Source organism: Ylistrum balloti, unplaced genomic scaffold, assembly GCF_031769215.1.
Source record: "Ylistrum balloti isolate Yb309-2 unplaced genomic scaffold, AGI_CSIRO_Ybal_v1 Utg371086, whole genome shotgun sequence".
In the NCBI taxonomy this organism is placed as follows: Eukaryota; Metazoa; Mollusca; class Bivalvia; order Pectinida; family Pectinidae; genus Ylistrum; species Ylistrum balloti.
The window spans coordinates 149-131,772 of NW_026782599.1; the positions used below are offsets into that span (position 1 = coordinate 149).

Genomic DNA, 131,624 nt, shown 5'->3' on the forward strand with positions numbered 1-131,624 from the left:
AAGAAAAATATTGTCGTTAACATCACCATGCAATAGATTAAAACGAATACAAACTTGCCGTGTACATAATTAGTAATGAACACACAGTCAGGGCATACCTGTTTCCTGTTTATCACGATGATCGTATTTTCGTGGCGCTTTATGTGAATTGTGAAGATGTTAAAATGATTAGAAGAAAAATAATTGAAGTATTTAATATAATTTTGAGGTGTACATCGATCAAATCATGTTTAGTGAAGACATGCTTACTTGAGTACATAATTAGTAAATTCTGATCAAACGACATTTCATAATATGTAATAAGGTATTTTGTCTAATCATGATAATTAAACACCAATTAGCAAGTGGGGTAAAATGAGCTTGTCTTTATAATAGTCAGTATTTTAAGTAAATTATGTGACGAAGTAGATTTTATGATGAGGCGTGTACCAACACGATTATCATTAGTATCTGTATTATAAAGAGTTTTGGTACCAATGGATACATGTCTATGTCAGACTGTCTTGGACTGGGGCAGAAGTAGCCAGAGGTAAGTCAGTTTGCCTTCTTTAATCTTTGTTCGAAGATCATCGGAACGCAAGATTCCGCCGTATGGGTTTGATCACGTCAATAAATTGTTTCCCGCATGTATTACATTAATGTTTTCGTTCTGCAGAGGAAGCACAGAACCTATTGAAAGATGGCGGATAAAAGAGTGAAATCAAATAGTAAGTATGGGACACAGACCAATCCAGAAATGTCTGTCTGCATTAAAATAGAGAGGTGCTGTAGAACTTTATACGTATTTATATATCAAAAATAGGTTTTGCAAAGACAAAACAATTCTTCTCCAAAAATCAATGGAGACACCTAACGTGGAAATACAAATGAATTATGAGATGGAATAATTCCTATTTGTCTACCTTAAACCGTGACATGGGGTCAGTTTGCTCCTGTAGGGCTATTAAAAATCCCACTTCAGCAGCATTTTTCAAACACCTCGACGCCATATTGATTTTTAAAATTCTCTCTAGAAGTTTTATTCTTATTTGCAACGTAACTTTCTTATTCACCTGTATTTATTTTACAACACGTCCCAACAACCACCCCATACTACCTCCATTTGTGTGTATTTTTGTCTTCTTAGTTTGATACCGTCTATGTTTGTAAAGATAGTTCTTATCAAATTTTCTGTATATAACACACTTTGTTTGTAAAGGTAGTTTTCATCAAGATGTTTTTATGTGTATATAATTTTGTTTGTAAAATAGTTAATCACAAGAGATATGTATGTATATTAGATAAACAGAGTTCCGGTGCTTCCTCTTGGGTCATTTTGCTTATCTGCCGGGCGCTGGTTTCCTCTCAGAGGTTTTTCCTGAAGTGCACTATGATCGCGAAGAATGGGTTTGAAAGTTTGGTTTTTACTCGAACGTAGGCGTAGTTTTGCTCACTTTTGCTCCAAATATGTTATAATGAATTTTTTTATATGTACATGTTAATTAAACTAGGTTGAAAATAAACGGCTTCACTATTCTAAAAAAGGGCATGCCAAGATTTTACGGCCAATTTGATTGTTTGGTATTCTTTTCTTGACATTTAGAGCAAACAGAGCTCAAGGTATGGATCATTTCTTTTATACTTTAGCAGGACAAAAATTCCTATTTGTCTTTCTTTAAACCGATCCTCTTGTGTTGTAGTTATGTGTCTGTACATATTGATTTGTGTCGGTGAAATGGATTGAATTGTATCTAATTTAAATGGAGAATGACGACAGAAGATTCTTTTTGCAAGAACAAGTATGGTAAAGAACCGCTGTTTCTGTTCTTTAGCGTGCACGACGTCAAGACCAGAACTGCGCGTGCTGCTGGTGGGAGAAACTGGGTGTGGTAAAAGTATGGCGGGAAACGTTTTACTCGGCGCTGACCTCTTTGTTACTGGCGCCGACGCTAAAGCTTGGCCGAAAGAAAAATGCTTCCGCGGAGAGAGCGAAAAGATCAGAGGATGGGACAAAGTCGTGGTTGTAGATACCCCGGGGAAATTCTTCTATATCGGCGAAGAAGACGAAAAAAAGAAAAAGGGTGAAATCACCAAAATAGCAGGAATGCTTTCTCCAGGCCCGCACGTAATCATACTGGTTCTGTCTAAGGTAAAAGGAAACGGAAGTAGAAGAGCAAATGAGGAAGAAATTGTGAAGTTCTATGCAAAAACGTTCGGAAAGAAGATTGAAAATCATTTCGTCTTTCTTTTTGCCGGAGAAGATGACGATTACGCAGCATTGGCAACTTTACACGAAGACAGTTACCTGAAACTGCTGATAAAAGAAACGCCCAAGAATTACATGGCATTCAATGTTACCACAGCAAGTAAGCCAAAGTTTTCAGAAAAAATGCTTAGCGTCGTCACCAATGTTGTCGAGAGAAATCGGTGGGGATTCCACACGGACAAAATATTTCAAGATGTCCAAATGAAAAATCAGGAAAGAGAAAAAGAAATAAGGAAGTATGAGGATGATAGTCACAGAAAGTATATCGACCAATTGAGGAGCGAGCAAAGACGAAGGGTCCAGGACCTGGAACGAAAATATGACGAGATGTTTAAAAAGGCCAATATGTCATATCAGAAAAGAACACATCCAGATACCCTGAGGTCACGGGTTCGAGACGAATACCAGAACGAGACGGGAATATGGAATACCATTGAGGAAATGACAACATTTCTTTGGAAAGCTTTCAAACCCTTCATCAAAAAGTTGTTAAAGTAAAACGTAAGGGTTTTAATGGTGTATATATATACACGACGTGATAATCTCGATGTGTCATACAGGGACATCCTGGAGTCGTTTTTGTTTCATCTTTTGTCATCCAGCCACCGAAGTCTTACGTGCCCAGGTCAGATTTTTCGAATATTATCTGAAGTAAAAGGTCATTAATATTCTATAACCATGTCAATTTTATAACCTGGATGTATAGGGGACAAGTAAATAGCTTCTTTAAATAAAATTAATTCTTTCACTGCAGTACTAGAGTTGTAAAGTTGTAACTATATATATGTATACAATCCTTTCACTACAGTACTAGAGTTGCAAAGTTGTAACTATATATATGTATACAATCCTTTCACTACAGTACTAGAGCTGTGAAGTTGTAACTATATATATGTATACAATCCTTTCACTACAGTACTAGAGCTGTGAAGTTGTAACTATATATATGTATACAATCCTTTCACTACAGTACTAGAGTTGTAAAGTTGTAACTATATATATGTATAAAATCCTTTCACTATACAATCCTTTCACTACAGTACTAGAGCTGTAAAGTTGTAACTATATATATGTATACAATCCTTTCACTACAGTACTAGAGCTGTAAAGTTGTAACTATATATATGTATAAAATCCTTTCACTACAGTACTAGAGTTGTGAAGTTGTATCTATATATCTTTCACTACAGTACTAGAGTTGTGAAGTTGTATCTATATATCTTTCACTACAGTACTAGAGTTGTGAAGTTGTATCTATATATCTTTCACTACAGTACTAGAGCTGTGAAGTTGTAACTATATATATGTATATCACTACAGTACTCTGTAAAGTTGTAACTATATATATGTTCACTATACAATCCTTTCACTACAGTACTAGAGCTGTAAAGTTGTAACTATATATATGTATACAATCCTTTCACTACAGTACTAGAGCTGTGAAGTTGTAACTATATATATGTATACAATCCTTTCACTACAGTACTAGAGTTGTAAAGTTGTAACTATATATATGTATAAAATCCTTTACAGTACACTATACAATCCTTTCACTACAGTACTAGAGCTGTAAAGTTGTCACTATATATATGTATACAATCCTTTCACTACAGTACTAGAGCTGTGAAGTTGTAACTATATATATGTATAAAATCCTTTCACTATACAATCCTTTCACTACAGTACTAGAGCTGTGAAGTTGTAACTATATATATGTATACAATCCTTTCACTACAGTACTAGAGCTGTGAAGTTGTAACTATATATATGTATACAATCCTTTCACTACAGTACTAGAGCTGTAAAGTTGTAACTATATATATGTATAAAATCCTTTCACTACAGTACTAGAGCTGTAAAGTTGTAACTATATATATGTATACAATCCTTTCACTACAGTACTAGAGCTGTAAAGTTGTAACTATATATATGTATACAATCCTTTCACTATACAATCCTTTCACTACAGTACTAGAGTTGTAAAGTTGTAACTATATATATGTATACAATCCTTTCACTACAGTACTAGAGTTGTAAAGTTGTAACTATATATATGTATACAATCCTTTCACTACATATGTAAAGTTGTAACTATATATATGTATAAAATCCTTTCACTACAGTACTAGAGCTGTAAAGTTGTAACTATATATATGTATAAAATCCTTTCACTACAATACTAGAGCTGTGAAGTTGTAACTATATATATGTATACAATCCTTTCACTACAGTACTAGAGCTGTAAAGTTGTAACTATATATATGTATACAATCCTTTCACTACAGTCATCCTTTCACAGTACTAGAGTATGTAAAGTTGTAACTATATATATGTATACAATCCTTTCACTACAGTACTAGAGTTGTAAAGTTGTAACTATATATATGTATAAAATCCTTTCACTATACAATCCTTTCACTACAGTACTAGAGTTGTAAAGTTGTCACTATATATATGTATACAATCCTTTCACTACAGTACTAGAGCTGTGAAGTTGTAACTATATATATGTATACAATCCTTTCACTATAGTACTAGAGTTGTAAAGTTGTAACTATATATATGTATACAATCCTTTCACTACAGTACTAGAGTTGTAAAGTTGTAACTATATATATGTATAAAATCCTTTCACTACAGTACTAGAGCTGTAAAGTTGTAACTATATATATGTATACAATCCTTCACTATAGTACTAGAGCTGTGAAGTTGTAACTATATATATGTATACAATCCTTCACTACAGTACTAGAGCTGTGAAGTTGAGGATATGGAGGGGCAGTGCCGATTATTTTTTTCATGGTTCTATCTTCAATTGATATATATTCAATAATACGACTTGTAATGATATCCAATCAAAAGTCAGTGAAATTCAAGTTTGTCATAGGTTTACTGTACAATATGTCACTGAGGTAAATATGATGTTCAAGTGAACTTATTCTCGAGGGTTTAAAAGAGATCTGCAGTCAGGGACCAATTTTAAAGACACAATGCTGTCAATGATGTATCACAAGAATTCAAACCCAACACCTACATATTAACAGTATGTTGCTTTACACCAGTTTGTGTGACAAGGACTATCATTTCATCTATACCTAAGTTTTTTTCTCCATTTCAATTCACATGTGACCGTAACTGAAGCCTAAATTCATGTAATAAATTCATTCTTCTAATACTAAACTGTGATGTGATGATTTCATGAGAAAAATTATCCCAAACAAACATCGTCTATGTGACCTTCAAATTCATCAACGCTCCTGTTAACATGTCACTAGACATAAAGGCGTATGTACCCTTATATTGTCATGTATTCTAATCTTCTCTGTCAAGAGGTCTAAAGAAAAACATTTTTAATTTATCTACCTTTTAATATGAAAAAAAAAAAAAATGAAATATGAGGAAAAAACCACGTCCTGTTTTCCCATTTCAAATGGATGTAGTCTTTGAAAATTGCTGATTATCTCTTAAGTGTGAACAGGTTCCATAAGTTACGGTCATCTTCAAGAACACTTGTTGGTGACATGTCCTTGCAGTGCTATATATTGTCTCTGGCTAGGTCAACACAAGCAGTTAATCTTAAGGAAAACAAGGGCACATAAACAACTATTTAAAATCATTTTATCATGTTTTAAAATGGCAAGAAAAACAGAAAGAAAAAATAATTACCAACACCATTTAAACTTAATTATATTTATACCACTTAATTGTCACAGTATTCTGTGAATATACCCACATTCTTTGTATTACATCCTGTGATATGGTCTATTGTGATGTCAGGATTAGATAAGATATAACGACGACCATTCACAGATTACAGAGACATCACGAGAGAGACCGTATATAAATACGGTAGCCAAAAGGACTTGGCTTTTACATGGACGAGAATAATTTTCTGCAATATTCGCCAAAATAATTAATCATTATAAAGGAAATGGAATTCCATGTGATATTTGGTTTAAGAAACTCATGTAAAATCCTATAGAGGTTCATCTAGTTGCAAGAAAATTTAAATATCTCGGCATATGACATTGATCAGTCAATCAGTCGTTCATCTTCAGGTGAGAATAATTCATGATTTTCAAACAAATTCAAAAACTGATTACGGGTATTTAACTGTATTATGTACTTAACTATCTCAACAGATAGTACACGTAAAATATCTTAATAAAAATAACATGCAAACAAACACATATAAGCAGAAATCTTCAAAATAAAAATTTGAATAATGCTTATGTACTTGAAAAAAATATTGCACAACATGAATGGCACTGTGAAAGACAGCTAGATCAGATCACAAAAATACATTATAAACATACACATGTTGTAGATCGGAACAAAAAAATATATTTCTCCTTCACCAACATAAGTCATAAACGTAATATTCTCTAAAATCGAGGTTTTCCCCAACAACTACTAACACAGTTTGCTATTATGTAAACAATGATAAATATTATACCAGCAAGTTCCTGATAAATGTAAAACTAATATGAGAACACAATCAGTTTTGAGTATTTACAACCTTAAGGGTCATCTGTAAATGATAAGATAGCACCATACTTTTCACATATCTGTTTCTTTAAACACATGAGAAACTTTACATTATAAATCTACATTTCATATTTTAATCCCTTGGCATTCAATGTTAAGTCAATCTTGCATTCACCAATTTTAAGACACATTCTACATCGCGTAACAATATTATGACATTTCATTTTGGCACCATGTTGACCTACCCTTAAATCTCGAAAATAAGCAGCAGCATTTTTTTTTTTCTGAAGGGATCACGGAGTATCTTCAAAAATTGCTTTATTTTAAGACAGATTTTCGAAGCCATTTTGACTGAGGTATGTAGCTTACTGTCTAGACATTCTTATTTTTTGTAGATATTTTTTAAACTGTCCACGCAAAGTTGACCAGGCCTCGACGGTCACCATAATAGTTTATCGAATCTTTGTCATTAATGCTGAAATATAGGAAATAATTAATTGACCCTGTAACACACTGGGCTTAATGCTACATTTCATAACAATTTTCCATTAGCTTTAATTATATACACAACTCACTATATGGAGTTTTATATGTAAACATGTAACTTTGTTCAGATGAAACATTTAGTAAGAAAAAGATATTGTTTATACAGGCCATTTGTCACAGGTTCCAGTGTAATACAAATCAGAAAGGTTGAACCTCTGTATAAAAAACACTTACCTGTCTGTAAAGGCCACATTTCTCTGCTCCCTTGTGTGGCCTCTATAGACAGGTGTGACTGAAGAGCATTACATTGTGATAAAACAGAAACAACAGTTTTTAAAAATAATCTCCCAGATGTATAATACCAATATGAATGTGATGATAAGTGAAAATGTAAAATATAGTTAACATCTGAGAAGTGTTACCCTACATAAAAAAACAAGAAAACAAAATATTCTATTCATTAATGGTATGTTCTTCAATCTATCCCCATCAAAAAACCAGACTAAATGTCAGAAAGTGACCACACTTCCGCTTGTGTGACGTCAGGTTTGACTGGCCAAATGTCTTATTTTCACACTAAATCCTGCTCTCTGATTGGTCAATTGAGTGTTAAATAAAAGTATATAAAAGTAAAAAATCTAGATTGTTTTTCCCCTGGTAAAAATATATTTAGCAAATCGTGTTTTTTTATTGGACTATCAAAGCAAAATGAGAGATTATCTGTATGAGATGAACATTTCTGGTCCCATGCATATCGTTTTTCTATATACTGTAATGATGACCTTGATGTATGAAGTTTAAAAAGTTGTAAAATAAATTCGAAACAGACATGACATAGGTAACACTATCTACTCCAGCCTTCCTCTCCCTGAACATACAATGGTGGGGGTATAACAATTCATTTTCAAATGAGGTTGTGCTGCTCATATAACAATCGGTAGATAAATATGTATTGGCAGGTTCTGTTGTAACTGTTGTGAATAAACGTCAACTGACCAGATCCCTCTATCCATAGAATGTGACAATGGTCAGCAATGAGTGTGTAGAATTGTCCAGCATACAATGTTTCTCCAATTTGTCCTTATGTATAATTTTAGTCACCCTGTTTTCACCAGGTGTTGTAGGTATATCCAAGACAACATGATAAATTCCATCCTCACAGTGTTCCAGATCAAACTGTGAGAGGTTAGTCTAAATAATTGTTTTTCTATCCAGCTGTTGCATGATTTCTCCTTATAGAGTGGATTTTGATCAATAAAAACGTAGATCTGTGTGGTTATCACAGGTGTCATTTGTCCATTCCTTGTGAGGTCAGTCAAATTGCATGTAGATTTGTCCAGCCATGACAGGGTCTCTTGTCCGTGCTTTGTGAGGTCAGTCAAATGACATGTAGATTTGTCCAGCCATGACAGGGTCTCTTGTCCGTACTTTGTGAGGTCAGTCAAATAACATGTAGATTTGTCCAGCCATGACAGGGTCTCTTGTCCATACTTTGTGAGGTCAGTCAAATGACATGTAGATTTGTCCAGCCATGAGAAGGTCTCTTGTCTGTGCCTTGTGAGGTCAGTCAAATGACATGTAGATTTGTCCAGCCATGACAGGGTCTCTTGTCCGTACCTTGTGAGGTCAGTCAAATGACATGTAGATTTGTCCAGCCATGACAGGGTCTCTTGTCCATGCCTTGTGAGGTCAGTCAAATGACATGTAGATTTGTCCAGCCATGACAGGGTCTCTTGTCCATACAATACTTGCCACCATTTTTGATACCACAGTAACACTGGTGTTTGTCTGTAGAGATAATAAACATGGTGTCAGACAGGATAATGATTGAATGGTAAATTACCCCTAAACTGTTTCACAAATAAAAGAAATTTGAATGTTTCAACATTAACACAGTCAGATGGGAGAAACAGCGTATTTGTATTACAGTAATATTTTTTAATATCTATATATCTCATAGCTGCTTAGTGTTAAAAATTACAATCTAGATACAATCATAATATCAAAAGCCTGTAGAGATGTACATGGTCAATGTTAACATATATTACGTAGACAACATCTTATAGATTTTTGTTCTCAACAATTCGAAAAAGAAATTGTTATGAACGTAAGAAATGACAGGTATGGAACAAACTAGAGTTTTCATGTTTTAAATAACATTAAACATATATCTATATATCAAATCCTACCTCATTCAAAACAAAATATACCAGCAGGTGTTTCTTCCTCCAAGATTGACAATTCCTCTGCACAATATTTTTGATCTTTTTAAAGCAGTTCACCATCTCATCCTCCAACTGTATCACATGAACTATCACTTTATCCAGGAAAGGTGTTAGGGGTGCCAAAGAGGATTTTTTCTGTTCCCTGACTAGATTTTCTGTGTAGTCTGTTATAACATCACTGTCAAACTGAGTATGGTAGTACACAGTACAGTTCACGTCCACAAGGTCACAAGTTTCCAAGGAATCACATATCGTTACCTACAACAGACAGAAAACTTGTAACATATCATTACCTACAACAGACAGAAAACTCGTAACATATCGTTACCTACAACAGACAGAAAACTCGTAACATATCGTTACCTACAACAGACAGAAAACTCGTAACATATCGTTACCTACAACAGACAGAAAACTCATAACATATTGTTACCAACAACAGACAGAAAACTCATAACAGCAGTCTCACAACATCATATCTGACTTGGTACATGTAGCTTGTGACGGATATGTTATCTTGTATTTGACATATAAATTTTGACAATGTAAAATGTTTCACATGAGAACCTGTGATTGACACAGTAATCTATCTTTTACTTTGGAACATGTTTCAGACATGGTAACCAGTGCTTGACATGTTAACCTGTGTTAGATATTGTGACCTACTTGTGTTTAACATGGTAACCACTGCTAGACACGTTAACCTGTGTTTGAAATTGTGACCTACTTGTGTTTGGCATGGTAACCAGTGCTTGACAACATTTATCTGTGTTTGACATAGTGACCTAATTGTGTTTGACAGGGTAACCAGTGTTTGACATGTTAACCTGTGATAGACAATGTAACCTGTCAATGACATTGTAACCTGTGATAGATATGGTAACCTGTCAATGACATTGTAACCTGTGATAGATATGGTAACCTGTCAATGACATTGTAACCTGTTAATGACATTGTAAGCTGTCAATGACATTGTAACCTGTGATAGATATGGTAACCTGTCAATGACATTGTAACCTGTGACAGATATGGTAACCTGTCAATGACATTGTAACCTGTGACAGATATGGTAACCTGTCAATGACATTGTAACCTGTGACAGATATGATAACCTGTCAATGACATTGTAACCTGTGACAGATATGGTAACCTGTCAATGACATTGTAACCTGTGACAGATATGGTAACCTGTCAATGACATTGTAACCTGTGATAGATATGGTAACCTGTCAATGACATTGTAACCTGTGATAGATATGGTAACCTGTCAATGACATTGTAACCTGTGATAGATATGGTAACCTGTCAATGACATTGTAACCTGTGACAGATATGGTAAACTATCAATGACATTGTAACCTGTGACAGATATGGTAACCTGTCAATGACATTGTAACCTGTGATAGATATGGTAACCTGTGATAGACATGGTAACCTGTCAATGACATTGTAATCTGTGACAGATATGGTTACCTGTCAATGACATTGTAACCTATGATAGATATGGTAATCTGTATTGACAAAATAACTTCTGTTTGACATAGATACCTTTGATTGACAGAGTAAACTGTGACTGACATGGTAACTTGTGCTTGATATGGTAGACTATGTTAGAAAAACAAAATTTAATGTTTCATCATTTATCTGAGTGGTATCTATATTTCAATACAACTGATCATACTGTATATATTTGATAAATGTGACAACAGTTGTTGGGTGTGACAACATATTTCGATGTTTTGACTCTTGTGACGTGACAATCCAGTTTGTGATGAATTTGAAGGATCTCTAAATATCCATTTGATGTGAATGTGTAGTTCAATGTATTTCTTCTTAATAAAACAACAATATTTGCATTGTGTCACCTTGAGATGTCGAGCACCTAATTCCTGTTCTAAACAGGTGACAAGATCTCTATCACAGCATCCAACCACTTGAACCTGCATCTCATTCTCTGTAAGAAAAACAATTTACATGTAAATAATCTGTTGACAAAAAAAAAACTAGAGATCCTAGAAGGATTTACCACTTAGTTGGCAGTTGACAGAAAAAAAACCAAGAGATCCCTGAGGGATTTACAAGCTAGTGGGCAGTTGACAGAAAAAAACCAAGAGATCCCTGAGGGATTTACAAGCTAGTGGGCAGTTGACAAAAAAAAAAACCAAGAGATCCCTCAGGGATTTACAAGCTAGTGGGCAGTTGATAGAAAAAAAACCAAGAGATCCCTGAGGGATTTACAAGCTAGTGGGCAGTTGACAAAAAAAAAACCAAGAGATCCCTCAGGGATTTACAAGCTAGTGGGCAGTTGACAGAAAAAAACCAAGAGATCCCTGAGGGATTTACAAGCTAGTGGGCAGTTGACAGAAAAAAACCAAGAGATCCCTGAGGGATTTACAAGCTAGTGGGCAGCTGACAGAGCAAAAACAAGAGATCCCAGAGGAATTTACAAGCTAGTGGGCAGTTGACAGAAAAAAACAAGAGATCCCTGAGGGATTTACAAGCTAGTGGGCAGTTGACAGAACAAAAACAAGAGATCCTAGAAGGATTTACAAGCTAGTGGGCAGTTGACAAAAAAACGAGATCCCAGAGGGATTTACAAGCTAGTTGGCATTTGAAAAAACAAAAACAAGAGATCCTAGAAGGATTTACAAGCTAGTTGGCAGTTGACAGAAAAAAAACAAGAGATCCCAGAGGGATTTACAAGCTAGTTGGCAGCTGACAGAAAAAAAACCCAAGAGATCCCTGAGGGATCTTGGTTCCCTACCAAGTATGATCTTTTTTCATTTCTACTTTGTAAGTTGGATCTTTTCTCTCTAGTCTTCTTATCTACTTTCCATTAAATGCTGTATTGACAGGTGAATTAATTATAAAGCATCAATAAACAAGGGAAATAACCTGGTACATACAAATTGAAAAAAAATTAAAATAAATAAATAAATAAATAAAAAGAAATTTCCATCCTGAGACGAATGTCCAGCTAGAGCGGAGTTGAAAGGTTAACCTACAAATCAATGTTAAAAAATAATCAAGAATTATGTGGAAAAATGGTGATAAAAAACTTTAACTCTTGAAAATTAACTGAGCCACTTGTCAGTCATTCTGTTTTTTTCCTGACCTGTCTCAAAATAAAAATGACATGAGAAGATATAGAGGTACATATTTAAGATTTGAAAAGCATCTTTCCAGTTCCAGATCAGTCGAAAAATCATAAGGGCATAACTTAAAGCCAAAAGGAACCTTCCTAAGAAATCTGAGAATGATCCATCAAATTACTTCTCCAGAAATAGCAATAATAAAGTTCCTAAAGAACGAACAACAGATCATATCTGCAAGGTCATTTGAATAGCAATCCATGATGAGTGGATAATAATACATTTTATACCAATATTTTTCGTCAACTAGAACCAGGTAAATATATAATCAGAATTCACAATAATCATCTGGGGAATTAAAATACAGTGACATAGTGATTAAAACTGGCTGTCACCCTGTAAAATATCATTATTTTCCACCTCTTTCTGCATCAAGCTGCCTATACATTTTACTTCAGAAAATTCAAAACTTTTCCTGCCATTAAATGTATGATGCTGCAAAATTTCGAAAAGAAAACAGGGGAGAGAAAATTGTTTATTTCCAGATGTTAAAATAAATGCCCACTTTTTAACTCATTCCCCTTCAAAATGAATGTATTACATACCTTTGAGCATGCCCTCTGCTGCATACAAGTCCTTTCTTAAGGTTACCTGACAATACATTTATCACACGTTAATATTTCGTAAATAATTTTATTTCAGATATTCACTATGCAATCAATTCAATAATATTTGTCCCTGTACTTCTATTGATAATCAATTCATCCAGACAAACTTGTGGGAAATTTCAATAAAATCTACAAAGAAACAGGTATACTGAGTACTGATAAAACAACGTCTCCTTTCTGCCCATTATCACACTGTATCAATTAAAAAGATGTTGCCCAAGATGTTGAGACAAATTCCTTTATTTTCACAATCCGATTTTAACCCATAGTATCCATGTTTGGTCCCTAAAGAACTTCTGTGCGAAGTGTCAGCATCGTTATACCACATAATCTTAAGTAAATGGTGAACCATCAAAAATTAAAAAAAAAAAAAGTTTTTGAAAAAATAGAAGTTATGATCCACACCTGCAAATAATTAAGAAAAAGTTCCCACACCTATTCCAGTTTCACTCTGTTTAGAACATATCTGTAAAGTATCAGCATCCTACTACAATTACACAGTGAACAATTAAAAACCTTTGACCAAGATCACAACCAAGGATTTCAGATGGAAAGGAAGACAGGTGGACGGGGACAAACCCTAAACCTCCCTTCCCCACAAGATTACCAGTAGGAGACTATTAAATGCCAGTAAATAATGCAAGTAAATAATAATATTCTATCATTTCTTTTACCAAATCTATGTTTACATTTTGTTGAAATGTTACATGCCCAAGAAATAGTAGTGGACTTGTTCACTTGGCACACGACACAACTCAACATTTATTGTTTATTTTCAATGAAGGAAAGGCAGAAAAAGGAATATGATATTACTTAAATTACTAAAATAATTGCTTACCTTCCAAAGATTACTAGGACCTTCTATTAGTCTGGCCTTTGTGCTGGTATATTTCAATGCAAGTTGGAGACATTCGGTTCCAAAATCAAAATCATGCTCTGTGGCCTGAAACACGAAATTAACAAATTAAGAATTAAAAAGCAATCGCAACAAGCCCAGGATACATGTTTCTTCTTATTTATTGGTATGTCAATTAATTTTGCACAAACTTTTCGGCTTCATCAGGAAGTTTGGGTGGACCCAGTCAACATACCAATAAATAATAGGAACCATGTATCCCAGTTTTGTTGCAATTGCTCTTCAGTTTTTAGTTTGTCCCTGTACTCCAATCATCCTGTATATCAGTAGATGTCCAAGCAAGGGATACAAAGAACTGACCGAACTCCTCCTTATAGGGCTCTACCTTAATATCTACATGTAATTTATGATCCAACGTCTGTAGTCAGTTATAAAATGACGGCTAAGTTGGGACCTTGAACATCATTTATCCAATCCAATGTCTACAGGTATTTTCATCCAGGTAGTCAATTTAATTCATTTTTTTTCAAAACTGACATGCTGCTGAGTAACCTGCATAGGGCACTCGGATTAAGCGCGGGGTAAGGACTGACATGATGCTAAGTAACCTGCATAGGGCACTCAGATACAGCGTGGGGTAAGGACTGACATGATGCTAAGTAACCTGCATAGGGCACTCAGATAAAGCGCGGGGTAAGGACTGACATGATGTTTTATGTTTCAATTTAAGTTGCAAATACAAACAGTGACCCTTTTTGGGGGCAATTGGCAGTTTTACTATGCGCACTTCAAACTTTTGTAGACATTTGATCCTTTGACCTTGAAACTTGGTTCAAAATAATCTTGGTATCATTCCCTACAACTTACAAGGGCATATGCTTATAAATAGCTCAAGATTTTGGAGAAAATTATTAGTTTCACTTCTTACAAGTGTTGGTGACCTTTGACCCAAGGACCTTAAAACTTGGCTGAAAAATCTTTGCATCATTTTCTAAAACATTCAAAGTAAAAAAAATTAGCATTCCTGGAGACTAAATGAAACAGCCGGAGACCATGAATTTTGCAGTTGTGCTACAGCTACTCTTTAACATTACAACAATTTCAAGCACTGATTTCCTTTATGTCTCCCAAAAGAGAAGAATATTTTTTGAATAACATGTTCCTTCACTGTTCTGGCCCAACCCATGGGCACCTGAGGAATGGAAACCAAAATTTTTGCAATTTTGATGCCCCTTCAGGTATTGATAACATTTGATTTTAAATTGGCTTTATGGTTCTTAAGAAGAAGCTGAAAATGTGAAAAATCAATTGATGGTGCAAAATGACCAAAGAAACTTCATCTTCAATGTTTGAATGGCGATCACTATCTGAATAGGAATATTATTTGAAACAATCAATGTATGCCAACACACCTTTTCATATGCAGACAGAATAACAGAGAAGATGAATCCTTGTGGCATCTCACTGGCGTGATATCTGCTGCGGTCTAGTGACTCCTCCAGGTAGCCACACTCATCAGAAGCAATCACAGTGGAAATAAGTGGACGATGAACACCTGCTGCCTGGAATATAAACATCATTCATTCATGATTGTTTTTATGAACTGACCCAAGAGAAGCTCTATCAATTTCCAAGTCCTATTTACATACAATATCAAAATGTTTTACACTCTGAATTATCATGTGAATAGTAATGATACACAAACAAGAGTCATTTTTATACATCCAGGGCTCTCGATCTGCCAGATTTGGGGCCGATTTCCAATGCAAAATAGTATCTTTTTTTTCCAATTTAGACCCAAAGTTTTCCCGATTCTAAGGAAAACGCCGCTATTTTTCCCAATTCTAAGGGCTCCGGGCCCCGAGGCCCCGGTCCCAAAATGGGGTGTGAGAGCCCTGACATCTAAATATAATTATAATTATCGACACCTTAACCAAGAATGACATTATCGTTCTACCAAAACGGAAATATTATTATCATTTCGTTGTCTAATATACTAGAAATAACCAATACTGAATTTTGTCCAGGGTTTTTAATTTAATTTTTGGGGGGAGAACAGATGAATTCTACTCAATCATTTTCACATTCTAACCAAAATTTGGCACTGAGTTCATTCTTTGATGTGAACAATTGATATGAAGAGAAGAAAGTCTTTGTGGAACACACCCCAGTCTCCCTGGCAGCCTTGGCTACATCCTGTATTACACTCTCACCAACAAACAGGCGTACAGCATCATGTATTATCACCACGTCAGAGGGCTCCAAAACTGTAACAGAGAAACAATGGTATCAGTCAAACTGATAAACGCTTTCACCAAACAACCTAAACGCTTTCACCAAACAAAACCTAAACGCTTTCACCAAACAACCTCAGTGGAGGTTTTTCTTGTCAGTGAATTTTGTATTTGGTCACATTCATGACACATATCTTAAATCAATTGATCATCGATACTTAATATACATGTCAGCTATAAACTCTGATTTCTACTAGTGTGTGTTTTTATCAATAGTTTGGTTTTGAAAGTTGTATGAAAGATTATCAAAAGTTCAACGATTATAGGCAATGGAACTGTTTTCTGAAAATGTACTTAGTATAAGTTGTGAGTATCAGTGGCATCACTTCAGAGCAGTCATGCTCCAGATGAGAAATTTTCACAAAGGGCAATAACTCTGTGATTAACAGGGTTGCAGACACTGTTTTTAGGACACTGCATACTTGTCTTGGCATGACCAACGTATTCACCAAGTTTCATTAACCTAGTTTAAATGCAAGCAAAGCTATGCTTCAGACATAAAATATTTTAAAAAAGTGATGCAATGTTGTGAATATAAATCAAATTCAAAATCTGTCCATGGTTCATGAAATATTGTTATATGCAGACATATATTTGAGAAATGGTCAAGGGTAGCCTTTGACCTTTAACCTTGATCACTGACCCTCAAAATCTAATCAGGTGTAAACCTTGGTAAGGTGATTATTATATAGAAGGAATATCAACAAAATATGTCCATGGGTTCATCAGATATCTGGTGCAGAAATTTATCACATATGCATGCACACAAGTGATTACAAAGCTGTCATTATAATCACACTTGATGCTTGCTTAATACATATATGTGGGATTATAGGCCTGAACAAAACCAACCAAGTAAAGATTTGAGAAAAAAATATCACTTTTCATAGTACAAAAGGAAAAGCAATTCCTGTTGTGTTCTGTAGTGATTAAATGCCTTCCCCTGTTCACACCTGATTTGAGTGTCTTTACTCCATTGTTAATCGATCTGTGACGGGTGTGGGCCCCTCTCACCACCATTACTTTAGTGTAACCATGACTTTCCACCAACTCTTCTAAATAGTCCACATATGGCTGAGAGACTACCACAACAATGTGGTTTACACAACTCAATCTACAAAAAAAATGGAGACAACTTCAAATAACATGGCAATGTTAAAAAAAAATGGAAAAATAAATACTGTACTATAAGCTTCATCATTCCCAGTCAATTGTATTTTCTTTTTTCATTCATTGAAAATAATTTATAATAAACTGGTAAGAGGTTCTGTACTTGTGGAATTCCTGGAGTGTGTAGAGGATAATGGGTCTGTCCAACAGTCTGCAAAACTGTTTTGGCAATGAACTCCCAAAACGTTCCCCAGTACCCCCAGCAGGTAGGACCACGCTTACATGTATGTTATCTCTGTCAGCCATCACTAAAATGATAAAAGTTTGTTTCCAGTGTTATAATGACACAAAATGAAATGAATTAAAAATATACATCTCTCATTCACCCAATCCGAAATACATTTGTATGTTCAGGAGTCACACAACTCATTCAACAAAGATCCCAGATGCATCTTGGCACCCACCTTTGTATTATCATTTTTCTTTTCATGCTTGCTTATTAATTACATGTAAATGTTGCATAAAGTGTTGACAGTTGAGTAAGACATATGGTAACATCAATAAACAAAGGCTGTTCTTCATACGAAATGGTAAATTCCTACTGTAATCTGAAATCGCTTTCTATCTGCATTGTAATTTGGCAAAAAGACCTACAATGGACAAGGCACAAGGGACCATTAGTGCCTTTTGGATCTGATCAAGGAATAAAGTAAAGTGACTCACTGCTAGTTCTGCTATTTTGCCATTCAAAGTGACTATAATTAATATTTAGCCACTGTGACAAATAAGCTTTATACAACCTTTCCAGTATAGACATTTAACTCTTTATTCTAGCGGTAAGGTGTCAAGCTCTAGAGCAAGAGGTTGTTCAGTGTGTTTATGCTCTTTTGGTCATTTTTCACGAATGGAACCTGATGATTTTTTCAAACTTTTTTATTGACTTTAGGTGGTGGTCCTGTAATTTTTAGTCAGGTCTGGGAAACAAAATGGCCGCCGTGAGGCCATCTTGTATTTTGTCAATTATAGATTGTTCTCAGAATATCTAAAGAACCAGAAGATAGATCACTTTTGGAATTTCTAATTCCAATGTATGTTCCTCCAAGTCTCTTCTTTTGTATTGTTCATGATTTGACATATCAGAAAATCAAAATTGCTGAAACGTGCCATCTTGAATATTTCAAAGTTGCTATTTCTTGACAATTCGATTGATTTTTCTCAAAATTCTGTTGTAGATTCTCCTTGGTCAATAAATGTGCCCATTTGTCTTTGGTGCTTCACAACTGAAGCCGAAATTAAAGAAGATGAAAAAAATGAAGAAGGCAAAATCCTACTTATACAGGGACAATATGACGCCATACAATAACTGGCACCAAGATGCATGGAATCTCGTTTTGATAGTATGCATACTGCAAAAATAGCTGCAGGACCGTCCCGATTTATACCCGAAATATTAATGTGACATTAAAATGCTACCGTCCAGCGTATTGTCAAACCGTTCGGCCCGCTAAACCGGAAATAAATAAACCTTAAAACAAGTTTATATATCGCTTTATCTTATTGGTCGTAGATGCTGGTCTTTATCCAATCAAAAAGGATGTTACATAACGTTCGTAGGCGCAACGTTCAAAATGGCTGATGACACTACATCTGAAAGACCAGCGTGTAGTTTTTTCAACAAAAGAAGTCGACAGCAAACAAGACGGAGGAAACACAGCGAATCTAGCAGTAATACATACTAAGAAAATAATTTGCATGCAATTGAATTCGATTTGAGTGGTAACACTGTCACGTTTCGATAATTTTGTTAACAATTGATCAGTGTACACACAGCGGCACATGTAACTGTATCTATAACATATGAGGCCGCTGGTCGGCCGTTTTATTATCTGAAATTATTGCGCCGCCTGTCATAAATATCTCGCCGCGTAAAACCTCTTATATTGTTGTAGTACTTATCTGGAACATAAACAACATAAGTAAAAATCCAGTCCAATTTATGATGCGATAGAGGAATGGATTGGTACTTGCGTTATTTACATCCCAGATACAGGTGCCTGTGGTGAATACTAGTGTACTGTCAAAAGCTCTCGTCTGCTGAAAGGCCGTTATAAAAGTGTCCTTTAGAAAAGTTACTCCAAGCGATCAACTTCTGCAATACCAAAAGACGCTTTCTCAATAAGAACGGTAAAATACAACAGTATACCTGAAAAAGGTCTCACAATTTACCGATGAAAACCGACACGATGTTAAAGTTTGCAACAAGAGGTGTAATTTACCAACACTGGTGACATGAGAAGAAGAAAAATGCTTTGATTGCTGTTTGTTTATTCACATATGCAGTTTTTTTAGTTATTGTATTAATATGATGCACAGACACCATCTATGATTATAAACAAAATACAATATTTTCTATGGTCAGTCATATTTGCACACCCTTTTATGATTCTGGAATTTATAGCCACATATCTGCAAACTTTTATTGTCATTGATCTAAATGACTTTGAAAAAAAAAACCTTTGTCCAGAGTGTAATGGTGTTGCAATTTTAACACAATAACTCAAAATTTTAGTTCCAATGATACGGTCATTTAGAAAATGCAACATAAATGCACAAATCTTTGTCGGTTTCGAATCCTATAATGCAATCATTAAGTACAACAACAAAAAACAATTAACTTTTTTGGCTGAATGTGTTGCTCATGCAGGTTATGAAAATTCTATTACTGCATCTATATTTGCATGTTAATATACATGTATACAAACTACATAGTGTAGTGAAAACTATTGCCTGTTATAGTTTTTCTACTCTCTGCCAGACTTCACTTTGAAAATACAATGACAGATCAGGGCAATCAATTGTTTCATTTTGATTGGTTGATATATACATTTACCATGGAGTATTAGTTTCAATGAATTCTCTCTAGTGGAGAAAAAAATGTAGCTAAGGATGGTAATCCAGTGTGTGAAAGCTATGATGTTTACCTCCCTTGATTCGAATTCTGGACTGACATAAAGTGACATTTGGTGGCAAACTGCTTTATTGCCTTCTAGCTCTCCACTCGAGTAACCAACACTATATAACTTTTTAAATAGGAACTAGGATCAACATTGGAGGGTACAGTACAGTACGAACCACAGACACGGTGATTTTACACAATAGTAATGACCACTTTCATCTATATTTGAACTTGAAGATCACATCATGTGGTAATAGCTGCTAGACCAAGAGAAAAGAATATCTAAAAGTAGATAAGTGGGAATGTTTTTGGAGCTCGTTGCCAAAGCAGTTTTGCAGAGTGTTGGACAGACCTATAATCTTTAAGTATAGAAGTTAGACATGTTTTGTTAAGGACAGTCTGAAACAGTCAGAAGAAGTAATGGAGTTGTATCTGGAAGCACTCTGAGAAATTGACTATAGTTTGTGGGTATTAAAAAAATGCTGTTTTCGTACCAGCTATGTTCTGTATGAGACTGTTGAGATAATATTTGTTTTTATAAATATATGATTGGCTCATGATATTTGTGATTGCTTTAAATACCTTAGATTGACTTTTTTTGATTGGCAAAGAAAATGTATGTATTTCATTATGTCGTTAGAACATTTCAGTTTCCATTTTAACATAAGATGCTAGTGGTTGTTGTTAGAAGTTCTGTTCTGGTAACGACTTAGATATATGTCTAAGTTTGTGTATATAAACATTAAGTCCTCAAGTACACTTTGTCATGTTGATAATTTTTCAAAGAACATCAGAATCTGTGTGACTTCACTTAGAAAATTAACAAATCTAAGCAATTTGATGTATATTAAGCATATCGGTTTGAAGATACTTTCTTCAACTGATTTTTTTGATTCCCAAAAATTTTTCAGGGCACAAATACTTAGTACTTGGTCTGTTTGTCTATCATTCGATCCATCTTTTTGTGTCTGGAACATAATTTTGCTCACAATTAAGCTAGTATTTCTTCAAATAATTTGTAATTTAATGTTTGGCTTTGTTTTTTCTTCTTGTCAGTCCCAGAAGTCCCCATAGGTTTTACCTTTCGACAGTGTAGTTGTTGGAATGTGTGTCAGAGTCAGAATCAATTAGAATCATTCACAATACACGGTTTTGACCAAGTATAATTGATTCCAAAATAAAAAAAAAACTATTTACTATCATCAGATTATAAAGAAACTTTGTATTACTTCAATAAATGTCAATGTCAGGAAATTGTTTTGTTACCAATTTCTATGAAAGCTCTTGAATTTGTTGAAAAAAAATATGTATATACCAGATCTGATAACATTTATTTTCTTAATTCGTCATTTATGTTTTGTTTTTATTTTAGACATCAGTTCTTCTTGTCAGTGCCTGAATTTCTTATCAGTAATTAGTCTTCTCATTGGTTCTCGTATTCAATTTTGTCTGATGTTGGCAAATAGTGAGACCACCGGAAATGTGTCTGCATCAAATGTAAATGCCTTCAAAAGTTTTGGACAATCTCAGGAAAAAACAAGAATTCTTCTCTAACTGTAAAGCTGAAATAACAACATAAACTTTAAAGAAGTGAAGTGGACTGAAATTTTATTTTTTTGAATGTTGTGTTTATTATATGTTATATCTGTATTTTATATGTTTTTGGAGTCTGGCACCAAAAATAAACTTAATTAACTTAATTAAAACCCGATAACATAAGTCAGAGTCTGCAAAGAAATCACCTAAAAAATCAAGATGAAATTTGTAGATATGTCATTACTTTTGTACTGGTATATATTTTTTCATGTTTTTTCTTCTTCAGGTGACAGTGATGATGGAACTGTGGTCAAGAAAAGGGAAAAGAAAACGTTCATTAAGAATCCAATGATGCAATCAGTATGCATTTTTTGTCATGTCTGCATCTGAAATACCTATGAGATGATTTATTCTATAAGTAATTGATTGTGTTTCATAGCTGAAACACCTTTTGTCATTAAAATGCATAATGAACCTGCATACAGGTTTTGCCTTCTTCAAAACGGCCAAATACTTATTCTAAGTGAAGTTTAAGCACATATGTGATCATCTATTGTGCCAACAGATACTCTGCTTGTTTTTTAATGATTTCACTTACGATTCCTTTTTTGTTCTTTCTGTTTGACCAATATATAATATTCTACTTACTTTTTGATATGCCACGTTTGAAATGTTTCTCCTACACAGACGGGGAGGTTGAAAGCTAATCAAGACCACCAATACAGCAGCGACAGTGACGAGGACAAGATATCAGTCAGTTACAAGTCGTCGCGTTCAGGGGTATGTAGTCACAATCATATTCAGGGCTCAAATTCACCAGAAATTAACAGTGTCATATAGAATGCTGTTATCTTGAAACAATATTCAATGCTATGAGTCACATCTGAGCTTCCCAGTAAAAAATGGTCAAAGCTACTAAATAATCAAAAACTACATGAAAATCAATGCAAGTAAATCTTTAAATCGTAAAATGTTGATGAATTGGTATCATGAATGAAACATTACAGTGATTAAGATATTTCTTATTTAACAACATGGAACAGAAATTTTAGTGATTGAACTTTGCAGAAACGAGAAGGGCCAACAGACATGGGGGCAACTTCCATCGTGGAGATAGACACAGCTAAAGAACAGGATGCTCAGGCAATATTTGAAAAATCTCAACAGATCAACAAGGTATGGAGCCCAAAGGAAGTGTTCTCTGATATATATATATATAGATATATATCTATTATTAATATTGTGTTTTGCCATTTTTAGATATAAGTACTGGTACTGGAAGTAATTTTTAAATGTATTTACATCAATATATGATGAAGTGATGTCAATTTATAGCTGAGAGTTTATTCTAGTATTGATGCAAGGTGTGTGGTTCAATTCCTAACCAGCATGGTTTGTTTTTATGCTTCTTGAAGGGAGAGCATATAGTCTCCACTTATCATAAAAACTATAAGAGGTATCAACATAAAACTTAATAGGTAGATAGATCTCAACAAGGAGAAGTGCAGTGCCTCAGAACTGTCACTCTCTTTTGCATAACTTAGGAGTTACTGCCCTTTGTTATTTTTCATACTTAAATTTTGTCTGGAGCATTACACTAAAACTACAAGAGGTATCAATTTGAAACTTCATAGGTAGATAAACCTCAATGAGAAGGAGGTAATGCACAAGAATCATAGCTTGCTCCGTACCCTTTGTTTATTTTCATACTTAAATTTTTTCCGATTCGGGAAACATATCCCGTCTCTGATGGCCGTTGTTGTCAAGAGGCTGAGGGCTGAGATCACGGATCGTTATATGCATTTCTGGTAGTGTTATTATGCAAGGCACTTTACCTTAGTTGCTCTGGTCCTCTTGTGTGATATCCAGTTAAGTAGTCACTAGCTTTAACAAACAAACACTATGAAATGACCCTGGCTGTTCACAGGGCAATTAACTAAACAAACAAACCTTTGGAAGGATAGGGATGAGGACCAATAGGGGAAATAGAGACATGTATAGGGAAGTGTTAATAGAATCCATCTTTTTATACAGAAAATGTCTTTTATTTGAATATTGTTTGTAGCTTATAAACAGATGGTCTATTATCAATGTGAAGAGGGATGAGGCACAGTAGGGGAAATAAATCATAAATTTAAGTTGAGTGTTCTGTTAATGTACCTACTTTGAATCATATTTGAATCATTAGAAAGTTAGATGTTATGACAACCTTTCATCCCTCATGGTACTGATGGATGGATCCTAAAATGAGGAATTATTAAACAGAAAATGTTTTGTACTGATCCCTAAAATATCCAGGTAATCCATGCAGGCCCTTCCTGTCTGTTTCATTTTCAGCAAGATATGCCATCCATGATTTTGACAGTCTGTCTTTACAGGAAGGTAAGGGAAAGGAGGATGATAAGGTGTACAAAGGCTTAAACAACTACCAGGTGTTTTATGAGAAGCGTGACACAGCTCAGGGCAACGCCTCCAGTGGGATGGTCAGGTGAGATTACTGTACTGTCAAACCATACTGTAAATATAACATGTTTACATATACTTACCACACACTTAGGGCCTTGACCTTAGAAATGGCTACTGACTTCAGAGAGTCCTTAATTTCTGCCAGATATGAATGTAAATGTGAAGCACATGAAACTTAACATAATTTGAATTCATCAATCCTTGATCATCAGGATTCTTTTGAAATGATTCCTTAGTACACAATATACTGAGAATATCATTCTTTCAGAAAAGGACCAATCCGTGCTCCAGCAAACCTTCGTGCCACAGTAAGATGGGATTACCAACCTGACATCTGTAAAGACTATAAAGAAACAGGATTTTGTGGATTTGGGGGTCAGTGTTACTATATAAATGTACATATATCCTTATCATATATTTCAAGGCTTGCCATCATTTGTTGTCACCAGGGAAAGATCAATCTTTCAAGTTTTAGTATTAGGAAAAGTATATACTTGTATGTTCTAGTATTGCAGATGGTTCCATCATGGTACACTTCATGTTGTCTCCTATATATATATAACAGACTAGTAAAAAAAGAATTGACAAATGAAAATTTTAGATCATTGCATATAAATGTGTAATAGGAGTGGGTTGGTGTGGCTTGTATATAATGTTAAGTACAGTCTCTGTCACTCAGCTGATAGAGCATGCTTCTTTGACTCAGTTGATAGAGGCAGTCGATTATCACACCAGAGACCTGAGTTTGATTCCTAGTCGGGGTACTTGACAGGAATGTGTATTTTTTCCCTGTTATTTTGTACCTGTATATATCTTAATTTGAGGTGTAATATCAAACTCCTGAAATCTCAACACTCTGTAGCAGGATGTGTACTGAAATAAGGTTTTGTGTCCATTCATTGGTCTGAGTTTTCTCTGAAGATGTAGCTAGTCTGAATGGACAGCCAAATTGAAATTCATAGAACTTCACCGCTGTACTCGGCAGATTTAAAAATGGTGATCACACACTCTCTTATTGATCCAGGTTTTATTATCAAAGTTGTGTCCTTTCTGTAACGATGCAATCATATGTTTGTAAAACTACATCTATTGAATACAAACGTCGTCAATTGTCTGAAGTTGTGTATCTGCACATTATTCTTAAAGTAATTGTCATGTATCTGTTATGAAATTATGCCTGTTTTTCAAGATTTTTGACTAGACCATGTTCAGACCTCATACCTACTGATCTTTTTCAATTGGGTGTAATTTCTTTGACATAATTATGAAATTTAAACCTGTAATACAGACTTGCTCTGAATCTCCTGTTAGAAATTATTCCACTTGAACAGAATCTCAGATTTTGTGACAATAAAATCAAGGTTTTTAAAACAAAAAAAAGTACTATGCTTGTAAAATTGTTACATACTTGTTTTTGAGGTTGATTTGTAGAGCTTGGAACTTTTGTGGATTTGATAAATCTTGGCTGAATCAATTTAATGTTGGTCATGTGAGCAGTATCACAGATACTTTGTACATGTGATGTTGACCTTAGGTAATATCAACCTAGTGCATATGATTTACTTCTGATTTCAGATTCATGCAAGTTTTTTCATGACAGAGGTGATTATAAACATGGCTGGCAGCTTGAGCGCGAAATGGAAGAAGGGAGATATGGAAAAAATGGTAAGATACATCATAGTCAAGTACATGGTATGAGTGAGTGAGTGAGTGAGGAAGTGGGTACAACAGTTAAGTCTGTGATATGAGTGAGTAAAGAAGTGGGTACAACAGTTAAGTCTGTGATATGAGTGAGTGAAGAAGTGGGTACAACAGTTAAGTCTTTGATACGAGTGAGTGAAGAATTGGGTACAACAGTTAAGTCTGTGATACGAGTGAGTGAAGAAGTGGGTACAACAGTTAAGTCTGTGATATGAGTGAGTGAAGAAGTGGGTACAACAGTTAAGTCTGTGATATGAGTGAGTGAAGAAGTGGGTACAACAGTTAAGTCTGTGATATGAGTGAGTGAAGAAGTGGGTACAACAGTTAAGTCTGTGATATGAGTGAGTAAAGAAGTGGGTACAACAGTTAAGTCTGTGATACGAGTGAGTGAAGAAGTGGGTACAACAGTTAAGTCTGTGATATGAGTGAGTGAAGAAGTGGGTACAGCAGTTAAGTCTGTGATACGAGTGAGTGAAGAAGTGGGTACAACAGTTAAGTCTGTGATGTGAGTGAGTGAAGAAGTGGGTAGAACAGTTAAGTCTGTGATACAGTTAAGTCTGTGATATGAGTTAGGAAAGACGTGGGTACAGCAGTTAAGTCTGTGATATGAGTGAGTAAAGAAGTGGGTACAACAGTTAAGTCTGTGATATGAGTCTGTGATACGAGTGAAGTACAACAGGATACAACAGTGGGTTAAGTCTGTGAAGAATATGTTAAGTCTGTGATACAAGTGAAGAAGTGGGTGAAGAAGTGGGTACAACAGTTAAGTCTGTGATATGAGTGAGTGAAGAAGTGGGTACAACAGTTAAGTCTGTGGTACGAGTGAGTGAAGAAGTGGGTACAACAGTTAAGTCTGTGATATGAAGTGAGTAAGTCTGTGATAGAAGTGGTACAACAGTACAACAGTTGAAGAAGTGGGTACAACAGTTAAGTCTGTGATATGAGTGAGTGAAGAAGTGGGTACAACAGTTAAGTCTGTGATATGAGTGAGTAAAGAAGTGGGTACAACAGTTAAGTCTGTGATATGAGTGAGTGAAGAAGTGGGTACAACAGTTAAGTCTGTGATATGTGAGTGAAGAAGTGGGTACAACAGTTAAGTCTGTGATATGAGTGAGTGAAGAAGTGGGTACAACAGTTAAGTCTGTGATATGAGTGAGTGAAGAAGTGGGTACAACAGTTAAGTCTGTGATACGAGTGAGTGAAGAAGTGGGTACAACAGTTAAGTCTGTGGTACGAGTGAGTGAAGAAGTGGGTACAACAGTTAAGTCTGTGATATGAGTGAGTGAAGAAGTGGGTACAACAGTTAAGTCTGTGATATGAGTGAGTGAAGGAGTGGGTACAACAGTTAAGTCTGTGATATGAGTGAGTGAAGGAGTGGGTACAACAGTTAAGTCTGTGATATGAGTGAGTGAAGAAGTGGGTACAACAGTTAAGTCTGTGATATGATTGAGTGAAGAAGTGGGTACAACAGTTAAGTCTGTGATATGATTGAGTGAAGAAGTGGGTACAACAGTTAAGTCTGTGATACAAGTGAGTGAAGAAGTGGGTACAATAGTTAAGTCTGTGATATGAGTGAGTAAAGAAGTGGGTACAACAGTTAAGTCTGTGATATGAGTGAGTGAAGAAGTGGGTACAACAGTTAAGTCTGTGATACGAGTGAGTGAAGAAGTGGGTACAACAGTTAAGTCTGTGATACGAGTGAAGAAGTGGGTACAACAGTTAAGTCTGTGATATGAGTGAGTAAAGAAGTGGGTACAACAGTTAAGTCTGTGATATGAGTGAGTGAAGAAGTGGGTAGAACAGTTAAGTCTGTGATACGAGTGAGTGAAGAAGTGGGTACAACAGTTAAGTCTGTGATATGATTGAGTGAAGAAGTGGGTACAACAGTTAAGTCTGTGATATGAGTGAGTGAAGAAGTGGGTACAACAGTTAAGTCTGTGATACAAGTGAGTGAAGAAGTGGGTACAACAGTTAAGTCTGTGATATGATTGAGTGAAGAAGTGGGTACAACAGTTAAGTCTGTGATATGAGTGAGTGAAGAAGTGGGTACAACAGTTAAGTCTGTGATATGATTGAGTGAAGAAGTGGGTACAACAGTTAAGTCTGTGATATGATTGAGTGAAGAAGTGGGTACAACAGTTAAGTCTGTGATACAAGTGAGTGAAGAAGTGGGTACAACAGTTAAGTCTGTGATATGATTGAGTGAAGAAGTGGGTACAACAGTTAAGTCTGTGATATGATTGAGTGAAGAAGTGGGTACAACAGTTAAGTCTGTGATATGAGTGAGTAAAGAAGTGGGTCCAACAGTTAAGTCTGTGATATGATTGAGTGAAGAAGTGGGTACAACAGTTAAGTCTGTGATATGATTGAGTGAAGAAGTGGGTACAACAGTTAAGTCTGTGATATGAGTGAGTGAAGAAGTGGGTCCAACAGTTAAGTCTGTGATATGATTGAGTGAAGAAGTGGGTACAACAGTTAAGTCTGTGATATGAGTGAGTGAAGAAGTGGGTACAACAGTTAAGTCTGTGATATGAGTGAGTGAAGAAGTGGGTACAACAGTTAAGTCTGTGATATGAGTGAGTGAAGAAGTGGGTACAACAGTTAAGTCTGTGATATGAGTGAAGAAGTGGGTGCAACAGTTAAGTCTGTGATATGAGTGAGTGAAGAAGTGGGTACAACAGTTAAGTCTGTGATACGACTGAGTGAAGAAGTGGATACAACAGTTAAGTCTGTGATATGAGTGAGTGAAGAAGTGGGTACAACAGTTAAGTCTGTGGTACGAGTGAGTGAAGAAGTGGGTCATGATTCTGAAGATGAAGATTTTAAATCAGACTCGAAGAAATGTAATATATGAACCAATTTTGTATTAAATGAGAAATGAAAATATACATTATTTTGTTGGTAAATGGATACTATTTCATGGTCTGTTGACTGAAAATATGAAATTGATGTTCAGATTTTAAGTATATGGGTTCTTTTTGCAATTTTGATATGATATTGTTATCAAGAAAACCAATTTAGATGTAGATTTTGTTTTGTAGATGAGGGGAATTATGAGATAAGTAGTGATGAAGACGACCTGCCATTCAAATGTTTCATTTGTCGAGAATTCTTCAAAGACCCTATAGTAACAAAGTAAGTTCTCTTTCATACAAAATGTACCTACAGGCCTAACAGTGACAAAGTGAGCCTCTAATATACAAAATGTACCCAATGACCTAACAGTGACAAAGTGAGCCTCTAATATACAAAATGTACCCACAGGCCTTATAGTGACAAAATGAGCCGCTTACATACAAAATGTACCCACTGGCCTAATAGTGACAAAGTGAGCCTCTTACATACAAAATGTACCCACTGGCCTAACAGTGACAAAGTAAGCCCCTTACACACAAAATGTACACACTGGCCTAATATTGACGAAGTAAGTTCTCTTTCATACAGAATACAGTTGGCTTATCTAGCTAATTATATGGAATATGCCTTGCTGAGTACACACTGCTAATAGGCATTCCTTAGGTTGTATGACATAGTCCACTTGGCTTCTGTCCATCTGTCTGTAATTTAAGAATGAGCATGAAAATTTTCATGTAATGATGAATTCAGACTATAATGAAGGTTTATAATTGTAAGAATCAAAATATTTAAAATATATCATGCTTAAGAGATCTGATTCCACGGTAGAAAAAGATGTATCTAAAACTAAGGATTTCCTAATTAATCTTTGAGATACTATCCATCGCTTGATACGAGATATCTTTTAATTTGTTACAGATGTAAACACTACTTCTGTGAAAAATGTGCACTCAGCCAGTACAGGAAGTCCAAGAGATGTTTTGTATGTGGAGAACAGACCATGGGAGTGTTTAATCCAGCTAAAGGTTTGTGTAGTATAGATAAACCCCACCAGAAGTGTGTGTAGTATAGATAAACCCCACCAGAGGTGTGTAGTATAGATAAACCCCACCAGAGGTGTGTGTAGTATAGATAAACCTGACCAGAGGTGTGTGTAGTATAGATAAACCCCACCAGAGGTGTGTGTAGTATAGATAAACCCCACCAGAGGTGTGTGTAGTATAGATAAACCCCACCAGAGGTATGTGTGTAGTATAGATAAACCCCACCAGAGGTGTGTGTAGTATAGATAAACCCCACCAGAGGTGTGTGTAGTATAGATAAACCCCACCAGAGGTGTGTGTAGTATAGATAAACCCCACCAGAGGTGTGTGTAGTATAGATAAACCCCACCAGAGGTGTGTGTAGTATAGATAAACCTGACCAGAGGTGTGTGTAGTATAGATAAACCCCACCAGAGGTGTGTGTAGTATAGATAAACCCCACCAGATAAAACCCACCAGAGGTGTGTGTAGTATAGATAAACCCCACCAGAGGTGTGTGTAGTATAGATAAACCCCACCAGAGGTGTGTGTAGTATAGATAAACCCCACCAGAGGTGTGTGTAGTATAGATAAACCCCACCAGAGGTGTGTGTAGTATAGATAAACCCCACCAGAGGTGTGTGTGTAGTATAGATAAACCCCACCAGAGGTGTGTAGTATAGATAAACCCCACCAGAGGTGTGTGTAGTATAGATAAACCCCACCAGAGGTGTGTGTAGTATAGATAAACCCCACCAGAGGTGTGTGTAGTATAGATAAACCCCACCAGAGGTGTGTGTAGTATAGATAAACCCCACCAGAGGTGTGTGTGTAGTATAGATAAACCCCACCAGAGGTGTGTGTGTAGTAAAGTAGATAAACCCCACCAGAGGTGTGTGTAGTATAGATAAACCCCACCAGAGGTGTGTGTGTAAACCCCACCAGAGGTGTGTGTAGTATAGATAAACCCCACCAGAGTGTGTAGTATGATAAACCCCACCAGAGTATAGATAAACCTGACCAGAGGTGTGTGTAGTATAGATAAACCCCACCAGAGGTGTGTGTAGTATAGATAAACCCCACCAGAGGTGTGTGTAGTATAGATAAACCCCACCAGAGGTGTGTGTAGTATAGATAAACTCCACCAGAGGTGTGTGTAGTATAGATAAACCCCACCAGAGGTGTGTGTAGTATAGATAAACCCCACCAGAGGTGTGTGTAGTATAGATAAACCCCACCAGAGGTGTGTGTAGTATAGATAAACCCCACCAGAGGTGTGTGTGGTATAGATAAACCCCACCAGAGGTGTGTGTAGTATAGATAAACCCCACCAGAGGTGTGTGTAGTATAGATAAACCCCACCAGAGGTGTGTGTAGTATAGATAAACCCCACCAGAGGTGTGTGTAGTATAGATAAACCCCACCAGAGGTGTGTGTAGTATAAAGATGAATGTGTTTAATTTCACCGGATGTGCTCTTTTCCTAAATAACTGCAAATTCAGACTCTGTTTGATTTTTAGGCTGGAAGGCTCAATTTTTTTTTCAAAGTTAACATTTTTTTCTGGATCTATTTCATATCTTCCAAAATTTCATAGGAATCTTTCTGTTTTATTATTTTGAGTCACTGTTGAGCTTTTTCACAGAATTTGTCTGGCATTTTACAATAGTATATACTTTGTATGTTAACTCATAATGTAAACAAACAAAAAAAAAAGATTGACTAATTTATAAATTTTATTTTAGATTTAATTGCTAAAATGAAAAAAGGAAATATGCAGAAGGACAACGTTGATACCAGGGACCAGAGCGGAGGAGGAAGTGATGATAGTGACTGAAATGTGGCACATAGGAATGTCAAGTAGAGAGTGATTGTGAAGAGCTTGTGATGACTTAGTGAAACATATAAGTGGGTAGAGTGAATCTGTAACTATATACTGTGACCAGTACTAGAAAATGATGACAGACATAAGCATGGGCATATACACAGGAATCTATTAAGGAATGTCATTGCTCTGTAGTGATGGAAACCTGACATGTCTTCATATTCTGGAGAAGTTTTATCAACTGTTATTAAAGACTATATCAAACCGATCCTGTGTGTACTGGTACTGTTGACTTGTCAGTCATATCTTATGTTAAAAGTAAAAACAGTCATACGTTCATCAAGAATGTAGAAATATCGCAGCAAGAAAGTCGTATGTTTATAAAAGTTGAAACACCGAACATTTCAATAATGAAGTTTATGTATGTTGATTTACCAAATATCATAACATTTATTGTAAAGGTTGAAATAAAAAATATCACAACAACATCGAATTACTTTTATGACATTTAAAATGATAAAAAACCACAACAATAAATTCATATGCCTACATCAATGTAGTTGTATTATGATTGAAATGACAAATACCATAAAGATGAAGTCGTGTATTGACTGTAAAAGTTGAAACAAAAATAACACAAAGATAAAGTCCTACATTGACAGTGAAAGTTGAAACAAAAATACCACGACAAGAAGGTCATAGATTTGTAACCCTGTTAAATACTAGCAGCAATAGACCACTTGGCTAGAGAGAACTTCTCTTTAGCTCTATCGAGTGAAGATACCACAATGTTGAAGTTATATATTGACTAGACTATAAGGTTGAAATGACAAATAACTTAACGATAAAAGTCATACATTGACTATGAATGATGAAATGAATTTACCACAACAATTAAGTCATACATTGACTATGAAAGTTGAAATGAAAATACCACAACGATAAGTTCATACATTGACTATGAAAGTTGAAATGAAAATACCACAGCATCAGATTTATAAATTGATTAAGGTTGAAATAAGAACAGTTTGAACATGGCATTACTTTCATTGAATGACCGTTATATACACAAGGAGTGTTGTTCATGAAGCAAGATGCTTACCGTTTTAAAACACCTGTTCTTATTATATGCCCCACAACAAAGTTGGGGGTATACTGGATTCAGCTTCTCTGTCCGTGGGCACGTTGATCCGTTGAAAAACTTTCTCCTGCGATGCATTCGATCGGTTAACAAATAGATGAAATTATGTGGGAATGGAGGTGTTCCCACTGATGTGACTTTGCATCCCCCCCCCCTTTCAGAGAGTTATTCCCCTTTCATATACAAATAGATATAATTTTTGTCAGGCTATGCATTTTGAAAAATAGCCGTTTTCCAGAGCATTCATTTGACTTGAGCGTTTGTTCACACCTTCAACAGTGCCATTTAAGATATAATATGGGTGTTTTCCTTCTTTAACTGAAACCCATATTTTGGTGGTGATTTTAATGTCACATTTTCAGCATTTCATTTTTGGGTGTAGCTGATTATGGACTTACTTTGCCGATTTTTTACGTAGATATTGGTATGGGGTGATGCATGCTACGAAGGCAAATTAAACAAATGATATTTTTTTTTCTTTATTGTTTGACCATGTTTTTGGACTTAAGTTTTAAAAGCATATTTTCCAGGGTTGTCTTCTGTATTTCACCATAATTTTTTTCTTAATGTCCAATTGATTTGATATTTGCTTCACATCTTTGTTGAATAGTACCATTTATCATATAATTAAGGTTTTTTTTCTTATTTGATTAAAATTAATTTTCCTCAATTTTTGATGATTTTTTCATCGTGAAGTTTTTGTAGTTAGCTCTGCTTTGTGTCTTTTCATTTACTTAATAATAGATTTAGAATGCTGATTTGTTGCATAGGTACAAATATAGAATGATACACTTATAAGACAGAAATGAAACAAATGATAAGTATTCTTTTTTTACTTAACTTTGAACACCAAATAATTTTGCAACACTGTATAATGATAATGTGTTTGACAAAGAAAGCATTTGAAAGAGAATTTTGGTGTGTGTAAAAAAGTTTGCGTTAGGTATATGTGCAGGAGTATGTGGCACACATCTGTTAATAAAGAGACACTGACGCATCCGTATGTTGAAAATAATTACCATTTATTTCGTTGTCGTCATGGTTCTAGATTTAATTTATTTATTGCTGGATATAGGATGTTGATTCTTTACATTATCATCTTGTGATTTCGCAATTATTCAATAAACTACAAATCATTGAATTATTCTTTCATTTTGAGTATCTTAAAATTGTAGGATTGAAAGTCGAAGTTTTCACTGTCCTTTTCATTAGTCTCCGTGTAAATCTCTTTTGTTGATGTGTTGTCTCTGTTTTTTGTGGTGATAAAATTCCTTTGACGTGTTGATATGTTCTTTTCTAGTTCCTGTGTGTTAAAATCATTTGTCTTCTTCCTGCTAGCTAAATGTTAGTATACTAACAATTACAACTGATTATTTCTGACAGACAAATGATGAAATTCCGATTTTGTCTGTTTGTCAATGACAGATAGATTCAAATTTTTGAACAAATACCAATTTTCGAAGACCTGTAGTTTAGTCAAAGTGCCGTTTCAATTCTTTGTTTAAATGCTCCTGTGTTTCGAACTTAGATGTTTTAAATACACTGTACCTGTATTTTTGTAATTTTTGTTTTCGAAGGTTTTGACATGTTCGTGACTTTACCTGTCTAGGAAAACTTTTCATTTGGCATTTTCCTTCACTGACCTGCCATTCAGATGAATGGTACTTAAGTGTTGATGTCTTCAACATTTTTGGGAAAAAAAACCTCTCAAATCTTTTTGTTGATTTGACTCATATTTTTTATTTGCTGGCAAGCCCCAACAATACCAGTACTATGAGGCAAATTTATGCTTAAAATATGTAGAGTAAGCTGTATTTTTGTATGGGCAGAGAAAGGTGTTTGTCTTTCTCCACTCTTGCCAAAATACAATTAATGCATATTTCAAGGTACTGACCATGTATTCTTCCTATATAGACCAATGTCAAACATTTCTCAACACCTTTCTGGCTTCAAGGATAATGATGGGATATGGTTGCTTATCAACCTCTTATACAAAATATCTCAAACAAGGCGGTGATAATCGTAATTTAAGTAGACAATTGAGCATCTCAATCTGCTGTAAGAGACAAACGTCCATTCATGAAAAATTTGCATTCTTCAAAAAGAAATTGACGGAGAGGTATACTTGTAATGATAATTAAACGAACACATAGATGCTGCACATTTAATAAGATTGTATGAGAAACCCGGAGAAGGAACTGTACCCTTGACCATGTATCTTGTATCCAGACGGTTCATTCGCGTGTTCCACCCAAACCACCTGTCCGGCCTGAAGCTGCACAACCACAAACTTGCTCCCGTTATCATAATGATTGCCGTTTGCGAAGGCTACACCGATGTTCTGACCATCTTTAAGAATATTGACGTGAAGCTCCGACTCGCTTCCATAACACATAACAGTTACGGAGAAAGCATAAAGACCAGTTATTGGAGCGGTGAAGTGACCATATCTCGAGTCATAGCCATTGCCATCGTTGGAAATAATAGTGTCGAACACTATAATTTGGCCATTGCCAAGGGCAGTTACTGTTGACAAGGAGGCAGTGAAACCAATGTTATGAAATCCTGCTCCATTGCCTGAAACTGGATACAAACGTAAACCATATCAATGAAATATCTACTAAAGCAATATAATACCTACCAGAAAATCTCTTGGATTTTGAACCAGATTCAACTTACACTTCTAGAGCAGGAGCCCACAGGGGTCAGCCTAGCTGGAAAGGTAACAAAATTTGTTGTGCACAGCAAGGATCTATATACTTGGGCAAACAAAGAAATGAAAGTCTGCTGGTCCCCTGCTGGTGGGTGTGGTCCTCAGGGACAGGATAATACATGGAAAATTTGAGCTAGCTTAGCTTTCATGAGTAACAACGAAAAACAACTAAATATGTAATAAGCGTGATAAAGTGTATTAGAAATGACCAATGACAGATTTTTTTCGTAGTGGGGTACCCCTGCCAGAGCTCAAAAAAAGGCCCCAAAAAATCATGCTAGCTCAGCTCATGGGGTAACAACTTAAAACCAGCCTCAAATTTATCAGTGGGGCCCACTTTAACAGAAAAGAGCAGTGACAGACATTTTCACTGGTGGGGGGGGGGGGGGGGGTCTGAGCCAGACACCCCAAAGTACCACGCCCTACAGCTGAGCTACCTCAGCTCATGGGGTAACAACTTAAAACTAGCCTCAAATTTATCAGTAGGGCCCACTTTAACAGAAAAGAGCAGTGACAGACATTTTCACTGATGGGGGGTCTGAGCCAGACACCCCTAAGTACCACGCCCTACAGGTGTTAGTATACTGGCAAATACAACTGTTAATTTCTGACAGACAAATGATGAAATTCCGATTTTGTTTGTTTGTCAATGACTGATAGATTCAAATTTTTGAACAAATACCAATTTTCAAAGACCTGTAGTTTAGTCAAAGTGCCGTTTCAAAAACTTTTCGTTTGGCATCTTCCTTCACTGACCTGCCATTCAGATGAATGGTACTTAAGTGTTGATGTCTTCAACATTTTTGGGGAAAAAAACTCTCAAATCTTTTTGTTGATTTGACTCATATTTTTTATTTGTTGGCAAGCCCCAACAGTACCAGTACTATGAGGCAAATCTATGCTTAAAATATGTAGAGAATACATGATAATTGCCTTAAAATATAAGCTGTATTTTTGTAAGGGCAAAGAAAGGTGTTTGTCTTTCTCCATCCTTGCCAATAAACAATTTATGCATATTTCAAGGTATTCTTCCTATATAGACCAATGTCAAACATTTCTCAACACCTTTCTGGCTTCAAGGATAATGATGGGATATGGTTGCTTTTCAACCTCAAATAAAAATATCTCAAACAAGGCCGTAATAATCTTAATTTAAGCAGACAATTGAGTATCTCAATCTGCTGTAAGAGACAAACGTCCATTCATGAAAAAATTGCATTCTTCAAAAAGAAATTGACGGAGAGGTATACTTGAAATGATAATTAAACGAACACATAGATGCTGCACATTTAATAAGACTGTATGAGAAACCCGGAGAAGGAACTGTACCCTTGACCATGTATCTTGTATCCAGACGGGTCAATCGCATGTTGCACCCAAACCATCTGTCCGGCCTGAAGCTGCACAACCACAAGCTTGCTCCCGTTATCATAATGATTGCCGTTTGCGAAGGCTACACCTATGTTCTGACCGTCTTTAAGGATATTGACGTGAAGCTCCGACTCGTTTCCATAACACATAACAGTTACGGAGAAAGCATAAAGACCAGTTATTGGAGCGGTGAAGTGACCATGTCTCGAGTCATAGCCATTGCCATCGTTGGAAATAATAGTGTCGAACACTATAATTTGGCCATCACCAAGGGCAGTTACTGTTGACAAGGAGGCAGTGAAACCAATGTTATGAATTGCTGCTCCATTGCCTGAAGCTGGATACAAACGTAAACCATATCAATGAAATATCTACTAAAACAATATAATACCTACCAGAAAATCTCTTGGATTTTGAACCAGATTCAACTTACACTTCGGTTTACCACCAAAATAGGACAGAAAAGATCGAGTTAAAATGATAGGGTTAGGATTCTGAAGGATCTGGTCGCTTAACTCAGCAAAGATACATCCTATAGTTATTCATGAATGCCATTGTCCAGATCATACACATATTTCAATTTAAGAGCAAAGGACAATGCATTCTTCGAGACTGGTCTTAACCTCTTTGAAGTTCTTCAAAATCCACACCCATTACTATCATTTATTAGATATATCGATGGGAATACGAGTGTTACTATCATTCAATATTTCTGCGAATAGTAAAGATAAAGATTTAGATGAGTAACTGGAAACGTCACCGATACACGGTAAAAAAAATGTTAAGCATAGGTAAACAATAAAACAGGGAAATATCAGAATTAGCGACATTATAGCAAGTAGATTAAAAATATGTTTTGGAAGTTATTTTATTTTTTTATCAATCAAGTTCTACCGATCGTGCAAATCGTTGAAACTGGATTTGCTATCGAGATTCACAGATGTCGTCGATGTGTTGCTATTTCAATGGTAAATAATACATGTTTGATTACCATCGCTGTGTCAGTCTGGTTTTTTCTTTTATGTTTTGCGAATGCTTTTAACATTGATTTCAAACGTTTGTTTCATTCATTTCGGAATGTTTGACTCATTATGTGAGGGTTTGTAGACCTTATATGGTGTTATATCCGGCCAGTATGCTTTCTAGTTGTTGTTCAAGCAGCAAAGGATACTAGATATTATTACATTTACTATACTTCAAATAAAAGAAGTGTGCCTGATAGACTATACGGATAAGAAAAGGAGAGGATGTTTAAATGTCATTCCGAACATTGCTCTTTCGAGAGTGTGAAGCAAAATTAATAAACATTTTAGAAGCGTTCTTACCTCTTTTCTGTAGACTTGTCTTGCGAAATTTGCTTTGACCTGTGAAAGTAAAAACGAAAGTTTATAAGTTTTAGCAGTGTAAATGCTGGGAAGTTTTTTATGCGGGTGTATGTGTGTAACCCTGCATAGATTCCGGCAATGAAGTTTTTCTGGTATGTATTGACACATCAGCCGTCCATTTAGAGGGTATGTGTTATGAGACTTTTGCCTGGGTGTAGGATAAGAGTTATTTCAACCCAGGAGTCACACAATGTCGTTAAACCCGAGGATTCCACCCCATTGTGCGGCCTTGAGGGCAAATATCCCATCCTTCACTCCAACATATCAACAATATTTTTCTCATTTATCATTTTAAAATAGCTTCAGGCATAGAAAATGTAATACAAAGGACACCATATATAATACGGAAATCCTTTTTATTGTGCAATTCATCGACTAATTGACATAGAAAACGAATTTTCCGAAACTAGATCTTGTAAAGTTTGCCCAAGAAAACAACATATAAACAGTCACTGAAAATGACTATTTCAGGCGATGACGTCAGTTGGAAAGGGACAGTCCCATTTCTTGTCACGCTTGCATGTATTGCAGGGATAAGAGTGTAATACAGCGAACCTGGGTATATTGTCCTGGACTGCCAAGTATTACATAGATAGAGAGAAAATAACAGCTAGCCACAGCAGTTATTCATTTTTAATTACTTTTGTGAAAAATAAATCTTAATAATCACGGTCTTACAATCACTGTTCTTTTCCACAATTTTTGTTTTAAGATATTTATTTGATGTTCTTTGCAATATGATTGATCAATTTACTGATTCTACATACGCTTTAGCTCCTGGTTTTCCTCCTTATCTTCTAGAATATGCGTTTCGGAGTGTTCTGCAAAGCAAACGAAATTTGTTGAACAAATAGTGGATACATTTGTATGTGTTAATCATATAGTTATGTACATAGCATCATTTTTTCAGACTGACTTGATGGAATGAGAAAGAATTTGAACTGTTGACAGTGGCACTTTTCTGGTACTAGTAGAAGATTCAGTGCTGTATCATTTATCCTATCTTGTTTCCCTGATGCTTTCTTGTTCACGGACACTAATATATCATAATTCTTATTGAAGCTGACTTTCAATAAAGCGATTGTCAACATGCTAGGGCACAAATGATAAAGTAAGTTTTTAATAATTTGCTGTTGACCTCCGACGTTTGCTCTGATCTTTAAAATTGAACACGAAAAAGTATTGGTGTGATGGGGTAGCGCAGGGAAAACAATTGCATTTCACCTGTAGACATCCTGGTCCTCAAGAGTGATTACTTTCAGTAGGTATCTTGTTTCGCAATTGTAATATAAACCTAATTTTTTTTATATTAAAACAAGAATAATTGTAATATCTTCACACAGAACATTCGCAATGCTCACTATTTAACAATGTGTGTTGATATATTTTGATAATTTATCGGATTATCAATATATACTGGATATTCTTTGAGAAATTGAGAGGAAGATCTCACGTTTTAACTCCCGGTGTTCCGCTTCACCTTTCTCGAAATGTTCTGTGGAAGAAATCGATTATCATAAGAACCAAAATAAACCGAATCTTTATCAATGTTAGTAACTTTTCAGTGTGGATTAAACCTATTGGAAAGACGCATTCGATCTTGATGTGGTATGATAACGCTAGTGATTTTAGTCTTTGTTGTAAAATGGTAAGAACTGCGCTTTGAATTTGGTTCCATGGATATAATATGATAATCTGTTTCTGTGATGGTAATCTCTGACTGGGATGTAAAACATCTTTCCACTCTTTCAAGAGTTTTCACTATCATCTAGATACAATTTCAATATTAATTGGATACATTTTCACTATCATCTGGACATATTTTCACTATTATCTGGATACAATATCAATATTAATTGGATACATTTTCCCTATTATCTAGATACAGAACCATTCGGTACTTATTCATGAAACATGAACATGTTTCTGATATTCGTATTACGCTTATCTTACTCATATTAGAATTAAGAGATAGAAACCATCTGTTTTATATCAAGCACACCCCATAAGCGGACGAGGAAAAGTTGGTTTTATAACAATCCAAGAGAAAATATGACATGGAAGCATGTACAACTTAAGCAAGTAATGTCTGTAACGTTCTTGTTTGCTAACAAAAACATCATTATAATGGACTTTAATTAAATGGACATACGTTTCAGCTCCACATTTTCCGCTTCAACTTCTTGAACACGCTTCTCGAGATCGACTTGAAAAAAAGAGATTAAAGAATCAAATACTGGTAATGTGGATCTGAAAATATATTTGTAACTTTCCCTTTTAAATCGTTTAAAACGATTTTCTGAAAAATGTATAGTATTCATATGCATGATTATTTGATTCTTCATTTTGTGAATTCTGGAAAGTAATATTAACCAGAGGAAAAAAGACACATATCACGTGATATATTAGTGTAGTATTAAGTGGACAGATATACAGATAATCAAAACCAATATCACATTTAGTCTATATGATATAGCAATTTATTGTTTGAAAGTTGCTCTTGTTTCTAGTTTACCAATTAGAATGAGGCAGCCGTATTGACTATTTCTTGAAATAGTTTTGGCTAAATCTTTCTCTTTTTATGTACGTTTCTCTTTGGCCTTTGTGATGTTTTTTTTATATTTGAGACGGATAAAATGCTTTTTGAGAATGAACGTTTGTCATTGCATTTTTTAAAGAAGTACCATCTGGAGGATAGGCATCATCTGAAAATTCACATTGGTTCCTGCAATTTTATTTCTAGACTGATTGAAAACAGGAACTGTCAAACATGTGTCTATTTAGATGTTAAACAGTTCAAGTTGTTATCACTATTTCGTCAAAATAGTACTTGAGGAGTTGTTATTAAAGTTCATTAGTAGTTTCTTCACGGTCATATACATTGTGCCCTAGGTAGAGATGTTTTATCCAACCTTTTTGCCGCTATCGTTGACCTATTAATACACCATCAAGATACTGATGGCTTCTCTTGTGTGTAAACAATTTTAAATTTATGTTGAATTGAAGTGTCTTTTACTTACCACAGTACTGTAACGTTGTGGAAAGTGTTTACAACAATGTATCGGTCATGATGACCACAAGTACCTACAGTCGGGGCAACAACATTTTACCTTATAGTCAGAAATATCAACAACTTAGCAGCATTTAAAATATGTTGTAGAACTCATTCTTATTAAGAACTAGAACAGATGGTCTTTCTCACATAGTTACCACGTCAAGATAGGACAAAAGTGTTGTCTTACTGATTTTTTCCCCCTGTTGGTGTATCTGTTCTTGCTGCTTCTGGAAGACTGCCTGTAGTGTCTGTACTTGTTCCTGGAGAGCAGAGAAGGCTTCTTGAGAAATTACCATGTCACATGTAACTGGTACAACGACAAAGTATACACAGATTAACTGTAAAATATTGTAGGCCATTATCGTTGCTTTTTCAGATCCTAATATTTATCGAGAACTTAACCTCTCCCGTAGAGATAAGGTCTCGCATTATCAAGTTCACCAATGTAGGTCATAATTTGCAAAAACATATAGATAATTCCTGCTAATACGTAGTATTCTGCCTGGAATCTATAAGTTATTATCGATAAAAGATATTTAAAAAAAAAATTTTTTTCAATACTCAGCTGCAACAACCAGATTTGCAACACAAAAATCTTTTTTGTGATAATGATAAGACGCACCACAGCACTGAACTCGTCTGTTGATTATCCTAACATGTATTATAATAATAAAGATAAACCTTTACTTTTACCTTTATGATATAAAATAGAAAATCATATTGATGATGTCTTTAACTTCAGCAATCATATACTTACGTGTTCCGGATTGTTCAGCATGGCTCCAGTGATGTGCATGCTATTTTATTCCCTTTCCAGGGAACAAAAATGAATAATTTTGGATAAAAACAAGTGGCCTCAATATAAACCGATATATTAAAACTCCATAAAATATTTCTAAAAAAAATTCAAAACGTTTGGAATATTTACACCCTTAGTGTTTTAAGAGGTATTTTCCAATAACTCGATACATGAGTTTTGTCGATATCTAAAATATATAAGTTTAAATCAATACATGGGTTTTGTCGATATCTAAAATATATAAGTTTAACTAGATACATGGGTTTTGTCGATATCTTAAATATATAAGTTTAACTAGATACATGGGTTTTGCCGATATCTAAAATATATAAGTTTAACTAGATACACGGGCTTTGTCGATATCTAAAATATATAAGTTTATTATTGTATGCTCTAAAAGAGACCAGCTGTGCATTACCTTTGGGATTCTAATGATCACTATGTATTATGTATATATCAGTTAGGTTTTATAGCGGAATTGATGAACACAATGTTAAATTCGCTAAATTGTCAAAATCTAAATCCGCAGTTCATAGGTATGTATCTAGATGTGACCCAGGTAGTACAACTCGTGTGGTGACATAATTGCTTAATGTGTTTATTGTGGTGTAAGTACATCTATCATTAAAATAAGTCATTAAACCGAGTTTTATCACATAAAATCTGAAATAATTGGCTTCTTTAGGCGAGGATTTATGGTTATGCTTACACTGTTTCCTTTTGACCGCCGGGATGCTTTACACCATCCTTCTGGAATTATTCTATTGTGGCAGCCGTAACTGTTGTTCCTTAAAACTGCATCTCTGACTACCTCCTTAGAAAAGCCTGACCCCGGTAGTTAAAGTCAAGTGGTGACATATCTGTTTAATGTGTTTATTGTGGTGTAAGTATATCTAGCATTAAAATAAAAGTCAATTTACCGAGTTTTATCCTACACAACCCTAAGTGATTTGCTACCATAAGTGAAGCATGAAGACTTGCAAAATTAGAGATGCTCATAGAAAAATCTTATTTATGATTGTAATGAGTAATGAATCAGTAATAACCAACATACACATATAACTATAATGAAACTGATTTATTTAATAATAAACATTTAATAAGCCTGTACGAGGAACCCGGAGAAGGAACTGTATCCGTCGCCATTTATCTTGTATCCAGACGGGTCAACCGCGTGTTGCACCCAAACCATCTGTCCGGCCTGAAGCTGCGCAACAACAAGCTTGCTTCCGTTATCAAAATGATTGCCGTTTGCGAAGCCCACGCCTATCACCTGACCATCCTTTACAATGTTGATGTGTAGATATGACTCGCTTCCAGAACACATAATGGTTACGGAGAAAGCGTAAAGGCCAGTAATTGGAGCGGTGAAACGACCATATCTGGAGTCGTAGCCATTGCCATCGTTGGAAATAATTTTGTCGAACCGTACAATTTGGTTATCACCAAGGGCGGTGGTTGTGGACAATGAAGCGGAGAATCCAATGCTATGAGGTGCTAATCCATAGCCTGAAACTGGACACAAACAAGTTTTGTGTTTAAAAAAGGTTTAGGAAGCTCTGAAATATATGGTCGTCATATTCAAATTATTGTCAAGAACGGAATATATTTGAAAAAAATTGCCATTAACGTTCATCATATCCGGCGGAAAATGCCATTCTATTGTAATGAATGTTCACATTTATCTAAACATATATATAGATACTTCAAAATCTACATCCAATCAATTACAAGATAAAGAGGAATAATTTATATTTCTGAGTAAAAGGAAGATGGATATGTTTGATTTCCGTTAGTTTTGCCTGTTGGTTTCGTTGTTGTGTACCTTATTTTCAGTTGAAAACGTAACATTATTTACTTGGTTTGACCACGACTTACATAGCGGGTATCGTCGATGAAGCAGAAGGCGCTTAACCTTCCGGGCAAATTCTCCTTGTATTTTTTTCATGAGTCTCCGTATAAATCTTTCTTTTGTTCATATCTTGCCATAGTTATATGGAATTTGAGTTTGAATTATGATTATGTTGCCATGTTGGTAATTTTTTATTTTTTAAATACATTTCCAGAAGCGTTCAGTGGAAGGAGTCTACTTTTACCTCTTTTCTGCAGACTTGTCTTTCGGAATTTGCTTTGACCTGTGAAAGTAAAAATGTATATTGTTAACGTTATAGAACTGTAGATGCAAGTAAGTTTTTGACTCGGATTCCTTTGTCATACACCATGACATTTTCGATAATTCTAATAAGTTTAATGTTTGCATATCAAACAAGAAAATCGGAAATCCCTTTTGCTAAAAGGTTTGATATCAGCGAAAACAGATATTTGATTAATTTTCAATTTTGATAAACATCGGGTTTGATATTTTTAAAACATTTGATATCCGACAAGGCATTTTAAAGTCTTTTCTATTCAACAAAGGGATCATTGCGAACAGGGTTGGGCAATTCTAGCAAATGTAATATCAATAATTTTTATCATTTCAGAAATACGAATTGAAAATATGGAAGTATGCAGAAATAGAAAATTATCTATTATCTGTTTTTAAGTAAAGACGATTATAGAGGAAAAAACCTCCAGATCGTACACTGCATGGATTCCACATAAAGTCTAAAGTCACAATAAAGTCTAGCGTGTATAAGCATATCATCCATGCAAGGATGTATGATGTATTGCCAACAGCTAGCCATAGTAATTATACATAAAGATAATGAACTAGAGATTGGTGGAATAGAATTCTGAACGATGGATTTATTATAAGCGTGCTAGATTTTTCTATTCAACTTTGAAATTTTAATATTTCTGGTGTTCTTGAGATGTTTATTTTTACTTTCAGTCTGATAAGATCATTTTGTCGATAAAATGTGTCTATATACTGAAATCACATACCTTTTTGCTCCAGATTGTCCTTTTTACTTTCTTGAATACCCGTTTCGAGGCGTTCTGCAAAGCAAAAGAAATTCAAAAACAAAAAATAGCGATGAGTGTTTGAAAGAAGAAAAAAATCAAACAAACAAAATCAAAAGCGAAAAAAAAGATACATTTGCAAACTCGCAACATTGTTGGAAGAGGTTTGAATTGAAACCATTGACAGTCGGTAATGTTTTTCTCGTAGTTTTAGGAGATTCGGTGCGGTATTATGAGGTAGCATGTCCCTTTCGTATTATCTTGATTTGATTTGTGACTGTAATATATCATAATTCTTACTGAAGCAGATTTTATTGAGCGTTTGCACAAATGATAGTGCACAAATGATAAAGCAAGGAAGAAAAAGTAGTCATTCTGAAAACAACGGTTACTGCTTTGCTGTTGCCGTATTTCGCGATACTTGTTCTGATATTCAAAATTGAACATGAAAGTGTATTGGTATCGGAAGCATGGATAGCAAATAGAAAATAGTATTGATTACTAACTATTTGTCTATATTTGCATACATACATATGCAAAAAGCTTCTGGTATTAGTAATTTGTCAACTTTGTTATCAAATTATGAAACAAGAGAACTCGAACAGCGCAGGGTTAGCGCACTCCCACAGTGAGACCACTTGCCCTCGTCTACCAACGCAAACAAGGGTTAGATTTTTTCCCAAGATTTATTGTGAAGTAAAGTTAATATCTAAAACACAGCTTAGAAGTTTAGCAACGATAATTATTTAAGACATTTGAATTATGCGTTGTTATGCTTTAATCCTCAACATCTAACGTTTATTCGTTGAGAAAAAACACACGTTTTAGCTCCTGAGGTTCCGCTTCACCTTTTTAGAGAAGTTCAGTTTAAGAAATCGATTATCCAAATAATCAATATGCGTTCTCTTGAACTTTAGACAATGTTGATAATAAGCCTCTCCTCTCCTTGATATTTCTATGAAAGCGAAAATATTTTGCAGGAAATGAAAAAAAAACACATAGACAAATATTCTATCATTATGCGCCATTTTCTCCATGATAACGCTATGAAATTCATGCTTTGGTGTAAAATAACAGGAAGATCTGCACTTTGAATTTGATTTATGGAAGTATTATTATTTGCCTCAATAATGTTAACCTCTGACTGGCAAGTGTTTCAATTCTATATGGATACAAAACCGCTTGTACCTATTCCTGAAATATTGATCCCTCTCATCTAAATAACGACAGTCACTTGTTTTATATCAAGTACATCCAATAAGGTGATAAGGGAAAGGTGATTTTGTTAGGAAAGGAGACAAGAGTCGTATAATATACAAACATGTGACGCTTCAACAGATAAATGTTTTTTTTTATCAAACAGAAATATCAATTTAATGAACATTAGTTGAATGGGCATACCTTTCAGCACCTGGTTTTCCTCTTCAACTACCTGAATACGTTGTTCGAGATGGACTGAAAAGATTTGATTAAAAAAAATGGCAATGTTCTTCTAAACACGTTTGATAACTTTACCCTTTCAAGTTATTTGAAACAATTATTTGAGAAAAGTACCGAATATATATGTATCATTATCGGATTCTTAATGTTGTGAATTCTGGAATGCAAATGTAGCATTTGTCAAAGGAAATAGGTACGTACTACTGTGTAGTGGATAGACATAAGATAATCAAAACCAATATCACATTAAGTCTATATGACATACTAATGTAGTAGTTTAATGTATGAAGGTTGTCCTTGCTCCATAGTGATCTCAAATCAAGTTGGAGATGAACAGCTGAGAGGCAGCCATATTGACTTGATAATTAAAAAAATGTCAACGCTATTCTTGAAAAGTGTTGTCTAAATCTTTCTCCTTTTTATATACGTTCTCGCTGGCCCTTGTGATGCCTTTTTATATCTTGAGTCATACAAAAAATAGAAATGGCTGACTGGCAGCTAAAATGCTTTTCGAGAATGAACGTTTGTCATTGCATTTTTAAAGAAGTACCATCTGGAGGATCGGCATCATATGAAGATTCCCATTGGTTCCAGTTTGTTTTTTGGACTTAATGATAACAGGAACTGCCGCTATCGCTGACCCGTTAATACATTATTTGACTGAGAAGATAACACGGAAAGAACGGGAAGCCTATACACTATTAAATATCATACAGTGTGGGCGTCAACATATTAATGGATTCTCTTGTGTATTAATTACTTTAAATTTATTTTTAACTGAAGTGTCTTGTTATTCATCTGACTGTAACGTTGCAGAAAGTGTTGTGCAATCATGTATTGGTCACGATTACCGTAAGTGCTTTCAATCGGGGCAACAAGTTTACCTTATGGTCAGAAATATTATTATCACAACATTATAGTGACATCAACATATCTTTTATACAGATACATATGTTTTTCTGTGCAACATTTTAAAATTTGTCGTAGAATTGATACCTATTTCTCTAGATGGCTACCAAACGTGATTTCAAAAGCTGTTCCGCACTGATTTAGAATTAAGAACTAGAACAGATGGTCTTTCTCACATAGTTACCACGTCAAGATAGGACAGAAGTGATGTCTTACTGATTGTTTCCCCCTGTTGGTGTATCTGTTCTTGCTGCTTCTGGAAGACTGCCTGTAGTGTCTGTACTTGTTCCTGGAGAGCAGAGAAGGTTTCTGAAGAAATTTCCGTGTCACATGCAACTGGTACAACGACAACGAGTACACAGATTAACTGTAAAATATTGGAGGCCATCATCTTTGCTTATTCAGATTCTATAATTTAGATAGACCTTTGACTTTCGAGTAGAGATAAGGTCTCACTTTATCAGGTGTGCCAATATAGGTCATAATTTGCATACAATATAGATAATTCCTGTTAAAACGCAATATTCTTGGTTTCATGGAAGCTGTGAGTAAGTTATGATTCATTCAAGATCCGTTATTATTTATCATTTTTAAATAATCTGTTTCAATAACCACTTACTCAGAAACCTTTATTGTTATAATTATGATAAGAAGTATCATAACATTGAAGTCATGTGCAAATTGATCTAGGGGTTGAATGGATTTTCTTTAATTTTCATAGGACAATGAATAATAGTAACTATATACATATCCCATCTTTCGCCTAATCACATCGGACAAGAAACCAAGAAACAGCTCCAAGATCAAGCCAATGCACAACGTCACGAATAATGAAATATTCCATCAGCAACATCCAGTTGTATCTTTTAACAAATATCGATGTGCATATTACATCAGATACACTATTCAGGTACAATTTATGTTAATATGTTGATTGAACAAAATATTAAAGAAAAGTAACTAAATGATGTCGAAACTATTTTTCATCACTGGTTACCATTGCAGCATAACATCCATTTACCCGAAATACCTGTTAAATCAAGTCATGGTCGGCCGAGCCGAGCTCATCTTTGAAATGAATAATTATGACATTGACTGTGTCAGAAAAATGCTTTCTGGATTAAAGATACCGGACACATATCTTTTCACAATATAGTTAGCTACTACATATATACAATGATAAAGATATACAGCGTGTCTCTGGTATCATAAAACGATATAGATGTTTAATTACGAAAATCTATTTCAAACAATTCGTCTGAAAATCAAACACACTACCTCCAAAATATGATCAATCAAAGTCATATCCTTGCCCAACTGTGAATCTATGACGTAACAATACCGATACAGAAGGAATGTTTCAGAAACACAGCATATCCATGACAAGCCTACATCACTTATTTTTCGTTCATTATTGCCGTTCCTGACTTGAGTAAGCATCCAACTGATTTCTCCGTTGGCCAGGAAATTGATAACCCAATTAGCAACATATTTGCTATATTTCACTTCTATTCTATCGGCTTTTGAACACTTATGACGGTAAACTTTGCAAGAATTTTTTTTTTCGCGACCATTTTTTGAAAAGTTTAGTTCTTACTGTTCCGTAGAAAATAGAATAACAAAAGTGATTCTGTCGAGTTATAATTTTGCAATCAGCTGGTCGTTTCACATGAATGGCTATATTAATAGTGTTTTCATTGTCAAATGTTTGACATTTTCAGTTGGTTGATTGAAACATAGAGAGATATCACATCGATAAAAAACAATTTTGTCAATTCATTTTCATGGAAGTCAGTCCATGATGCAAGTCATATTACCTTATGAGAGATCAAAACCAATCCCTTACCGCACGTCTTGAAGGTAGAGTTAACCATTTCAAGAGTATTCGTGTTATCAACCAAAAGAGCTTCAGGTTGCTGCCATATTTTCAGCCGCGTAGTAACTTGTCAAAGGTTCAACTCTCTGAACGTTTCACAGCAAATTATGTCTGTTAGTAACAATATTAAGTGACATTTTCTATATTAATCTTAAAACGAATTTACCTAAAATCTAAATTTGTGTTTACATATTTTCAATGATAAAAAAAACATCAAAACGGATTATATTTTGACGCGTATTGCGAAGTTATAATGAGTGAGTAGTGTCCGTGAAAAGCGTATAGTCAGCTTCGTTTTATATCTGTCCTAAATATGCCAGTAATGTGGCTATTTTTCCTTGTGAAAATGTAATTATTATAAAATACTTCATAGCGTCTTCAGTAATAACAAATATATTTCACACGTGTGTCTATTTTTTGTATAATTCACGATCTCGCAGCACGAGTGAAAGACACTAACCTATTATACACACTGTATATGTGAAGAAGTATTCTTCCAACAACTTGCTTCATAGAGTTGCTGATTTCTAAGATATATAACAGACATCTGATGTAGGAACCAACACTGGATAATAATCCGATACCTCAACAGCAACTAATATTTCTCAATTACATGTAAAACCCGATAATATCTACTATTAAATGTACTGCAAATTTATTGGTTTTATTACCTCCCTTTAACCATATATTGCCTGTCAATTCAAGTATCTCAATATATTGACCAATCTTCTATATACATGTCTATAAACCTTCATTTGTTCTCTCAGTGTAGATTCAAGTTCATCTATTGCTAACTAAAACGATTGGCGTAAGTGTAGCCTGCTAGCTGATCCAATTATATGCTTTTATTCCATAAACTTCTGTTAGGATAAAGCGAATTTTATTTTTGTAAGTAGGATTTACCGATTTTAAATTTCAATTATGATTCTGTAAAAAAGAGACATTTTCTTGATGTTTTGTCGTTAACTTCTGATCCTGTCGGTCAGACGTTCAACAGTTGTACTGTCGTAAGGTATACTGCGTGACACCTACCGTAATCCAAATTCCAAATAATGTCATTCTTATTTTACGATATTACTGTTTAAATGCCAGTCGGGGATATTTGGACTGAACGATTGGAAAATAATGTAAGCTGTTGGAAGAAATAGTGAAATAAAACGTTTTAAAAGTAAAACAAAAGTATAGTATTGGTTAAGTAACATAAACATTCGTTGAAAATGTGCATTTTATTTGATGAAAAAAAAAAAAAAAAATAAAATAAAAAAAAAAAACAGAAAATGATCGGCAGGTTATATTTTTTTAAAAGCCCAATCGAGGGCAATTCATCATTTTTTCCAGTTTAAAGGAGATGTTAAAAGGCTTTATCATATCTGGAACATTGGCATACTTTGTACGAATTTGAAAAAAAAACCAGCCGATTAAAACATGTTCCACTGTAAGAATGAAATGACGTGAATAACAAACAGGTGTATCTTCACTCGTGGAAGAAATGAATCCCTATGATAAGTATGACATGTTCGGAGACAAGAAGTAGCATCTTCTATCTTATGGCAATAAGAAAGACATTTTTCCTTTTATTTTGCTAAACTTTAGATAGTCTTTTATTAGTCTCTGGATGCCATCATTACTATCAATCATTTCTGAATGCAACAGAGAAAGTTCGTATAAGGTTTGTATCTGATGAAGTTTATTGTAAGTCTGAAAGAGTTACCAACAACTTCAACGTATCATGGAAACAACAGGAAGTTATCCGACTCTGTGTTAAAATTTAAGCAAACTAAGTTTTTGCATTTTTCGAATAGCGAAGTGAGTTTGAACACACAATTGCGTGTTTGTAACGATTATCATTAAATAAAAAATCGAGCTCCAAACTCATTACCTGTTTAAGCAGGGAATTACGAATCAGCGTCAGGAAGCAGAACGACAAGCTAGTCAAGTCGTTTCCTGTCCTTGGCCAGTTAGTTAGTGCATGATAAAAGTTGTGAAGGCTATTTTTGGAACTCTGTGAAGTGTGCTTTTCATGCACATGAAATTGTTGGTGACATGTTAAATCATGTAATGATAGGTCGCTTTGAACTGGTTTAATTATCGGCGGTGTGACAGCAGGTTTAGAGCTATGCTGAAAATTCAATGTCAAGATTATGAAGAGGTTGTTGAACTCGCTAAGTAATTGATGGAATCAGTTTGCTGTTTCGACATAATATAGATTGGGTTGAAAACTTGATCAAATGTAGAATTTTTTTAAACTTGCTTTAGTTGAAATGATATTGAAGGAATGGCTCATTAGATTCAACAGAAAAGACTATTTACAAATGTACTTAGTTGTGTTACCCATGTACTATAAAGCCGTGTTCGATAAAGGCGCGAATGCATTTCTTGGTGTGCTCCCAATCTGTGTAGGAATTGACTCACAAGATATAAAGTGCCTTGGAGCTGATTGATTTTGAGATTGAGCTGTAAAACTTTGTTTATGTTGTACAGGTTCAGGAGGTGTTGTATCCCAGCGAAAGACTCTGCCAGATGGTGTTTTGGATTTGGGCTGGATTGCTATCTCGTCAGACTGGTCATTGAATGTCTGGATTGAAACGTCTTTCATCTAAATGGTACATTTTGTACCAAGATGTTGATGTTGGCTTACCAATAGTGGGATAATTAGGGGGTTGTATTATCAAGGATAAAGGAAAACGATTGCTCCTTCCAAACAGGAGCATTTCGAGAGGAGGCCGCATGTTTACCGTGGAAGGTAATGCCAACAGTATTGCAGTCGTCATGTTCAGTATAACCCATGTGGTGACATATTTGTTTAATGTGTTTATTGTGGTATATCTATCATTAATATAAAAGTCATTTAACCGAGCTTTATCCCATACAATCCATACAAGAATTGGCTGTCTTAAGTGAAGCATGATGCTTCACCTCCACTCTTAGGCCACCACAATTAGAGATGCTCATATCATGAAATATCATATTTATGATTGTAATTAGTAATTAATCAGAAATAACCAACAGACACATGTAACTACAGAGACACTAACGCTTTTAATAATAAACATTTAATAAGCCTGTACGAGGAACCCGGAGAAGGAACTGTATTCGTCGCCATATATCTTGTATCCAGACGGGTCGACCGCGTGTTCCACCCAAACCATCTGTCCGGCCTGAAGCTGTACAACAACAAGCTTGCTCCCATTATCCGAACTGTAACCATTCGCAAAGCATTTACCTATGATTTGACCGTCCTTGACGATACTGGTGTGAAGATTTGACTCGCTTCCATGACACATAACAGTTACGGAGAAAGCATAAAGGCCAGTTATTGGAGCGGTGAAGTGACCATGTCTCGAGTCATAGCCATTGCCATCGTTGGAAATAATAGTGTCAAACATTATAGTTTGGCTATCACCAAGGGCAACGGTTGTGGATAATGAAGCGGAGAATCCGACACTCGCACGTGCAGCTCCATCGTCTGAAACTGAACATAATTAGCGATATACTTGCACGTGAGATTCAATGAATTTCGATTCTAGTTGGATTTCAGCAAGGAAAGGAGCAATGTCATATTCTATGAGTTTTATGTAACTGGCAATGGTTTTTCGTTATGTTGTAGAAATGACTCTTTAATCATAAGCCCTTTCGAGTTCTTCAAAATCCATGTTCTAGTAACTCCACATTTAACTAGCCCTGAGAATCGTGTAGACTGTAGACTCGCACTTACCAACCACACAATTACTTACGGCACACTTACAAACGACAACTTACCAAAGACAACTTACCAATTTCACACTTACCAACCAGCAACCACATATTTATCAACCACACACTTACCAACCACACACTTACTTACGGCACACTTACAAACCACAACTTACCAATTTCACACTTACCAACCACACACTCACCAACCACTCCCTCATCAATTACACATTATCAACCACACGCTTACCAACCAAATACCAAGCACATGTCAAGCAGAATAAGTACTCATTGTAATATCAAATATACATAAGAATCATTTAAATCGCTACCTTTAAAGCAAAAGCATTCAAGTTGAGATTGGATACTTATCTATTCCAACTTACAAACATCATTCAACTACCATTTAAAATTGTATAAAAAAAAACCTGTGAATTATACGTTTTAACACAATTTAGAGTAAGATAAAGTTGTGCAAAAAACAATCACTTATACTGCGTCATACAGCTGTTTCTCCACTGAATCTTTCTCCATTTAATCTTTATCTACGGATCACTGAAATAACACCTGATGTATGTAAATCAGCAATATCAAGCGTTTTAATAGCATTTCTGACTGAAATTGATGAGCATTTTGAAAGTATTTTTTTAATGTATTCTTTAAATTCATGATTACTACTTATACTTATGTAGTAGTAATTAATTTGTTAACTTATTATATACTATGTTAAGAGGACCAACTCCAATATAGATGAAAAAACTGAAATACCATTTTATAAACCTCTCAAAGTTAACCATGAACTTACCTATCAACATAGAAAATGCAGAATTGTTGATAAGTTATTATGCATATCCTTGGGTGGATGGTCGAAGTGTTTATACACATGGACTTTATGACCTGAATCCCTGGATTCTTGCATGGTAAATTATCAGTAAACCTGTATTTTTTCAACTTATTTATAATCTTATGAAAAATAATCTGACATAATTTAAAATCCTATGAAAAATAAGCTGACATAATGAACTACTTCACGTTCCACAATAAATTGGAGTTACCGCCCTTTACTTGTTATATCCTAATTTAATATATACAATATTTTACTCACTGGATTTGCTTGCAGATAAATGTAATGTATTTATGTATTAATTCTGGAAAGGACTGATATAGGCTCAGCCTGTTGTCCAATCCGTTTAACATATGGAATGTTAATAAAATTTTGTTGAAATTGAAATACAGCTGTTTCCTCCTTCTAGAACCTGTCAGTGATGCTAAGTACCTACGTTTTGAAACTTAGCTATTAGGAAAACCATAAGTGATGAAAAAAGTCAATATTTAGACAAGGATTATACGCTGTTAGTTTTATCTGCCTAATGGCCAATAAAGTGAAGCGCCATGCATCAAGAAAATAAGACACAGACAAAGACATTGCCACGGTCGTTTTCAGCAGCACTTGGAAGAAATGAAAATGTTGATTTCTGTGGTGGTTTGTTTCAACGGTGAAATTAAACAAATCCATTAAAGATTCGTCGACAAGGCAAATGGATTAAAAGAATTACCTCTTTTCTGATGACTTTCCTTGGGAACTTGGCATTGATCTGTAAAATTGAATATGTAAAGGTACAATGCATTACCTACAGCGTTTTAAAAACATAACTATCATAGTATGATGAGTCAATGGTTTCCATTTTTGTCCAACTATATGATAATAAAAAATTATTAAGACTTGTATAATACAATCGTTCACATTTTCACACAAAGCTGAAAGTTTAATTATGAAAATTTGAAGAAAAGATTGCAAAAATTATATAACTACATATTGTATTGTTTACTTCCTTGATTTTCAAGTTCAATTTCAACAAATGTTATTGATCTATAATCTTAAGGTAAGTCGCTTTGAAGTCAATCATGTTGTTCTATTTTTTGCTTTTCTTGAAATGGTCATCTTTTAATGAAAAGAACATATTTTGATCCATGGGATCAAGACAACAATGTGTGCGCTTAACAACATATCGACTGTCAATACTGATTTAAGTTATACTGTCAACAACTAGACATTTTGTTAAATTGTATGATGTAATAGTCATTGCGAAGATGGTAGTTTTTAAACTAATGTTAATTATTATTCCTTGTATATGATAATCCATTCAGGATTAGATGAATAATTAAATTCCAAATCAATTAATGAGTTGTAAACATAAGTGTATACTTTTGAAAATTGATACTTAACATAATGTTTTTTTTTCATTTTAAAGATACTTAAACGTAACAGCTCCATTTTGTAATGCTAATTTAAAGGTCATTAAGATTTACATAGATTCTAAATCTCAAACTCCTCAGTCGTTACAGTGGTCAATATCATGTATGTAACTAACACGTCACTGTGGTCAATATCAAGTATGTAACTAACACGTCACTGTGGTTAATATCAAGTATGTAACTAACACGTCACTGTGGTCAATATCATGTATGTAACTAACACGTCACTGTGGTCAATATCATGTATGTGACTAACACGTCACTGTGGTCAATATCATGTATGTGACTAACACGTCACTGTGGTATCAAATATGTGACTAACACGTCACTGTGGTCAATATCATGTATGTGACTAACACGTCACTGTGGTCAATATCAAGTATGTAAATAACACGTCACTGTGGTCAATATCATGTATGTAACTAACACGTCACTGTGGTCAATATCATGTATGTAACTAACACGTCACTGTGGTCAATATCAAGTATGTAACTAACACGTCACTGTGGTCAATATCATGTATGTGACTAACACGTCACTGTGGTCAATATCATGTATGTAACTAACACGTCACTGTGGTCAATATCATGTATGTAACTAACACGTCACTGTGGTCAATATCATGTATGTAACTAACACGTCACTGTGGTCCATATCATGTATGTGACTAACACGTCACTGTTGTCAATATCATGTATGTAACTAACACGTCACTGTGGTCAATATCAAGTATGTAACTAACACGTCACTGTGGTCAATATCAAGTATGTGACTAACACGTCACTGTGGTCAATATCATGTATGTAACTAACACGTCACTGTGGTCAATATCAAGTATGTAACTAACACGTCACTGTGGTCAATATCATGTATGTGACTAACACGTCACTGCGGTCAATATCAAGTATGTAACTAACACGTCACTGTGGTCCATATCATGTATGTGACTAACACGTCACTGTGGTCAATATCAAGTATGTGACTAACACGTCACTGTGGTCCATATCAAGTATGTGACTAACACGTCACTGTGGTCAATATCATGTATGTGACTAACACGTCACTGTGATCAATATCATGTATGTAACTAACACGTCACTGTGGTCAATATCATGTATGTAACTAACACGTCACTGTGGTCAATATCAAGTATGTAACTAACACGTCACTGTGGTCAATATCAAATATGTAACTAACACGTCACTGTGGTCAATATCATGTATGTGACTAACACGTCACTGTGGTCAATATCAAATATGTAACTAACACGTCACTGTGGTCAATATCAAATATGTAACTAACACGTCACTGTGGTTAATATCATGTATGTAACTAACACGTCACTGTGGTCAATATCAAGTATGTGACTAACACGTCACTGTGGTCAATATCATGTATGTGACTAACACGTCACTGTGGTCAATATCATGTATGTGACTAACACGTCACTGTGGTCAATATCATGTATGTAACTAACACGTCACTGTGGTCAATATCATGTATGTAACTAACACGTCACTGTGGTCAATATCATGTATGTGACTAACACGTCACTGTGGTCAATATCATGTATGTGACTAACACGTCACTGTGGTCAATATCATGTTTGTGACTAACACGTCACTGTGGTCAATATCAAATATGTAACTAACACGTCACTGTGTGACTAACACGTCACCATATCATGTATGTCACTGTGTCAATATCATGTATGTGACTAACACGTCACTGTGGTCCATATCATGTATGTATCTAACACGTCACTGTGGTCAATATCATGTATGTATCTAACACGTCACTGTGGTCAATATCATGTATGTAACTAACACGTCACTGTGGTCAATATCAAATATGTAACTAACACGTCACTGTGGTCCATGTCATGTATGTGACTAACACGTCACTGTGGTCAATATCAAGTATGTAACTAACACGTCACTGTGGTCAATATCAAGTATGTGACTAACACGTCACTGTGGTCAATATCATGTATGTGACTAACACGTCACTGTGGTCAATATCATGTATGTGACTAACACGTCACTGTGGTCAATATCATGTATGTAACTAACACGTCACTGTGGTCAATATCATGTATGTAACTAACACGTCACTGTGGTCAATATCATGTATGTAACTAACACGTTACTGTGGTCAATATCAAATATGTAACTAACACGTCACTGTGGTCAATATCATGTATGTGACTAACACGTCACTGTTGTCAATATCATGTATGTAACTAACACGTCACTGTGGTCAATATCATGTATGTAACTAACACGTCACTGTGGTCAATATCAAGTATGTAACTAACACGTCACTGTGGTCAATATCAAGTATGTAACTAACACGTCACTGTGGTCAATATCAAGTATGTGACTAACACGTCACTGTGGTCAATATCAAGTATGTGACTAACACGTCACTGTGGTCAATATCATGTATGTGACTAACACGTCACTGTGGTCAATATCATGTATGTGACTAACACGTCACTGTGGTCAATATCATGTTTGTGACAAACACGTCACTGTGGTCAATATCATGTATGTAACTAACACGTCACAGTGGTCAATATCATGTATGTAATTAACACGTCACTGTGGTCAATATCATGTATGTAACTAACACGTTACTGTGGTCAATATCAAATATGTAACTAACACGTCACTGTGGTCAATATCATGTATGTGACTAACACGTCACTGTGGTCAATATCAAGTATGTGACTAACACGTCACTGTGGTCAATATCAAGTATGTGACTAACACGTCACTGTGGTCAATATCATGTATGTGACTAACACGTCACTGTGGTCAATATCATGTATGTGACTAACACGTCACTGTGGTCAATATCATGTATGTGACTAACACGTCACTGTGGTCCATATCATGTATGTATCTAACACGTCACTGTGGTCAATATCATGTATGTAACTAACACGTCACTGTGGTCAATATCATGTATGTGACTAACACGTCACTGTGGTCAATATCATGTTTGTGACAAACACGTCACTGTGGTCAATATCATGTATGTAACTAACACGTCACAGTGGTCAATATCATGTATGTAACTAACACGTCACTGTGGTCAATATCATGTATGTAACTAACACGTTACTGTGGTCAATATCAAATATGTAACTAACACGTCACTGTGGTCCATATCATGTATGTGACTAACACGTCACTGTTGTCAATATCATGTATGTAACTAACACGTCACTGTGGTCAATATCAAGTATGTAACTAACACGTCACTGTATCAAGTATGTGACTAACACGTCACTGTGGTCAATATCATGTATGTGACTAACACGTCACTGTGGTCAATATCATGTATGTGACTAACACGTCACTGTGGTCAATATCATGTATGTGACTAACACGTCACTGTGGTCAATATCATGTATGTAACTAACACGTCACTGTGGTCAATATCATGTATGTGACTAACACGCCACTGTGGTCCATAACATGTATGTATCTAACACGTCACTGTGGTCAATATCATGTATGTGACTAACACGTCACTGTGGTCAATATCATGTATGTAACTAACACGTCACTGTGGTCAATATCAAGTATGTAACTAACACGTCACTGTGGTCAATATCAAGTATGTAACTAACACGTCACTGTGGTCAATATCATGTATGTGACTAACACGTCACTGTGGTCAATATCATGTATGTAACTAACACGTCACTGTGGTCAATATCAAGTATGTAACTAACACGTCACTGTGGTCAATATCATGTATGTAACTAACACGTCACTGTGGTCAATATCAAGTATGTAACTAACACGTCACTGTGGTCAATATCAAGTATGTGACTAACACGTCACTGTGGTCAATATCCCCCCCCCCCCCCGCCCCCCCCCCCCCCCCCCCAAAAAAAAAAAAAAAAAAAAAAAAAAAAAAAAAAAAAAAAAATAAAAAAAAAAAAAAAAAAAAAGAAAAAGAAAAAAGCAAAATTAAAAAAAAAAAAACCCACATACAAAAAAAAATTTAAATGCAATATACCGGTCAACTTACTACTGTATTATAGACACATTGGGGGTCTGTACACTATATAGCCCACTGCTTGTATTTTCAAAAATCTTTTTCCATATTGTTAGCAGTTTTTATGATTTAATCCGAAAGTGGTCTGAGTACCAAGTAACCCTTATGTATGCTTGTATCATGCCTCTCGTGTAAGTAATATATATTTCAAAGTTTGCTAGATTAGCAGACTTCATTAGTCACAATCCATTGCTAGATCGGGGAAAATTAAAATTTCTTTAACAGAAATACGTTGTAATGTAATTGATTATTTACCGATAAGAATTGGTAATAAATCAACGTACGTTTTAGCTCCAAGTTTTCCGTCTCAACCTCCTCGATTCGTCTCTCTAGATGTTCTGTAAAGTGATAAAGTAATTATAGAGTTATTGATGTAGGAATTTGTTTACAACCTTTTATAGGTATGTCTCCTTTTAACATTCGCCTCCGGTCAATAATTTCTTCCGGCATCACAAATTGTCCGTAATTGATAAACACATTGATGTAATGATCAATATTTGCTCATTTAGGCTGACAGTGGAATAATGCTTATCATTCTTTAATTAATTACTATTGTAACATGTGCCCGAAACATTCTTTGATCTAAAAGAAAGGTGTTTTAAACTAAATTGAACCAGCATTTTGTCTGTGTTTGATATTTAGCCGCTTTGATAATGTAAACTGTCGAAACCGAAGACCAGTGTTTCCAAATTGCGCGTAATAGCATTTGTAATCTGTCCATTGTATGTACTTGTGTATGAAGGTCTGTTCAAATTCAGGGATATATTCTATGGGTATTATAGATATAAATGATACTCATTTCATTTTGTATTGATACACTTGGAAACATGTAGAATTGTTTTGAGTTTGGTTGTGTGGTAGGAAGTAAAAGGCCTTACCAATCGTTTTGAGTTTGGTTGTGTGGTAGGAAGTGAAATGCCTTACCAATAGTTTTGAGTTGTTGTGTGGTAGGAGGTGAAAGGCCTTACCAATTGTTTTAAGTTTGGTTGTAAGGTAGGAAGTGAAAGACCTTATCAATAGTTTTGAGTTGGTTGTGTGATAGAAGTGAAAGGCGTTACCAATAGTTTTGAGTTTGGTTGTGTGATAGGAAGTGAAAGGCCTTACCAATCGTTTGCTGCTGACTCTGGAAGGCGACCAACAGTGTCTGAACCTGTTCCTGAAGAGATAAGAAAGATTCCGGAGTAATGTCCGTATCACTTGTAATTGGTACAGCAACAATGCACAGACAGAGTAACTGTAAAATAACGGAGGACATGATGTTTGCTTGTTCTACTCCTATCACCTAGGTAGAACCTAGCTTTGTCATAGAGATAAGGTCCGGCATTATCAAGTTAACGTTGAACCAATGTAGGTCATAATTTGCATTCTATGGAAATAGTTCAGGTAAATCGTAATACACAGTGTAGGTTCGATTATTATTCCAACTGATATGAACTTTAAATTTCGTGAAAATCATCATGAAGCAGAAGACGCTTGCCCTGCCGGAACATTCAGGGGTTTCAGCGTAAATCTTTCATTTGTTCATATATTGCCCTGATTTATTGAATATGAATTCGTATTATGATTATGTAGACATGTTGGTATCTTGTTGTTGCTTGCACTAATTATATCGTAAGTCTAAACAAAATTTGTTAAGAAGTCATCTTTCACAATACCGCGAAAATTATTTTGTTGCAATGTAAGATTTCATAATTTACTTTCAGATTACAATATACAGTATCGTCAAATTTAATAGATAACTACAGAAATTAGGAAAAAGATAAAAGAACCTGTGAGCAAGGCTGACTCGAGTGTAAAATCGTAGAGCTGGTAAGTTTACAATGCAATAATGGTCAATAATTGTTTTGTCATTTATAGACAGTCACACTTTGTTCCCATAGGAATGCCAATAGTCGGTTGGAAGATCTTACCAGCAAACTCGACGAAGAAATTGCCAATCAGTTGATAGCATGTTGGTGTTTTTGTTGATTTTTTATGATTCAAATTCAATTCAAGACTCAGGGGTATATCATTGTATATATTACATTCAGAAAAATAATGTCAAGCAGTTTCGAAAGCTTGGTTACACTCGCGCATTGGAGAGTATCTATCATAATTTTCATCCTGAAAAAGAAAATGACGCGAGTCGACTATGGGAACATTTCAGAGTGACAATCAGGGAGAAATAATTACATATCTGTATCGACATAGATCTTGTCACGTCCGTCACTCTCAACGTCAAACTGACCGTCATCCTATTAACTAGATGTCATTAATGGCTGGACGGACAGTAATTTAGACTGACCAGTAAATATGTTATCAGTTCTTGTTGTAATTTCGCTTGCCTGATTACATTAGATCAACACCGGACATTCTCAGTGTTTACACGGTCCTTTTAACGACAGGTTCAATTCTTTATCAATTCCTCATTCCGTGTTAGCGATTTATTAGGTTAAAACCCTCTTCACAAGCCGGGAGGAAGACGAAATGCAAATAAATCTGCCATCAGACGTGTAAACAACACACGAGTCGAATCTGAAAGAAATGAAACTTGAACAAAATACAAAAGCGGAATCATTGCCGGAATATGCCAGGAAAACTATGACGTCATGTTATTCTATCAATTATGGACGTACATTTACCAAAGTCGCTGTAAGGAAATCCCATGGAGCCGACGGGAACAGTATCTAGTTATAAAAATATTGCCTCTTGATTTCTAGGTTGGGACTTTATACCCGACAGAGTAAAAGAGGCATATAAAGCAATATATCATAGCGGCCTCAACATATCTGCTTTATATCTACATCATAATCTAACATTATTAGGTTCTACAGCGAAATTAGTTTTGGTGCCCATCGGTAAAGCTTAAACAGTAGAGGTCACCCTTGTCCACTTTTAAGTTTGTGATTTAGTCAGAAATTCAAATATCACGGAGTGAGGGTATATATAATCTCCTGTTCACCTAACTATCGTTCCTAATCATAATTTACGTATTGCGAACATTTCATTATATCTGATTGATAAAGAGTACGTTTGGAAGGTAAAACTGTTACAGGGGTAAATAGATCCGCCTGAATTGCTTTGTCACAATGTCTGGTTTAGCCGATATCACTGCTATGTCAGTCTATTAGAAACATCCTTTGTCACAATGTCTGGTTTAGCCGATATCACTGCTATGTCAGTCTATTAGAAACATCCTTTGTCACAATGTCTGGTTTAGCCGATATCACTGCTATGTCACAATTTCTGGTTTAGCCGATATCACTGCTATGTCAGTCTATTAGAAACATCCTTTGTCACAATTTCTGGTTTAGCCGATATCACTGCTATGTCAGTCTATTAGAAACATCCTTTGTCACAATTTCTGGTTTAGCCGATATCACTGCTATGTCAGTCTATTAGAAACATCCTTTGTCACAATGTCTGGTTTAGCCGATATCACTGCTATGTCAGTCTATTAGAAACATCCTTTGACACAATTTAATTATGTTCCTACTAGAACATCCCATTAAGCCTTAGTCCGTTTTCATAGGTCATTCCTTTACAATAATTTTAAGTATCGGAATTTGGCGGCAGTCCGTATGCTCTAGTATTGTTAGTAAGAGGTTTGGCTGTAACTGTGATTCAGCTTGCTGCCTTGATCTGATACACAACAGAGAAACGTTCCCAATTCTCCAGTAGCTCGGAGCACGTTGTCGTTCAATGTATTGATCGACTAGCAACTCAAGCGTCTGAGAGAAACTGAACTATTGCGGGAAAGAATGATCATGCCATGCATAATAGATGCTTGGAAGGCCTAGTGGAATCCCGTCAACATTGCAGTGTACCCGTGACACGCATTCAACTAAATGCAATAGTGAGTTTATTAACTCTACACACATAAATGGACTGATTATAAACACAGGACAGTCCGGTAAACCAATAAGCGATCCTACTGGACAGCGGTGATGCATACATGGCAATGAAGCCATGATCCCAGGAGCAGGACAGTGCCGGATTATCATACAGTCATAAAGGTATGTTACATGCCTATATCTAATAGTAATTTCATTTCCGTCCATGTTGATGTACACAATTTCATCCTTATGTAATATTTAGGTGTTGACATGACATCCTGGTTAACTATTGTAGTCAAAGCTCAGCTGAACTGATACAAACCGCGCACGTTACAGTGTCGGCTGAAACAGACTAACATATTGCTTGCTTTCGCAGTGTAACTTGCAATAATTGTGTTTAAATGTGCTGTGTTAATCATGAAATATATTTTCAGCAGTATAAACAACATTTGCTTTGTAGCGCTTTATTTATGAGCTGATGTGTATCACACTAAACGCACTCCATTCACAGGAAATGTTTGGTCTGAACTATAATACCGAACATAAAACTGGTCCATCGACAAACGAGGATGTGAGTGACCGCAAAGTACGGTATTTCAGCGAGTAGTAGTTGCTAATCAAACAGACATTTAATAATGCATATACCAAACAATAACGGTAATATTGATCACAGGTCGTTGCATATTCATCCAAAATGAATTCTGCTTACACTGGTTCTGAATAACTCCCGACTTCTGTTTTCTCTAAATCTATTACAAATGTATTTTTATATATAATCTTCTTGCGGGTAATCACCAAAACCAGCGCCGCAGATATTGACCAGGCGAACCTTAATTAAATTATCCATGTTGTAAATGAGATGGAATTCTATACAAATATCAAAGTCGTATGAATAAATGTTATAAATAATGGTACAACACAGGATGTCCTTGAAACTTCAATGTGTAACAGATTTATCACTCGTGTTCCTTTCTTTACCGAAACCTACACATCCTCGTGTAAATGAAATAAAATCCTCATTTCAAACAATTTCCGTTAAAATGCATATTGCATATGTATAACCCAACAATTGTGATGAACGCGCACAGGTTCTGGACAGAGAAATTACATCAAACCAGTACCAACAAGGTCCAGTACAGTGACGTAGTCACCATACAAGTACCAACAAGGTCCAGTACAGTGTGACGTAGTCATCACACCAGTACAGTGACGTAGTCATCACATCAGTACCAACAAGGTCCAGTACAGTGGAACATCACACCAGTACCAACAAGGTCCAGTACAGTGGAACATCACACCAGTACCAACAAGGTCCAGTACAGTGACGTAGTCATCACACCAGTACCAACAAGGTTCAGTACAGTGACGTAGTCATCACACCAGTACCAACAAGGTCCAGTATAGAAGAACATCACACCAGTACCAACAAGGTCCAGTACAGTGACGTAGTCATCACACCAGTACCAACAAGGTCCAGTACAGTGACGTAGTCATCACACCAGTACCAACAAGGTCCAGTATAGAGGAACATCACACCAGTACCAACAAGGTCCAGTACAGTGACGTAGTCATCACATCAGTACCAACAAGGTCCAGTACAGTGGAACATCACATTAGTACCAACAAGGTCCAGTACAGAGGAACATCACACCAGTACCAACAAGGTCCAGTACAGTGACGTAGTCATCACACCAGTACCAACAAGGTCCAGAACAGTGACGTAGCCACCACACCAGTACCAACAAGGTCTAGTACAGTGGAACATCACATCAGTACCAACAAGGTCCAGTACAGTGGAACATCACACCAGTACCAACAAGGTCCAGTACAGTGGAACATCACACCAGTACCAACAAGGTCCAGTACAGTGACGTAGCCATCGCACCAGTACCAACAAGGTCCAATACAGTGACGTAGTCATCACACCAGTACCAATACGGTCCAGTACAGAGGAACATCTCACCAGTACCAACAAGATCCAGTACAGTGACGTAGTCATCACATCAGTACCAACAAGGTCCAGTACAGTGGAACATCACACCAGTACCAACAAGGTCCAGTACAGTGACGTAGTCATCACACCACTACCAACAAGGTCCAGTACAGTGACGTAGTCATCACACCAGTACCAACAAGGTCCAGTATAGAGGAACATCACACCAGTACCAACAAGGTCCAGTACAGTGACGTAGTCATCACATCAGTACCAACAAGGTCCAGTACAGTGGAACATCACACCAGTACCAACAAGGTCCAGTACAGAGGAACATCACACCAGTACCAACAAGGTCCAGTACAGTGACGTAGTCATCACACCAGTATCAACAAGGTCCAGTACAGTGACGTAGCCACCACACCAGTACCAACAAGGTCTAGTACAGTGGAACATCACATCAGTACCAACAAGGTCCAGTACAGTGGAACATCACACCAGTACCAACAAGGTCCAGTACAGTGGAACATCACACCAGTACCAACAAGGTCCAGTACAGTGACGTAGCCACCGCACCAGTACCAACAAGGTCCAATACAGTGACGTAGTTATCACACCAGTACCAATACGGTCCAGTACAGAGGAACATCACACCAGTACCAACAAGATCCAGTACAGTGACGTAGTCATCACATCAGTACCAACAAGGTCCAGTACAGTGACGTAGTCATTACACCAGTACCAACAAGGTCCAGAACAGTGACGTAGCCACCACACCAGTACCAACAAGGTCCAGAACAGTGACGTAGCCACCACACCAGTACCAACAAGGTCCAGTACAGTGACGTAGCCACCACATCAGTACCAACAAGGTCCAGTACAGTGGATCATCACACCAGTACCAACAAGGTCCAGTACAGTGGATCATCACACCAGTACCAACAAGGTCCAGTACAGTGACGTAGTCATCACACCAGTACCAACAAGGTTCAGTACAGTGACGTAGTCATCACACCAGTACCAACAAGGTCCAGTACAGTGGATCATCACACCAGTACCAACAAGGTATGAAACGGTATGAAATGTACGACAATGCATACCATGAAAATAAAATTGATAAAAATATCCTTACACACACGTGCGTTCTGTTTCAAGATTCTGCCTAAATAGCAAACAACTGAACCCTTGGAGTAGTAAACAACAAAAAGACTGATTTAAACTCCCTCGTTCCTGAGAAGTTCCTTGATGTTATACTTTGTATATCAATGACTGATCGTTAACGTAACAGAGGTGATCAATTTTCCTTCATGTTTTTATAAGGAATCAAACCTATTACCTTTGGCCTAGTTAATTCTTAGCTTAATTCCTCATAGACGGTATGAACGGACAGAGGTGTAGTGGGGTTACATATTGATCCTCTTGAAGATTTCCAGGAGTAACTGCGTTTGGTTGTTGTTGTTTTTGTTCTCTGATACCTTCGCCGATATCTCCCGAATACCTCCCGAATGTCTCCCGAATGTCTCCCAATTAACAACGATGTCTGTAATATAACAGATTCCTGTATCATCTATACATCAGCAATGATCGATCCTTTTCCGTACTTTACAAACGTCTAGTGAACAAGACCAAGGGAACTTCCCCTTGTAAGTGGTAAGTGTTGTACTCCTATCACCTGGAGATAAATATACCTCATAACAAAGAGGATTTCATCGATGTGCGCCATCAGAGGTAAAATCAGTTACAGAACTAGGTCACTTCCACAAGAATTATTGATACATGTCAGCGTAGCCGGATTGTTTCTGGATACTTTCTTTCCAGTTGTCAATTGTTTGACTGACACACCCCATTTCTCAATATTTGTTCGTAAAAGTGCGCTAACACAATCCCGATTTCCTTCGTTTTAGATGTCTACCATATGTATACAGTAGGTTTTGACGTTCGACTTACACAGTATCTTTATCCATCGTCTAATGAGAAGAAAATTAACAAAGTCTAAAATACAAACAGATCACACAAATAATCTACCAAGTAGTATGTCCGTATACTACTATCCATGCGTTCTTAATTCACTCCAACGTTCTGAGTGTTTATATGCAAATAATTCTCAGCTCCTTTGTTTCTTTCAACGTGAAATCTCACAACCAGGACATCTCATCACGTCACATGATACAGAGGAAAGATCACGTAACTGAATAAATGTGTTATATCACAATGTTCTGTTTACGGGGCAGCATATTCCAATTCTCACGACTTATCTTCACGGCAAATATTGTGTTAAACTAAGGAAGCATTAGTTTACTTTTATCAGTGTACATGTTAGGATATGTTTTAGTGATATTCAGTGTACATGTAAGGATATGTTTTAGTGGTCATCAGTGTACATGTAAGGATATGTTTTAGTGGTCATCAGTGTACATGTAAGGATATGTTTTAGTGGTCATCAGTGTACATGTAAGGATATGTTTTAGTGGTCATCAGTGTACATGTAAGGATATGTTTTAACGACCATCAGTGTACATGTAAGGATATGTTTTAGTGGTCATCAGTGTACATGTAAGGATATGTTTTAGTGATATTCAGTGTACATGTAAGGATATGTTTTAGTGGTCATCAGTGTACATGTAAGGATATGTTTTAGTGGTCATCAGTGTACATGTAAGGATATGTTTTAGTGGTCATCAGTGTACATGTAAGGATATGTTTTAGTGGTCATCAGTGTACATGTTAGGATATGTTTTAGTGGTCATCAGTGAACATGTAAGGATATGTTTTAGTGGTCATCAGTGTACATGTAAGGATATGTTTTAATGGTCATCAGTGTACATGTAAAGATATGTTTTAGTGGTCATCAGTGTACATGTAAGGATATGTTTTAGTGGTCATCAGTGTACACGTAAAGGTATGTTTTAGTGGTCATCAGTGTACATGTAAGGATATGTTTTAATGGTCATCAGTGTACATGTAAGGATATGTTTTAGTGGTCATCAGTGAACATGTAAGGATATGTTTTAGTGGTCATCAGTGAACATGTAAGGATATGTTTTAGTGGTCATCAGTGTACATGTAAGGATATGTTTTAGTGGTCATCAGTGTACATGTAAGGATATGTTTTAGTGGTCATCAGTGTACATGTAAAGACGTGTTATAATATTTGATAGTATGCATTTATTATCTATCAATGTTGATAATTACTATCCTGTTAACAGTATGATAATACTGTACATACATATCGGACACTTTAATAGTTTCAAATTTTACATGTATTGAGTGTGATATTGTTGGCTATTTTATTCCACATCTCTGCTGTATGTTTTCTTTATTGACGTCAAGCTGCAGAAAGGTTCATGCAGTTTTCACGTCGCTATAGAAACAATTCTAGCTTTCAATCAATTACAGTCATTATACAATATACAACAGGTGGTAAACACTGATAACATGGTAAACATGCTATTTTTCTATTTCAAATGAAATGAGTTTGAGGTAGTTAGCCTATTTTTTTTATTTAGCGAATATTCTAGCAAAAATACTTTCCGGCTAAAACCTTATATTAAATAAAAACGAATAAGGTGATGTAAAACTGGAATATTTCATTACTTATCAAGGAAACATTTAAAATCATTCTGTATGTCTTTATATAAAAAGTGATTAAAATGAAGTTTGTTTGCAAAGCGTTTCCAATTTCACAACCAGTGCATTTTGAGGTCTTCAACCGGGTTTTCACATATAAGAAAAAAAATATTGCAACAAGATTTTAGAGACATATGCATCATTTTGTTTCCGTCTGAAAATTTTGGTCTGACGCAATCTGAAATGCCGCATTAGCAAATTCTGTTAAAATTGTCAAGTTTCTTATTCGTAAACAAGAGCACCTGTCAATAGCAGGCTTTCTTGCTATCCATCAGAATCACAGCTTTATTCGTAGGAATTGTCATTTCGGAATATTTAATGTGTTTGTACTGATGGGGTGTCACATTTGACTGGGGGAAGTAACCTTTTTGTGGTGAAAGGTATCTTAAAGTTATACAGAACAGCTGTTAAATACCTCAACAAACCAACCTGTATAGGAATTATGTAAATAGATATGTAAAGATTCTTTATACACAACCAGGAATTTTAATATGTGACGTTTCGGTGACCAGTACGATCCGTACGCTGTCACCTTCCTCAGACAAATGGGAATAGTAAAACCCTTCGGCTACGCTTATTTTATTACTTGGTCATAGATGTGCGAGAGTCTATGAGCCCCCTCGTCTCGGTTCAGAACTGCCCCGCTGCGGCGTATCCAGATGGCTTCTTTGATCTGTCGCTTCAGAAGATGGTTCTCCCTATCGAGCACCTTTGAGTTTTCCCAGTCAATCACATGGTTTTCCTGCATGGCATGGTAAGTGATTGCCGATTTGTTTATCTGGGACTCCGACTGCTTCCTCTCTGATCGGGTGAACTTCTTTTCCTCTTGTCTTTCGGTGTCTTTCCGGTGCTCCCCAAGGCGAAACCCGAATCGCCTTCCAGTCTCTCCAATATATGACGCGTCACAGACTCTCGCACATCTATGACCAAGTAATAAAATAAGCGTAGCCGAATGGTTTTACTATTCGCTAACAGTCATTTCGGCACTTGTCAGCATGTCCGAAATCGACGCTATTCCACGACAACTCGTACACATATCACACCTTTGTGTACATGCTTTACTGGTCATTTGTCTGAGGAAGGTGACAGCGTACGGATCGTACTGGTCACCGAAACGTCACATATTAAAATTCCTGGTTGTGTATAAAGAATCTTTACATAATCCTTACTTTCCAACCTGACGAAAATGTTCAGTATTAGGGAAATAGTTGATTTCATTGCAATAAAGAATGAAGGTGGCATCATAACTGTCCTAAGTCTAGTGGTTGGCAAAAATACACAAATACTCTAAAAATGATGTATCCTCATGTTTTACTCTCACATCTATATGTATTTCTAGCAATTAAAACAAGTTTTTAATTCAATCCGTTCAGGGTCCCCAGTGTCTTCCACCAGCCTAGTAATTTAGATGTTTCAATTCCCAAAAGATTATATACCAGCGTGGTGATCTAGGAAATTCCCAGTCCCTTTAGACTATCTACCCTCCAAATGATTTAGGCCATTCTCAGTCCCTACAGACTATCTACCGTCCAAATGATTTAGGCCATTCTCAGTCCCTACAGACTAACTACCGTCCAAATGATTTAGGCCATTCTCAGTCCCTACAGACTTACTACCGTCCAAATGATTTAGGCCATTCTCAGTCCCTACAGACCATCTACCGTCCAAATGATTTAGGCCATTCTCAGTCCCTACAGACTATCTACTTCCAAATGATTTAGGCCATTCTCAGTCCCTACAGACTATCTACCGTCCAAATGATTTAGGCCATTCTCAGTCCCTACAGACTATCTACCGTCCAAATGATTTAGGCCATTCTCAGTCCCTACAGACCATCTACCGTCCAAATGATTTAGGCCATTCTCAGTTCCTACAGACTAACTACCGTACAGACTATCTACCCAAATGATTTAGGCCATTCTCAGTCCCTACAGACTATCTACCCTCCAAATGATTTAGGCCATTCTCAGTCCCTACAGACTATCTACCGTCCAAATGATTTAGGCCATTCTCAGTCCCTACAGACTATCTACCCTCCAAATGATTTAGGCCATTCTCAGTCCCTACAGACTATCTACCGTCCAAATGATTTAGGCCATTCTCAGTTCCTACAGACCATCTACCGTCCAAATGATTTAGGCCATTCTCAGTCCCTACAGATTATCTACCGTCCAAATGATTTAGGCCATTCTCAGTCCCTACAGACCATCTACCGTCCAAATGATTTAGGCCATTCTCAGTCCCTACAGACCATCTACCGTCCAAATGATTTAGGCCATTCCCAGTCCCTACAGACTATCTACCGTCCAAATGATTTAGGCCATTCTCAGTCCCTACAGACTATCTACCCTCCAAATGATTTAGGCCATTCTTAGTCCCTACAGATTATCTACCGTCCAAATGATTTAGGCCATTCTCAGTCCCTACAGACTATCTACCGTCCAAATGATTTAGGCCATTCTCAGTCCCTACAGACCATCTACCGTCCAAATGATTTAGGCCATTCCAAGTCCCTACAGACTATCTACCGTCCAAATGATTTAGGCCATTCCCAGTCACTACAGACTATCTACCGTCCAAATGATTTAGGCCATTCTCAGTCCCTACAGACTATCTACCGTCCAAATGATTTAGGCCATTCTCAGTCCCTACAGACCATCTACCGTCCAAATGATTTAGGCCATTCTCAGTCCCTACAGACTTTCTACCAATGTAATGATTCAATTCCCTGTCCCAAGAGACTGCCTATCAGCCTAGTTGTTTAGACAGTTCCTACTCCTCTTCTACCGTCTATAGACATAAAATTTGGACAGCCACTGAATCGCCATACCCTAGAAACCGTTGCTAGACACATGGATTGGACAAAATAACATTTATCCCTAGCGACTCTCTGATTCTTTATACAATCCCAATTTCCTAGCCCCTAGAGACTGTGTATAGACATATGTTTTGGGTTGTTCTGTTACTCTGATCGTCTGAAGATAATGCTTTCTTGCCGTTTATGCAATCAGAGTCCCTATAGACTTTTAGCAAGCTTTGTAATTTGACCTGCCTTCCTCACCCTCAACCTTAGATATTTCACATCATTGTTATATAGGAAGTCCTGAGTAGTCCTCAGGACCCTAGAAATACCCTTATATAAGCTGTCTATTTATGTATCGACCCGCCTAGCTCCTCATGAGGCATGCTGGAGTGCCGCCGATAAATCACGACCATTTAGCCCAATCCCTGTATAGATACAGAAGTAGTCTCGCTCTGGTGTAGCCGCCACACATTGACTCAGCTCGGTAACTGTTCGGCAATGCTTAAGGTTTGTCATAAGGATGTTGTATCAATTATTGGTTAAATCTGCGGATATTTAGAGCTATTATCTACCAATAACTAATACTACATGCTTTGGTGTTTATATTCCTCCGTTCTGTAAGATATCGACATTTGTACGGAGATGTATTTGTTTCATACTGTATGTGTAATGATAAATATATATTAATTTACACACATTCTATAGATATTCTTATGATATATTGAATAGTTTGTTTACCATTAATGTAAACATTTGTCATATTTCCGGTAACTATGTTTTAGGCTCACCTGCCAAGGCGCACACAAGCAACGTAGAGAACACGACTGCCAGGATCAATTTTTCGGAAAAGACCAAACACGAAAATCAATTAGGCGTTCAAGGCGGATAACACTCCTGGATATTACCGTGGTTTATATATTTCCATAATTCGAGGATCCGGCTATTTATCCTTGCGTTCTACGAAGAATAAGTTGGTATTGAATATTAACAGTTCTGCATGGGATCTGCACGAATGTAGCTTTACGCCATAAAAGCCTACAGTTTGTATGGTACCAACGTAAATGCCTGTTATTTATACAGAAGGCCCTGCTCAATCTACAGACACAGTTATTGTTATTGGAGTGTCCTCGGCATAGGGTCTAGTGGAACTCTTATCGAGGGAGACAATAAACGACGCTTGAGGAAGGTCAAATATTCCAAGGACAGTACTAAGCACATGGAGGTGGGTTTGGAAGGAATTAGCATACTCCTGTATACGTGTTTCTGTCAGTAACATCTGAAAAAAACATTTCAAAGAATTGAAAAAGGAAGATGGCGCCAGAGCTGGACTCCGATGACAGTGATGTCGGGGAGGGAGGGCATCGTGGGGATTGGAACAAGTATAAGGTGCGTTCACAGATCAACGAAGGTTACAATACTTCTCAGAAAAAACGCGACATCATAGATACATTCTTTACGTATGTGAACAGGGATTTACTTATATGTAAACTCTTCTACTTTTTCTTCTTTGCTGCTTTTGGATCTCTGTTTCCGCTCCTTGCTATCTACTTTAAACAACTTGGGATGAATCCAACACAGAGCGGTATTCTGATTGGGTTTAGACCATTCGTTGAGTTTTGCAGTGCTCCATTTTGGGGCAGTTTGGCAGATAGATATAAAAAGGGTAAACACTTGATGTTGTTTTCCCTGTTTTGTTGGATTGTGTTCACGCTGTCGATCGCGTTCGTTAAACCTCCGCCTCATCACTGCGTGGAAACTAATATTACATATAAGATTCAGAGCCCTCCCGGCTACGTGTCACGTGATAGCGTGCTGAGGGGCAGGCGCAGCGTGGAGTATGGACGTACAGTCAGTGAGGACATGTCACGAGAGTTGCCAAAGCGGGAAAAAGGTATAGGTAATATGGTTGATATGATGAACAAAAGTGAAGGTGTAGCATACAATGTGGCTGGAAAGGCTGGCAGTAAAAACCCACATGATGATTATGTGAAATTCCAACCCTTAACAGCAAAACCTTCAGTCAAAACAACGATACAAGTAAAACCGACCCCGAAGACCCAGCTTTCGCATGCAATTCCCACCACCGCCACCATGCCGCACGAGGCCGCCGTTGCCAAGACTGGGGCAGCCGGCGCCCCGAAGGGTAGCTACATCAAACCGAAATACAGCACCGTGTACTATGAAAAGCATGCTGTTCAGGACGTGTTCTTCACGCTCCTGTTGCTCGTGGTTATAGGTGAGTTCTTCAGTGCTCCAGCTATAACTTTCGCCGATTCTGTTACACTCGCTTATCTCGGTGACGATACTGATAACTATGGCAGACAAAGGATGTTCGGTTCTCTCGGATGGGGATTCTCTATGTTCTTTGTCGGTTTGGCGTTGGATCAGTCGACGACTTTTCCAAATCACCCATGTGGACTACAACATCAAGCAGAAAAGGACTACACGATCTGCTTCGCGGTTTTCTCGGTGTTGATGAGCTGTGCCCTATTCACGGCCACCCAATTTAAATTCGACCATCGGCATGGCGGTGGAAAGGACTTCCAGCTCGTGGAATTCGTGGAAAAGGTCAAGGACAGAGTTATGGAAACGATAACTGGAAAGCGTCCATTGGACAGAGGAAGTCTGTTTCGAGATGAAGAAGATGACGACATCGACTATCTCGAATCAAAGGCAACAATGCAGAAACAGATGGAGACGGGTAATACTGTTGATCCTTATAACGAAGGGGACCCAAATAAATTACAACAGCCGAATGGAAACGGTAAAAATATTCAAATATCACTAGAGACTCGTCAGGACATGGTGTCAGACGTCACAAAGAAACCAGTGAGCATTACAGGACAGGATGAAGATGAGGATGAGCCATTTTTGGGAAGATGGATTGCCGTCATGAGAATGCTTTCAACTTATAAATACATATCAGTGTTATTTGTGTCCTGGTTCATGGGGTTTGGGATAGGCCTAATTTTTACCTTCCTCTTCTGGCACCTTCAGGACTTGGGAGGCAGTCCAACTCTTTTCGGAGTTGCTTCGGTCTTCAACCATATATCTGAACTGCTGGCCTACTTTCTCAGTCGGAAACTCATCTCACGTATGGGTAAGTCATATATCAGCTATTACTTAACTTTTATTCAACCAAGAACGTGTTTTTTTTCTCCGAAGTAAACTCCCTTTCTGACCTGGCTACTTAAGAGACTGACTGGCACGTAGCCTGCATATCTCACCGTTGAATCCAGTAAATGATACAGTGTTTTCTCCACCCTATATGACCAGTTCAGACAAATTGTTAAGTGACATGATTCTGACGCAGACGGGTCCTCTAGGTCACATGAATTATAAATAAGACTTGGATATTTTACTTAATCTCCTTGTTCTATTATATTTCACCGTGTCACCGGGGATTTGTCTTGCTGCTGATCTTATCAGTACCGCCAGCCGTCCACGTCTGCAATATATAACAATTTCAATTTTATGTGATTTCATGTTTCCTATAAAAGTTATATAAAGCAATTTAAGAAGTATAATCCTGTCAATGAATTAGCCTCGCCTTTCCTGTCGACGATGATATCATATTCTTCATCGAACTGACATCTGATTGTCAATTACTGAAGAATAAACGTGATATAAAACCTTACAAGTTCAATCCTTATCATGGCATTTTACAAAAGCTCTGTTCCTTAACCTCGTTTTATAACCTTTCAATAGTGCGGGACAGGTCTACGCGAGTAGTAATTCAATAAATGTGTAAACTTAAGTTGTTTTGGGTCTCGTTAGTTACAGATCGATCGTCCCGAACACACTTAGCACGTAAACCAATAAATCAATCAGTGGTCGATTATTTAATTACTACTCCAACACGCGAGATCAACTTTCCTGGATTATCGATTACAAAAAACAAGTTCGTTTCCGTACATTACTGAATAAACCCCGCGTCAGACCTACGTTACGTCTGATTCCACCATACACTGTAACAGACTACCTAACCCCGGGTCAGACCTACGTTACGTCCTAACCCCGCGCCAGACCTACGTTACGTCTGATTCCACCATACACTGTAACAGACTACCTAACCCCGGGTCAGACCTACGTTACGTCCTAACCCCGCGCCAGACCTACGTTACGTCTGATACCATCATACACTGTAAACAGACTACCTAACCCCGCGTCAGACCTACGTTACGGTTGATTCCATCATACACTGTAAACAGACTACCTAACCTCGCGTTAGACCTACGTTACGTCTGATTCCATCATACACTGTAAACAGACTACCTAACTCCGCGTCAGACCTACGTTACGTCTGATTCCATCATACACTGTAAACAGACTACCTAACCTCGCGTTAGACCTACGTTACGTCTGATTCCATCATACACTGTAAACAGACTACCTAACCCCGCGTCAGACCTACGTTACGTCCTAACCCCGCGTCAGACCTACGTTACGTCTGATTCCATCATACGCTCATAACAGGCTACCAAACCCTGGATGAAAGCGCGCGAGGGGTGATACTGATTGAGGAAAGCGGAATATCTGGGGAAACCCACGTGGTCGGGCAGGTGACCCATTACCTTTTCAGATCCTTTCCGAGAATCGAACCCCGATCGTTACCACTACGCCACCCGACCACTCAAGATATTGATACATGTATTCCGTATCAGCATCGTATATAGCACAACACATCAAATATATATACATATGATATAATTCTACACTTTTAACAGTAACACGACATCATATCTAACTACACCTCAGAACCATGAGAAACAGATGAGAATATAAAGTATGATATTTATCTGTTCACTTTCAGCAAATTGTTTTGTGTCTCTTAACCTTGCAAAGGAAAAAAATCGAAATGGTACCTTAAATTTTATATAACTGACTTCATTTCACTCAGCCTAAACAAAATCGAAAATAAAACCGAAAATAAACGTTTGACAACTAAATTTACTATTGATGAAATAGGATAATAAGTGAGTTTCTTTTTCAGGTTGATGAAAAGTTGTCCGATAGATTTCCATTTCAATGAGAGTCAAAAATAACATAATGAACGAACTTCGGCACAGTAATTTAAGTAAATGTTGCTAAAAACATTCCTTTTCATGTCTTTTTCTTATCGTCTTCTATAAAGGACCCCAAGCATTATATTGCTTTCAGTTGACATACCTATACAATATAAAGGACTTACCTCTGTAATATAAATCCCAACTGACAATATCCCTACATCATTAGCAGTTCATGAGTTGGTAATGTGCCAAAGAGGTGTCATACAATCGATATTAGAACGTCATATACAATATCGATATTATGACGTCATATAAAATTTCGATATTATGACGTCATATATAATATCGATATTACGACGTCATATACAATATCGATATTACGTCGTCATATACAATATCGATATTACGACGTCATATACAATATGAATATTATGACGTCATGTATAATATCAATATTACGACGTCATATACGATATTAATATTATGAAGTCATGTACAATATCGATATTACGACGTCATATACAATATCGATATTACGTCATATACAATATCGTACGACGTCATATACAATATGAATATTATGACGTCATGTATAATATCAATATTACGACGTCATATACGATATTAATATTATGAAGTCATGTACAATATCGATATTACGACGTCATATACAATATCGATATTACGACGTCATATACAATATCAATATTATGACGTCATGTACAATATCGAAATTATTTTATGCTGACGTCTCAAAAAGCCATAATATAGCAATTTAACAGAAAAAAATATGTGATAAGTGACAACATGACGTCAAAACCAGTACAAAATGAGACAAAACTTAATTTTCATACACGCTGTATATCTATGCCATGACAGTTTGAAAGGGTGAAGCCAACCACTGTGATTGTAGGGTAAACATACCCGAAAGATTGTAACATAAGATATATTTCAATTATTATTAATTCTAACCTGTTTGTCGTAAGAAGAGCCCTCCACTGTGCGAGCTGACTTACAATTTAAAACAAGTAAATTATATTATGATAGATGAGACAATCTATACTAAGCATAATCGAATAATCCTGTTCTCCTGTCCCTATGAGCATCAGCAACACATCCATTCACTCCATCGGGAAAAAATTACCTTGAGAAGCTTGCTGTGTTTAATGGAAGTTATTTCCCGGAAGAAGTTACGAGCAAACAGGAAATCTTTGTAGTGTTGCGTCTGTTTGTATGTAAATTTCTGTTTTTCGTCCAATGAAAATCGCTTGCTAGAGAGATAATATTAATCTTTACTTGGCGAAGCACATAACAACAAAATCAATGTCAACATAACGGATGACCGAAATATATAACTCATAGATATATTAATGTCTTTTTTATTTTCCTAAAATTTCGGAGATATAAAATAACTGATCAAATCTGCACCAAAAAAAGTACATTAAAAATGTGTCAGCTGCATACTCTATACCAAGAGTTTTGTCCACTTAGACTGCGCACGCGCTTTTTGTCTTGTTTTGCTATTTAAGACGGCACTTTCTGATGTAAAGACCGTAAATGGGGGTCATAGTTACAACCAATAGCAGTCCTACTCGATACATTAAACAACATTAAGAACCATTACAAATCGGCATTACTATTCAATAAGACATAACGAGACCGTGTCGTGAAACATAAAGCCGAAAGCGCATGCGTCAACAAGATCAAACCGTATCTCACTAAAGGACTGATCTGAGTAAACACATCCACAGATCCAAATTAAATCATCACCATTTTCAGCTCTAAGGCATTTGGATTCCAGAAGGAACATGTAATGTTCGTGCAAACATGCGGGTTTAACTGGTGCTCGACACTGTAACTAGACGCTAAATAAAACAACAACGGTATCATTGCTAACAAATCAATTAGACGGCGTTCGTCCTGGTCCTGTGGCGACGCTCAATCGGGAGCTTTATCGATGTTCCATGTTTGGGAATCAGGATGGATTAGATGGTTCAGATTTCGAGATGTTTCAAGAAATAAATCGAGAACAATTGAGTTTGGAGTAGATAATACTATACGGGATCTAAAACCAGGGAGTTCTAGCTTAATGCAATGTTGTTTCCACTAAATCCATCCATAATTTGGTTTGGAGTAAATTAAGGTTGATCAAAATCTTCGCCAGATTACCATATTTTGTTCGATTGCATTTTAAGGTTGTATGGTAATTTTAAAAGGTAGTAATCTAACACCAGAGAGTTCCACAGTGGATCTGTGTAGCCATGTGAGATTACCATATTTTGTTAAACGAATATGCATTTTAAGGTTGTATGGTAATTTTAAAAGGTAGTAATCTAACACCAGAGAGTTCCACAGTGGATCTGTGTAGCAATATATTCCCACATTTCCGGACATGTGAGGTCATATAATTCTTCACCATCATACTTTCAAATTTGGTGGTAAACATTGATTAGAATATAGCAAGTGATATGATAGGACACGAGATACAGAGACAGTGGTATGATAGGACACGAGATACAGAGACAGTGGTATGATAGGACACGAGATACAGAGACAGTGGTATGATAGGACATGGTATGTTTGATAATGTCATGGCCCTTATACATGGACATTACCTGAAGTTCATGGCTTTACTCCTTTACTGAACGGCTGCGACAAACATCTGCATACTTTACACGTGAGTTAATATCGTTTTATTTATTCAAGGATAAGAGGATAATTACAATATTACTACACACAGGGCTTCTGCGGATGTTTAACTGGCAAAATTACTCGTAAGAGGTCAATATAGTCGATAAAACAGTTTTGTTTTCCATTCACATTCAATGGAAGTATCCTTTAGGCTTCAAGGGATTTTGATGTAGTAAATAACATTCACTTAGTTCTAACCTTCTGTAGATTTATAGTGTTATATCTGTAAAAATATAAAAACAACAGAGGAAATTGAGTTATAAATTCATGATGTTTCCCTTCGCGTGAGAGCTGTGAGCTTATTTCAATTTCCTTCTGTGTATCGCAGTTCTTTGTCGGTCTTTCGCATTGATTTTTTCATGACTTACATTATTTCTTGTAGATCCCCAGGTTGCATGTAAACTGTTATATACATACCAAAGATTTATCGATTACTCGCTCCTGGTAAAGTCAAATATATACTGTTGGGTTCCATACTATACGTACTGGCGAAATTCGTTCGCAATATTAATACGCTTTTCACGCTTCTCAATATAATCGATCTATTGATGAACAGGAAACTCGAGTCTGATGGATGGCATGCTCTCAACAGAATGAAGTGGTTATTAATCAATGTCCTGTCAACTCTTTAATCCTGTGAAGTTGTAGTCAGAGCGTCAGAGAGATAGAGAGAGAGTTACAGTGGGGGTGGGAATAATCTACGTGTTCTAGCATAGCCATACGAATCCCTCTTGGTAACAGATCATTTTTTGCAGAGCTCGCAATACAAGGCATGTATATATATCTCTTGGCCTAATGGGTTCTTTTATATAGTGTGATTAAGACAAATTCCTATCCGGTCCCCAGCATCATCTGATCTTGTCTTCTCTGAACCTGCCATGCCAAGTTCTGCACGAAAATACAAAATGTCTAGTCAACAGAGGTGAATATTCAGTTGTTCTCTAATAATAAAAAGTCGAGTTAATAAAATCCATTTTTCATACGATTTTAGAAATTTCGCCGGACTGATGAATATTGCCAAATAAGATAAGTATCGTTAACACAACTGCCATGTTGATATGTATTTTTCAGATCCAATGACGTCATTGTAAAAATGGCTGACGATGGCGTGGATATATATTTTTTTTCCTGTTTAATTTAGTAACTTCTGCTAATAATGCGAAAACGATGTCGTATGTACCTTCATCTGCTGTGAATTTTTGTAATCCTGAAATAGTGTCTACATCATCTCTAAATATTGAAATACCTTACGTTAAACTCATGCTTAGGACATATAACAGATGCGCTATCAACATGAAAAAAATATACATTTGATAATTTGATTTGGTTATTCTAATTAAAGAGATCGTTCAACTTTAGTTACTTCAGTATCATTGAGTATCGGATTCTTCCATGTCGTTGATAGAGAAATCTGAATGATGTTTCATTCTCGGAGTCTAGAAAAGTCCTTCAAATTCACTTTTAGATATATTGATGACGTTGAACTTAACAGAAGAACAATTTTATTGGCTACGTCATTGTATTTACCCACAAAAAAAATTCTTCTACATCAGCCGACGATCTAACAAGCTTAACACAATTCGATGTCGTCGATAAAGCACCCGAACACCTGGTCATATTATCATGGTGATTTTTTTATGCCCGCTGATAGAAAGTCGGGGGCATATTGTTTTTGTACCGTCTGTTTTTCAGTCTGTCTGTTTGTTTGTCTCTTGTCAAATGTAACCTTGTCCATAACTATTGCACCATAAGAGGTGGAGCTGTCATATTTGGCATGTTTGTTGCTTGTGACAAGACCTTTCCGGTGGTACTAAACTTGTTGACCATGTAACCATGACTGTGACCTTTGATCTACATTTGACCTTTTAATAAAACATTTGCCATAACGATTGCACCGTAAAAGATAGGACTTTCATATATGGCATGTGTGTTCCTGGGCAACATGCAAACTCAAGTTTAAAGTGATTTTTACTTGTAATGAAGTAAAAAAAAAACATTCCCCAATGAAGACATTTGTGTTTCACAAAGTTCGCATGCAATTAGCACATGTCTTAAACAGTACATTTTTAATATCCCACTTTAGAATTTTGTTTCAACCGCAGGCATAGTGTTTCATAAACACATCTTGTTTTTTCAAGAGTTTTCGTGTAAATCTTTTCTTTAATCATATTGTTCCTTCTATAGTTTTATCGAATTTATGTTGATATTTGATTCCGTTCTCATGTCGGTATTTTTTTAGTGTTTTTATATAAAGGTTGTATTCTAGAGGCCACGTGATACATTACTTTCGTGACGAATTAGATATCTGGTATTATAAGGTAACACTCTGACCAATAAAATCTTAAGTTATGTAGGTAGCCTGACATATCTTGGGTCAAAATTCCTTTATTTCTTCAGAAATTAAATTCGCGATTATCAAAAAATGTTTTTACATCAAGTTCTTACAACACTGTCAACGAATCTTAAGGTACTCGGATGCTTTGGGTTTGTGAACTGTTAAGTAGATATATATACTTAATATATTTATTTTTATATATCTATTTTGAAATAAGAAAAAGAACTTGATTTTAAGATTCCATTGATAATCGGTGTTTGAGAATTCATGCCAGCCTCTCAGCAACGAGATTCGCGTGTGGATTTTCTGACTGGAAACAACCTCTTTGGTACCACTGTTGAAAGAGAATGGTTTTATGAGTGGAAACAATTTCCCTGGAGAGATGACGAAGGTGACTTTTATCACAATGATGTCTGCTAATCCAGGCTCGGTAGGAGCGGAACAGTCAGCATGGTTACAATAAATCCGGTGTCTTTTCAAATCGCTTTTGATACTGGTGCGTGGGTATACACAAACTAACACTATTTCCCTTGATACCAGAATGTGTCACCTTATTATTCCGATAGGCCATTATCGTCTAGCTAAGTAAGTACATTTCTAACCAATGTAGGCGTTCATGTGCTCATAAAATGGCATCCTACAAGTCGAAAGAAATGTTTCTGATTAGTCATCTTTACAAAGGTAGCTGCACGTGCCTGACAACATATCTTCGAAGTGATTGTTAACATCTTAAATAAGAAATGACCAGTCATGATAGAGATTGTGGACATTGTATATAAAACAATCACACCCACGCCTGGTTCTGTCTTATTTCACATAACAGGCAATAATCGTTACGAATGCACCATATGTGGAGTAACGGGGTTTATGAATTGCGTCTCTATTGGGAAAATGGTGAAACAGAGCATTTCCTAACCCAGGGTCCCCAGGGTTCCCATTTTCAGAACCTGTATTATTCCTGAACGTTAAAGGTCTTTATCATAAAAATACCATTTCTATATGAATTCAAATCATTGTATAAAATAAGAAAATATCTTCAACAACTATAGATGTATTCAGACCGTATCCTTTCCGTAACTTTTATGCCACGTGGAGAACAATTTGAATAATTCAAAATTGAAAACTTAAAAATTATGAAAATTCATAAATTCGGGGTTATTGCACCTGTCTTTTGGGTATTGACATATATATTTGATGACTTTGTGTTGTATTTTCCTCAGTTGCCTCCAACTGCAATTTTTCGATAATTTCAGCACTCACTTGTGTGTCTTTCGTATATTTTTCAAATAAAAAATCGACTAAACGATAAGGTTGTCCGTGATGCTTAAACGTTTGAAAGAGTCAGTATTGCAAAGCTTCTAAACAACCATGCTCAAACGATAAACTCTCTTATCTAGTACGTAGATTGTTTTATACCTATTTTTTACTCCGTCACTTTACCTAATTCATGATCTTTTTTCACAACTGGAAAAAAATCATTTTATACATAAGCACAATTTCTGGAAATTAATTTATGCCCGAAATCTCGTTGATGTGAGAGATTTGATACACAGAAAGGAGAGACGTCACTGAAAAGGTGTTCATAGCAAACGTTGGATATAACATTATGGATAGATATCCCCTTGACGAGTGAGGTTCAACACACAGTTAACATGTTCACCACATGAAAGATACTTTACACAGTAAAACGATACGTTCTATGATGTGAAACAATAACAATCACAACATCGATATATGGCCATGCCAACAGACAGTTGCTGCCGATTCTTAATGGCGATTTTTAATCAGAACATCAAGTAATTTCATACGTGATTACTCCCTCCGTCGTTTTCGCTTCAGCGATTTTCTGAGAAGCGAGGCTCTAAAAGGGAGATATCATAGTCATCGGCGCCGTGGTATTGAACTACGTCTATCTTTGATGCTGCAGCACACAAAATGTCTACACCACAAATAAACTAGAAACTTCCAGCCCCTCAGTTGATGTTATTGGGAGGTAGAATCCTTGGCAGACAACACCTAATTGGTAATAGAAGGGATGCTATCTTTTCTGTGACACTTACATGCAGTTATGCACCGAAGCAGATTTTTTTTTTACAATGTTTACATATTCTCTGAAAAGGAAGAATTGTCGTAAATCGTAGTATTAAAAACAAACATATTTCAAATTCACCACGTTTATGAAATAATTAAATGGGGTTGAAACAGTTGCGATGTGAGCGTCGTACGCAGGTTTTGAAAGATGGCAGTGAAACCCATTATAAGTTCCGAGCGGATTTCTGGCTCAACAATACATTTAGCATATCTAAATGTTGGATAGGATGATTAATATGCTACTTGCGTCCATCTTAATCCACGCCGTGCATGTTGTTTTCTCTGTTGTTGGCGATATGCCTATAATTTCTGCCCGCCTAACCAATAGTTCCTGTTACTTCACAGACTTTCATTTGTGGGCAGCTTTCTTCCACTTGAAAAATGTTTTCTTCTGCATTGCAGCTGCAATCCTTCATATTTGGTCTTCATTGGAGTTTTTTTAAAAGTGTTGCCTTATCTTCCATTCCGTGGCACTGAGGACCATCACCGGTCTGACATGTTGGTATTATGACAGATGTCCCTGATTCAGGCCCTCTAAAACAAAATAATAATGAATCGATACATTACATCGTTTTCGAAAATTGTCATATGCTTTGTACTGGTTTCATTACGACGCCATTAAGACAGCAGATGTTGCGTAGGCGTTATATATCAACCAAAACATGTAACAACGAGCCATCCTTGGTACAACAACTGACGCTGCAGAAATCATCCCCGCCATCATTAGATAATGTTTTTGTTTGAACCATACTTTTTCTCTCTATGGTGGTTATTGAAATGCAGGCAGGAGTCCTTTGTCTGTTCGTCTTCTTGTGTCTGATAAGCGTTGTATGTTTAACTCATTCCACTTGTGTTTTAGTTTCGAGGAAGTCTACATAGTTGGTTTGTGATTTATTCCTAGCACTTTGGCCAGCGAGTGTTCCGGTGATCACAAGAATCACCAGATGACCGCATGACGACGAAGATGCCTCTAGAACGGTCAGATGCGTAGATACCATATGGAATAATTGTGTTGTATATTTTTGGTCGGTGCTTTCGTGAGTAAAGTGAAGAGCGATTTAACACCAGCTACTTATGTCATATCTGTTGGTAAACTTGCTTCCCCTTCAACTTGTCTATCTTATAATCAGGTTGTCACCATGAGTAGTGTCTCCTTCATCGCTCCTTGTTTACACAGATTTGATGGAACCAGGTACAGGAAAAAGTATGATCAAAGTAGCAGGCGTATTTCTAGAGAACCTCGTGGAAAGTGCCGAAACGTTTGAGGAAGGAGGACCTACCTGGTGACGGGACTAGCCAGACCTACCCGGGGACGGGACTGGCCAGACCTACCTGGGGACGGGACTGTGTCAGCATTGGATTGATCCAATGTGTCAAAGGCCTAGATATTCTGCGCTTGCTATAAACTAACAAGTAAACGCCATGGCCCCATCCCTACCGCTCCACCACCACCACCACCCTACCCAGGTTTAATTCTATATGAGGTATTCTCTGCGCAGTATTACGTTGATACATCTCTACATGTCGCACCTGGAATTGTTTTGTAAGTGAGAAATTGTCCAAATGTTACCAAACGTGACACGATGTGACAGATGTTCGATAACCCGTAGACAAGAACAGCGGTTCGCACATAAATTCCCATTAAATTTCTGACATTGTTATTTTTACTAGTTAACAAAGTTATTTTTCTAGCGTCAAAAAGAGGTTACTTTCCCCGTGTATCAGACTACCTCTCGGGAGAGTTTACGGCAGCTGACAGTAGCACGATGGAAATAATGGATGTTTTATTTTTTCCGTTACTCCTTAGTACAGAAATCTCAACAGCATTATCGGACCACCAGTGTGTCGCCAAGAGTGAAATAAATATCCCTATTATTGTTCGTAACATTGTCATTAATAACAGCATCTCTGGTAAATAGGGACTAATTCGTCAACAGATGCATTATGCATTCATTTGTTTACATTAAGACAAAGCTTGCTAAAAATACCTGAAACACAATTCACCGAAAAAGTATATGACAGTTTTTTCCAAAAAAATTATATGACTGAATTAAACATTGATTCACAAGATTATAAAATAATGGTTATGTAACATATTTTGTTTTTTCATTTTCGTGACCTAATCTCTTATAAACTCGTGAATTCTAACGCTAGCCCAAAGATGGCGGCCATCTTTCCGGTTGTGGCAGATGATCAACACGAACAATTGACATATCTATTATAACATCATGCTCAGAAGTGTCATCGAAATGGACAGTATGATGATGATAATCTTTGTGACATAATTCGATTCTCCACTTTATGTGAGTTTTATAATGTCAGAATGGCGATGAAGATGATAATCGTTACTATAGGCGATATTTTCAATCAAGGGATCCACTTCCGTTATAATATCACAACTAGATAAAATCATATTTCACATGTCCTTCTTCCTTCACTGGATAATACTGTACAGAATGATACGTAAATCCCAGTTTGAAAGAATCTTACCGATGACTCCGAAAGAGTCGACCGTAATGATGATCAGGGGTCGATGCCTCTCTACCACTTCGTCTCGTGTGAAAACTAAAAGTCATCATCTAATCTCCAGCACGTGCGTGCGATTTTGTCTCGATATGTTAGGAAAGTGAATTATTCTTCAGCATGTCAACACGATTGAAAAATCATTTTACTGGACAAAGCAGTCAGATCATATTTTACAGGAGAGATTGTGGTATTACGATACATGAAAAGTTTTAGTGGCGGGAAAATGATGTCAGTATAACAATTACGTTACATTTAACATTAATTGAAGTTTTACATGGTTTAACTGGACAAATAGTCGCAGCATACAAGATTTTACAACACATCTGGTGACGATATAAGAAGGTTTAACTGGACAAATAGTCGCAGCATACAAGATTTTACAACACATCTGGTGACGATATAAGAAGGTTTAACTGGACAAATAGTCGCAGCATACAAGATTTTACAACACATCTGGTGACGATATAAGAAGGTTTAACTGGACAAATAGTCGCAGCATACAAGATGTTACAACACATCTGATGACAATATAACAAGGTTTAACTGGACAAAGGGTGAAAGTAACACAATCTTTCACTTAACAAAGGCTGACAATGCAAAACAATGTTTAATGAGCAAATGCTGGTAGGATAAAGGAATTAAGAAAAAAATGTTTCTTTTGCAATTTTGTTGCGCAACTGCTCAAATATGAATGCATTGGATGATTCTTCTTGAAATATTTAAGCATTTTAACTGTATTTTAATGAGCAAATGAGGACTATCTTCAGAAATTAAAGTTTTAACTTATAATGTAGATTTTTGTTAACATGCTTTGTCAGTACAAGTCTGACCCGTAGGAAATACTTAACTGCCGGAACAGCCTTATATGGCGGTTATTTGACCCTCTTATCTGCCAATGTAACGACGACAACGTCCCGGCGTAAGACGCATACTGTATCCATTCGGTTCCGCGGAAATTGGTTGGTTGCCAAATAAATATGACGGATTGATCAGGATCCATGAACGATATGATACCATGGACATTAAATTCTGTCGTAGCCGCTTTATCGATAAGTGATTCCATGGATGTTTATGTCAACCGTGATGTAGCCGGGTCTATATTTAGTTACATAACAATTTAACATCATAGGAGCATATCGGAAAAGCGAAGTCAGCCCGAGTTATCAAAGTAATACCCAATCAGCAAATATGAGCAAGCGATCCGTTCATGCTTAGGTCACAGTACAACTGATATGATCTACTTACATATGTTATGCTTCCTTGTGAAGCTGAAACGTCCTGTGGTTGTTTAAGTGAATCACAACACCTTACGTCAACAAATCAAAGTTGTAGTTAGGTTATTGGACGTGGAGATGTCGAGTACTTATATAACGCTTTACGGTTCACTAACAAATGTTCACGTAAATTTACGTATAACATTAATAGAATATACATCTATTTCCCGCCAAAATTTCCTGGTATAATGTATGAAATATGAAGTGAAAACTAATGTACTATATAAAGTTTGTCAGGTGTAATGTATGAAATATGAGGTGAACACGAACGTTCTATCTAAAGACCGTTACGTAACAAGGACTAGTTTCTTTGTGAGAATGCTTCAGGTCGTCAGATTTTTGGTCATTGTGTCGTCCTGTCAAACAAAATCTACATTCCGGTGGTGCGTAATATACACAGTTTTTCAGACTGTCCTTTAATTTGATCAAGCTATAGATTGCACGCTCTGTAGTCTTCTGTGCAACGCTTGAACGAAAATCGAAACGTCTGAGTGACCAAGATGATCTAATTTTAAAGTCCTTCAATTTGCTTGTGTCATGTATTGTCGTATAGATGAGCCTCCAGAAATTGAGCCACTGTTTCGTACTTTTCGATCCTGTCTGCAAAATCCGAGACTAACTTGGTTTTGAAAGCGACACTACAAACTTAGAGACATTATCTCTTACCATCGCGCACTCCCTTTTCAGAGACAACTTCAACAACAGGCAAACAGACGATATCATTATGGAAAATAGCGTCATGTGATAAATGTTGATTAAAAAAATCGTTTCAGACAATTTTTTTCACAAAACAGAACACTTAAATCTGTTGGTTTTTTTTTTTTTTTACATTTTTATGACGCATGTGTGATATGAATCCATACTGTTGGGTTTCCATGAAATCAGAACGCATGCGTTGTGGATCGGTTTGCAGTTTAAGGTGACATACCACCAATTTACTTGTCACGTATAATGAAACGTCTGGTCCGCGCGAAAGCTTTTGGGAAGCTGCCAGGATATTTAAGGCTTTATCAAATATATCTTACTAGATACCGCTGTTTTAATCCATAGTTTGCCAGTAAAAGTCAAGAAACCTAAAAGTAAATGCATGTTTGCTTTTAAGATAGAAATAACTTCACGCACTGTGTTGGTGGCGAGTCTAGAGATGAGTGTGTACCGTTGTTGTCATATAACTTATGAATTCCAGTTTTTACGACAACGCGCCTGTAAAGCATGCTCACTCCGACAAGCGGTCATCTTGGATTTGGACAGTTATAGATTTCCATGGCTATCTCTGAACAAGTACTTGATGGATCGTTCTCAAATTTCATTTGTAGTGACCACTTGGTCTCTTGTTTTACCTTTAGATTTTGGGACTGATCAGAAGACGAACACAGCTGACAGACCGCCATGTTGAATTTTGACAATGGAAGATTTACTTTCCCGTGTAATTGGAATCAGCTGCTCAGCGATTCCATCAGTTGTTGGAATGTTTCGTTAGTGCGTATAACATCCTATGAACGACAATTATTTTTATTGAGCGCAAATAAAGAACAAAAATCCTTTCAAAATGTAAATTTTGTGAAAACTGCAGTTTTTAGCACGACATTTAAAATATCTGTAAAAATGCAATTTACACGCTAATCAATAAGAAAAAAATGAAAATGTATTTCTTGAATAAGAGGATAGAAGAGGAAAGAAGGGGAAAATCCAACCTTTTAAGAAAAAATAAAAATCGAACAATCGTGGACATCAAGATCCCTCTGGGATTTATTGTTCCATGAACTGTCAATATCTATTAGCTAACACGTACCGTATATTTCCTAACGTTCAGCACCCGTAACTCTGCACAATACAAGTATTTGAGGGTGGCGAGTGTTAAGGACACAACAAGGTGGAAACAGTCATGTATACCCTCAGTATTGTGCAAAAAAATCGGAAAGTGTATATAAATAGAATGTTCCTAAGTTATCATGTCAATTCATACATAACCAGGTTTTTAGTCTCTATACTATTGAGCACAATCTAAGTCAGATGAGAGCTTGATTCAATGCTTTTCGCATTCTAATGTTTTTCAAAATGGCGACATAAAAAAGGCAGTTGACACCGACAACATCTAAGTCTGTGTTACCTTATACGTGTTTCGTATGCAAGATTGTTGAGTGTTACGTAACTATATACTTTAGTATACACTGCTTCTGGCTGTTTACTAATTACAGCTAAACGTCTTCCAGATAAACAAACATGATTATTGTTTTGAAAATCATACCAATCGACAAAAATACAAATGTTCCCGAGAAGACAGTAATTACACTGTCCCATGAAATCTGATTGAAAGACGCATCACTTCTTCATTAGATGTTAAATCTCATTAAACTACTTTTACTACAAAAAAGTGAAAAAGTTGAATTTCTAAATCATTCAAATCTATACATTTAAGCTTTTATATATAACGACAGCGCCTAATCTGCGAGATCATACTGATTCACGTTTATGGTGAGACTAGCTACTGTTTCATTTCGCCGTTCTTGGAATTTATCTTGATGACGTCATTTAAACGCATTTTATGTATGCAAATATATATGTCGTGGATGTCGGGATGACGTGGTTGATTAAGCATTGTCGAATTTCTTGGCTGGGCGATTTGGTGCTGTAGATCGTGAGTTCGATGCCCGTATAGCGCACGAGTCGAAAATTGTCTCCCTTCGTCAGTTGTGTTACCGTGTTCAAATATCAATTATAATGTATTTTGAAGCGATGGTTTCAGGTTTTCCTGTCGAAATCGTACTCGTTTTTAATATCACTCGTTAAGGCGACATGGCCATTTACCTGTTACCCAAATGTTCAATTCGACAACGTACAATATTTCCTGATAAGTCTACAGCAACACCAGAGAATAAATCTTCTTTATTTCCTCTTTGAAACTTACCTTACACAGTGTTACTACATAAATAAACAATAAATAGTATATATCGTGTTTATCGATTCCACATGTTCAACTCGGTAGGGTTTAGCCCCGAGTTACGTCGTAATGTCGTGCAGTGTGCATATAAATCTCCCAGCTCCTCTGCCTGTACGGCCATATCTGTTATACTTAAACAGGCCATGTTGGTGGTAGGGTCCCTGAAGGTAGAGTTAATCACCCATTTAACACAGATTCCTTGCAAACGCAATCGGTCCTCCTGCCTCATATCTTGATAATCGATCTGTCGGTATGCAGCAAATTAAGTTCCGGTTTGTTTTGATTAAATTACTTTTAAAAGTTTTAAAACCGACTGATCTGTTTTTTAACTGCATTATGAACTTTTTTGGCAATGGTATTGGTTAAATACACGTGTGTTTGCCTCCTTTACCTCTTAAATCTGACCCGAGCTTCACAAAGGTCCTTTACCTTAAAGACATTCCAAAACATGTATGGTTTCTTGGGAAATCAATACAAGCTTAAAGGAGCTTGCCCTTAACTAGCATTTGTCATTAACTCCACTAAAGCTGCTGAAGGTTAATGAATGCTTGTGAAACTGCAATGAGAGATACGACTCTAAGGACCTGTTTTACATGTGTGTGATACGGTGTATACGGGTCTAGATTGTGCGTGAAATCCATATTGCATTACCATCAGAGGCGACTGTCTTGGAACCTTCATATGTTGTGCTTTCCTCCTCCTCAACAGATCTTATTGAATTCTCATCTTAAATTAGTTACTTGGTATGAACTGGTAAGGAGGTCATCAGTATAATGTGACCGGGTAGATGTCAAACAGTGTCCATGTCATAGCATTTCAGTGCGGTAACACTAAATAAGCGCCAAGGAGCAACCCCGTCTTCCGTTGATGAACTCTCAAAAACCCGTATACATTGGCACATACCTCTCCAATGTTCGTGAAATGTTATTCAACGAAAAGGAAACCATTGACTGAAAGAAATAATAAAAACAGACAAAATGCCCTGTGAATTTACAAAGGAACAAATTTGCAACCAGCACTAGCCTAGTTTATCTTATATTTATGCATCTGGATGCCAAAAACCAGTTAAATACTTATCAACGCATATCACCCGCCAACAAGGCACGTAAAGAGTTCAGTGTTATGGTATTAACTATTGTTGTTACAAAGACGAGAGATGCCTGTCGAGAGTATAAATATTAGAATTTGAAAATAAAATATGTCATATTGATATATGATTATAGATCAGGAATGCATAAGTGTCGAAAGACCATTGCTCCTTTTTGAAACTAGACATTTGAACGGTTTCGTGAAAAAAATATTTATATTGTATTTTTCTAAATAAGTAACAAGGGCCCTGTACAAAGACTCGTAGGATGATTGTATATACGACGAGCCCCAAAAAATTTTATAATATCTGTCACTTCAACAGATTGACCTCGGTCAGTAGCATCATTAGTCTCTACACCACAATCTGCAAAAATCTTAACGCTTGCAATAACACCTAAGTACCGGATGATGCAATGTTCCAGGGACTATTAATTGAGATATACAGATGGGCATTAGCGATTACTCTCTATCGGTAATGAATAATGTTGTTCCTCTTCACCGCTTTCCCGAGAAAATCAGCATCAATCCTCATGGCAGAGATGTACTACTAAGATAGAGCATTTCGGATAGTAAATGACATCTGTTTGTCAAACGTTCAAGTTGCAAGCAACTGCAAGAGACAAAGGACAGTCAGTGGGTGTAGCAGTGGTGCGTTCACATTAATTAGGCGCTCGGCGGATGCCGACGTCTTTTAATAAAATTCTCTCAGATCGTTATATCAAATATATTGTCATACATGGCAATCTGTAACAGCCTATAGATCATTGGATCAATTATCAGAGGTTGATAGACACTCGTCTACAGTCTTGATTACTGAAGACATGTATCATGTGCTGCCATCATTAAAAGAAGTCCTAACTGTTGAAGGCATGTACCATGTGATGCCGTCATTAAAATAATTCAAATCATAACTGTTGAAGACATGTACCGTGTATTGCCATCATTAAAATCATTCAAGTCCTAACTGTTGAAGATATGTACCGTGAGCTGTCGTCCCTGTAAATATTTCATCGTTAATCTTGTATGCCCACACGTTCCAAGGCTATGTAGTTGTACTTCTTTCAGGAACTGATGTCATTGTTCATTTTAAGTTATTAGTAATAATAAGATATGCTAATTTTGTCGCGTTTTGTACATATCTTTTCATCTCATATGTTTTAATGTTGGTGATGATTCTGGCTTGGATTTCTTTTCAAACAAATTCCTGTAAGGACCTTTGTTCAAAGAAACTCGAAAGGGCCAACGGCATAAACTTATCGACACAGCAGGTATCTCTCTAAGACAAAGTCACAGACTGGTCGACACAACATGTTTCTATCTGTGGCAGCTACAACATGGGTTGACGCAGCAGGTATAACCAACGTCCTGACGTAGACACCCGGACTGGTCAGCACACCAGGTATCTTTCTTAGACACAGCAGGTATCGGTAAAAGACAGTGCCGGAGGCTGGCCTCCACAGGAGTTATAGGCCTGTGACAAAGTGCCAGACTGGCCTCCACAGGAGTTATAGGCCTCTGAAAAAGTGCCAGACTGGCCTCCACAGGAGTTATAACCTGTGACAAAGTGCCCGGAGACTGGTCTCCACAGGAGTTATAGGCCTGTGACAAAGTGCCAGACTGGCCTCCACAGGAGTTATAGGCCTGTGACAAAGTGACAGACTGGCCTCCACAGGCGTTTTAGGCCTGTGACAAAGTGCCAGACTGGCCTCCACAGGAGTTATAGGCCTGTGACAAAGTACCGGAGACTGGTCTCCACAGGAGTTATAGGCCTGTGACAAAGTGCCAAACTGGCCTCCACGGGAGTTATAGGCATGTGACAAAGTACCAGACTGGCCTCCACAGGAGTTAAAGGCCTGTGACAAAATACCAGACTGGCCTCCACAGGAGTTATAGGCCTGTGACAAAGTGCCAGACTGGCCTCCACAGGAGTTATAGGCCCGTGACAAAGTACCAGACTGGCCTCCACAGGAGTTATAGGCCTGTGACAAAGTACCAGACTGGCCTCCAACGGAGTTAAAGGCCTGTGACAAAATACCAGACTGGCCTCCACAGGAGTTATAGGCCTGTGACAAAGTGCTAGACTGGCCTCCACAGGAGTTATAGGCCCGTGACAAAGTACCAGACTGGCCTCCACAGGAGTTATAGGCCTGTGACAAAGTACCAGACTGGCCTCCAACGGAGTTAAAGGCCTGTGACAAAATACCAGACTGGCCTCCACAGGAGTTATAGGCCTGTGACAAAGTGCTAGACTGGCCTCCACAGGAGTTATAGGCCCGTGACAAAGTACCAGACTGGCATCCACAGTAGTTATAGGCCTGTGACAAAGTGCCAGACTGGCCTCCACAGGAGTTATAGGCCTGTGACAAAGTGACAGACTGGCCTCCACAGGAGTTATAGGCCTGTGACAAAGTACCAGACTGGCCTCCACAGGAGTTAAAGGCCTGTGACAAAATACCAGACTGGCCTCCACAGGAGTTATAGGCCTGTGACAAAGTGCTAGACTGGCCTCCACAGGAGTTATAGGCCCGTGACAAAGTACCAGACTGGCATCCACAGTAGTTATAGGCCTGTGACAAAGTGTCAGACTGGCCTCCACAGGAGTTATAGGCCTGTGACAAAGTGACAGACTGGCCTCCACAGGAGTTATAGGCCTGTGACAAAGTACCAGACTGGCATCCACAGTAGTTATAGGCCTGTGACAAAGTGCCAGACTGGCCTCCACAGGAGTTATAGGCCCGTGACAAAGTACCAGACTGGCCTCCACAGGAGTTATAGGCCTGTGACAAAGTGGCAGACTGGCCTTCACAGTAGTTATAGGCCTGTGACATAGTGCCAGAGTGGCCTCCACAGGAGTTATAGGCCCGTGACAAAGTGCCAGACTGGCCTCCACAGGAGTTAAAGGCCTGTGACAAATTGCCGGAGACTGGTCGATTATTATTTTGCCTTTCTTCACTAAGCCTGGACAATGCCAATGTTTGGGACAGGTCAATATCGGTTTAAGGCGTATCATCCGACTAATTCTATGGCATTATGCTAGAGTAAATTTACCTTACACAAAAAGTTGTCTATACAGTTGCAAAGAAATTATCTTACTTCTGAGATTTATTTACTTGGACTTGAAGTAGCAGTCGACATGTAACATGTCGAACACTAATCCGAATTCTCGCTGTAAGTCTTTCCCTGGAAATGTATGATATATCGTGCTGCCACAACGCAACGGGGAAAAAAAATCAGTATTAAGTAAAATTGTTTGTCTATTTTCAGGACACATACGGGTGATGTACGCAGGTTTACTAGGCAATGTTGTTCGGTTTATGTACATTTCATGGCTGAAAAGTCCTTGGTGGGTCTTACCTTTTGAGTTCGTCCAAGGTGAGTAATTTTTTTTTTTTTTTTTTTGTGATTAACTGAAAATTAGAAAATGGATGTTAAGTAAAAAAGTAAAACATGAATTAATCGTTGTTATACTTCTTTCTCTCGTATTTCATTTCGATTGTTTATTTTAACGATGATTAGACAGATATTTGTGAGAGGTGATGTCTTTTGTAATTTGTATTTCAGAGTAGGACAGATGGAGAAATTCAGTGTAGTTTTAGATGCTGAAGATTTCTAGATCACCAGGTCCTTCCAAATACATGGGAGGTGCTTCCTCTTTAGTGCAGTATTATATTTGGTTTTTAATGAACGCCCTCGTGTCAGGTATATTCGGTTATGGTAGAAATGATGTCATCTGGACTGGTTCACATGTAAGGACAATATACAAAGAAATAAAGTCACAATGGATATGCAGAGAAAAATAGGAATGAAAAATACAGTTATGTGTAGATCAGTCTTATCTTATAATACATAACTGTGGAATTATGATAACTGATGATAGGGGATACAGTCAAAGTGACCAAAATGGACTAATTATCTAAAGTGTCAGGGGGAGTAATTACGTGTACTGATAATAAAATATAGTCACGTGGTCTGGTATGAGCAATAGTGATATAGTTCTAAATAGTTTGGTATAAATAGAGTCTGATGAACTAGTTCTAGTTGTAAAGCCCACTGGGCTAGTATTAATGTATAGAAAAATAATCCAAGAACTAGTATTATTGTGTTTAAATATAGCTCAATGACTAGTATAAATGTATTGAAATAAATTCTATGACTAGTATTAATGTGTTAAAATATAGGTCATTGACTAATATTAATGTGTTAAAATGTAGGTCAAAGACTAGTATTAATGTGTTAAAATATAGGTCATTGACTAATATTAATGTGTTAAAATGTAGGTCAAAGACTAATATCAATGTGTTAAAATGTAGTCAAAGACTAGTATTAAAGTGTAAAAGTAATGCCACACTGCTTACATTGGCCAGACAGCGATGAAGTCATACGAACTTGTATTAGAGTCATTATGAATTTACTGTCACTAGTATTAGGGATAAAGAAAGTGTAATAGATCTAATATCGTGAGAAATGTTGTATGTGTAAGCAGTCCGTCAACATCAATTCTGCTCAAAAATGGATAATGAATATTTGAAACTCCGACTATCGTTATTTGAAGAAGACCATTCCTAAGAAGCCTCTACACTGAACCAATGTAAGGCTTCATTAAGAAGCACTGACTCTAGATCCATCACAAAGTAGCTGAATTCTTCTTACAGAATAGCAAGACTTGGATGGCAACTCTCGTAATTATCTCTAGTTTGGGAGTCGTTAACAGTCACACCCAGTTATTACTGTGACAGTCCTTGCTGATTGCGTGTTTCGGTAACTACAGCTGAAATTGATATTCGATTCTTTATAATTCCAACTTTGTTGTCAGTAAATTTGGTAATTGATTTCAAGTGGATTCTCGAAAATCCATATCTGTGGAATTTTACAAAGATAGATACAAAAAGGAGATCCATTTTGTAAATGTTCATTTTAAATAAGAACAGACAATGCTCCTGATCTTAAATGTTAATTTCAACTTGAAAAGGTTAGGAAAAAGCATTGCATTTCATATGAAAACGTGATATCTGTGAAAATTTAGATAACTTTGCTGGAGTGTTAAACGCCATAAAAGTGAAATCTATGATAGTCATTTTCGTGTCTGTTTGAAGTTGAAAGCGTTAAGAGCGAGAGAAGTGTTGATCATTAGATTTCTAAAACAAAACTGATATTGCAAATTTTCAATAGGTGTGAGTAGATTAATGATAGTGAGAATGCCATTAAGTGGAATCAGGAAGGGTCTGGATACACGAGCTGATTAGTGCTGTAAGGAACTCTGTGTAATGCACTCTGCATATTTTGTTGATTGTATTTATTTTCTTTATTAATTTATATTTTTAATCCATCTATTTCTTGTGGGTTTTTCCATACTGGAACAAAAACTACTCGAAAATAACGACATTTACTGTATCCAAAGTAGTTGAGGGGAAATACTGGACTAGTTGTGACTATAATCATTATTAGTACTATATTCATCTTTTGTTTCATTGACTATTTCACCTTTATTGTATATTGGTCTAAACACTGACTGCTTTGAGCGGTACATATATATAAGCGAATCTATGTCTATTGGAACATAGGATGTATGTTCTAGAGTCTTCCTCCTATAACTTAACTCATCAAGCTACCTATGATGTCAAAGACGATTGACTTACACAGTCAATCAAACAAACAAGAAAACATGAATGCTGTGGAATACTTACAGTATTAGGGAATATAGTAAACGCTTTCTTGATTGATCTTTTCCGGTGTGCAAGTATATTCCGAATTCAATAACAATAAAACATCTTATTTTGATAATTTCATAATTATTGTCGTCAGTACAATGCCCATGAAAACTGCTAACCCTTGTAATGCTGGTGACAAATTTATGTTGTTGTATACTTTGTTCTCATCTGAGAACAATAATTGGTGTTTACCACTATTTTAGATGTCGGTCGTCGTCGATAAAGCAGACAGAGAAAGCTTAGTCTTCCGGATCACCTGGTCCCATTCTCCATTTACATGAGTCGCCGTGTAAATCTTTGTTTTGCTTATATGGAATCAACTGATCTTTATCAATGGATTTAATAGAAAAGGTTGTATTTGCTTCACAGGATTGACACACGCGGCGGTATGGGCGGCGTGTTGTTCTTATATCACACAAGCCATACCCACGGGCTTGCGCTCCTCCGCTCAAGGTATACTTCAGGGGCTACATCACGGTCTCGGACGCGGATGTGGGGCGGTGTTCGGCGGCATAATGGTCTACAGCTATGGTGAGTAGGAATATGGTTTTGTTTGACAAGGCAAGTTTTCTTATCACCACTATCAATATCTTGATGTCTGACAGAACATTATGCCGGAATCTACACGACTAGACAACTTAATATATGACTTACACTTTTATCTCCGAAATTATATCGTTTGATGTTTTCCTTGAATATATTACGGGTAGACTTGCCAAACGCTATAATTGTATCAGTTCTCGATAATTCATTTAGTATCACGGAAAGTGTCCATTGAGTAGATTACCAAGGGTATTTTGATCATTAATGTAATGATTTGTCAGCAAACTGAATCAAACATGGAGATGATATCAAAATTTGTAGGCAAAACATCTGAAGATTAATCTCACATTCGCCAATGGCTTGGAAAGTTAAAATTAAAATTCCTGTTTCACAAATCTTATATGAATGGGGAAAATGTATAAACTATATCTATATAGTCTATATATATCCGGTATCTATATAGTATATTTCTCTATATAGTCTCTTTAAAGTCATAGGTCTAAATCTATATCTACTATGTTTAGTTTAGATATAAAGTCTTTATCTATATATAGTCTTTAATGTACATAGTCTATACCTATATATTCTGTAGCTATATAGTTTATATCTATTTAGCCTCTTGTCTATATCCATACTTCGATATACACACTACTTTTCATGTATTTGCGTGGGAGGACATGACATGTACATCTAAGTGACATTATGCCATCTCTCTTTATCACCGAGGAGTCGAGTCTACTTTTGTTTTTGCTATGAGAACCAGATCACTCTAGTTTCATAGACACAAATACAACAACGTGTTGTTTTCCCATGATTGATAAGTTCTATCGGCGTCAGCTTTCAAGTGTATTAATTAATTCCCAAACAACATATGACGAAAAAGGATACACATGTGGAAGACATTTAAAGAGAAAATCGGTTTGTTATTGATTGGCACAAGTTTTCAAGTCAAGTTGGTTTGCTGTTCTAGATGTCATAATCACACACTTAAAACACTTTTAGGACCTTGTGACCACACATTGCCTGGGTTATATGGACGCTTTGAAAATTAAATGGAAAAAGCTGGCACGGAGCCAGTGAACCAAACACGCAGTTAATTGAATTTAGATCTATTACAACCGATTTGATTGCCTTGTAGATGTTAGTTGTGCCTTTGAGATGTTCAGAGTGCCTAATTGATTTTTAGAGTTTACATGTGACTTTTAGGGTCGAATTTACGACAGAGCAGATGGAAACAGCTCGACGTTGTCGTCCGTTGAATGCGATTGTGACGGATGCTTATGTTGGTTGAAGACATAATTTGTAACGAGTATCCATTCTTACTTCCGAGGAATATAGCTCGCAAAATGACCCTCCATGCGGAGACCTAAACCACTGATATCAATATCAGTTCAAAACGTTCCACATATGGACTGAAAGTAGATCAGTAGTAATTGCACTACACACATTGCAATTAATGTCACGTGATTTTTTTGTATTATTTGATTATTGGGCGCCTAGCTAAGCTAATTCTAGTTGTCATAGTAACATTACAGAACGCTTATTCAGCGTCCATTACTGGCACAGGAACTCAATACACGTGATAAAACTCATGACTATGATGTTGCTTGTTGTAAATGCCCGCTTTACGAAAAACATTTCCGTCAGAAAGTTGGACAGTATTACACGGCTTAAAGCACCAATGAGACCAACAGTAATTATATTACTCAGCTTTTTGCAAAAACAAATGTTTTGGCATACCGTTACTTGTTCCTTAGTATAAATAAATGATAGCCAGAAAATATAATAGCTTTGCGATAATGAAATTGTTTGTTTCAGGAGCGGAAGTGACGTTCCGGGCGTACGGAGTTACATGTTTGATATTGCTGATTCTGTATATTGTGATGAACTTCTTCATCGTAGACCATGGCAAGTTTTCCTTCGGTAGTCGTGAAAAGCACGAAATTCTTGAGGAGGAGGACAATATGTGTCATCTGGCACCACATGGGGTCCCTTCCGGTATGGCTCGGGACCTCTCGAGTAACAAGCTCCGAGAAGAAGGTAAATCAGCCTATGATAAGATAGTATTATATTGATTACACAAATACCTATCCATACTTAAAGATTTGCATTGAAAAGTTGCTGTACATGAAACAGACAATTACGGTTGTCTTTAGGATATTCTTCACTGACGACTAATTTACTGTTAGGATTAGGGATAACCCTCACCCTATAAAAGCACAATTTGAACAACAGTATGGGAACGTAAGTTCAATTACAGACTGAGAGGTGATATAGTCAGGAAAAAATAGTCACATCATCACGAGCATGCACGCCAAAGTTGAAGTGCGGTAATGTCATTTACAGGGCTTCCTAATGAGACCAGTAGGAACGAAGGAACCCGCTATTATATGACTCGATCAAATCAATATTTCAGAAAATCGTGTCAGCACAATTCAGCAAGTCTGATAACTTCGTTAATGAGGCTGTGGTCTATCCTTCAATTTTAGAAAAAAAATTAGGAAGGAAAAGACGTTTTATTATTCCGAGTAAGGTGTAGTTTAATTTAGCTCGACATGATCATATAAAAGGTGATTTAAAACAAAATTCATATAAATTTGCTGAAATATCAGCACATAAGAAACGAGTCTATAATTAGCTTTCATCGTCATGACACAAATTCAAACGATCCTTGAAAATCTTTAATGAAGTTAAAACGAATTGAAGTTCTCTTGCAGTCACAAACTATGGGTTTCTGATCTCTAATGTCAAAGTGTTAGGTTTACTCTCGAGGCTAGTAACTCCTGACTAAATTAATTAAAATATGTTAAATCACTTGTCAAATATGAGGACATTTGACAGCATTTATCAATGTTCTGTTGAAAATTCCTGTACAAGGAAGAGGTTTTTAAGACTATGTCCGCGACACATGACATTACCAGCTTGGACGACATAGGAAAATTTAGATATACACATGTAGTTTTTTTTAAGATTTTTAGATATTTAAGAACACCATTATATCTTCATAATGTTTCATTCTTGACAAATAAACAAATTTTGTTTTCAATAACCACAACGAAAAGGCTACCATAGACATTGTCATTGCATTGATATTTAGTTTGTGGGAAAAATTAACCTTTAACAGATGTGTTATTACAATGTGTGCATTGTAATAACACATGGCACATGTTTGTTTTTTTTTTACCGAAATGCGGAACCTTCAGCATTCAGAATTGGATATTTGCAATATAGTCCTTTCGGATAAGGTTTCGTTCAAGATAGGGTTAACTTGATAATTAAAACACATTTTTCGAAGTAATTTAAAGAATAATCCTTATTTAAAAACTGGATGATAACATATTTCTATTTTCAATGTCAAATGACTGTTTATGATGAATACAACAACTTGCAGACATTATGTAACTAAAATAAATCCTTGAGTGTCTAACTCCTCTTCTATGGCTGTGCACAGCTCTTAGCGACGTATATATAACAGATGAGAGACTATTGCATTTTTGAAATTTAGTGTTTGACTCCAATCCTGTCTTTTTTCTGTCCTAGGTATGACTAACTATGGAGCCACAAGTAAGTTATCTGATAAGTTGTTTTAAGTATATTTTTGAATGATGTCAATAACATTTTCTTATATTTTTGACGAGGGTCTTATATACAGATACAATATTCAGTAGACATCTTAATCTGCAAATGTGATGAAAGTGACGATAAGTGAAGGTGAAGCTGCCTTTGTTACTGTAATATCTAGTACAAATGATCTATCTATTTACATATGTTTTGTTACAGGTTACGTTCCAAACGGACCCGGCGATGACTTTTACCCGGATGTAAGTATAATGGTCCGGTAAAGGACATCAGGTGTGCTACTTCTTTCTCCAAAATACATTCTTGTGTGTTTAATCCCCCTGCTGTAGTAGTACACAGCATTTACAAATGACGTAAATATGATAGAAGATTAAAGGTCAGTGAACTTTTTAAGATCTAAAGTTATTTTGTTAGTTATTGTGAATCGTTGTGTTTCATCAGTATAAATTGTCTTGTGATGTGAACATTTCGTTACAAGAACACCTTTCCGAATACAGCTGCACTCAGTTCCTATGAAGCCAATCAACATTACTGTACTTATTAATTTACTTTTTCAGAACTTTGACAATGACACACAGAGGATAACGATGAATGAACCACCGGCTATGGCGACACAGATCTACCAGCAGCAGCCCTATAATACCTTCGACCAAAGATATGGTCCATAGATTGAACATACTAAGATAAAAAGTAAAGAGCAATTTTCTATCAATAATTAAAAAAAAACAAAACCAAAAGTTAAAAGATAAGAAAGAAAAACTTTCTATCAAAGATATGTAACAGAAAACCAACATCTCGGAGCAAGAATTCTTTATCAAAGCTACTGAAAACATACAATACTACCTGTATTGAGAAAACCTATAAAAGATAAAACTGACTATACATATACAAATTAAAAGATCCATATCTTAAGCACGGTGCTGTTTGGTAAAACATACGTATTGTTTATACTGACAATATAACTAAACTTTATTTATTTTACAATTGCGAAAACAAATATTTACAACCAATACAGCTAATAGTACCGGATGGAAGCAGGCGAGGGGTCTGACTATGGAAGGAAATCGGAGCTCCCAGGGGAAACCCACGTGGTCTGGCAGGTGACCTCTTATCTTTTCACATCCATTTCGGGAATCGAACCCCGGGCGGCTATGTGAATGGTGAGCGTGTTACCTATGTGTCAGCTAGCCACCCATTGGTCTATAGATAGAAGAATAATACTTTTGACAACAATACTGACCATTTCCTAAACTCTAAATCATATGAGTCCAACTACACTGATTCCAATAACAAAGGATAAATGATCTTAACTCAAACTGGCCTGACATCGGTCGTGAAATATCACCTAACAACACTGATCATAAATCCTTTCTTTCTTATGATGTAGCTTTTAACATGCCCTGCATAGGTCACACGATATCATATAAACTCCATTTAACAACACAGAGGTGGTCTTGTAGCTTTTCTGTAAATAAGAGATGGTCGTAGATGGTTGCAAATTCACTGCCACATACCGCTGCATCTAAGAACATAATTTTGATAAAAATATTTCCCTTTTAGTGATGTACACCAAAAGTTGACTTGGACAAGTCAATGACTATGAAACAATCATTCAGTTATTACTAGTTTGTTATATAGATATACACGTCTCAGTTCATGAAGGGATCACTTCGTATTACAAATTTAATATGCACTTCATCACACAAAATATATCGTTATCGTTATCTTGGATGTTTAATCAAGCTTTCAAAATAAAGGGAGATAACTAGGTGGATACATATTTGATTATCATTTTGTTCCATCTTTACAATTTGACTACTTTCTTCAAAAATAACTAAATTCATAATGTCATGCGTTGAATATATCCCGAATAATTAGATGTTTATAAATCATTTTGTCAAAATGAAAATGTATTCTGACAATTTCCTCAAGGCATTTGCTAATTTGTAATGTTCATATGCTTTGAAAATGAAACGTTTCATTGCACGTTCCTGATCTTATCATTATTTCATTGCTTTGAAAGTCATTATTTGTTAATGCTGTGACACAAATTCATATCAGTGTCATACTGAGTTTTATTGAGGTCATTAATGTAAAACTAATAACTTCAGTTAAAGTATTATTGTTACAATCATTCATTAAGATGCGAGATTTCATATGTTTGTTCGCTGAGTATAATATTTAGATTACAAAATGGAACAAAGAATCTGATTGGTCATCAATAAATCAGGTTCTTTGTCTTTGTTCCAACGTGTATAGGTATATTATATGTCATTGTGTTTAATATATGATAATGAAACTTTTTTTTTCCAAATTGCATATCATGCTGTCTAAGGTAGTAATTAAAGGACAAATGATTAAGTTGGTATAATATGATATTCCATCGTTGGTGTGACGATTTTGGCAATGGTACAAAGACACAAATTAATTTGTTTCATGAACAAATGTACGTGTCAGTCGAAAAGTGACTGTTCTTGTTAGCATTATGTAGTGTTGTTATATAGCAGGTCTGTATATACTAAACAGATGAGTTATAGCCCTTTATAGATGATGAATTATGACGGGGTTGTGTCCCTTTACATGTTTGTGTGTAGTTGTCGAGTCGGTATGTACAGATAGAAATGTAATGAATGTGATATCGTTTTCATAAGACAATGCAAAAATCCAATAAGGTATACTTAGCATAGAATAGATTGATGATGCAATATGATTATGTTGTGTTAAATATGTTTACGTCATCCAGTTCTGTATAACATGTAGCTGGATACTGCACGAAGGATTAGCTGTGTATAATGTATATAATATCGTTATGTTCACGTTACGACATGTACAGCATGTCACAGTGTATGTAAATTAGTGTAAGTTTAATAAGGAACTGTGTATCATTCCAGTGATACTGGTGGCAAAAACACATGGTTGATTTTGTGCCATATTTTAGTTAAAAATAACAACAGCAATCAATTGTGTATATTAATTTCTAGGTAACCGTATTTTAATGTAATATATTGTATTACTGAAAAAAAAATGACGTCGATCCGAGGTCAACATTCACTTATCAGAATGCCATAATATACTTGTTTAAATATTTGTTAAATTCATTAGATGGATGATGACTCCACACATTAGCAAACCTTTTGAATATGTGTTTTTTTCCACTAGTGAATGTGTTCTGCTATCCTTTGCCTGTAACGCTCCATTATGATCGCTGTAGTGAAAGTGCCCAACGATTTACTGTGTGCACAACTTCTTAGAAATGTAGTTTTGATGACTAGATGGTACTCTCCTTTACAGTAAGTAGAAAAGGCACGTTGTTTCGTGCAGCGACACGCTCACAAACAAAATACTTACCGGGGTCATATGTTTTAACCACAGAAACATTTTCATACCCATCATGAAATTGTGTTTAAAATTTTGATACGAAGGCGTAATATGTCTGCACAGAAATCTGTATGTGTATCATGCTTGTAAGAGATAACTCAAGTAGCGGTATTGATTTCATATCTCTCAAGATTTTTACTCTAATGTTTACGTTGTGGTATATACCAAGAGGACAGACTTCCTCTACATCTTCCGTATGTACTTGTTCTACTAAGAATACGTTGCTATTTAGTCGTTGAACTTTTATCGTGATAAAACATTACTTGCTGTTTTATTTTTAAAAAATAGTGTTGACATCACTTAATGCAATTAGTAGTTATAAAATGAAAATAAATTGCAACCTAGAATCGTTTATAGTGTTTTGTTATTTTCAATTTATGTAATAATTGTGTATGAACGCCCGATCAGGTAAACCACATATAGACACAGATCTGGTACCTAGAAGATCTTTAGCGGTCAATAAATATCTTGCTATTTAAAGGCAAAAACGTCATCAATATATCTAATTTAGGAATTGTTTTTTTTTATTTTAGCAATCCTAATACTTAGAACGTCCTATTGTTATCTACACAGACTTGCTGGTTTATATTTAGCTACAATGGACATTAACAAGTACGTTCACAACGAAAACTTCCATCCCCGGAAGCAAGCTAACGATATTTCATCAATGGTGTTTCAAATCAAAACATCATGCTTTTTATATGTAAATATTTGACTAAACGATATCCGGACTCGCTTCATATATTTTTATTTTATTTTTCGATCGTCCAATCCTGTCCTCGATATGCTTTACGTCTGTCACTCTCACGTACCCCCTGTTACTGTTGTGTCAGCAGTTTATTAGATCTAGTTTATTTCGTTGTTTTACACAGTTAATTGTTGTCCCATTCTTCGGGGATATACTCACGTGTACCAATTTATGACATTTTTTTTTTAATCATTAACTTTGAAATTTAAAATTTTAACAAGATACTTTCTTCAAAGATAAGGAAATCAATACCCAGATTTGTTTCCTCGTGGAGATATGTTAGTTTCTGTTTCATATTTCATACAGGAAAGAACCACAATGCAGATGTTGGCTCAACCATGTACATAGCAAATCCTACCCTGCTGTTAGTAGAACATTAACTATGAGTTAATTACTCTATGTAAATAAACGACACAAGTAAATCTGATAATTTGCCTTATTATACTATGTTTCATTGATGTTGACGGTAAGTAACTATTACAATGTTTACATTTGAGGGCAAACATGGGATAAACACATAGTGGTTTTTTTTTATCTAATTGATATTGCCGTCGTATTTGATGAAAAAAATCTATTTCCAAAGCACTGATATGATGAATCGTCTCATATGATTTGTCAATGTATTTTTAAGTATACGACTGATACGCAATCACGCCAATGGCGACCAGCAGCACAAAAGATAGGAACCAGTCAAGGAGACCACCAAAGGGCTGTAAAAGAAACGATATATTAGCAATGTAAATTATATGATTCAATAGACAGGATCAAGCCTCGCGGACCATCACTAGACTGTAAAATTCTGTTCCAGGAGACAAGAACCAACCACGCGGACCACCACTAGACTGTAAATATGATGTTTCAATAGACAGGATCAAGCCTCGCGGACCACCACTAGACTGTAAATATGATCTTTCAAAAAACAGGGACCAACCTTGTGGACCATCACTCGGAAATAAATATTTCAATAGACAGGAACAGAACTTTTAAACACGCTGCTTCATTCGCACAATACATTCAAATGAGGTAGCTAACAATTTACAATATATATCAGTTAAACACACGGCCTCACTCACGCAATACAATCAAGGGAGGTAACTCACAATTAACAATGTATATTAGTTAAACACATCCTCATTCATCTCCTTACACAAAGACACGGATATGTAATTCATCTTCAACATTTTCGATACTCCAGGGGTTATCATCACTCTTTGCACCCCTGGAATATATCAGGGCAAGATTGAAGGTTCTATGTGCGACACCTTGTGGACGAGACGAAAAGACTAGTTTGATCCCTGACGTACGAATCTCGAGGTCGCATAACTGTAGATTGTAATGGCTTTGAAGTTAGGTGTCGCTCCTTTCTAATCTTTACAAGGAGCGTATCAGCATGTGATTGGTCAGGTTTTTTTTTATTTTCTCCTGGAACCAATCAAATTATTCGCTTGTGCATTCAACATGTTCCAGGGGTGCAGAGAGCGAAAGTGATTATAACCCCTGAGATATACATCTACACTATCATTAATGATAATATTTGTACTATACTGTACATGAAATAGGAACAGTAAGAGGTAGATTGAAAAACACATGTTGCTACCAATTATTCTAACAATGCTAATGTTCTAATATCTCTAGCAGATTACAGAACAAAATAACATGCATCATTTTTGAAAATTCAATGATAACACTCAAGAAGATATGTTTCAATATGATGCGTTATGAGCTGACGACACAAAACGCAACCTCCCTACATCCATGGAACGCTGGAATTAGTAGCAGATTCAGATTTCCATGGAAATACCTTCCGTGTTTTGCTACTGACACCAGCACGGTCCTCTGTATGAGGATATCTAATCAATAGTGTAGTTATCAACCAGTGTCGTGTTCGGGGTTTGGGAGCATGGAATTAATTTGTGTTGACACAGAAGATTGAACAAATAGTCATTTCTACTTCAGTAATGTAATATCAAGGTGATTTTTTTTATCAAACCATTATTATGAATGAACAATGAATTTTGAATTTAAAAAAAATCAGTAAACATCAATGTTATCTTTATTCTAATCTTCACTCAGAACACAGCCAGTTATTGTCTTTAAGTAGACAAAAAACTGTCAAACACGGTAACCGATACACAATGAACAGCCTTGACTAGATACATTGATACAAGTCAGTAACGTTTCACCTGAGACAAGTCAGTACTATTGTGCTATAAAACTTATCGCTTATTTGATATATATCATCCGGTAGTACATACACGGGATGTTTCAACCCCTCCTCATCCATCCTTAAAAAAAACAATAATTAATTCATTTCTCAATTGAATAATTCAAAGAAATAAAAAGTTCATATTTACCTGGTATTTGACCAGCAACGCCCCCAAACAAATCAGAGGATATATTGCAAGAGCTTTCCATCGCGCCATCTATAGATTTAGAACATAATAATAAAATATGTATAAACAAACTGGTATACATCTACAGCAAAATATCTCCACAGTGACAGATATAGAAATAACAGTAACATATCTCAACAGGGACAGATATAGAAATGACAGTAAAATATCTCAACAGGGACAGATATAGAAATGACAGTAACATATCTCCACAGGGACAGATATAGAAATAACAGTAAAATATCTCCACAGGGACAGATATAGAAATAACAGTAAAATATCTCCACAGGGACAGATATAGAAATGACAGTAAAATATCTCAACAGGGACATATATTATAATAACAGTAAAATATCTCCACAGGGACAGATATAGAAATGACAGTAACATATCTCAACAGGGACAGATATAGAAATAACAGTAAAATATCTCAACAGGGACAGATATAGAAATAACAGTAAAATATCTCAACAGGGACAGATATAGAAATAACAGTAACATATCTCAACAGGGACAGATATAGAAATAACAGTAAAATATCTCCACAGTGACAGATATAGAAATAACAGTAACATATCTCAACAGGGACATATATTAAAATAACAGTAAAATATCTCCACAGGGACAGATATAGAAATAACAGAACATATCTCAACAGGGACATATATTAAAATAACAGTAAAACATCTCAACAGGGACAGATATAGAAATGACAGTAACATATCTCCACAGGGACAGATATAGAAATAACAGTAAAATATCTCCACAGGGACAGATATAGAAATAACAGTAAAATATCTCCACAGGGACAGATATAGAAATAACAGTAAAATATCTCAACAGGGACATATATTATAATAACAGTAAAATATCTCCACAGGGACAGATATAGAAATGACAGTAACATATCTCAACAGGGACAGATATAGAAATAACAGTAAAATATCTCCACAGGGACAGATATAGAAATAACAGTAAAATATCTCAACAGGGACAGATATAGAAATAACAGTAAAATATCTCCACAGGGACAGATATAGAAATAACAGTAACATATCTCAACAGGGACAGATATAGAAATAACAGTAACATATCTCCACAGGGACAGATATAGAAATAACAGTAACATATCTCCACAGGGACAGATATAGAAATAACAGTAACATATCTCAACAGGGACAGATATAGAAATAACAGTAAAATATCTCAACAGGGACAGATATAGAAATAAAAGTAAAATATCTCCACAGGGACAGATATAGAAATGACAGTAACATATCTCCACAGGGACAGATATAGAAATGACAGTAAAATATCTCCACAGGGACAGATATAGAAATAACAGTAAAATATCTCCACAGGGACAGATATAGAAATAACAGTAAAATATCTCCAGAGGGACAGATATAAATAACAGTAACATATCTCAACATGTTTATAACAATATTACATTGGTTAATCACTGGCTATAGGACGATCATGTAGTATGTCCGACTTCTTATTTTCCTATCTCAATGTAGTGGTTTTATCGACTAGAGGCAATATATACACATGTTAAACGTTAGTGCCCAATAAAAGTACGTATATATTAAATTGTTATCAGTATAATCCTTTTGGAAAAAATAAGAGCCCTAGACTTGCTCAAAACAAAACTGACACTTCAAGTTTATACCATATACAAGACAAAATGTTACCCGGATGACTGCACTAGTTGCATATGGTGTTACAGGTGACGTAATCTATTGTTAGCCATATAATGGGTGGAGCATGTAATCAATACTACAAAACACATGTATTCAAAGGATGACCTCCATATGGAATTTAACTTTACAAGTATGTATAAGGACATCCATTACACTTAAATATCCTGTCATGTTAAATAGCAAGTTGAGATATATGACCACTTGCCATTGTGCCTGTTTTCCTCAAAAAATCTTATTTTGCAAACCAACAAACAAATCGATATGGCTACTCATATTTCTTCAGACATACACAAGTGTCTAAATCTTACTGGTTTGACATTGTCTATGTATATAACTGTATCTAAATATAGCCAAGGTTGGCAACCGAAATGAAAAGTAAAGCATTTTAAGAGCAAAAATATCACAAAAAGACAGACAAAAAGATTAATACATTAATATATAACAAAAGGTTACTTAATGTTTCTACTTGAAACTGTGTTTAAATATAGATATGGGTATATAGACATAGTATGACATAAGACAGGAAACATGTAGGTTTGTTAGACATTTCAATATAAATTGTCCTACCGACTATGTTTTGTCTTTATCTTATCAAACTACCATTACGTAAAATAAATCCGATCAAAGGTGAAAGTCTGAGATATGTGGAATAAACAAAAAGAATGTTAATGTTGTAATCACTTACCTCTGACGTACACGTGTCTGAAATAAGTCCGAACTGAAATAGCGTTCATTGACTTATGTAGGCTAGCATAACCACATAACTATATAACTGTTTGTTTCGGCTGACAATGTTGGCGATTGGTCAGGATCAATGACATGAAATACACGTGATATTGGTAATTACTTGTATGAACCATATTCACTTTAAACAATCATGTAAGTGATATCTCTGTAATGGTGATTTTGTGTGTAAACACATCCTAATAGCAGTATTTACAACAATTACGCAGAGGGCTAATTATAGATAGTATTTGAGGTCGTAGGTAATAATTAATAATATTAACAACTGAGAAATCGGTATCATATCACAGACATGGAAATCTCATTGTCATAAAAAATATCACAACGTGTGGAACACTCTTTATAATAAATTAATAACATGAAAGGGGGACAGTGATTGTCATCAACGCGTCACATCCAATGGGATTACTCGGTGTCATAAGGAGTATCCACATACCATCACAATATATACATAGGGACAATGTTTTGCCATCATATATGGCAACACAAACAGAAGAAATCACGCATTATCATTAAATCTACAATAAAGTTCAACATCTGCTCTTCAGAGGGGAAAAAATCCAGTATCAAACTTATATTTTGATGGTGATTTTTTGACCGGCTTGAATTTTGAAAGTAGATTAAAATCTCGGTTCTCTGTGCTGAAGAAAAAAACTAGATTAAAAACAACACATCGATATGTTTCCGCATTCAAAAAAAGTCTTTTTCACAATTCTTTCTTATTTTTTCCTGCTTATCAGACATTCTTTGTTGTTTTTACGCCAGCCTTTTTGAAGATAAATGTGTCACTACAAAGTAAGGGTATGATATTTAGATAGATATTCTGATAAAAAGAATGAGAAAATTTTAATTGGATTTACCGAACTTTAAACTGAAAAAACAACGAAAATAATGAAAGTTCTCCGAAATAATTTTAATCCTGTATTTGACCAACTTCTGGTATACTTTTAAAAAGATTTTATGTTTGGAAAAAGAATTTTTCGAGGATACTTTTCATGATTATATCAGTACTGGTCTCCGGACTTCTGTTATTGTAATTTCTCATAAAAAGCCAATTTTTTCCAAAATTAACATACAAGCAGAAATATTTTGCTCTCGTGATTTTTAGATTGCGGAAAGATGTCCACGAAATCGGAATTCATGAGTTTGAAATCTGTGATGCGTAGTGATAATTCACACTGGTTGGCCAGGGTGAACCCATCCCCCAAGTCTGAGTGCAAGTTGCAAGTTAAGTAGGACAATACTCTCTCTCTCTCTCTCTCTCTCTCTCTCTCTCTCTCTCTCTCTCTCTCTCTCTCTCTCTCTCTCTCTCTCTCTCTCTCTCTCTCTCTCTCTCCCTCCCTCCCTCCCTCTCCCTCTCTCTCTCTCTCTCTCTCTCTCTCTCTCTCTCTCTCTCTCTCTCTCTCATATTCGTAGTATACATCAGAGCAAACACACTCGTGTCTTTTTCTAACGAGAATTTATCAGATCTAAAGGGTGTGGTAAATTGTCATGAAAATGAATGACGTAAATGGTAAAATAGTATTATCCCACTATTGTAAACACTATCCAATTAACAAATACTTAATACTTCGTGAAATTTCCATTTCGATTCGAATTATGAATATCAAATTCATCAACGATTACTGAATGCAAACAAGCGACTGTTGACAAGCTGTAGTTTACAGACTCTAAACAAATGACTGACGGACGTACCAAATAAATAATTAAAATCCACGTCAATTAGAAAATAAACAAGGTAGTCAGCCAAAGAGAAGTCAAACCAACGACGTGAAAATCACTTCAGTTCAGAAGAATGATGAAAATGATTAGATATGCTGCTGAACAGGTTCAAATAGACACTATGGTAGAACTTTCACTCACTAACCCTATCGACAACACATCTTCAATTTATTTCATTCCAATTACTTTAAATGATTGTAGATTTTTTATTTTCTTGTAACTAACTCACCCGTTCACGCGTGCAAGGTTGTCGGAAAGAAAATGTTGGAACACTTACTATAAAGTTTATCGTATTATCAATTTTGTTGTGCCCTATACATCACACCTTATCGTTGACCTTGATCCACGATTCGCATTCGAATGATTCCGTACTATGTTTGCTGTGTCAATGAAGCTGGTGAAGGAAGATGTACGTTGTTTTTTTTTCTGTACTGTTTCCGTAGTTATGCAATTCCCGTGACGTAAATAGTAGATTGTGTGTCTTAACTGATATTTATAAATTCTGAAATCTGCCCCTTCAAGGAAGTAGAAACCTAGGCGAGCTTTATGGTTTGAAAGACTTGTATTCTGGTCTTAAACAAATTAAACAGTGCCAGAAATGTCACATCGTTAAAGAGTGACGTGAGAAACAATATCATATACTCTCAGTACCTACCGTTTCCAAAACTTCTGAAATATCCTGTTATTTCTAGATAGAGTGATATGTTTTGAAAGAACTTGTTTCACAAATTCTGTGAAAAAAAATACTTTATACGATATGGCACAAAATGGTGCGGATATCTTTAATTTGTAATAAGTATTGGCATGCAACTGCAGTTTCTTTTTGTATGACTACAAAAATATAATATCTGAGATATATTTTATTTCTAATAAAATAATATTTGCTCTTGAATTAATGATAATATGAATTGATTATGTAATATATTGTGTTGTATAGATCTGTTTTGTTACATATCATCAATCTAATGTTAACGCACTCAGATTTATTAAGCCACTAACTCAATGCTATAGGTAAAATTACAATTCTTTCATTAATGTAAACACCTTTCGCATCCGTGCCATTTACCGAACAGCTTTCTTTGCAAAACGTTTATTTATAAAACTTTTTTTTTCTTTTCTACTATAAAATATACATTTCGTGTGATGTGATGTGCTGGATAGAGGTTATCTGTACGACATAAGCCGTTGTTTATGTTGATTTTCTATACCGTAAACAACCTCGGTAAACAAATGAGCTATCAATTCTGAAATTACAACCAATCATGTTTTGTTTATAAAATGTTATATTTTCACAATTTTCACAATTTTTCACAATAGAATACAGCTTTGATTTCTGCATTACAACTAACTCAAGCTCAACACTATTAGTTAATTCATAAAAATGTCAACAACAAATGATTTCATGAAAAAAAAAGCGAAAGACTGTTAAAATGAGTATTAAGAAATAATTATAACTAATAAATGGCGATTTATTGGTACATCGCGAAAACTAATAGTATAGTCACTCTGAAATGTCTTTACATTAATACGGTTAAAGGACATACCTTCCGGCTAAACAGTCCTCGTGCATCCCATATGATCCTTAGTGATGACAGAGAGCAGAATATGTTATGTTAAGCGACCGAAACTTGGGCAGATGCTCAACACTTACGTCAGAAATGAGATAGGAGCCTAGTTTCAAGCGAGGAATTATTTGCTATTATTAATATTTTTATTCCTTCAATGACAAAATAGTTGTAACTGTCATTTTTGACAAAAATAAAAAATAAATAAATAGGTATATCTATATGTACATTTTCCTCTTTATTCTGACAGCCAAAACTCTGAAACAAAGTTTTATTGTTCCTTGTTGTAAATGACACAATGACTCGTGATTTGCAGAGGAATTTGAAAATTTACTTTCTAACGTGATATCTTATCTGATGGTCATTTGTAGAACTTTTTAGACGTTCATTTCGCTGTGTAGTAAAGTGTATGTTTCCTGTTTTCATTCGCATAGGAAATGTGATCATTAAGTCAAATCTAAGACGAAATAATTTGTTAGAGACGTTTTTACAATATAAGAATAATATGTATTATTGTTATATGTCATGAAATGGTTGATTACATAAGTTAGTAACATAAAGGAAAAATAAACAAAAGTAAATAAATAACTGATGAATTCGATAGACATAAAAAAATAACGTATTATGTTGAACCCTCCATATGACCGCGTTGTATGTAATTGATTTCAGCGTGTAATATGCAGGATAGAAAACTTCAGTAATTTTCAAGTTCATTTCATAACTTATTTATAAAAACGACCCGAAACAGCATCTAAATCAGCCTCCTTACCATGCGATTTAAGTAAAAGAAATAATAAATTAAAGAAAATAAATAACCATAAAATGGAAAAGTAAATGAAGATTAACACATTAAATCAATAGTTTCCAGTGTTATTTCATGTTGAATTTTTGAATTGTTCTTTATGATGTTACACCATATTTCCCCTCATTATTACTATCGGTTGGTTAGAATGTATAACCTTTTCCAGAACCGATTTTTGTGTTTTTAGTATTTTTGTTTAAACTCTCAAAGTTGTATGTAGAGTTTTCGTATAAAATATTGTTAATTTTTTTTATTTGGTTCATGCTCATAGGATGATTACTCGGAATTTACAGTTTTAGTACTCTCGCTAATTCAGTCAAGATCACTTCCGTTTGACTAAAAGCTCTCTGGATATCATGTTTCCTGGTATGAGTTGTCGATACAATAGAATCACATAACTATTGACTATTACTCTTTAGTATGGATTGCATAAGTTAAATTTGACCTGAATGTTCTTATCTTCACATTTCGATATTTAAAAGCATGTTGCTTTGATAAGCATTGACATAATGATTTATTTCTAAAACAGACTTAAACATAATGTTCATACAAACAGGAAGTTATGTAATAGAAGTGTGCATGGAAGTTAGATCTATAGATAGAACATGTAAACAAAAGCTTGATCTTATAGGGGTATTCATTATAATTAATTGTGATTTTGGATAATGCTTACTTTCAGTGAGAACAATGTTATAGAATGTTTTATTTTATTATTTTTATAATTTTCCATATGTTGTATTTCTGAACTTTATGAAATATATTCAAGTATAAAAAGACTTCATCCTACATCCTTAGTTATACAGTGTGACCTAAATTCACGTCATGTATAGTGTGACTCTACTATTGTCCTTCTCTACATCATTGTGTTGTACCATTAGAACTTGTAACTTCGGTCCTCATATTTAAGGAAATATTCTTGTGTAATCAAATTATATTTTATTTGTACATTTCATGAATTGATGATGAACTTCACCTTTAGATTGGACACAATAATCAGATCATCATCTTGCAAAATGTCTTTACAGAAACCAACAAAAAACAACAAACATAAAAAGAGCTACCATAGAAATCTAGTCAAACATCGTCATGAAACTTGTCCGGTCTGCTTGCTATCCTTAAGAATCGTTACTGACCAGATAACTTGTCCGGAGATGTTACTCACAATTCGTTATTCGTCCAGATGACTTGTCCGGAGATGGTACTCACTGTATTTTCTCGCCCTCCTCCTACCAAGAACTTCCTTTATTTTGTCCACAAGATACCCGAACTTACAAACGACAAAAAGTAGTCCTAAAAAGAGGACGACAACACCGAATAATATAGCAAATCCAATATAATTCTTGAGTGGACCTTCTCTCTCCTACAAAATATGAATAGAAATTATCATTCAGTATTTGTAAACTTCAGTTTATGATAGGAACAAAAATATTATCTCGTTTGATCATCAGACACTGACATTTTACTACATAATTATGAAGATTTGGCAGACTGAACATATTAATTTCTGTTATCCATACTGAGTGAAAAACTGGTGTACTCTGTTATCAATGTTACGATCAAAAACAATTAAATATTCCTACCTTTCATTTCAAGATTACTAAGAATTTTGTTACAGTTGATCATGGTAAGCATAACAAATTTTGTTGTTTATATACTCTTATCGTACATATCTTTTAACTACTTATCTCACACGTGTGATACCCTTATCGTACATATCTTTTAACTACTTATCTCACACGTGTGATACCCTACACGTACACATGTTTTAACTACCTATCTCACCCGTGTGATACCCTATCCGTACTACCTATCTCACCCGTGTGATACCCTATCCGTAAACATGCTTTAACTACCTATCTCACACGTGTGATACCCTATCCGTAAACATGCTTTAACTACCTATCTCACCCGTGTGATACCCTACACGTACACATGTTTTAACTACCTATCTCACACGTGTGATACCCTATCCGTAAACATGCTTTAACTACCTATCTCACACGTGTGATACCCTACACGTAAACATGTTTTAACTACCTATCTCACCCGTGTGATACCCTATCCGTAAACATGCTTTAACTACCTATCTCACACGTGTGATACCCTACACGTAAACATGTTTTAACTACCTATCTCACACGTGTGATATCCTACACGCACACATGCTTTAAAAACACATCTCACACCCTACACGCTCACATTACTTAACTACACATCGCACATGTGTGATACTCTACACGTACACATCTTTTAACTACTTATCTCACACGTGTGATACACTACACGTACACATGCTTTAAAAACACATCTCACACGTGTGATAACCTACACGTACACATGACTTAACTACCTATCTCACATGTGTGATACCCTACACGTACACAACACTTAACTACACATCTCACACGTGCGATGCCCTACACGTACACATGTTATAACTATCTATCTCACACGTGCAATACCTTACACGTACACAACACTTAACTACACATATCACATGTGTGATACCCTACACGTACACAACACTTAACTACATATATCACATGTGTGATACCCTACACGTACACATGCTTTAAAAACACATCTCACACGTGTAATACCCTATACGTACACATGCTTTAAAAACACACCTCACACGTGTGATACCCGACACATGACTTAACTACCTATCTCACACCTGTGATACCCTACACATACACAACACTTAACTACACATCTCACACGTGTGATAACCTACACGTACACATGTTATAACTACACATCCCACATGTGTGATACCATACACATACACATGCTTTAACTATACATCTCACATGTGTGATAACCTACACGTACACATGTTTTAACTACACATCTCGCATGTGTGATACCCTACACGTACACAACACTTAACTACACATATCACATGTGTGATACCCTACACGTACACATGCTTTAAAAACACATCTCACACGTGTGATACCCTATACGTACACATGCTTTAAAAACACATCTCACACATGTGATACCCTACACTTACACATGACTTAACTACACATCTACCCTACACATGCTTTAAAAACACATCACATGTGTGATACCCTACACATGCTACACATATCACATGTATACCCTACGTACACAACATGCTTTAACATGACTTAACTACACATCTCACGTGTGATACCCTACACATGCTTTAAAAACACATCTCACATGTGTGATACCCTATCCGTAAACATGCTTTAACTACCTATCTCACCCGTGTGATACCCTACACGTACACATACACACTACACGTAAACATGTTTTAACTACCACGTGTGATACCCTACACGTACAACATGTGTCACCCGTGTGATACCCTATCCGTAAACATGCTTTAACTACCTATCTCACACGTGTGATACCCTACACGTAAACATGTTTTAACTACCTATCTCACACGTGTGTTTTAACTACCTATCTCACACGTGTGATACCCTACACGCACACATGCTTTAAAAACACATCTCACACCCTACACGCTCACATTACTTAACTACACATCGCACATGTGTGATACTCTACACGTACACATCTTTTAACTACTTATCTCACACGTGTGATACACTACACGTACACATGCTTTAAAAACACATCTCACATGTGTGATAACCTACACGTACACATGACTTAACTACCTATCTCACATGTGTGATACCCTACACGTACACAACACTTAACTACACATCTCACACGTGCGATGCCCTACACGTACACATGTTATAACTATCTATCTCACACGTGCAATACCTTACACGTACACAACACTTAACTACACATATCACATGTGTGATACCCTACACGTACACAACACTTAACTACATATATCACATGTGTGATACCCTACACGTACACATGCTTTAAAAACACATCTCACACGTGTAATACCCTATACGTACACATGCTTTAAAAACACACCTCACACGTGTGATACCCGACACATGACTTAACTACCTATCTCACACCTGTGATACCCTACACATACACAACACTTAACTACACATCTCACACGTGTGATAACCTACACGTACACATGTTATAACTACACATCCCACATGTGTGATACCATACACATACACATGCTTTAACTATACATCTCACATGTGTGATAACCTACACGTACACATGTTTTAACTACACATCTCGCATGTGTGATACCCTACACGTACACAACACTTAACTACACATATCACATGTGTGATACCCTACACGTACACAACACTTAACTACACATATCACATGTGTGATACCCTACACGTACACATGCTTTAAAAACACATCTCACACGTGTGATACCCTATACGTACACATGCTTTAAAAACACATCTCACACATGTGATACCCTACACGTACACATGACTTAACTACACATCTCACGTGTGATACCCTACACATGCTTTAAAAACACATCTCACATGTGTGATACCCTACACATGCTTTAAAAACACATCTCACTTGTGTGATACCCTACACATACACATGCTTTAACTATACATCCCACATGTTTAATACCCTACACGTACACAACATTTAACTACACATCTAACACGTGTGATACCCTATACGTACACATGCTTTAAAAATACATTTCACACGTGTAATACCCTATACGTACACATGACTTAACTACACATATCACATGTGTGATACCCTACACGTACACAACACTTAACTACACATATCACATGTGTGATACCCTACACGTACACTTGCTCTAAAACCACATCTCACACGTGTGATACCCTACACATACACATGATTTAACTATACATATCACATGTGTGATAACCTACACGTACACATGTTTTAACTACACATCTCGCATGTGTGATACCCTACACGTACACAACACTTAACTACACATATCACATGTGTGATATCCTACACGTACACATGCTTTAAAAACACATCTCACACGTGTGATACCCTATACGTACACATGCTTTAAAACACATCTCACACGTGTGATACCCTACACGTACACATGACTTAACTACACATCTCACGTGTGATACCCTACACATGCTTTAAAAACACATCTCACATGTGTGATACCCTACACATGCTTTAAAAACACATCTCACATGTGTGATACCCTACACATACACATGCTTTAACTATACATCCCACATGTTTAATACCCTACACGTACACAACATTTAACTACACATCTAACACGTGTGATACCCTATACGTACACATGCTTTAAAAATACATTTCACACGTGTAATACCCTACACGTACACATGACTTAACTACACATATCACATGTGTGATACCCTACACGTACACTTGCTTTAAAACCACATCTCACACGTGTGATACCCTACACATACACATGATTTAACTATACATATCACATGTGTGATAACCTACACGTACACATGTTTTAACTACACATCTCGCATGTGTGATACCCTACACGTACACAACACTTAACTACACATATCACATGTGTGATATCCTACATGTACACATGCTTTAAAAACACATCTTACACGTGTGATACCCTACACGTACACATGACTTAACTACACATCTCACGTGTGATACCCTACACATGCTTTAAAAACACATCTCACATGTGTGATACCCTACACATGCTTTAAAAACACATCTCACATGTGTGATACCCTACACATGCTTTAAAAACCCATCTCACATGTGTGATACCCTACACGTACACATGACTTAACTACACATCTCACACATGTGATACCCTACACGTACACATGACTTCACTACACGTCTCACATGTGTGATACCCTACACATGCTTTAAAAACACATCTCACATGTGTGATACCCTACACGTACACATGACTTCACTACACGTCTCACATGTGTGATACCCAACACATGACTTAACTACCTATTTCACATGTGTGATACCCTAAACGTATACATGCTTGAAAAACACATCTCACATGTGTAATACCCTACACAACACTTAACTACACATCCCACATGTGTGATACCCTACATGTATACAACACTTAACTACACATCTCACATGTGTGATGCCCTACACGTACACATGCTTTAAAAACACATCTCACATGAGTGGTTTTGACAACTAGATTACATTATAGAGTACCAAAAGGTAAACTTACTTCTTGTTGTGGTTGGTCTTCAGTTAAGGATTGATTGTAATGAACAGCCAAAACAGATGTAAAGAGGCAGAGTTCAAAACACAATCGAATCATCTGTTGAGAAAAATACATCATCAAGTGAGACGAGTGTCAGAGACAATTCCGTGTATTCAGTGCGACAAGGTCAGGAATTGACAGCTTAATCCCAATTATTGAAAACAAAGAATTGTTATATTAATTTTGAAAATTTGTTTTATAAAAATAAACAATCAGCATGGAGCCTGATACAAAAATGATGTTCTATCCTTTAAAAAATTATGTACGGTTAAGGTTTTACTGAAATTTACAACAGAAACAGGAAATTTTACCATGGGTACAAAATTGTTATTAAAATAGTTATAACGTGGAGCGATAGATCCGATGGTTAACGCCTTCTGTTCACCGACGACATCCGGGTTGTATTCAGTTGTATTACAAAGGACACGCTAGTGAATAGTTAAGTAACGGTCTCACAATATAATGAAAGAGAAATTGTTGAAAATTTCATTTATCACGGCCAAGGTAGAGTTAAGATCCCAGATCCACCATAAGTATCTCCATGTCTTACCATGGCCAAGGTTAATTTAGAACCCCCGGCCCACCATAAGTATATCCAAGTTAAGACCCCTGACTAACTATAGATACCTCTGATTTCTATAATGGTCAGGTTAAAATTGAGATCCCTGGCAACATCAAATATCCCCAAGTCTTACCGTGGCTTCAACGTCACCAGAACACTGGCGTTCGTCGGCGAGACGATACCCGGACACGGGAGGAGTCGCGGAGACGGAAAATCTGTCAACCTACCAATCAACTATGGTCTGGGTAAAGCGACGCTACATGTCCCAGCATAATATCCCGAAGTCTTACTTTTGCTAAAGTGAAGTTCCCCGAGGAACACTGAAGAAAGATTTGGCGGAGAAAAGTTAATTATTTGTTCGTCCTATAAATTTCACTAGGACACATAGTGGTAAACAGCAGTTACGATATAGAAGTAAACTCACGAGAATGGTGATCTTGAATTTCTACGTCCAAATTGCGAGGTGGATAAACCTTTATCATACTCACGTTTTGTGTCTGGCGACGTACGGAGATAAATCGTGTCTGGAATATTGAAACAAATAATGATAAGTTCTGACAGGTCCGTGACTGGCAATAGGTCTTCCAGTATATCTTGCTATACTTATTTATAGATCCACGTCATTATTGGAAATTTTAAGGACAATCTACTTTCGTTTTGGATATAGCTGTAGTGTTCTACAGAAATAACAACACCAGCCACGCCTTCGGTGATTTGTTATATAATGCTTGTTAACTAAGGCGTTGGAAAGTTGCCAAGATTCAAGCGTTGTGTATAAACATTGGGCGATGATGTTACATCCGGGCTTCTTTCTTTTTTCTTTTTTGTTTATATTAGGTTTCATATAAAATAAAGGTAAATTTATCAACCTTTTCGTTTTCTGATTGCAAAACCAAACACAATCCGCGTTATTTGTTATCAGATGTGGATTTAGTTAAGGAACGCAGGCATAAAGTTGGTTCTATGTTCATACTGAATTTTTCATCGGCAAAAATCTCATGGAAACAAGTGACATCTAAATAAAGTTCCAGGTCAAGGCAACATATTAGTTCCCTAATACGGTAACGTTGGTCACCTCGAAGGGTTCGATGTGTTCTGGCAATACACACATACGATTTCTTTTAAGTTCTTTTTTCTCTATTTCTGATATAATCAAAATGTTTCTTATTTGCATCCTGCATATATCTAATTCATTAGGTCTTTGAGGACTTTAAGAACACGTATATATTGTTTAATGCTCCCAGATCGAATGATCAGGGCACATATTGTTTTGTGCTGTCTGTTTGTCTGTCGTCAACTTTAACCTTGTCCATAACTATTGCACCATAAGAGGTAGGACTTCCATATATGGCATGCGTGTTTATTGTGACACGACCTTTCAAGTGGTACCATGTAGCCTTGACCGTGACCTTTAACCTACATTTGAAATATTAAATATCCCTAACTATTACACCATAAGAGGTAGGGCTTGCAGACTCACGTTTTAGGTGATGTTTACTTGTAATAAAATGATAAAAACATTATCACAATACATAAGTACAAAGTGAGCATGCAATTAGCACATGCCTCACACATTACAGTTTTAATGTCCCACTTCAGAACTTTGTTGCTAGCAGGGGCATAGTATTTCATAAACAAATCCTGTTTATTTTTTAAATGATTGGATGTAAAGAACAGTAGGCCTGACTGTAACATCTGTTTGCTACCGGGTCTTTCTCATTTTATTTATCTCACCTGTCTTCATCCTCGATACTCCAGGGATTACGATCACTTTCTCTCTCTGCATCCCTGCAACTTGTCATGGCAAAATTGAATGTTCCATGTGCAACACCTTATGGACAAGATTAGTTTGATGCTTTGATGTACATCAAACGAATCTCGAGGTCACATAACGGTATATTGTAATGGCTTTGAAGTTGGGTGTCACTCCTTTGTAACCGTCTAAAGGAGCGTATCAGCCTGTGATTGGTCAGTGTGTTTTTCTTCTGTGACCAATCAAATTACTTCGCGTGTGCCTTCAACTTCACCATGACACGTTCCATGGGTGCAAAGAGCGAAAGTGATCATAACCGCTAGAGTGTCGAGGATAACCTAGCCTGTTTCTTATGAGAAATTTAATCTTAACAAAATGTTTTCAAACATATCGCCTAGTTATTAGTATTATACATAAGTATTTTTCATGCATTTGAGTAAAAATAAAACTTTTAACCCAAAAATGCTACAATTCAACAAAATCAAATTTAGGTAGATAAGAGTTGCTTCCCTTGTGCTATATTGCAGTATAAATATTATCAAATGACTACACAGCACGTTGATACCACTGTGATGTTATGTGTGGGACAAGACTAATATGGGCTCTGCCATGTCCAGTCCCTTTGTCATATACTGAACGTATTCGCATGTCAATAAAATTGTTTTAAGATAGAATTAGTATAAATTTTCATCTACACCTCAAATACATAGTTTTGCTATCATAGTGACTTCACTTTGGTTTGTCCATGCTGTCCACTGCCCTGTCCGAAGTTTTATCTTTCCGAGTAAACGGTAAAGGGCACAAAGTAATTCTTGACCTCTTCCGAGATATACAATCAAAGTTTACTTACACTATTTTTCTGACCAGAAGATACATGTGTCTGCGAGTTCCTGTTATGATTGTGGACATGTAGGGTCCAGATTAGTTTCCAACTGGAGATTTGACCTAATCTGAGACTTAATCAGTGTTATTTTCGCACGTTACTGAATTGGTTAGTAAGTAACCAAAAGCGGACACAAGGAATGTTTCTTCCGTATACCAGTTGTCTAGGTTGGTGCTAAAGCTACACAGGTTCAGCATACATAGCATCCAAGTCATCTTTCCATTGCCTTGAACAACTGAGAAATTTTCATTCTGTCGCGACATAGAGATTGACAAGTCGATAAGAAGCCTTACGATACTTCACAAATATAATAAAAAGTGATCAAGATTTGTATCAGCTGGTGCTATGTCAGGTTTCAACGAGGTTTCATCAGAGACGTGATATATACGTCTCTGGTTTGGTGAATGTCTGCTTATGGACGGTTAAATGCCAACCAAAAGCTGTTATGGTTCGATGATTTGGTGTGATGTACAAGACCACTGGACCATAGCATAACAACATCGGCACATATATATAGCGCCTGTATATCGTCAAAATGAGTGAACCGATATTGCGGTCACTACTCGTGCCAATTCACGTAAGTTTGAGGGCGGATTTTGCCGACGCCGTATGAACAGAACATCCCAGTCCAGATGTGCCCTATTGGGCTCAGATCGGGGGATTTGGCAGGCCAATCTATAACTTGGCATTGTTCTGCTGTTAATTAAATTCTTTATTTAAAAATGCATTACATACATTTAGGCTTTAGAATACACAGTACTTCAGTATTATGTAAGATAGCGGAGGACATACCAAAGAATACAATGACAATAGGAATAAGCATTGTCAGTGACACAAAGCTGGAATATACACGGCTGATCAGATACCAAGTAGTGTCTGCTGAAGTAGCCTGGATTATGCGGTTTCTCAATCGTTTTCTTTACAACTTTACTGGCGAACAATTGTGTTTATTTGAAAACGGATGATAGAAATGATAAGAATTTAAGTTATCTGATTCGGAGCTCGGAGCATGCATGGCATAACAAAATAAAATAAATTTCGTCCTTGACCTCATTTCTATTGCTATACTGACATCCTCGTTGTGCTCTGTATATTATAATTTCTGCCTGATTCTATATCTAATGTATGGGCTGGTATCATATGCTTACCGAGGATATTTTTCACAGATAAGTAAGTGACTAAGTGAGGTAGAATTGTATATCGTTACGATCTACAATTTATATTTACCACTGAAATTTAAAGGAGATTCCTAAATTATTTCTCGCCGGATAAAACAATTTTGTGCATATTAAGCGTATGAAGATAAATATGCTCATCATTAGGGACATACTGAGCCAATCAAACACCATGGAAACCAATTTTGCTTAATTCATGCTTAACTCAATATATAAAATATGTTCAGTTTTTGTTAAATATTTAGTTCGACCAGCTCATAGTCACAAGAGCTCAAAATGCAATTGTGAATTTGTAGTAGTTTTTGACTTGCACTTAATGTGACTAAATGGTTAGATTTCGATATTTTTTCCTATACGTTTCCTTTCGGGCAAGCATGGTAAGACTTAAAATAAGACTCTTTGCAAAATTATAACACTCTACAAGAAAAATTGATAAAATATCAGCTTCAAACTAACGCTACTCGAAACTAGCTGTTATGTCTACCATCGGTGTTTAGATTGGAGATAGCCGAGTTCATCATGTGACCTTTCGGAGACTTGTTTTCAACCGCCGTTTTGTTATGAGTTTTTACTAAGTATAATTTATAATTAGTCAAAACTTAATTTGCAAGACAAGTTTCAATTTTTTTCTTTGTAAAATGACCCATTGTTTCACGCTTTCTGCGTGACAGAGCGAAATAAACGAATTTGAATCAATCTTAATCTCAAATTGCATGCGCAAAAAATATTGTTTACACTCTCCGAACGATAATGATATGAATTAATGTCGGGTCTCTCATATTGTGAGTTTTTGACGTTGTTAAGAAAATGGTTGTGCAAACTTTAAATATTATAATGAGCAGAAACAACAGTTTTTTAAAGAAATATTTAAAATTTACGCTTTTTATCAGTTGTGAAATGAATATCTAACCACTTCATACCTGCCAACTTTCCCGATTCATTCGGGAGTTTCCCGATTCTCACTCCCCGTGGATCCTGCCTCCCGATCATATGGATCAAAATTGGGGTAATCTCCCGATTTGAGAGATCTCGTGATGTATGTCATAAGTAATCTTGCTATATTTGTCAAATTGGTAAGACTGAACACCTGGCCACATAATTAAGGCCTAGATAGAAGTACACTGCCCAATTATCTTATTTTTTTTTTATAATTTTTTATTTTTCAAGATTTTACACGTTGTACAGGACAAATACACTCACACCCTCTCACACATCCAACCACAGGTGCACATATAGTCATTGCGTGTCAAACAAGTACACTCCATTCAAAAGAATCATCAACATCATCATCAACATTCAACAATGCATGTGATCATTACTACTATTATTATTATTATTATCACCATACATGATAATCCTCATATATCACAACCAATATTATTATGTTACACACTAAATAATGCATCATCATCATCATCATCATCATCATCATCATCATCATCATCATCATCCTCAAAAACATGATAATCTTCCTCATCATCCATTTCAACATATATATCACAATCAATATTACTATCATGATTATTGTACATACTAAATAATGCATCATCATCATCCACATTCAACAATTCATTATCATCATCAAATCAAGATTCATACTTTCATAACCATTATGACACCTTATGATTCATAAATATCACAGTAAACTTTTGTTTGAAATGCACCCATGCACACATGCATAAACACACACTCATCCATAAATTGACATCAACATACAGAAATGAAGAAATGAAATAGAACTTTATTAGGGATAAGAAATTTAAAGAGAAAGAAATTGAAGAAAATGAAGAAATAGTAAAGTGGATTGTTGGGTGAGATGGTAAAATAGGTTAGAGTAATTTAATCTTTTAATGTTTTTCTTTCTTTCCAATTATCTTATTAGTGTCACCCAATTCCAGTTAATCATAATTGCCCGCTCCGCTTGGGAGCACACCTGTACCCGGCCGACTGTTCCCTATCTAATTAACGGCAGATCATGGTCAGGACTCAGGTGGACCCTGGTGAATGTTTGGTTAAGATGAGGCCATTTTACACACAATTAAGTAGATATTACCATGTTTATACTACCTATTCGGTCAAATAACGAATTCAACAAGAAAATGGTTTGAAAAACGATCTTTATGATGTAATAATGTGAAAGTATTCCTCAATCAATACCAATAATTTAACATCAGTCCTTGAAAAACGAAAAGGTTGGCATCATGAGTAAGAAAACCAGATCAAACAAATATTTCACGCACTGAAAAGTTGATAAAAATTTTAAGCATGATTGGTTCTCAACAAAACGTGATAATGGTTCAACAGGAAGTAGTTATACTTACGCCAAATAGAAATAGATCCGGACCAAATTTACGGATTTATCTCAGTCTACAGTTATGTTCTAAATATATATTTCACAGTAAATAGAAAAATTCAGCCATCATGGATAATTTGATCTAGATTAAAACATTTTGAATTTTATGAAGAATTTATTTCATTTATCTTTTTTCGCCTTTTAATAAAATTACTGCTTATTTTTTTATGAGAGGATTAATATTATTTTTTCCTTAGCTCAATCAAACAATTTTTTTCTGAAGCATAAATTTTGGAAATACATATTCTTACTAACAACCAAACAGACCATCACCTATCTTAATATCTGTTTTATTGTGCGAGTTCGATGAAAACTGAGAATTTAAATGAATAAATTCTAACTTATTTGCGAAAAAAAACCCAGATATATTTTTTATTGTTATAGTATAGTAAAGCATGCATCTTTTCAACTTAAAATCATCTAGATGTATTGATTCAATATACATTAATTTTTCCTTTGTGACAAATGTCGCGACGCGCAAGGTATAGTTGCAAGTCCAAAATGTCGTTCACACACTTTTCTCCCTATGAGAATTTTGAAAATTTGGCAGGTATGCATTTAGTCCCTTTAATAAGTTATTTTACGTTTTATCTGTTAGAGAAACGACCCCGCTCAAATTAAACCATAGAATTATTTAGACTTCTTTTACTCCAAGATCTTCTTTCAGAAAATGCGAATGAACTTTCTTTAAATTTAGGTTGCAGTACATAATCCCCAGACTTCACAATTAAGAAAGTTAAGAAAACAAGTATTACTAGTGTAGAATATAACGGTTACCTCCCCTGTTGTAAAACATCCTTGTCACGTTACTGGTGTGAGATGTCGCATTATCATGCTCCAAAATGGACCAATTCTTTTGACACTGTAAAAACGGAACAGCGACGGATGATGAAACTTCGTCCCGATACCGAATAACATTTAAACTGCCACTGGCAATCACTAACCTTGTTTGATTGGACGGTTTTCACGAGAGGTACGGCCACTCTTTGGAGGGTCGGATGTAGGAATTACTCAGTCCCCTGTTTGCTGTCAAGCTTATCGCTATACCATCACTGAGATAGTCCAATGAAGGACAGCAAAATCAGAATGTTTGTAGAATGTAAAACATTGCCATAAAAGACATATTGTCTTTTGGCTTCACCCAAACCGTCTTACAACCTCTACACCAAACCGTCTTACAACCTCGCGTTACGTTGCACCGACTTGAAGCATGCCAATAGCCCTTTCCTTCTCGTCTTTCAAAAGACGGTGCATTGCGTTCATCTAGATAATTAACAACCAAACCAAAATCCAACTGAACATTAAGTGAAGTGAAGAAATTTGATTTGTTTTATTAGACAATCTTTGAATTTCACGCCTGACTGATTTCAATAAAACTTTTGGCAAATAATTAAGAAATTCTTACAAACCATATTGTATAATCAACCAACATTTTGTGTATGGCAATGTAACTTGACAACCTGCTTTTATCTATATGTTTTAAGGTCCGAATAATTAACTTTGACCCCTACATCACAAGAGAAACAATCCTTTGTCCTCACATCAACTCGAAAGATACACAGGATTCTTTTAAGGAAATATTGATGAAATCAAGATGGTTATTGTTTCGATCCGAGAATTCTTGTAAGGACATGCACTTCATACTAGTTACATGGTTTCCTTGTTATTTTAAGAACTGCATACAAAGACATTATTGATTGTATAATTAACCAAGAAAAAGGCCCACTTGTGGTGAAATTTCATGTATGTTGTACAATATAATGAAAATTGTAAGGAACCTCTGAAATATCAACTCATTAAGCCAAATGAGTCAGATAATAAATGGCTCAATTCATATTTTCATGTTTATTTCACATTCGCTATTATATATTAAATTTGTACACCAACATTGTTGTTCTAAAAACATAACATAAACAAATATGATTTTCTTGAAAAATTAATATATGTATAAGCAAGAGATCACAGGGAAATCTCGCCTCCCACCTGTTTGGATCCTTTTTATTCAATATGCACAACAGGGGACCTATGAGATCTTGGAATGATCCATCCAGAAGCTCCAACTGAGAATATCCCCATGATGGACGTAAATCAATATATGTATAGTTTTCTCGATTATCCCCATTATTGAAGATTTTTTTAAAGTAAAGATCCATTGAATTGTCTCCCTTCCCTTGATCAATCCAAAACTTGACAATGCACAATTAGAATCAAAGAAAAATCTCTATACAAGATTGGGTAATATTCTATTGAGTACTTCTCAGTAAGTTAGCAATAACAAACTTTATCTATCAAAGACCTCCATTTTCTGACACTTTCAAAATATCAAAAAAAATATACACAACTTTATGGAATCTACATATGAATTTGATTAAGACTCGTCCAGTACTGTGTAAAGAAAAAGGGGTTTCATGATTCAAAATGTCCAACATCTGATCATAGTGGACTACAAATGCTAACGATAAGCAAACCACAAGCAACAAGTTTGAAAAGATATTATGTAAATCACCTTACTCATGCCTTTCAAGGAAAAAAAAAAACAAAAAACAAAAAAGAAAGGAAAAATTAAATTCTACAAAAAACAAATAAGGATTGAAATGAAAAATAGATTTTAATAAACGAGAACATTCAAAACCTGAAAGTATAAAATCCTTTACTGCCCAGCCCGTTCTTTGTGATTCATTGTTTTATTTTTACAAACATCAGTAACTATTTCACTGAACAACTGATCTCACACTTGTTATAATCATTAGAGTAAAAATAAAATTTCTGATATACATGGAATGTGAGCCTCTCATAATGATAATTACCAATACATATTTCACAAAATGATGAGCTAGGAAATTTGTCTATGAAAAAATTATTATTGAACGCGATTAAATGTGATGGCTCAATTTTTGAAATTCTGGTATTACAGTAATGCAATCTGTATGTCAAATAATATTGGAACTGTTTTTAAAGATGGTGGCAAGCACAGCATCTTGAGGGTGAACTTTCAAATTTTTGAAAAAAAAATGTATTCATCATTAAAGTAATCATTAGGGGAGACACTGAGCCTATTTGTAAAAATACAAGGAAAAGGTGTTGAAGATGATGAAAGGCAGTGATCGGAAATCAAAGTAGATTTGTCTCCATTTATACTACATGCCCTTTGAATTAGACTCAAGAAGTCACTATTGATATAGTATTCTCAAATCTCCTAATTAATGAGTTACCATTGATACATCACTCCAACATCTTAGAATTTGACTCAAGGAGTCACCATTGATTCAGAACTCCCACATCTTAGAATTTGACTAAAGGAGTCACCATTGATAAGTTATCAAATATCTTCGAGTTCATCTTCTCCATTAAGGCTAATGATACCATCAATTAAAGAACCTGGAATATTTCAAAGCTATACCTACAGATGTCACACCTGCCATCTTATTTCAAAACTATACCTATAGATGTTACACCTGTCATCTTATTTCAAAACTATACCTACAGATGTTACACCTGTCATCTTATTTCAAAGCTATACCTACAGATGTTACACCTGTCATCTTATTTCAAAGCTAAACCTACAGATGTCACACCTGTCATCTTATTTCAAAGCTATACCTACATATGTCACACCTGTCATCTTATTTCAAAGCTATACCTACAGATGTTACACCTGTCATCTTATTTCAAAGCTATACCTACAGATGTAACACCTGTCATCTTATTTCATAGCTATACCTACAGATGTCACACCTGTCATCTTATTTCAAAGCTATACCTACATATGTCACACCTGTCATCTTATTTCAAAGCTATACCTACAGATGTTACACCTGTCATCTTATTTCAAAGCTATACCTACAGATGTAACACCTGTCATCTTATTTCATAGCTATACCTACAGATGTCACACCTGTCAGATTCACACCTGTCATTTCAAAGCTATACCTACAGATGTCACACCTGGCATCATCTTATGTAACACCTGTCAAAGCTATACCTACAGATGTTACACCTGCTATACCTACAGATGTTACACCTGTCATCTTATTCCAAAGCTATACCTACAGATGTTACACCTGGCATCTTATTTCAAAGCTATACCTACAGATGTTACACCTGGCATCTTTAGAAATAAATATCATTCTCAGCACAAGATAAACTGTTGTAAAATTGACATTTAATATACTAACAAATTAATCAGCTCAAATGAACCATATCAAACGTCAGTCCATTTAGTAACTATCAACAGTCTGGTCAGGGAAATTTTCAAATCTTAACATAA

At 36.0% G+C, this 131,624-nt stretch overlaps 7 protein-coding genes and 1 long non-coding RNA gene across 8 annotated transcripts; 3 read left to right on the forward strand and 5 right to left on the reverse strand.

Annotated features, from left to right (window-relative positions):
- The first annotated feature begins 1,780 nt into the window (after window positions 1-1,780).
- LOC132560617 (GTPase IMAP family member 7-like) lies at window positions 1,781-2,743 on the forward strand. Its single transcript, XM_060225281.1, has one exon. It carries the CDS (start codon window positions 1,781-1,783, stop codon window positions 2,741-2,743), a length of 963 nt encoding a protein of 320 aa, XP_060081264.1.
- Window positions 2,744-5,847: 3,104 nt separating this feature from the next.
- On the reverse strand, window positions 5,848-18,936 carry LOC132560608 (D-ribitol-5-phosphate cytidylyltransferase-like). Its single transcript, XM_060225272.1, has 10 exons — window positions 18,872-18,936; window positions 17,628-17,772; window positions 17,308-17,468; window positions 16,227-16,327; window positions 15,473-15,622; window positions 14,043-14,147; window positions 13,142-13,187; window positions 11,310-11,398; window positions 9,409-9,702; window positions 5,848-9,007 (listed from the first exon to the last, which is right to left on the reverse strand). Coding segments are annotated over exons 1-10 (1,191 nt in total). The 5' UTR covers window positions 18,873-18,936; the 3' UTR covers window positions 5,848-8,908.
- Window positions 18,937-19,092: 156 nt separating this feature from the next.
- LOC132560613 (E3 ubiquitin-protein ligase RNF113A-like) lies at window positions 19,093-32,375 on the forward strand. The gene is made up of 10 exons (XM_060225276.1): window positions 19,093-19,189; window positions 22,243-22,316; window positions 22,644-22,736; window positions 23,025-23,132; window positions 24,335-24,444; window positions 24,691-24,797; window positions 25,998-26,087; window positions 29,165-29,258; window positions 29,898-30,004; window positions 31,745-32,375. Exons 1-10 carry the CDS (start codon window positions 19,093-19,095, stop codon window positions 31,834-31,836), a joined length of 972 nt encoding a protein of 323 aa, XP_060081259.1. The 3' UTR covers window positions 31,837-32,375.
- A 2,754-nt stretch (window positions 32,376-35,129) lies between these two features.
- Window positions 35,130-41,785, reverse strand: LOC132560598 (uncharacterized). Its single transcript, XM_060225261.1, has 6 exons — window positions 41,677-41,785; window positions 40,587-40,640; window positions 39,202-39,255; window positions 38,375-38,413; window positions 37,015-37,386; window positions 35,130-35,548 (listed from the first exon to the last, which is right to left on the reverse strand). Exons 1-6 carry the CDS (start codon window positions 41,783-41,785, stop codon window positions 35,130-35,132), a joined length of 1,047 nt encoding a protein of 348 aa, XP_060081244.1.
- Window positions 41,786-43,384: 1,599 nt separating this feature from the next.
- On the reverse strand, window positions 43,385-47,932 carry LOC132560599 (otolin-1-like). Its single transcript, XM_060225262.1, has 5 exons — window positions 47,758-47,932; window positions 46,594-46,647; window positions 45,175-45,228; window positions 44,385-44,423; window positions 43,385-43,803 (listed from the first exon to the last, which is right to left on the reverse strand). Exons 1-5 carry the CDS (start codon window positions 47,930-47,932, stop codon window positions 43,385-43,387), a joined length of 741 nt encoding a protein of 246 aa, XP_060081245.1.
- Window positions 47,933-52,470: 4,538 nt separating this feature from the next.
- Window positions 52,471-70,057, reverse strand: LOC132560600 (uncharacterized). Its single transcript, XM_060225263.1, has 5 exons — window positions 69,993-70,057; window positions 69,402-69,735; window positions 60,545-60,674; window positions 59,725-59,778; window positions 52,471-52,889 (listed from the first exon to the last, which is right to left on the reverse strand). Exons 1-5 carry the CDS (start codon window positions 70,055-70,057, stop codon window positions 52,471-52,473), a joined length of 1,002 nt encoding a protein of 333 aa, XP_060081246.1.
- Window positions 70,058-72,929: 2,872 nt separating this feature from the next.
- LOC132560618 (major facilitator superfamily domain-containing protein 6-like) lies at window positions 72,930-102,073 on the forward strand. The gene is made up of 8 exons (XM_060225282.1): window positions 72,930-73,419; window positions 73,516-74,718; window positions 94,839-94,946; window positions 97,652-97,813; window positions 99,644-99,865; window positions 101,366-101,389; window positions 101,606-101,646; window positions 101,962-102,073. The coding sequence occupies exons 1-8, from the start codon at window positions 72,930-72,932 to the stop codon at window positions 102,070-102,072; spliced, it is 2,361 nt and encodes a 786-aa protein (XP_060081265.1). The 3' UTR covers window position 102,073.
- Window positions 102,074-115,188: 13,115 nt separating this feature from the next.
- On the reverse strand, window positions 115,189-121,845 carry LOC132560615 (uncharacterized). Its single transcript, XR_009554664.1, has 4 exons — window positions 121,682-121,845; window positions 121,327-121,513; window positions 120,596-120,688; window positions 115,189-115,819 (listed from the first exon to the last, which is right to left on the reverse strand). It is a non-coding gene; the product is annotated as an uncharacterized LOC132560615 (long non-coding RNA).
- Window positions 121,846-131,624: the final 9,779 nt, after the last annotated feature.

Coding starts and splice junctions, on each gene's coding strand:
- LOC132560613 (XM_060225276.1), top strand. CDS start 19,093: ATGGCTGATGACACTACATCTGAAAGACCAGCGTGTAGTTTTTTCAAC. Junction 24,798..25,997: donor AGGATTTTGTGGATTTGGGG/GTCAGTGTTACT, acceptor TTCTGATTTCAG/ATTCATGCAAGTTTTTTCAT. Junction 29,259..29,897: donor AAAGACCCTATAGTAACAAA/GTAAGTTCTCTT, acceptor AATTTGTTACAG/ATGTAAACACTACTTCTGTG.
- LOC132560599 (XM_060225262.1), bottom strand. CDS start 47,932: ATGATGGCCTCCAATATTTTACAGTTAATCTGTGTACTCGTTGTCGTT. Junction 45,229..46,593: donor GGAAAACCAGGTGCTGAAAG/GTATGCCCATTC, acceptor TTTGCTTTGCAG/AACGCCTCGAAACGGGTATT. Junction 44,424..45,174: donor GGACAATCTGGAGCAAAAAG/GTATGTGATTTC, acceptor TTACTTTCACAG/GTCAAAGCAAATTCCGAAAG.
- LOC132560600 (XM_060225263.1), bottom strand. CDS start 70,057: ATGCCACCTTCATTCTTTATTGCAATGAAATCAACTATTTCCCTAATA. Junction 69,736..69,992: donor ATACTGAACATTTTCGTCAG/GTTGGAAAGTAA, acceptor ACTTGGTCATAG/ATGTGCGAGAGTCTGTGACG. Junction 59,779..60,544: donor GAGTCAGCAGCAAACGATTG/GTAAGGCCTTTC, acceptor ATCACTTTACAG/AACATCTAGAGAGACGAATC.
- LOC132560608 (XM_060225272.1), bottom strand. Junction 13,188..14,042: donor GTCCTAGTAATCTTTGGAAG/GTAAGCAATTAT, acceptor ATGTATTGTCAG/GTAACCTTAAGAAAGGACTT. Junction 9,008..9,408: donor TATATTTTGTTTTGAATGAG/GTAGGATTTGAT, acceptor TTATCTCTACAG/ACAAACACCAGTGTTACTGT.
- LOC132560617 (XM_060225281.1), top strand. CDS start 1,781: ATGGTAAAGAACCGCTGTTTCTGTTCTTTAGCGTGCACGACGTCAAGA.
- LOC132560598 (XM_060225261.1), bottom strand. CDS start 41,785: ATGGTAATTTCTCAAGAAGCCTTCTCTGCTCTCCAGGAACAAGTACAG. Junction 40,641..41,676: donor CCAACAGGGGGAAAAAATCA/GTAAGACAACAC, acceptor CTTTTTTTCAAG/TCGATCTCGAGAAGCGTGTT. Junction 39,256..40,586: donor GGAAAATGTGGAGCTGAAAC/GTATGTCCATTT, acceptor TTTGCTTTGCAG/AACACTCCGAAACGCATATT.
- LOC132560618 (XM_060225282.1), top strand. CDS start 72,930: ATGGCGCCAGAGCTGGACTCCGATGACAGTGATGTCGGGGAGGGAGGG. Junction 74,719..94,838: donor GAAACTCATCTCACGTATGG/GTAAGTCATATA, acceptor GTCTATTTTCAG/GACACATACGGGTGATGTAC. Junction 101,647..101,961: donor GCGATGACTTTTACCCGGAT/GTAAGTATAATG, acceptor TTACTTTTTCAG/AACTTTGACAATGACACACA.